General features: G+C 37.0%; 1 protein-coding gene across 1 annotated transcript; it reads left to right on the forward strand.

Moving 5' to 3' along the window:
• Nucleotides 1-18,092: 18,092 nt before the first annotated feature.
• Nucleotides 18,093-70,021, forward strand: LOC131073425 (uncharacterized). Its single transcript, XM_058009894.2, has 5 exons — nucleotides 18,093-18,792; nucleotides 18,891-18,968; nucleotides 19,186-19,285; nucleotides 50,262-50,413; nucleotides 69,389-70,021. The coding sequence occupies exons 1-5, from the start codon at nucleotides 18,466-18,468 to the stop codon at nucleotides 69,596-69,598; spliced, it is 867 nt and encodes a 288-aa protein (XP_057865877.1). The 5' UTR covers nucleotides 18,093-18,465; the 3' UTR covers nucleotides 69,599-70,021.
• The last annotated feature ends 74,158 nt before the right edge of the window (nucleotides 70,022-144,179 follow it).

Here is a 144,179-nt window from a genome sequence, read left to right on the forward strand (position 1 = left end):
ATATCTTATGGCAAGATGATGTCATTGTATGGCATTGTGTGAATTCATGATCATGTCATAATGGTGCAAGAGCACCTAGGACTTAGGCTAATAGTCCTTCTTCAATTTTGGCTTCTACTGACCTTAGCCAAGTCAGGTTTCTAATAAGGACTCCAGGAGGGTCCAAAGTGTGTGTGTAATATTTGGTTTGAGTCAAGTGTATGCCTAGTTGAGTTAGATTTCTTTCTAGGTTCGCACTTTGTGAGTAGGGGTTAGGTTGAGTAGTTAGATTGCCTTCTTGATGGTCAAAAGAGGCATAAATTGTTGAGAGCATTAGAGAGGTTTAGAATAGTCTTAGGAATGTTGAAAAATACTTGAATAATGACTTGTAATAGGTTGCCTAAGTGGGAAAGGCAAAATGTGGAAAAATGTAAAAGTTGTCATCACAACTTTGGTCCTAAAAGAGCTTAGCGGTGGAGTTAGGGTTAAAAAATTGACCTAATATTACTCCACACATGGGGAATACTATTTAAACCTTCTCTTGCATGGATACTAAGGTTAGAAGCATTGATTTTTGTGAATGACAATCTGAAACCACTCATTTTCGGTTTGTTATCACTGTTTTGTCTTATTTTGCATAAAAAGTGAATACAAATGGATTGAATCCATTGATCCAACCTTGGATAGTTTTTCTTTGGTGTGTTATAGTGTCATTTAGTTCATTTCATGCTTTGTAGATAGATTTTATTGGTTCTTTTACTGTTTTGTTTTCAAACTGTCAGTTTTGGCTTGTAAATAGTATACCTTGGAAAAATGGTTGCCCCATAAAATCCCTCTGTGCTACCATCACGACCTGTTGGGGAATGGAAGGAAACCCTATATACATTTTAAATATGTAGGGATGAATTCCTAGAAGTGAAGTCTACCATTATTGCCATGTTGTTCTAGGCGAGTCCTGTTGCAACCCGGCTAGGAAGACAAGGTGGAGAAATGACAAGAGAATGCATGGGTGAAATCAAAACCTTAGCCTAATAATTTGAAATTTTTCATGAGGTCCATATAGAGTTGAAGTTGTAAGGAGGATCCTTAACAAGTCCATTTGATTCCCTTTTCACAAATTTGGACACTCACAGTCCTAGAAGCCATTGAAACCCTAGCAAAACCTCATTTTTTGGTTAGGGCATTGTACAGACACTTGGGGGTCTAAAACCAATCAAATATCTTGGGATTCAGTGAGTGATTGAAGAAAAATAAAACTCTTTGCAGGTTATTTTGGACCGTAAGACCAAAAATCCTTAAAAACCGGATTTAGGAGGCCTAATTGGGGCTCATCCTTGTAGCCCTATTTCTAAGCAATTTTATGAAATCGGTAGGGGAATTGAAGATTGCAAAACCTCGAATGGACCTAATCGATCTCATTTAATGGTAAATACCACCTCCACACCTCTGCAATGTCTCATAACAGTATGGGGGTGAGAAGTGAGAAGTTGACAAGTTGTTGTCAAGGTTGCAAAATTGAGTATATGAGAAGCATATTGAATTGGTAGAGTTCCTAGTCAAAACACTTGTTGAAAACACCTTAAGGTTGGAAAGGAGAGAGTCCTAGAAGAGTTTGAGAAGGACTTGGAGGTCTTGAAGCGTATCTAGACCTAGTGAGGTTGGTGGAATTGAGCAACACCAACTAGGTGAAGTGTGAGCAAACTAGTAGAACCCTATCAAATTGGTATTAGAGCCTACAAGATTTGGGCTAGGTAAAAGTTGATGTCCTTAGAATTGGAAGAGTCTGTTGGAGACAATATCAATATGGTGACCAATGCAGAGTTGGCAAAGAAAGTGGATGATCAGGAGGAAGAGAGTAGGCTCCTGAAGAAAAAATTGGTAGAATTGGAAGGTAAGCTTGGTAAAATTGAAACCAAGGCAGATGAAGTGTTGGTAAAGGTTGAAGGAGTAGGAGGCAAGGGTAAAGAGGTGTCAGAAGTAGACAAAATACCTGAACCTGATCCTATTTTGGAACAAGAACCTTTCCTAAAGGCATTGAAAGCCTTAAGTGGTAAATCACTAGAAGGATTGTCATTGTTCACTGGTAAGATGGAAGTAGAAGTGGTTCTAGAATGGATAGAGGGCATGGAGAACCATTTTGAATGTGAAGGCATAACTGAAGCTCAAAGAGTCAAAGTGGCCAAGTCTAGGATGAGGGGAGTCACTCTCACATGGTGGAAATTTGTGCAGGATGAGAGGAAGAAAGTGGGTAAAACTCCCATCTCTTCTTGGAAAGGGATGTTAGTCAAAATCAAAGAAGCCTATCTCCTTGATGAATATGAAGTGCAGATCCATAGGAAAAGACAAGACCTAAGACAAAAAACCCTTGATGTAGGTGGTTATACGGAGGAGTTTCACAAACTTCGTCTTAGATCTCATGCGGTGGAAGAAGAAAGCCTTAAGGTAGCTAGGTACCTAAATGGACTAAGATGGAAGATCCAAGAAGAAATCAGTCTATTGAGGCCAAAGACAGTTCATCAAAGCTATCAACTTGCCCTTAAAGTGGAAAAAAAACTGAAAAGGAAACATGATTCAAGTAGTAGCAAGGGCAGAGGTAGAGGAAAGAAAATAGAGGCCATAGGGGAGGCTTTGGAGGAAGAAATTCATAGCAAAGAACACAAGGCGAGTCTAAACTCACTGAGCAGTAAGAAGTTGGCACTGGTAAAGGAGGATTTAATAGAGGAAGAGGGTCAAACAATGGTTTTAGAGGAAGAACTAGTGGACAAGGTAGAGGTTCATCCTATTTTGCAACAATGAAATGTTACCATTGCAATCAGCTTGGTCATCCAGCATACAGGTGTCCGGAGAAGGGGTCATCGTCACTGAGTAGTGAGAGGAGAGTGAAATATCTTCAAGAAAAGACTTCAAGCAACAAGACTCCATAGGTTTCTTTAGAATCAGAAGTAGGTGACAACCTAATGATAAGAAGAACTTTGATCAAAGAACCTGTCAAGGAAGAGCCTAACCAAAGGAGATCACTATTTAGAATCAAATGCAAGATTATAGGTAAAGTTTGTAAGGTGATAATTGACTTAGGGTCAATAGACAACTTTGTGTCATAAGAGGTAGTGAGTAAGCTTAAATTACAAAGGATACCTCACAACAACCCATATAGGGTCACTTGGTTGAATAAAGGCCAACATGTCCTAGTTAATGAGAAAGCATGGGTGGATTTTACCATTGGGAGGTATAAGGACAAGGTGCTATGTGATGTCCTACCTATGGATGAATGCCATCTTCTATTAAGAAGACCATGGCAATTTGATAGACAAGCTATTCATGATGGAGCCAAGAATGCATATTCATTCAAGAAAGATGGAGTTACATTCAAGATACAATCTATCCGTGAAGAAGGTGAAAAGAGAGCAGCAAGTTGTAATGTCCTTTTGGTGAGTGAAAAATAGTTCTTGGAGACACTAGAGGAAGGTGATGGTATAGGGTTTGCATTAGTGATGAAACGTAAAGAGGAAGACAAGAAAGAGAAGTCAGATTTGCCAATAAAGGTTCAAGATCTATTGAAACAGTTCAAAGAGATAGTGAGTGATGGACAACCAACCACTTTTCCTCCTAAAAGAGCCATAAGCCATCAAATTGACCTCATACCTGGAGCCTCATTTCCTAACAAAGTACCCTACAAAATGAATCCCCAACAAAATTTTGAAATTGCTAAACAAATTCAAGAGCTCTTAGACCAAGGCCTAATTAGGAAAAGCATTAGCCCATGTGTTGTACCTACTATCTTAGCCCCAAAGAAAGGTGGTACTTGAAGATTGTGCACTGACTTTAGGGCTATAAATAGAATCACCATAAGATATAGATTCCCAATTCCTAGAATAGAGGATCTAATGGATTGTTTAGGGGAAGCCAAATACTTTACCAAGATTGACCTTAAAAGTGGGTACCACCAAATTAGGATTAAGGAGGGTGATGAATGGAAAACAACATTCAAGACAACAAAGGGTATTTATGAATGGCTAGTAATGCCATTTGGCTTGTCAAATGCCCCAAGCACCTTCATGAGACTCATGAATGAGGTGTTGAAGGACTTCATAGGTAAGTTTGTGGTGGTATACTTAGATTATATTATCATTTTCAGTAAGAATAAGGCAGATCATATTAACCATTTGCAAATTGTGCTACAAAGATTGCATGAGGAGAAACTAACCATGAACTTGGACAAGTGTGAATTTTTGAAGAAGGAGATGGTTTATCTTGGGTTTGTGTTGTCACATGGAAATCTCAAGATGGATACCAGCAAGGTTGAAGCCATAGTAAATTTCCCTACTCCTAAGTCAGCAATAGAGGTGAGAAGCTTCCATGGTCTAGCTCAATATTACAGGAAATTCATTAGGCAATTCAGTGCTATATGTGCACCAATGTTGGACACTATCAAAGGTGGAATGAAGGAAAAGTTTTAGTGGAATGAACAAGAAAATAAAGGTTTTGAAACCTTGAAAGAAAGGATAGCCACTCAACTGGTTTTGGTGTTGCCTAGTTTTGAGAAACTCTTCACAGTGGAATGTGATGTAAGCAATGTTGCAATAGGTGCTGTCCTAACTCAAGAAGAGTGAGAAGCTAAGTGATGCTAAGAGGAAATACTCCTCATATGAGTTGGAGTTATATGCATTAGTGCAGGCTTTGAGGAAGTGGAGACACTATCTCCTACCTAAGGAATTTGTAGTCTACATAGACAATCAAGCTTTAAGCTTCCTAAACTCACAAGACAAGCTTAGTCACAAGCACATGAAGTAGGTAGAATATATGCAAGCCTACACATTTACAATCAAGCACAAAATGGGTCAACTAAATAGGGTTGCTGATGCATTGAGTCGGAGACTCTTGATAGTCCAAGAAATTCAGTTGAGAAGTATAGGTGTTGACAATTTTAAAGACCTATACCCGAATGATGAAGATTTATCCAATGCCTACAAGGTATGAAAAGAGCATAAAAATCATTTTCATAGTGAGTTTTCTGATTATACCTTGCAAAATGGGTTATTATTTAGAGGAGGGCAACTTTGTGTGCCTAGAGGGTCAATAAGAGAAAATCTCATACAAGAGAAGCATAATGGCAGCCTTAGTGGTCATTTTGGAGTCAACAAGACTCAAGAGTTAGTCCAAAGGAATTATTATTGGCCTAGGATGAATCAAGATGTTAGGAAGTATGTGGAAACTTGTATTGTTTGTCAAAAGGCCAAGGGTACTTCTTTAAATGCTGGTTTATACCAACCTCTTCCCATACCAAATAGACCTTGGGAGTGCATTAGTATGGACTTTGTAGTGGGTTTGCCAAGGACAAAGCAGGGATTTGACAATATTTATGTCATAGTGGACAGGTTTAGTAAGATGGCCGACTTTGTACCTTGCAAGACCACTCATGATGCATGTCATATAGCTCATTTGTTTTTCAAGGAAGTGATAAGGATACATGGTTTACCCATGAGCATTATTTTAGACAGGGACTCAAAGTTCATGAGTCATTTTTGGAAGACACTTTGGCAAAAACTTGGTACCAACCTATCCTTTGGATCATCCTACCATCCACAAACAAATGGGCAGACCGAAGTGGTTAATAGGAGCTTAGGAGACCTATTGAGGTGCCTTACCAAGGAGTATGGTCAGACATGGGATCAAGTGTTATCACAAGTTGAATATGCTTAAAATGACACTATAAATAGAACCATATGCAAGAATCCTTTTGAGGTGGTCTATGGTCTTCACCCAAGGGATATTCTAGAGCTAAGGGACTTAAGAAATGTAGCAACAAGGAGTGGATATGCTGAAGATTTTGCTCAGTCAATGAAAGAGGTACAAGAATCAGTCAAGCAAGCATTGATGGAGAACACAAGTAAGATCAAGCAAAAGGTTGATGAGAGAAGGAAGAACCTACAATTCCAAGTAGGTGATCTTCTTATGGTGCACCTTAACAAGGCAAGGCTATGACAAGGAGTGCCTAATAAGTTGTAGATGAGAAGATTGGGTCCATGTGGCATTCTAGCCAAGTATGGAGAAAATGCATACAAGGTGGAACTACCCAAGGATATAGCATTGTCCCCGGTCTTCAATGTGGCAGACTTAGGACCAACTCTAGGTTCATATTGCAGTCACTCAGAGGTATCAGATAATGTAATTAAACCTCCAAATACCAACAAAACCAAATCCAAAGGTTGAGAAGATAGTGAGTTCAAGGATCACTAAAAAGACAAGACACCAAACTTATTGGGAGCACCTAGTTAAGTGGCATGCATGGATGATGCAAAGGCTACATGGGTACTTGAGACAAATTTCAAGAAGTTAGGCATTAATTAGAATTTGATCCCAAAAGAGGTGACTTAATTTTCTTTTGCTTGGGAGAATGGTGCAGGAGCACCTAGGACTTAGGCTAATAGTCCTTATTCAATTTTGGCTTGTAATGACCTTAGCCAAGTCAGGTTTCTAATAAGGACTCCAGGAGGGTCCAAAGCGTGTGTGTAATATTTGGTTTGAGTCAAGTGTAGGCCTAGTTGAGTTAGTTTTCTTTCTAGGTTTGCACTTTGTGAGTAGGGGTTAGGTTGAGTAGTTAGTGTATATGGTGAAAATGGATAGCAATAAACAACAATATTGAAAGACTAAAATGGATTCAACCACCAAACCCTAGCCTAACAATGAACAAAGATCCACCATAACATATGAAGATAACCTAAGACAATGCAAATAACTCAAAATCACAAAGATTATACCATCACATGTCCACTAGGGTTTTGATCTCCATTCTTCCTATCTCCATTGATCTTGTTTGATATGCTTGCTCTCAGATTTTTTTTTGTATGCACAAGAGCTCAACAAAGAACGGAATGTGGTTGCAAGTAGAATTGTAGTGTAGCCAAGCTGCATGAAAGATCATTAGCATGAGTGATTAGGGTTCTTACTTAGAATGCTTCATTAGGGTTTGACAATGAAGAAAGCATCTCCTTAAATAGAAGACACAATAAGAAATGGAGGGTTAAGATTGAGAGGTGTAAAAAGAGAGGTCGGCTAGGATTAGAGGGTAGGTATAAGAAATACCAAAATAATGAAAGAGGTAGGTAGTGTAGGAATTAAGAGATGAGTGACATGTGTCATGTGTAGAAAAAGATAATGAACTAATTAAATAAATAAAGATTTATTTAATTAATAGAAGAAGTAGGACAATTAAATAAATAAAATATTTATTTAATTTAGGAAAGGGATAATTTAAATAAATAAATGTATTTATTTAAATGAGAAATAAGGCTAGAAGAGGATAAATGAATTAATTAAATAAATAAGGATTTATTTAATTAATAGAAGAATTAGGCTTAGATAATTAAATAAATAAAATATTTATTTAATTAGACATGACAATTTTGGGTGTCTACAGTTAGATTGCCTTCTTGATGGTCAAAAGAGGCATAACTTGTTGAGAGAATTAGAGAGGTTTATAATAATCTTAGGAATGTTGAAAAAGACATGAATAATGACTTGTAATAGGTTGGCTAAGTGGGAAAGGCAAAATGTGGAAAAATGTAAAAGTTGTCATGACAACTTTGGTCCTAAAAGAGCTTAGCGGTGGAGTTAGGGTCAAAAAATTGACATAAGATGCCTCCACACATGGGGAAGACTATTTAAACCTTCTCTTGCATGGATAGCAAGGTTAGAAGCATTGATTTTTGTGAATGACAATCTGAAACCACTCATTTTCGGACTGTTATCACTATTTTTGTCTTATTTTACATAAAAAGTGAATACAAATGGATTGAATCCATTGATCCAACCTTGGATAGTTGTTCTTTGGTGTGTTATAGTGTCATCCCAATCATTTCATGCTTTGTATATATATTTTATTGGTTCTTTTACTATTTTGTTTTCAAACAACTAGTTTTGGCTTGTAAATAGTATACCTTGGAAAAATGGTTGCCCCATAAAATCCCTCCGTGCTACCATCATGAATTGTTGGGACATGGAAGGAAACCCTATGTACATTGTAAATATGCAGGGAGGAGTTCTGGAAGTGAAGTCTACCATTGTTGCCACCTTGTTCTAGGCAAGTTCTGTTGCAACCCGACTAGGAAGACAAGGTGGAGAAATGACAAAGAATGCAGGGGTGAAATCAAAACCTTATCATAATAATTTGAAATTGTTCATGAGGTCCACACAAATTTGCAGTTGTAAGGAGGAGCCTTAACAATTCCACTTGATGCCCTTTTCACAAAGTTTGACAGTCACAGTCCTAGAAGCCATTGAAACCCTAGCAAAATCTCATTTTTGGGTTTGGGCATTGTATGGACACTTGGGAGTCTAAAACAAATAAAATATCTTAGGGTTCAGTGAGTGATTGAAGAAAAATAAAACTCTTTGTAGGGTCTTTTGGACCGTAAGACCAAAAATCCTTAAAAACTGGATTTAGGAGGCCTAATTGGGGCTCATCCTTGTAGCCCTATTTCTAAGCAATTTTATGAAATTGGTAGGGGAATTGAAGATTGAAAAACCTCTAATGGACCTATTTTATCTCAATTCATGGTAAATAACACCTCCACACCTCTGCAATGTCTCATAACAGTATGGGGGTGAAAAGTGAGAAGTTGACAAGTTGTTGTCAAGGTTGCAAGATTGAGTATATGAGAAGCATATTGAATTGGTAGAGTTCCTAGTCAAAACACTTGTTGCAAACACCTTAAGGTTGGCAAGGAGAGAGTCCTAGCAGAGTTTGAGAAGGACTTGGAGGTCTTGAAGCGTAGCTAGACCTGGTGAGGTTGATGGAATTGAGCAACACCAACTAGGTGAAGTGTGAGCAAACTAGTAGAACCCTATCAAATAAGCTCTGGTGGATACAATGGAACTGAAGAATCATCAGATGATCATATATGCACAACTCAACTGATATATGGTAAATATTGGAGTCGTGGTATTGGGTCTGACCAGTAATGAGAACCTGAGATGTGTGACTCAGGGGGAGTTCAAGTGCTCATGATGCAGAGCCGACATGCTTGAACTGATAAGGATACTGACTGCCCAAACCGCAGATGATGAAAATTGTAGTAGGAATACCCAGGAGAATTTCATTGTATGGGGTATCTACCTGTCCTTTGGTTGGTTGTATTGGTAGTACAATCACATTTGATTCCTAAAGAAATTTGAATCAAACAGGAGGTGATACAGGTTGACCAACAGTTGAGTAGTGTTCACTGACACATCCATCTACAAATTGAGTATTTTAACAAATGGTACAGATTTTACATGCTCAATTGGTGTTAGTTGATGGTTAAATCCTCCATCTCAAGTGTTGTGACTTGAGAAAATTCAACACAATGTAACAATTGGTATCAAAGGAAGAGGAACAACTAGTAAAGAAAAAGGGGAGAAAGATTTCTGTCAGTGACCGGTAAATCCAAAGAGGAATGATCTATTGACAACGCCCTTTGTCATTGTTGTCAATGGGGGAGAAGAATGACTGTAGTATACTGCATACTACAGGTATGAGAATCTATGGATCACAGTAAGGGGGAGAAGGATTATGTAGTATGGCAGATACTACATGAGTTGACATCAATGCTAAAGGGGGAGATTGTTGGTATTGTGTTGTGATTGATGTCAACCGGTATGCGATGACTACCAACATGAGAGATGTATGTGCAACACTGTCAACAAGGAGTACAGGTTGAGATATCTTGGATATCACCTTGTGTTGCAGAACACTGGTAAGGTAAGGAAGATGTTCTTGGGAGTCACTGGTACACAAGGTTGTACTTGACTTGTGAGGATGAGTTGGGAAAGTGAGCGGTACTGGTATAGTGCATCACCGGTAAGGAAAGGATGTCAACTGATAAGTGATGTCTTGACATGGAGAAGTCAGATCAACTAAGTGAATGGTTGTTAGCCTGCAAAGGTTATGACTAGTGTACAAGTAGGATGGGCAAGGTGTTTGAGCGATTGTTTACGATGAAGAGGTAGAATGTTGCCTAAACCACATCAACACTAGAGGAGAAGAATGAATAGGTATTATGTTGTAAGGTTGCAGAACAACATGACTCCCACCTGATGAAGACACAGTCACCATATGAAGAGATGACTAACAGTGAATGTGCCCACATCGGATCACATGTGCCTGTTTGAAGATATGCTGCACAAACAAGGAAGTCACATGAGTACATTGCAGAATCTAGATGCCAAGGTATTAGTCCACCGGTAAGTGGAACTTATCTCCAGGTATGCATAGTGTGCATCATGATTCTTTGAGATAAGAGAGAAGAGGTAAAGGCATGTTGAGATGCCGGTATAGAAGAAGAGTGATGTGTTTGTCATCTTGACAAACCGATTGTGATATGGTTTGAGTTGATCAGGGAGAAGGCAAGGCTAATCAGATACAGTCAGAGGAGAATGGCTGGATTGAAGATGAAGTCTATTGATAATTTAAGACATAGTGTCATCAAGAAGGTTTACTGGTATGTAAGTCCACCGGTAATATGAGAAGGATGAAGTTGCAGATGTCCTCCCACCTTGTGGGAATGAGCAGGCTCAAGATAGACATATCTGACGACCAGTCAAGGTGTTCCACCGACAGTTCAGTAGAGTGCAGACATGATGAGTTAACTAGTAGAGTGTGAGATGTTGACGGGGTTTGTATATCGGCAGAGAAGAGTAACCAGTAGAAGTGTTAGGTCGGTGATCCTATTTGGACCAACATGAAGAGCCAAGCTGGCAGATGGTCGACATGGAAGCCACTTGGAGTCAAGGTGGTGAACCTGCATTTGGATAGGGATGGAATGTACACTGACAAGGTAGTTGCAGGGTTGGTCGACATAAATGGAAGGTCCCAAAAATCATGGGACATGTTGCAGAGCTATTGCAGGGGTTTGTGGCTCGAGGTCTAGAGGACAACTACTGTTAGAGTATTCGGGTATTTACTTGATTAATTAAACATTCTTTGTTTAATTATTTAAGTTCCCTTTATCTCTATTACACTTAAACTAACTTTAGGTGCATATAATTAATTGTTTTAATTAATTATTATGTGCAAACCTAGGTTTTCCCTTTTTAGGGTTTCTTGACCTATTAAAGGTTGAGTTCTTTCTTTTCATTGAAAGAATCACATTACATATTTTTGTGAATATTGAGCTCTCTCTTTTTGAGCATATTCTCTGTGTTTTGTATGTTCTTCAGATTTTGCTTCATTGCTTCTCCTTGTAACAGGTTATTCGGCTTGTAGAAGATCTTCAGGCTCCTGTGGTGTTGTATTTTCTCAACTCCTATATGGTATCAGAGCGTAGATCTGCAGCTACCTGTTCTTGTTTTGAGATTTTTGGCTTTGGAAGCAGATCTGGGGTTTCAGGAATTTTTTTTTTGTGTACCTAGGGTTTGAGCTTTTTTTCTGAGTACTTTGGGCCTAACCGGACCACACCATCGTGCTCAGAAGGCCTGAAAACCCCTGTGGTCATATAAAATTCGACCTATTTTGGTTCCTGAGCCTCTGGGAGCAATTTTTTTTCTCAGATCTAGGCCGTACGGCCCTGGCACGCAGATCGAGAAATTTTTTTTTAAAAAAAATAAAAATTTGCCTTTTTACGGCATGCAGGCCGAAATTTTCTTTTGAAAAAAAAAAAGGTGAAAAAAAAAAGGGGAGAAAAAAATTTTTTTGGGAAAGTTTTTTTTGGGGTTTGTGGGTACCGCAGGGTACCGGACTGACAGGCTTGTCAGACCTGTCAGTCCGGCCCCTGCGGCCCCCGCCGGCGGCCCCTCCGTCCTTTTCCGGACACCGCCGCTGTTTCTCCGGCTCCCGCCGCCCACGATCTTCCTCCGCCGGCGAGTCTCCCGCCGCCAGCGAACTGCCCCCGTCGGCCACCGCATATCGCCGCTCCGGCTCCCTGCCGGCCAGGTACGCCGTCTCCACCTCCCTGCGCTGCCGCCGCCGGCCAGTCACAGCCCGGCCGCCGCTCACCTTCCGGCCGCCGCCTACCAGCACTGCCGGCAGCCCGGCTCCGGCCCAGTTTTTTTCCGGCCACCACCGGTGCGCCACCGGATCTCTGCTCCCTGGCCACCGGACCACCAACAGGCCACCAGACCCCTTTTTTGGGCCTTTTAAGGGGGTGTTTGGTTTTTTGGCCCTATCTTGGGCATACGGAGTCGGATTTTGGTGAACAGATAGGCGTCGGAAAGCTGGTTCCGAAGCCGACCTCATGGTGTTGGTAATTTATTCCAATTTTGCTGTTTGACTGTGTTTTTTTACAGTCAAATTGAGGTCTCTTTTTTGCACTCCGGGAGACGTAGAATGAGCATCCGACCTCCGTTTTTCGAAAACTTTATATTTTCGGAAAGCGTGTTCTGTGTACTTTCCAGAAATATGAGTTTTTTTTCCAGATTCTGGTCCATGCATATTTTATTCAGTTTTTTGCTTTTTAGCACTCTGGTGGATATCGTGGTTGTTTCAGGTCCTGGGATCTCTTTTCTGAGTAGGGTGTCTCTGTTTTGGTTCTCGTTTCTATTTCCAGTCTTCTTATCATTGTAGCTTGTAATTATGCAAACGCACTGAGATAAAGTGCCATCATGCATTGTTTACTTGGAATCTTGCATATCTTGTGTCTAGTTGTACATGCACTGTTGATCAAGTGCCATGAGGGGGTTGATGTTTGCCTTTGTTTGCCATCTTCCTTTGTCAAGTGAGTGTTCCTTCCACGACATTCGCCTCATGATGATGTGTCTCAGCACCTTTGATGTTCTTGGTTCTTCGTCATGCAGTTGTTTTTGGCTGTCTTTTTCAGTGTTCCTGTCCCTCTCCCACTTCCGCATTATGGGGAGGTTTATCCTGTTGGTTCTAATGTTTTCGTGGTTCGATTGATCAGCTCTTCAGGCTTTGGTTTCTCATGCCATCTGTATCTTCGATTTCAGTTGTTTTGCCTTGTTTGCCTCCTGATTCGAGTAGTGTCATTTGAGGGCACTCATACAGATTACAGTCTTCTCTACCTGGTCATGTTCTAGTTCAGTGGATGTTCTTCAGATCAGCAGTTATTCTTCGACAGAGTTTGCAGGGTCTTCATGCTTCAGTGATATTTTTTCCATCTCTTTTTGGAGTAGAGTTTTGTTCCCACGTGGTTTTCTCTATTTCTCCAGTTCATAGAGATTTCATTGTATTTGGGTACCTGATCAGGCCTTGTTGCCGGGACCCATCTTTCAGACTTTCAGTAGCTGTTCTAGGTTTTAGCTTCTCCCTAAGTCTAGCTTAAGGGGGGGTGTTAGAGTATTCGGGTATTTACTTGATTAATTAAACATTCTTTGTTTAATTATTTAAGTTCCCTTTATCTCTATTACACTTAAGCTAACTTTAGGTGCATATAATTAATTGTTTTAATTAATTATTATGTGCAAACCTAGGTTTTCCCTTTTTAGGGTTTCTTGACCTATTAAAGGTTGAGTTCTTTCTTTTCATTGAAAGAATCACATTACATATTTTTGTGAATATTGAGCTCTCTCTTTTTGAGCATATTCTCTGTGTTTTGTATGTTCTTCAGATTTTGCTTCATTGCTTCTCCTTGTAACAGGTTATTCGGCTTGTAGAAGATCTTCAGGCTCCTGTGGTGTTGTATTTTCTCAACTCCTATAACTACGAGCCAACTAAGAGTGATTGAGGAGATCGAGGTGGATGAAGGAAACAACATAACCAAATCTTGGTGTTTGACCAAGAGACCAACCGATAGGGTAAAAAACAAATCACCAGAGATGGAAGGCGTGATCTAGGAGGCGCGTAAATGGCGAAGTTGTGCAAACTAGCAGTTTGGAAGATCAGATCGGGCAGGATCTAATTGGATTTGGTTTGCCTCGAGGATGGTGAAGAAATCCTAACCACCTAGAATTTGAATGGGATTTCAGCGGGAAACAAGTCTATAAATATGAAGGCAAAAGACATTGTTAGGGGCTGCTACTAATGACAAGAAAGATATTGTGCTATTGCGAAGTGATTAAGTTTTTCTTCTGCATGTGAGAGCAAATCAACCAAGTGCTCAGAGAGTATCTGAGACAAGAGGGAGAGTGAAGAGCAGAACCGGTAGTGGCTATACTGGCAAAGCAAAAGTGAAGAGTGCTGAAGAGAAGGCAAACAGTGGACCAGTAGAGTTTAGCACTGGTAAAGTGCAGAATAGCGAGGAGGAGATCCTGCAGAGAAGAAGAGGTGTACCGGTAGGGTTTACCGACAGAGAAGCAACAAGTGAAGAGCAGCAAGAGAAGTGAGTCGGTGCTGCAGAGAAGGTATCTCATTGGCAGAGTAAGGTATATGAAATGGTTGCAAGATTCACTTGTAACAAGATAACTACTTTTGTATTTGAAGTTTACTTTAAGAACACTGAGTTGTAGCTCAGTGTAGGGGTTGTAGCTCCTTTGGGTTGTAGCCCATAAAGTCAGGGGTTGGTGATCCTTGGGTAGGTGCCCTAAAGTCAGGGGTTGTAGCCCATAAAGTCAAGGGTTGGTGCCCTAAACTTTGTAATAGTGTTTTCATTGTGAGGCTGGATTGGAGCAGTAGTCTCCAACAACATTGCTCACCGAGGTTTTTCCCATCTCGGGTTTTCCTCATATATATTGGTGTTATGTAATGTTCCTTGTGTGATTTATCTTGTGTAGATCTTCCTACTAATCAGTAAGTCTACATAGAGTTAGACCCATTAACCGGTATGCTCATAGAGGACAACAAAAGAGAAAAGTTTGAGAACCACTGATTCACCCCCCTCTCAGTGGTGCATTGTGTCTAATAGGGAGGGTCACCTAGACCTCTCTTCATTATCCCTTCGGTGAATATCATATGAGTTTTATCCTTCTTATCTTTTGGGAGATTTCTATCATTGTACATTGGTACCTAATTAAACCTAATTAGCGAGACCCATTTCATATTTATATTTCTCCTAAATTGCACTTAAGGGGGTGGTTGGTGTAATTATCTAATTGCCCCTTATTATATTAATTTTATTCAAGTAATTTATTTTTATAAATTAGGTAATGTAGGATAATTGAATATTGCTATTTCATTCTTTCATGGGATTCTATAGAAAACTTATTTACGAAATCCCTTGTTTTTTGGTTTTTCTTGCCCCATCTTCATTGGATTTATAATCTTGAGGCTACCATATATTGTAACTCTTTACTTCCATTGAATAAGTAATTTTTATACTAGTCTCATATGTTGAATATTCAAATTCTTGTTTTGTGATTAGCTAATAGACATTTGGTCTTGGGTAGACCGTAGAATTCTTGTTTAAATGAAATTTAAATAAACCTAAGGCAACAAATTGTATCATCTTGTGCATATATAGGTCATTAGACTTCATTGTAGAGTAACATAGATTCATTCTTACATTAATAGGTTTAGTATTAAAACAACAATGACTTTGTTGTACTAGAAATGTTTGGCTAGTCCAATAATGATTCTAAAGTTACAACAATTTGTAGAAGTAGATGTGCCCCTTTAAATATTCATCATCGACACAAATTTTTGTTGTCTTCAAAGTTTGTCATCTTCTAAGCAGTCATTAATATTTTTTCTAAATTATCCTTTCTAAAATAAATTGCCCATGCAAAGAGTTCAATGTATGTTTCCAAAAGGATGACGCTTTTCCAAGCTAGTTGGTCAAATTAGGAGTAGTGAAGTTAAGGATTTCTATATTAAACAAGGGCCATCATTTTTCCAAAACTCATAAAATTCCAAACAACAAAAAAGAGTTTTATTCCAATAACGGAGATGGAGTTACATGAAGACTACTCAAAGTTATGAGTTTCCAATATAAGATAAAGTATTTAAGGATGGGTAGATTTAAAGTGTCAAAAGTTTGTCAATGTATTTAAGAGGTTTCGCTAGACTTTATCAAATTAGAGGAAAAAATTCTTCAAATTCATCTAAAACTACCTTTTAAGAAATTTTTTTTTTAACGTACACTAAAAAAATTGTAATTTCTTATGTGAGTTTCTTACTATTTTTAATTTAAGATTGACTATTGTTCAATCATATAATATTTCAATTGTCAATTGAATTGAAAGTCACACTAAAATTAGTGAACTAGATAATTTGTCATAAAGCTTACAAAACATGCAAGTAGTTGTAGTTAGAATAGAAGTGCAACAAATAATTTCATGTAGGTTTATAAATAATATAAATAAAAATCCCATAGCACTTAGCTTTATGAATCAATGAACAAATGGTAACAGTCATGCATGTATAGTGTTGAATTACTATTTGGTGATTGGTACTTCAAAATTCAATATTTATTCATTTATTAGAAATCTATAATATTAATTTATCTTTCAAGTATCTATTGAGATGTTTTGTTGTGTGTAAATAGGTTCTATTAAATTCACAAGTTTTGTATTGTAAGACTTTTTGAAGTTGATGCTTAGTCTCTATTTTTAATTGAATGACATAATCACATAATTGTAAGATTATTTTAATTCAAAAATATAAAATTCTTTTCTTATTGTTGAAAGACAACCTGAATCTTTTAACTTATACAAAAATGTGAACCACCTTAAAAATCATTATAAAGATTATAAATTGTAAGTACATATTGTCTAAATTTATGTTAGTTTTTTTATTTTAAGGGAGCTTCACTTATAATTTAAAGATTAGTTTTATGGTAAATATGTTTTCTTTTGTGTAACACTAAAAGATGCATATCAAATCATTGTGGAGATTTATTTCGAATTTACATTTTAAAAGCCCGAGGATTAAATACATGACTATGAAAATGCCTACACCTCCAAATCTCATCTAAAATAATGAATGTGAGATCTAGTGATTACACCAATATTTAAAGCTACATAATAAAAAGACGAGATATAATAATGTGATAAAACCATACAACTTATAAACCATTCTATTTAAATTAAAATAGATATTTTTAATTATACTAAAAATAAAAATAAAAAAATAAATAAAATAAAATAAATATTTTTAATTATTACTCCAAAGGGTATTACACTCACAAATGGTTGAAAAAATCTTGTATTATCGTGAATACAAAAACAAAAACAAAAACATTTATAATAAGAGTAGTATAATAATAGATAAAAAATAATATTATTAATTATTGTCCTACATAAAATTCATTTTTTTCTCAATGATAAGAATGAATATAAAATAATAATTTAGTGATATGTTAATATTATAATATAATAATTCTAGATTCTTTATATTTCAGTTCATGTTGGACTTATCAGTCTCGGAAAAGACAGGAGGTTTCTTGACTAATTTTATCTTTTTCTTCAATAAAATTACGGGCCTCGATCTTTTACGGAAAAATAAAATAAAATATTATAATATAAAATGATAATGATAATGTAGTCTTAATAGATTTTTTAGTAGAAATATAAAAGTTTAATGAAAATATAAAAATACAATAATAAGAATATATTAAAACATAATAATATAATCATATCTTAATAATAATTTAATAATGTGAAAGCATTAAACCACACTCACATAATGGATGGACAAATATGTGCTAATAAAAACTAGAAGCATTTAATTTGATGTGTTTGTGATACTTAAATGAAAAAAATAAAATAAATAAATTATTTTCTTCTCTCAACTACTACTCACTCTCGGTTTAACTATTAATCAATTATGTCTATCTCCATATAAATATACTAGTATTAATTACAATATTGACATAATATAATAATTTTTTAAGTTCAATAATGAAAAAATATGATATCTTCAATAGACTTTATATAATAATTATGATACTCATAAAATCTACTAATATAGCCTATGAGATCCTTTTTCTATTCAATGATGAGCTCCTCCAAATTATGAACAATTGTAGATACTGAAAACACTACATAAAAAATCAGCTTTCAAGTCCCAAACACATAACCCCACCAAAATTTCATTCTCCTTCAATGCCATGGTTACCTAATAAACTATATAGACCTACATGATTTTTCTGAAAAGAAGATTAAATACAATGGATAAAGTAGTTACAATCAAGCTTTTGTCCCTTCCTTAAAAATGTCCATTCTATTGTCAAACCTTATCCCAGTGCTTTAAATTGACATTTATCCGATGTGAAGGGGTTATAATTATGTGGCATTTAGCTAGCAACAGATATGATCCACCGAAACACTATCCAGCAGACTTTTCACAATGAGTAACCTGATCAAACACAAAATTCATCAGAACAAATAGAGATTCATTATTATTTTTACAAGTGACGTGAACAACATCTATACCATGACAAGGATTTATCCAAAACCAGTCGGCAGCAGACGTGCTCAGCTTAGATAAACTCTGGCCTACATTTCATAAATGTGCATCTCTCCATGCTTTCTTGGCCTTGGCAATACCATCTTCAATAGAACAAAACTAACTTGGCATTGCTATGCTTTTTTTGATAAACTCTGTGTTTTATTTCTCAAATGCCAACTTAACCTTTACAATACCAACTACATAAACTAATTTGGAACTGCTAAACCGTAGAGATGGTGATAGCCATTGCAAGAATTCAATTTCCATGGATAAGAGATAATGTGCTTTTGAAACCTCAAGTGGGTATAGATGGGAAATTCTTGAGTAAGCGTAAATTAGGACATCATTATGTGGATTTATTGGGTATGGGGCGTTCAGGGATCGTGTCAAGCAATCCAACAATTGCAGTAAGGGGATTTTCTCTGAGGGGCAAGGGAAATGAGATGCCTAAAAGGTTCAACGCGCTGTCATCCCCATTAGTTTCATCAATGGAAAGTGAAGGAACAATTTCAACTTCAGCTCCTTTAAATGATCCCACCTTAGAAGGTCGTTTAGAGACGGTCAGTACAAATATAGGAAAATAAACTCGTGATTTTGTATTTATCTTTGTTTTCTCCTTGTTGTATTGATTTCCTAATTGTATTTGTTTATATTGCAGATAATTTTTAATTGCCGTTTTCTCACATTGATGGCTGTTGTAGGGTCACTGTCTGGCTCTGTCTTGTGCTTCCTCAAGGTATGTGAATTGCTTGGGATTTGAAGAAGGCTTCTGATGAGTCTATGCTTTGAATTATATAGCTCTGAAGATTCAGTTACTTAATTGCGCCTGGCTATATCATTTTTGTTGAATATTGAGACATAGAATAGCCGTAAGTTCACTTGGGAAAAATTCTTGGTATTGGATGAATTCCAAGGCATAGGAATATAACACGAGGGGCCATTTCCTTCTACAGGGAGGAGCGTACGTGTTTGAATCCTTCAGGGAATGGTTTTGCTTTTGCTTGCGAAATCGTGGCACGGGGAAAGTGATTTTGCTGCTTGTTGAAGCTCTTGGTGAGTAAAGTTCTCCAAACCTCACTAGTTGTTAGTTCTTTTATACTCGCGCTTGATTTAGAGGCAAAAATTGGTACTCTCTAATCTGCATAACACTACATATTTTTTCCCTGGTCTGTTTAGATCTTTTGACCCGTGAGGCTTAGGGCTTAAACACTACTCAACACTTACAAAGATATCCGAGTTTAAAGCCTGTCTGCATTCTTCATCATGACTATATGCAGTGTTCTTCAGTGGCCAGCTGATCCTAATGCCTGGGGATTACACCTAATTGCACCAAAATTCAGATAAGCCTTGTGAACAATAAAAATCCAACTGTCACATCTGCCTACCAGCAAGAGAAATGCTTATCCAATTTAATATCGGCTTAACAGGACTGAAAATCCTGTCTTCAACATTTCTAGTTGAAAATAACTGTAAATCCTTTCTATTCAGGGGACGTTGATATTAGTAGCATTTAATTTATTTATTTATTTTTATGTTTTTTTGATATCATGAGAAAGCCCAAGGACTGAAAATCCTGTCTTTATATTCATGGGACGTTGATATTAGTGGCATTTAATATTTTTATTTATTTATTTATTTATATCATGAGATAGCCCAAGGACTGAAAAACCTGTCTTTAGACATTTCTACTTGAAAATAACTGTATATCCTTTCTATTCATGGGCGTTGATATTAGTAGCATTTAATTTTTTTTTTAATTTTTTTTGATATTGCGGGATAGTCCAGCGATGACTGACCAGTCACTGGGTAAATCCAGCTGGCGAGAGTTGAACCTTAGACCTTCATGGAAGAACCCAAAACTTTGGCACAACCTTACCAACCATTTGAACTATGGATCGAAGCCCATTAAGTAGCATTTAATATTAAGCAATAGAGAAGGATACTGAAATGTCTTGATGGTGATGAAACTATACAAGACCAAGATCTTTCCTGTATGAAAGATTGTAACAAAGAAGATGGTTCCACTTTTCACGTTTTTTCAGTAATGCATTTTTTTGTGCCGACTCTGGAGTAACTTGGTTATTTGAGAACTTCCATTTTATCACTCTTAACCCTGCTAGATTTTGCCCGGTATATTCAAATAAAGTATCTTTGATATTTCCTGCCAGAGTAAGTGAAAGGAAGTTCAAGTAGTTCCTTGATGTAGGCCTGGGGACTTTTCAAACTCAAGAAACTTTATTTCAATGTGGATAACTCTTTTGTAGGTCATCATTAACAGAAGTGATTAAGAGATGGCAGTGCAAAGGCAAAGTTGGCTTAAGGTAGGCCACAACTGGGGTCCCTGTCTCTTAAGGCAATTGAACACAACATCTCAGGTGTCCAAGTTTTGGCAACTTGCCTGTTATTCCATGTACATGCTCTAGTTGCCAGTGAACTTTATTTACTCCATAGTAAACTAATCTAAGTCAGGGATCGTCTGCACTTATTTATTATATTCTTATATATATTATAAATTGAATTTCAGTATTTTGTAAGAGCTACATTAAACAGGAAAATTTTCAGCTCAGCATAATCAAACTTATTTGGGACTCGTTGATTTGATTGACATTTAGTCCAAGATTCAAGTTATCAGTACAAAGTGCTCCCAACTCTTATGGTATAGTTTGATAATTTGTTAAGGGTCAGATTGCCATGTGGCTTGATACACCATCTCACTTTTAACCGTACCATAAGAACATAAATCATGCCTTAATCCCATCTCATCCTGTAGTTTCCGCAGCAGAGAATTATTGTAGGACATATTTTTTCTTTTCTGTAAAACTATGTTATAAACGATAAGTGCACGGCTATTTGATATGCGAAAAAACTGTGTTGTTTGTGGCAAACAAGTTTCATAGACTGCTTTAAAACCACTAGAAATTATCGAAAGCTCAAAAACTATTGAACTCGGACCATTAAAAATATTTATCTATGCTTTAGTGCAATACAAAAATAGAACCATTACACATTCGTGTGGTGACAGCCACCGTGCTCGCATGGCTAGGGGACCCTGATCATTAACCCATGTGTCCCAACCTGTTAGCAAAATTTCCAGGATGTCCTGTCCAGCATTATTTTCATCGTCATATATTTTATATTCTTCAGAAATCGCTAAATTTCATTATAGGAAGTAATTTTTTCATTTGTCTAGAACATATACTGCCAAATTAAATTTCTTCTTCCAAAACAAATCTATGCACAAGAAACAATAGAGAAAATGTTTTGGGTGGCTGTTTGAGGGGCTTGCCTCAATCAAACTCTTCCTCCATGATAGCAATGATTTTGGATAATATTGAAAGGATAGAGATACAAATGCTTTAAAATGAAGATACGATTAATTGTGATATAGAAAATAACAACTAGACTATGATAGCACTTGAAATCTTCTATAAAAGACACGAAATGATCAAAATAAGAGGGAAGGAATCATTTGGAATTCTTCCAAAACCTACAATAAGAAAGTAGCTACCTCAATGTTACTGTTCTTCACAATCCCATGAAGGTGATGATCAAAGAAGCTTAAGAATATCACATGCATAGTGTTGAATAGCTTTCTGGTTACAAAATAGTAGGGTTTTTTCAAGTTTCCGAGCTTGAGAGAGAGTTGATACGTGAGAAAATTTCATCCTTATGTCAAAGAGGAAAGTTTGAGTTGATTTTTTCAATCTGACTACATTCAGGAGCATTACTTTTGATTATCTGCTCGAATGTAACACTCAAATTGGCCACTGAGCCCACAATTTTTTGTGGATCGCTAGTGTGTCATACAAACGTCCACATGTAACACTACCATCCAAAAAAAAAAGAATTTTAAGGGCCCGAATCATCATATAAATGATAGAAATACATGATTTTAAGTACTATCATTTTGTATTTGAAAAGTTCCATATCAAAGGGGTAAAGTAAGGAGACAAATGCAGTATGAAATTGCATAGGTATGCAATTGTCGACATTACAACTCCCATTGGCATCTGTACATAGTAAACTTAGGCTTTTCCTAGTGGTTAACTGTAATGTCCCCTTCTTAGTGATGGGCATTCAGTGGTTCAGTGGCCTATTCTGGAGACCCGTAGGCTATGTGGAAAGGAGAATTAGGGTTTCCAACTTTTGTGGAGTTCTGCTCGAGCTTTTTTAGGGTTTACCAGGAGAGAATTCTTCAGTTCTGTCTATGGTTTCCTTCTGGTTTTTCATGAGCTCCAGGGTGGCATAACATGCATTTGATTCTTTGGTGAAGTGAGAACTTACTATTTTTAGTAAGTTAGGGTTTGGCTGTTTGGATGATGCTGTCTTACTGAGCTTTCCAAGCTCTTTCTCCGGGTGCGAAGATCATGTTTTTCAGAGGAGTATTTCATGACTTACTATTTTTAGTAAGTGGCAGTATTGAGCAATTCTATTTTTAGTAGTTTGGACAAGGTCCTGATCCTGTAGCAGTTCAATGGTCTTCATTGCTCAGTTTCATTCTGGATTTTGTTGATAATCAGTATTGGAGTCATAAGTGATTTAATTAAATATTATTTCCTTATCCTAAGGTCTAATATTTAATTATTTTATGACTGATTAATGATATATTGGGCGACTTAGGAAAAGATATATTTATATCTAATATCAATGTTATATTTTCCTAACTTAGGCGTTGAAATTTGAAGAATGCATTATGTTATTATTGAAGACTTAGGCAAGTTCGAACTTGTTTAAATTATTGGTAAAAAATGCAACTTGGGCGCCCACCTTGGGAAATGAAACGAAATGTCATTTGGATGCCATATGTGAGTGAAATGAAATGCAAATTGGAGGTGAATTTGGTGGCATTTACATTTGAATTTCAGAGGAAAAACCTCTAAATACAGGTGCTTGGCCTCCCATTTGGATATCTTGAAAAATTGCATCGTTATGCTGCTGGTTTGGCAATAGAAATTTGAGCTTCGAAGTGAGCCTTCCTAGCTAAGTGCAGTTTCGTACTTGCAAGACAGTACCTAGCTGTTTTCCATGTTCTCTCAGTGATCTTTGTGAGTTTGTTGAAGTGTCGGATTGCTGGTTCTGCTGTAGTTTGAGTTTTGGTGTGTTTCCAGGCTGCTGGGAAAGTCATGGCTGAAGCATATTTCCATTCATAAGTCTCTGTGTGATCTCCTACTGCTTCTGGGTATTGGCTCTTTATTTTTCTATGTCCCAGGCAATGGTATTTGTAAGTTTTCAGCACTAATCTCTCAGTATTCATTTTTATATTGCAAATCAAATTTTCTAGCTTTGGCATTTTTCTCTGTGTGGGCATTTTGGAAGCGAGTTGAGTTGAATGGGATGTTTAGAGGTCAGTTTGTTGATTGTACTTGGTCATTAATGATATATTAGCAATTTGGGAGTTGTTTGGGGATGTTAGTGTGAGTTGTGAGTGAGTTTTATGCATTTTAGTGTGTCTGGGTGTTGCTGGTTGTGCATTTCAGCTTGCTGTCATAAAATTACAGATTTCTAGAAGTTGGTGTTTGGGTGTGCCTTTCGTAGTGTGAGATGGTTAGTTGATTTGAGAGTGATTTGGGGTATTTTGAGGTGAGTTTGGAGAGAGATTTGAGCATTTCTTAGTTTCTTGAAGTTGCTGTTCTGAGTGTTATTGATCCTAGGATTTCATGAATTCATGTTGAAGGGTCTTTTGGGAGTTAGTAATTGTTTGAGGAAATTTATCAGCATTGGACATCATTACTTCTCTATTCTATCTCTTTATTTCATATTGTAAGGTTAAGTAGTAGTACTACTAACCATTTCCTGGATTGTAAGCATTCCCACTGGAAAGTGGAAGAAGCTGGTTTGCCGCCTATATTTTGATATTTGTTACTCAGTCCTCTCGCTACACAAGCGGTTGAGTGATATTTGTTTGTAATGGTCCTCCTGCTGCATAAGCAATTGAGTGATGTTTATTGTAATGATCCTCCCACTGCATAAGTGGTTGAGTTGAGCTTGTTTGGTGCGTTCAGTCCTGTTGTGACGTTTTCACACATCGCCCCATTGCAAATGGTGTAATGGGCACCCCCTGTTCGGTACTAAATTTATGTCCTTTTTACTTAGTGTAATTTTGTCAAACAGTTGGCGTGCAAGCTGACTATTGGATTTTTTGGTTCTTGATTTGCTATAGGATAAATTTGGTAAACTGATATTTATTGTAAAACTTTCAAAGTTTATTCAATATAAAAATAACCAGACATATCAAATACCAAAAACAAGAGGATTAATGCTGATGGTATTTATTTAATTCCAACTCCAAGCATACAAATCAGATTTGAAGAATATTACAGACCATATGATAATAAACAAATTCAAACCTGGACTCCACAAGTATAGAACCTGCTGAAAACACTGTTCATGCACTGTAGCTGCACTATTCACGGCACTGTAGCATTTTTACTATTCACGCAGCACTGTAGCAAAACACTGTTCACGCGGTACTGTAGCAAAAACACTGTTCACGCGGTACTGTAGCAAATCACTGTTCACGCGGTACTGTAGCAAATCACTGTTCACGCGGTACTGTAGCAAAAACACTATTCATGCGGTACTGTAGCAAATCACTATTCACGCGGTACTGTAGCAAAACACTATTTTCAAATCTGCACTTTCAAACTCCTGTAAAACATCATGCGAGAGCACCAAATGAAGCCCAATGTGTTTCCTGAATGAAAACACCATTAATCCTCCTGACTGTGTCTTTCAACAGCGAAGAGAATGATAGCAAAGAGGGATTCCGTCCTCCAAGCCCAATAATCAGATTTCTACGAAATCCAACAGCATCACATTAATTCATCCCAGCATATCCCAAAAGAGAGCTCTCAACCTCCATTTATATCTTCTCCCTGGATGCAAACACTTCATTTCCTAAATGTGGGATAATACAATTAGAATAAAATATTATTTCCCACAATGTACCATTAAAGGGAACTTTTAATATTTTAAACATTACTTTATATTCCCAACCTTATAAAATAACAATAAAGTTAAATATTTAATTTAACTTTACACTTTATCGTTAAATATTAAAACATTGTTGATAATCATTGTCGCCTTCAAATATTTTTACTGATAGTTATGCCAACCAGGGAAACACTAAAAATTTCAAGTCACTGCTTGGAGACTAACTTACTATAAATAGTAAGTGTCTAGAAACCCTGTCAAAGCAGCACCGATTGGCCTGAAATCGAAAACACCTAGGCCAAAACACCTCAGGATCCCATCAATGTCCTTGTTAGCCTTCGGGACCATGTCAGAATAGGCTAACGACACCCCATATCATGTTGCGCTAAAAAGGGGACATTACAGTCCGCCCCCCTTGAAATTGCTTGTCCTCAAGCAAATTCGGTCCTGAATGTTGCAATACCTGCTCATTCTCCCATGTAGCATCCTCATCTGGCAGGTCTCTCCATTTCACCAAGTATTCCTTAACGATTCTGTTCCTGAGTGTCCTTTCCCTGATATCCAGAATAGCTTCGGGTACTAACACAAGCTTCCCCTCCTCATCCAAAGGGGGTAAATCTGCAGAAGGCACTACACTCTGACCAATGGCTTTCTTAAGCCTAGACACATGAAACACATTGTGCACCCGACTGCCCTCTGGAAGCTCAAGCTCATAGGCGACTTCGCCCACTCTGCGAATCACCCTGTAGGGACCATAAAATCTAGGCTTCAACTTTTCAGCTCCGCTCTTCTTGAGTGATGACTGTCTATATGGTTGTAGCCTCAAGTAGACCATATCCCCTACCTCGAAACTGCGCTCTATTCGGTGCTGATCAGCGTACAATTTCTGTTGATTCTGGGCTTGCTGTAGATTCTCCTTGAGCACTTTCAGGATGTCCTGACTATCCTGCAATAAGTTTTTGGCTTTGGGCACTCTGCTGTCCCCCAAAACTAAATCCATGAAGCTAGGTGCATCATAACCATAGAGTGCCATGAAAGGAGTCATCCTGATGGACATATGATAAGTGGTGTTATAACAATACTCTCCCATATGCAACCATCTGACCCAAGCTTTTTGTTGTGCAGTTACATAGTTCCTCAAATATCCCTCCACCCATTTATTCACAATCTCTGTTTGCCCATCTGTCTGCGGATGATAACTAGTGCTAGGTGTAAGATCTGTACCACACAACCTAAACAACTCCTGCCAAAAAACACTCATAAACTTACTATCCCGATCACTGACAATGAATCTGGGCAACCCATGTAACCTGAATATCTCTCTAAAGAAAAGATCTGCCACCTGTGCTGCTGTGTAAATGGACGGAATAGCAAAGAAGTGAGCGAACTTCGTCAAGCGGTCCACCACCACATAGATGCAATCCCTTCCCTGCACTCGTGGTAAACCAGTGATGAAGTCCATCGAAATACTTTCCCATTTCCTATCTGGAATGGGCAAGGGCTGTAATAAACCTGCAGGAAATGTGTGCTCTCCCTTATTCTGTTGACAAACCGCACACTCCCTGACATACCTCTGAACATCATCCTTGAGCCCTCTCCATGTGAACCGCTCTCGGATCTGCCTGTAGGTCTTGAAGATCCCCGGATGCCCAGCTGTGGGTGCATCATGAAATGCCTTAAGTATCAACTCTCTCAAATGTGATGACGGAATCAAATAAACCCTGTCTTGAACTCTGATCAATCCATCTATCACCTCATAGCGATCATCCTGTATAGTACCTGAAATCAATCCAGAAGCCCAAGCATCTCCGACATACTCTGCTATAATCTGATCTCTCCAATCTCCTGAAATCTCTGCCAGAGCACATAAGTGAGGTCTCCGAGATAAGGCATCAGCCACCACGTTTTTCTTACCTTTGACAAACTCTATGTCAAAGTCATAAGCCTGCAATTTAGTAACCCATTTCTGTTGCCGGTCATTAAGATCACGCTGGCTCATGAAATATTTTATGCTATTGTGATCAGTTTTGATCACAAACCGTCCACCTACTAAGTATGATCGGAATTTGGCCAATGCATGCATTATGGCCAACATCTCCCTGTCATAGATAGAATAGCTCCTCTCAACACCTCGAAGCTTCCTACTCTCGAATGCAATGGGATGTTTCTCCTGCATCAATACTGCCCCTATCCCATCACCTGAAGCATCACACTGAAGTTCAAAAGGCTTCGTGAAATCTGGTAGAGCTAAAACCGGACAAGATGACATCACTTGTTTGAAGTGGTCAAAACATCGTTGCGCTGCTTCTGTCCATACAAAGGCTCCCTTTTTAGTGAGGTCTGTCAAAGGTGCTGCAGTCTGTGAAAACCCCTTAACAAACCTCCTGTAAAACCCGCATAAACCAAAGAACCCCTTAAGCTGTGTGAGGTTTGTGGGAGTAGGCCAATCTACTATAGCTCTAACCTTTTCGGGATCAACCCGAACACCATCCGCACTAATAATATGCCCAAGGTATAGTAATTCTGTCATACCAAACTCACACTTAGACTCCTTGGCATACAAAGACTCTCTCTCTAGGATAGATAATACCTCCTCCAAATGCTGTGAATGTTCCTCCCAGGTCTTACTGAAGACCAAGATGTCATCAAAGAAGATCAAGACAAATCTCCTCAACTGCTCCCTAAATACCTGGTTCATACAACTCTGAAATGTAGCGGGTGCATTGGTTAGTCCAAATGGCATAACCATAAACTCAAAGTGGCCATAGTGACATCGGAAGGCTGTTTTCTCAATGTCCTCTGCTCTCATCTTGATCTGATGGTATCCAGATCGCAAATCAATTTTAGTGAAGAAGCATGCCCCATGCAACTCATCAATCAGCTCATCAATCCTAGGAATGGGATACCTGTTTTTAATTGTTTTCTTATTCAATGCCCTGTAATCGATGCACATGCGCATCGTCCCATCCTTCTTCTTTACCAAAACTACAGCTGAAGCAAAGGGGCTTTTGCTAGGCCTAATGTGCCCCATTTCCAACAACTCCTTAATTGCCTTCTCTATCTCATCTTTATGTTTCTTAGGATGACGATAAGGAGTGATCATCACTGGTTTGGCTCCCTCCTCGAGCTCAATAACATGCTCCGCACCCCTGTTAGGAGGAACCCCGTGAGGAATATCACTGAATACCTTGGCATGCCTGTCAAGAATCTCCTGTATATCTGGTGGATAACTCTTCACCCGAGGCTCCGGTGAAGTTGGCATAACTAAGCACTCTGTCGCCCACTCTATGTCATTATGTCGAAAAAGTTTCTCCATTCTCCTCAAAGAGACTACCCTGCAACTCCCATCTGAAAGTCCCCTGAGTACAACAGTCCTACCCTCATGCTGAAACCTCATTTCCAACTTCGCTAGGTTGAAAGTGAACTCAACCAGCGATGCCATCCATGTCATACCGAGGATGACATCGTAATCTCCCATGTCCACAACATAGAAATCATCTTTCAACTCATAACCATCTCCAAATCTAATGTGAAGATTTGAAACCTTCTGAGTACATAACAGCTTTTGGCCATTAGCCACCATGACTCTAAAACCATCATGCTCCTCTGTCTGTAAACCTCTCCTGGCTACCAACTGTGTATCTATAAAGTTATGTGTAGCCCCAGTGTCAATGAGAGATATCACTTTCTGCCCCTGGATAGTGCCCCTGACCTTAAATGTGATTGCCTTTTGGGCCCCTGTCAAGCGTGCCAACGATCTATCATCCTTAGGAATGCTGCTCTCCTCTATCGTGTTACCCTCATCTGAATCGGAATGCTGATCCTCCCCCTCTGACTCTGACTCCTCTGCTGAAAAATACTCCATTTGATTTGCCTTAGCCTTGAGAGGGCATTTATGAGATAAGTCCCAAGGCTCTCTACACTGGAAGCACAATTTCTTCTTTCGAAGTTCATTCAAGGTTTCACTGTCTAGTCCTTTGGATCCTTCTTTGGGTTTGTTATACTCTTTCTGAAATGGTTTTTTGTCTTTGTCCTTGCGGTAGGAAGAATCTGTTGAATGGTATTTTCCTTTGTATACCGAAGGGGCTAAATCTCGTGCCTTTTTAGTTGCTTCTGCTAAGGTGAGTGGATCATGTCCCTTCACCCAACCACGTAATGGATCAGCAAGCCCATCACAAAATAACACCACCAATCTCCTAGGAGAGATATCAGTAACAAGTACAGACAAACGCTGAAACTCGGCGATGTAAGCATCCACTGAACCTGACTGTTTTAACTGTGCTAGCTCCTTGAAATGTAACTCGGGATCCCTAGTGTCAAATCTCTCAATCAATCTTTCTGTGAATTCCTCATAGGATGTAATCTGATTATGCCCCAGAGTCACCATGCCATGATGCCACCATTCATGCGCAACGCCGTCCAAATGCATAGCCGCATACTTGATAGCCTCATCCTTAGGCATAGGATTTAGCTGCAAGTATGTATCTATCTTCTGCACCCAAGCTCGTGCAGTCATCTTCCCTGAAGCATCATAATAAGGCAAGGAAAGTTTTCCAACTTTCTTCCTCAGCTCAAAATTCTGATTCCTCCCTCCTGCTCTAGGCATATGTCTCATCCTCAAGTCCATATAATCTCTGAGGGAAATATCTGCCTGAAACTCGGGTCCACTGGCCTCCCAGTCCCTCCTGAACTGACCCTGTAACTCAGTAATCTGCGGTTCGTTCACTGGTTGAACCGGATCCCTAGGTGGAAAGGTGGGTAGAAGAGGTCTCGAGCTCGCTGTTCGAGCTGGGCGTGCAATGTGTCTAAAGTTATCCGCCTCATTCCCATTGTTGCCATGTCCATTATTACCATTAATATTATTCTCAGGGCCATTGTTGTTGCCACGGCCTCCATTATTATCATCTCCCCTATTGTTATCGTTTCCCCCATTGTTATTGTTTCCATTGTTGGCATCACCTGGATTAATATTGATGCCCATCTGTCTAGCCATAAGCTGCAACATCATGTCCATTCGCCTATTCTGCTCCTGCTGCATACGCTGCCCCTGCTCTAACGTACCCAGCAACTGTCTGAACATCACCTCCCCCTGATCTGGAACGATATTCCTCTCATCTCGGTCACCCATACTGCTGTCCTGATCGAAGAATATTTCCTCTATATCTGTATGACTGGATTCTATGTCCACCTGCACGGATGAACTAGACTGCTCACTCTGACTATCCGGATTTCTATTTTGTCTGGCCCTGGTATTGCGAAAATTATAATGCCCCTGTCGCATGCTCAATCATACATTCTGGACCTGTTTTATTTCTGCAATATGTTTTGGTGAAAGTTTCCCACAAGATGGCAGAATCTTCTGCTCTGATACCACTGTAATGGGCACCCCCTGTTCGGTACTAAATTTATGTCCTTTTTACTTAGTGTAATTTTGTCAAACAGTTGGCGTGCAAGCTAACTATTGGATTTTTTGGTTCTTGATTTGCTATAGGATAAATTTGGTAAACTGATATTTATTGTAAAACTTTCAAAGTTTATTCAATATAAAAATAACCAGACATATCAAATACCAAAAACAAGAGGATTAATGCTGATGGTATTTATTTAATTCCAACTCCAAGCATACAAATCAGATTTGAAGAATATTACAGACCATATGATAATAAACAAATTCAAACCTGGACTCCACAAGTATAGAACCTGCTGAAAACACTGTTCATGCACTGTAGCTGCACTATTCACGGCACTGTAGCATTTTTACTATTCACGCAGCACTGTAGCAAAACACTGTTCACGCGGTACTGTAGCAAAAACACTGTTCACGAGGTACTGTAGCAAATCACTGTTCACGCGGTACTGTAGCAAATCACTGTTCACGCGGTACTGTAGCAAAAACACTATTCATGCGGTACTGTAGCAAATCACTATTCACGCGGTACTGTAGCAAAACACTATTTTCAAATCTGCACTTTCAAACTCCTGTAAAACATCATGCGAGAGCACCAAATGAAGCCCAATGTGTTTCCTGAATGAAAACACCATTAATCCTCCTGACTGTGTCTTTCAACAGCGAAGAGAATGATAGCAAAGAGGGATTCCGTCCTCCAAGCCCAATAATCAGATTTCTACGAAATCCAACAGCATCACATTAATTCATCCCAGCATATCCCAAAAGAGAGCTCTCAACCTCCATTTATATCTTCTCCCTGGATGCAAACACTTCATTTCCTAAATGTGGGATAATACAATTAGAATAAAATATTATTTCCCACAATGTACCATTAAAGGGAACTTTTAATATTTTAAACATTACTTTATATTCCCAACCTTATAAAATAACAATAAAGTTAAATATTTAATTTAACTTTACACTTTATCGTTAAATATTAAAACATTGTTGATAATCATTGTCGCCTTCAAATATTTTTACTGATAGTTATGCCAACCAGGGAAACACTAAAAATTTCAAGTCACTGCTTGGAGACTAACTTACTATAAATAGTAAGTGTCTAGAAACCCTGTCAAAGCAGCACCGATTGGCCTGAAATCGAAAACACCTAGGCCAAAACACCTCAGGATCCCATCAATGTCCTTGTTAGCCTTCGGGACCATGTCAGAATAGGCTAACGACACCCCATATCATGTTGCGCTAAAAAGGGGACATTACAAATGGGGACCCCTGCTTTTTTTTTGCTTTTTAGGGTTTGTTTTCTAGGTCTTTTAGGGTTTTGTCCGTTAGCCTTTGCATTTTTGAGTGCTGTCGGGGAGATCACTTGGATAGCAAGTCTGGCTTGAGTGAAGTCCTGTACCTGAAAATTGGCTAAGTCTGAAAGTCTTGATCCTGAAATTTGGCTAAGTTTGAAAGTCCTGATCCTGAAATTTGTCTAAGTCTGGAAACTGAAAAACCTCAAAAAACTAGATTTTGCAATATAACTCCTGGAGGTCTGAAACCACTCTCAAACATCCTGAAAGTATATATGGAATATAACTTAAAGTATAAGCACTTATACTTAAATGTTATATTCCATAAAAATTATCCTGATAGAGAGTTCAAAAAGTCAAATTTCGCTCCTGTCCTTCACTGAGGATCCAGAGCGAAAAGCGCTCCTGTCCCTCACCAAGGGTCCAAGGCGAAGCGCTCCTGTTCCTCACTGGAGGACCAGGGCGAATTTCATTCTAAGTGCAATTTCTTATTTTGCGAGAGCTTGCTAACTGATTCCTGGCCTTGAAGATGACCTAACTCTGCCTTGTGAAGTGTTTGGAGACTTAAATTTTGAATGGATTAGCCAGAAAGGACAAAAGTGCTCCTGTCCCTCTCCAAGGGACCAGGGTGAAAATGTTATTTTATGCATATTTGTCACTGACTTTTCTATTTTGTTTTGCGCAGGGTCTCCCGAAGTGATGATCGAATGTGACTTGATACTTTTGAAGATTTTGAAGGCACAAAAATGGTGAATTTTGAAGGTTAAAGGAAAAAGTGCTCCCGTCCCTCTCCAAGGGACCGGGGCGAAAAGGCTTATTTAAGTCATTCCTGGCCTTGTTTGGTTAAATTGAGACATCAAAGGCATGGTGGACGGCGAAATGAACGTGATAGAACATTCAGACTTGATTAAAAACAATGAAATGATGAAGTTTTTGCCTAGAAGGTAAAAAGTGCTCCTGTCCCTCACTGAAGGACCAGAGCACTTTTCTTTATATGCACAATTTTAGACCTTTTTTGGACATTAACTCTTATTCATAGCGTGAAGTAAGATGAAATCTTCCCTAGCAAAGGAATTTCGAGGTGAAAAGTGAGACAATTTGGCTTAGAAGGCAAAAAGTGCTCCTGTCCCTCACTGAAGGACCGGAGCTTGAATTTCAAAATTGCACTATTTTTTGCAAGGTTAAAGTGATTTTACGATTTGAAGAGGTCAAGGGAAGCATGTTTTGTCCATTGAATATAATTTAAGCGGTTCACAAAGGAGTAAATCAACCCAAATGACAAAAAGTGCTCCTGTCCCTCACTGAAGGACCATGGCGCTTTTTCCAGTTTCTCCTCTTTGTTTGATATTTTATGGCAAAACTTGACTTGGATGGGAAGGACTAATGATGTTTCATGCCTTAGACGCAATTGAGAGGTTTAAAGAACAAAGAAGTATGCCAAAATGTAAAAAGTGCTCCCGTCCCTCTCCAAGGGTCCAGAGCGATTTTCCAAAAAGTATGAATTTCTTGCAAAGCCAAGGCAAGTTTGTGATTGAAACGAATGGAAGAAGACATGATTAGCCCATTGAAGATAATTTGGAAGGCTAGCAAAGGACGGATAGGCTTGAAATTGCAAAAGTGCTCCCGTCCCTCACCAAGGGACCAGGGCGAAAAACATGTTATCTTGCTCTCCTCTCCAATTTTGGACAAACCTAGGCCAAGGCGCAAGTTTGAAATGATGTTTAAAATGCTTCGAGGTGGAATTGAGATGCAAGACTTGCGAATTTTGATGACAATTGGCAAAAGTGCTCCTGTCCCTCTTCGAGGGACCAGGGCGAAATTTCTAAATATGCCCATTTACCTTGCATTTTGAAATAATTTTTTTGTTTCCAGGACTCAAGATGAGGTGGGGAATGATGTTCTACGCCTTGAGGGTAATTTGAAGATTAATGTGATCAAGAATTTGCACAAGGACTCAAAAGTGCTCCTGTCCCTCACTGAAGGACCAGGGCGATTTTTATAAAATCAACAATTTCCCTCCGAGATTATGCTAAGGCAAGGTTGTGCGAGATGGGAAGGATCTTCTAAAGCATGGTGAACAAAGATTTGACTTCAAAATTTGAGAATCCTAGCCTAAAAAATGAAAAAGCGCTCCTGTCCTTCACTGGAGGACTAGGGCGAAAATCTTGGGAACACTCATTTTGCCTTGCAAAAAACGAGTAAAGCATGCATGGAACAAGTGAAAGAGATCATTGCTTACTCCACAACGAAAATCGACAAATGAAAGATGAAGGATTGAGGACAAAAGTGAAAAAGTGCTCCTGTCCCTCACCTAGGGTCCAGGGCGAAAATGTCCTAAAGTCACGTTCCTTCTAAAGATCAAGTGAATTAAACCCAAGACTCCAATCAAAAATGTCATTTTAAAATGCCTAGATGAAGTTTTGAATGTGAAAATGAGGAATGCAAGGCCTAGATTGAGAAAAGTGCTCCTGTCCCTCTCCAAGGGACCAAAGCGAAGTTAATGGCATTCATTATTTTTTACCATATTTGGGCGTTAACATCCTCCAAAATCGCATTAAATGCCAAATTGCTAACTTTGGAATATTTGAAAAAATTAATTAAATTGACATTTAATAAATTAATTTTGAGCCTCAAAAATCGAATTTTTTATTGTTAAGACATTTAAAATTAATTTTTGTGAAATTAAAATTAAAAATGGAGCGCTTAGAGGCTTATTTTTATTTATTTTATCAGGTCGGCCTCTTGTTTTTGCAATTTTATTTATTTTTTGGCCTATTTTTGCCAAGTCGGCCTATGGGGGTAAGGTGGTGAGCGCTCTATATATTGAAGGGGTTTGTTTCACAATTCAAATCATTCATTCATCCCTTCTAAAGTGCGAAAGTGTGGAGATTAAGGAGGGCGAAATTCATCTTGAAGGCTATTGGAGAGGCGAATTTCTTGCTAGATTGGAGGATAATTTCCAGACTTTTGGAAGGCATTTGAAGGCGAATTTCCAGATTTTGAAGAAGATAGTGGAAGGTGGAATTCTTTTCCAAGCTAAAGGAGGCACAATTTGTTCAAGAGATGGCTTTGATCTACATTTTGCCTAGCGAATTTCATCTATTTTTGCATCATTTCTTAGAGTTTAATACTCAAGGGGAGGTATGGCGAAATCATCTTGACACCATTATTGAAGATTTGAATTTTGAACTTTTATTTTGAAAATTATAAGTTTGGCATAGTTAATTAGGAAATGATAACTCAAGATTTATCACGAAGTTTCCTAATTAAAATCCTAAATCTTCCTTTTGAATCCTAATTTCTACACTTCAAGATATATTATTAATTGTGAAATGTTGTGTAGGTATCAAGATGGCGACTCCCAAGCTCGAAAGATCTACAAGTCGGAAGGCTCTCCTCAAGGAAAATCAAGCCAGATCAAGGAGGTTCTCATCAAGGACGATCAAGCAAGGACAAGGACGACCTTCTTCGATCCAGCATCATCAGGATAAGGGCGACCTCTTCCAATCCAGCATTCCAAGGCGAGGTACATCAACATCCTGCACATCAAAGACAAAAGGAGTCAGAGCAAAGGGTTCGTTGAAGAAGTAGATAGTTTCAGAAGAGTTAATTAAAGCGAGCTTCTCAACAACATCAAGTTGAATATCTACCAAGTTACAAGTGTCAGACGAGGTGGCATCCTAGTCATCACTTCTCCAGTCAGTGTGGTCCATCTTAGCATGTCTAGATTCAATGTACCTAACTCATGGAAGGTGGCACAAACTCCGATGTACCTACCCCGGCTATTCATTGGTGGAATTTTCCAGAGAGGAGATGTGTCCAAGCAATACAATTATTTCATTGGTCAAGCATTAAATGTTATGTAATGGTTGTAACAAACCCTAATAAGGGTTTTCATTGTTGAATCTTGGCCATTGATCTCAAATTGATCTTAGCCATCGAATTGTATTGAGGGCACTATATAAGCCCTGGCATTTCATTTGTAAAGGCAATAGATAGAAAGTAAGTTAGAGAGTTAGAAAGGAGTTAGTGAATAGAGAGTAGCTAGCTAGTTGATAAAATAGCAATTAGAGTAGAATAGGAGGACAAGGCAAGAAATTGTTGCCATTGATTGTAAACAAACTCCATTTTCATTGAAGTAATGGTGAAGTGTGTCGTTTCTTGCAATATGCATGGTTTCTTGTTGAATCTTCAATCCTAGATGGTAGATGATTAGATGAATGGAAGAAATGTGCTTGATTGATGGTGAAATTCGTATATCCATACTACTAGCAGTTTGTTGATTGCAGACTTGCCTTGCGTAGTCAACTGGAATCATTCAGCTTAAGCTCAACTTCAATTGTTGCTTCTTCATTGATATGCATCAACCTGATGGTGTCTATGCCTGCAGTGATGATTTGAACATCATAAAGCTTTCCTTCGAAGATCGCACTAACCTTGTGGAGATGGTCCTGTGATGTCAAAACAAGACTTAGTTAGAATTTCATCAAAGATCATTCATTGCTCTTACATTCTTAGTGTTAGGATTAGATCCTTTCCTCGCCCTCGTCTTTTTTTCTTTTTTTTCAAATCTAAGGCAGTAAAATCCTGTGTTCCAGCAATATTTAAAGCAAATCAGAAGTTCAGTCATCAAGTGTAAGTCCCCTTGTGATTCGAGCAAATCACATCATACCACTGGTGCTTATCCACACGTAGAGATCCTACAACGAAGAACCTTGAAGTCACCCTGATTGATCCTTTTTGCGATATCTTCAGCATTCAGAGGCTTTACTCAAGAGAGGATAAGGTACCTTTAGGTATTTTATTCTGTGTTTGATAGTGTACAAAATACACGTCAACAAGTCCTCCTGCTGAAACATTGCGGTTGAGTGATTCGTGTTTTTGAGTGTTGTTCTCTTGGCTAGTTTACTGCCAAGCTTCTTGATTCACCTGCTAGATAAGCGGAAGGGGCTGGCTTGCCGCCCATTATTGTATTCAGCACTTCAGCAGATTATCACTAACAATCCCATGCTACCGTATGCTCTCACCCTCCCAGTCTGGGCTCTCGGTGATCAAAAGGTGTAGGGTTCCCTTCAGTTGTTTGGATTTCATTATTCTAACCCTAACGGGTGATTGGTGTGATTGTAAACTTGCTATTGAAAAATCAAAAAAATTAAGGGGAATATTACATTGACCCCAAATTATTCCTAAAACTCATTAAAGGGTTTGACATGAATGATAACTAACCATCTTCAATGGTTTTATATTGTTTACCCAAAACCATCAAGTGCATACCTCTTTATTCTAGATCTATATTTCCTTTCATATGGGAAAACCTGTGGGAACAATACTTTGTCAGTAGGTTTGTGACTATGTGCCATTTAATCAATCATAACCAACATGTATGTGGTACGCCAATTTTTGTTTTGCTTACATTTCTTCTCACTATAATTTGCTAAACTACAAGAACTGCATGAGTATAAATGCTAACATATATCTTGTGCGTTTCTTGGTCAGCAATGATAACTAGAACCATCATTTTACCATGATTCTCATAATAATTTGCATGTTGTTGATCTCATGTACCTGAATTTGAAGTAGATGCCTCACTTGTTATATATGTTTTACCTTTCACAAGTTTTGTGGTTCCATTACTTGGTTTACCATCCAATTGGAGTCCTTCATAGTTTGGTCTTATATTTGGTTATATGGGATTTTTAGTCCTTTGTCCATGGCTCCCTAAGCCTTCTCCATCCAAACCCATTGTCTTCCTGCATGTGGAACCGATCCCCTTTTCACATTTATGCCATCATCATGACTATTATTAGCATCAACATGTGCATGGTCATCAACATTATGCTATTGATATAAATCATATGGTGATTGACATCATAAACAAAAGAAGTATCAAGATTATCTTGGACTTCATTGAATAAATCCACATCATCACTATTTGTCACAACGTCAATATCATATGGAGGGTCCCCATCACTCTTGTTTTTTTATGGTGGGTAACATCCACCATGTTATTAGTTTTAGAAGTAACATCAAACCTTAAAAAGAGGTTATTAGTAACTAAACTTCAATAACTCATTTTTTATAACTTATCGTTGCACAACTTCTAAGATAACTATTATTTTTGTTCCTTTAACCTTTGAGTGCCATCCTTTAGCACATATAACCTAGTTAAGGCATTAAATAGGCTTACTATAACTGATGCCTTGAACATAAAATTGTCTCGGTCATATTCTCTCATATCTTTGACAAGTTTTTGGAAATTACTATTCAAAATTCAAAGTATTCTTTGTCTTATGTCTCCATTGCTATCTTCATGACTGACATGACTTGATAGCTCATTCTGTCATCCAGTTCAACAACATGACTTACTTTTTCGTGTTATCATTTCCTTTAACCTTAGCTTTATTTGTGTGATCTTGTCTATGTTTTGTCTTCCCCATTTTCAAAAAATGAGTTATTGAGTAACAATCAAACACTTCATTTTTGACAACTTTCTCCTTTCTCCATAAAAGAAAATTATTATTGGGAGTTTGACTCACAACTTTAAAATTTGACTTGATGGAGATAACAAATGTGATTCAGTAGACAAAAGCACAATGACTTGAGGACTTAAACTTTAATATGGAACCAACTCAGCTTATCACTTGCAAGAATTTCGCGAATTTTACAAATTTGACTTTATGATGGAAAAATATTTTTACAAGATGTCAATGAGAAAACACTCTCCTTAATGGAAGAACATCTCCTAAAAAATATATCATTTAAAAATTAAAATAAACATTAGTAATAGATAATGAGTTGAACATCAAAAGACTAGGACTCGAGATCATTGTGTTTGAAACTTTGAAGCCATCCAACTTATCAATCAGACTACACCATGCCTTTCATAGTACATATATTTTTTCACTTTCTTGAGAATGCTATAAGTTTTAAAACAAAAAATAAATGACACGAAGAGATTTGAACTTACAAAAGTCTTTCCTTTTGCCAACTAACTTTACTTTCAAGGTTTAATCTGATTTTTCTTAATTGAATAGGAAAAGGATGGCCACAAGGCACAAAGTGATGGATTACATTCATCCATCTAGAGGAGTCTGTGTGCTAAACAAGTCCCCTTTAACTTGCAACTATTACCAAAAATATGTCATTAGCATAATAGCTATTCATGGAGTTCATCTTAGATCGAACAAAATTTTAACCTTTGATACCGTTTGGCTTCCAGAACCACTTCTTTTTAAACTTTATATATTTACTTCGTCACCTCCAAGATTTGTTCTTCGATCTCAACATTTTCTTTTCTTCACCAAACTTCTGTCTAAAAATATGGATCTTAATGCTTCTTGAGGTCACTATTAACAGGGACCTTGCTGCAACATTGAGGGTGCTCTGTAATCACTTTTCTCTTTTTTTGATATCGTTTGCTGCAACATGGAATTTAATGCTTGTGTCTGCTCTGTAAAATATCTTCACTTGTCTTCTTCATTTAAAACTTTGAGATTCATTTCATTTTCACATTCTGTTAAAAACTTAAAAGATATCATGTGTTCTCTCATATTAGAAAAAAGGAACACTATTGTCTCAGGAAACTTAAACTGTGTGAGGTTACCAGCTGCTTTTCACTGATGGCACAACCAATTGACTATTGCTTTGATTGAACTTGCTTTGGGTACATTCTTCCTGGTACATTTGACAAAGTTCATCATTCCAATTTTAAAAACTAACTCTGTTAAATTGATGAAAGATCAATATCTATAGAAAGGATACCAGATATGTGTCTTTTCTTTTTGTAAAGCCACTACATCTTTGAATCAGGCTCATAAACCAGAAAATGGTCTGATACCATAAAAATCTCTAGCATCAAAAAAGACAGGAGCATACACAAAAAGACATCAGAAACATTGATGATGCTATTTGCATTAATTCTCAGAAATCTTATATACAATCTAGAAGGTAGGTAGAGTTGTGTTGCCTCACATTTGAAATACCCAAAATTTGAACTTTGAATTGGTCCTACTCCTAATGTTGTATGAAGGCTTAAATATGTGTCTCTGCAAAATGAGTGAGCATGTGATTTAAGGTTGTTATTTTTAATCCACATTTGTGATCAATCATAAATATGTCAGTCAAAATGTGAAAAATGGATGAGTTTTGAAAATTACAAGAAATTGAGGGAAATCGCTTTGTGAATATGTCCTAAGCATCATTTTGTGCCATATGACCAATTTTTGCGTGAACCCAGTTCACAGTTTGCCATATTTTAAATTTTCAAATTTTGATGTCCCTCACTCTAAAACAATAAAAATCCCTCACCCTAGGTTTTGTCATGAGGACTAAATGATGGTATATGCTCATTTTCCTACCTTGAAGGCGTGTTTCGAATTTCGGAGCCTAACTCCTTACTAATTGAAAGTTGTGGTCATTTTTCCTAAACCAAGGCATTAAAGTCTAATGGGAAATATTTGAATTATTCTTTTGAAAATAATTCAAATATTTTAAATTGTTTTCAATATATTTCCCATTTTGCTCTTTTTGAGAGGAAGAGCAATCAAAAGTCTTTATGTAGGTTCTGATGGAGTAGTTGCAAGTGATCCTTTGCTCAATGCCCTTTGTCGCTCAAAAATTTCATATTTCTAACCTCAAAGGTTAAAAATGCTCAAAAAGTGAGCAATCCTAACCTGTTGCTTTGAAAAGTCAAAATCCTAACCTTGGGAGATTAGAAATGCTCAAAAATTGAGCAATCCTAACCTAATATGCTCAATTGCTCAAAAATCTTGACTTTCTAACCTCTATTCGAGCATTGAAAGAAAGTTAGTTATGTTCATCCATTAAGTAGAAGTAATACAGGGCTTTATCGGATGGGTTGCTGCTGTGTTGTCAAACAAAGCTACTAGTTTGAACAAATCCTTTAAAGAGACGTAAAATCATGGAGAGCGATGACTGCAGTTGCCATGTCAACATATATGCAAAATATGGAAGTATAGAATTTGCATGTGAATATATGATAGAATGCCTAAAGAAACGTGGTCATTAAAAAGATCATGAAGTATTCGATTCATGCAATAGCCATTTTGGTGTGATGATCAAATCATTGACAGTAGTGTTTTTTTGATACAAGGAGGTTGTAACTCTTTTTGGCCCTAGTTTACACCCACCTATGGCATCAAGTGAGACCAGCTTGTAAAATGTATTCATCGCATGTAATTGGCCAAACAAGGCCAAATTTCACATAGGACCCAAAGTCTCTCTCAAGGAGTAAAGCCGATCTCTACACTCTCTGCTAGCATATGCTTGCAAAATGTGGAACCGGAGGCAATGCACTTGAAAACTGTTTGACACTCCGCCTTAATGAAATGTCGATTCATGGACTGTAATGATTAAAAGATAGAAATTGGTTTGTCAAAATGGATTTAGAAGTTTCCAAACAAGCTCGATGGCAGGTTTAAGCCCACAGTGGACATGTATGCAAACTATGGGAGCCACTATCAAGGCACGTGAAATGCTAGATAGGATGCCTCAATGAGATGTGATCTCATAACTACCCACGTAGTCACACATGCAAATGTAGAAGCTTAGAGAAGGCACACGAACCATTTGGCAAACAACCTCATGCCATGTGATGATTGCAGGGGTCGTAATATATATGAATGAAAATGGATGTGTTGATAAGGCAATACAAACTTTCAAACAATTGAAATTCACAACTATGCAGGCTGTAATAAAAGAGACACAGGAGTTGTTCAACATCAATTCTTCAAAGAGATGTCATCTCAAGGAATGAGGTGAAATGATTGCAGGGAAATACACAAAATGGATTCGTTGTGCATACTTCAAAAACGTTCAAGCAAATGTAGCTCACAGGTGTGAAGCCGAACTCTACAAGCTCTTCCCACATTTTCTCTATCAGCAGAAAATACGACATATAACATCCATCAAAACATATAAATAAGGAGATTTTTGTTAGATATTATTGTTGGAATTGCTCACGATAGAGATGCATGCAAGATGCAGAATCATACACAAAGCAACCGGTTTGCCAAATATCTAAAAGAAACGCCATCGAATGGAATGCGATAGTCACAGGCTATGCATAAAGTGAATTTGTTGAAAATTCTTTAGAAACTATGTAGCAAACACAACGACCAGGATGGTAGAAAATTCTTTGTCAGATATTATTGTTTGCAATGCTCCTATAGGCATGTTTGTGAAATATCAAATCATAGTCGAATTGTTTCACAAAATGCACCAATGAAGTAGAGGGGAGCTAGATAATGGTTGATATAATGGTGATTGTTCAAGCACCATACATTCAAGTTATGGAATCATAGATACTGCACGTGAAAAGTCTACCAGAATGTTTTAAAGAAATGTCGCCTTTTGGAGTATGAGGGTTTGCCGGCAATGGACGAGTTAAGATGGTTTCAGAAATCTTCAAACAAATGCAATTGGTGGGTGTAGAGCCAAATTCTGTCAAAATCCTTCCCTACGGGAATGTGAAGAAGTGAGAGACTCCGAACAACATCAAAGCACAAAGAACTAACATATTTTTATCAGATTTTGTAGCTGCAGTGCCTTTCGTCAATATATATGCAAAAATGTAGAATCATGTACTCACACCTGAATTGTTTGACAAAATGCCTCAAAGAGAGATTATTTCGAACACTAGTTCATGAGGATCAAGTAATCAGCCAACATGCTATTGAGAATTAATATCATGTTTTCATCTTTGTATATTCTCTTTTGTTGTGTTTTGATTAGTTAGTCTCAAGTATTATTTTCAGTCTTATTGATATAAATTGAGATTTTCCATCTCATGGAGTCACAGGTTAGAAAATTGACTTTTTCTGCGCATAAATGTTTAAGTTATTAACTCATTGTAATTTGCACAGAAAAGAGTTAGTTACTAACTTAGGATTGAAGTCGGTTATCAAGGTAGTTGTTCACTCAAGTGCCTATAAATACAAGGCTATTTCATTTGTAAAGGGGGAGACTTTTTACAGAGGGGAAACTCTGCTGAAATTCTAGGAGAAACTTATAATGACATTTTGATTTGCACTATGTACAGAAAGGATTTTGGACTTGTATATTTCCAAAAGGATAATGAAGAATACATTTTAGTTCGTGTGTTCTAAATGTATTCATGTGTTATCATTGCTGATTTCTCGTATGTCAAATTGGTAGTCTTTTTTATGCATATGCGATTTGTACAATTGATGTGATGATACACAAGTAACCTTTGGTATCTTAGTTTGAATGTGTTGAAGTATCTTATCTCTGCGTATGTTGAGATTTGTCATTCTTCTTTATTGTCATCTCATGGCTAAGCATATTATGTTATAAACTCCCCTTGTAATTTGTTGCGAATGTTGAGAAATCTTAGTTGATGTTCATATGTGTATTGTTGGGGTTTCTATCTTTTATTTCTTTTTAGTTTTATGTTTTCTCCTTTATGTACTTTCAGGTTAAAAGTACACCAAAATCCCAAAATACCCCCATCATATGAGGGAGTTGCTTCTCTCAAACGCAGAGGAAGATTGTAGTTTGATTGCAATCTCTCCAACTGTTGGAATGGTTGTCACTGCTCTTTGGGCAAATAGGGTCAATTTTGAAGGAGAATTCACAGTGAGAAATCTGTTTACCAACAAGTTGGTCGACCTGTATACAAACTATTGGAACCTAACAAAATCACCTATAAGTTAAACAAAAGTTGAAGTTGATGCTTGATTAAAATTAGATGTTTTATATATTTCTATGATTAAGTTCCCACAAAAACCTCAAAATGCAAATAGAAACTTAGTTATATGAAATAGACAAGAAAATGCCATCGTACTTGAATGTGAAATAGTGGAGAAGTTACTGTTTCAAAGGATGTTTGCATCAAAAAATACACTTGAAGAAGATGAAGATCGGTGAAATAAAAGAATATTTTGGACCAGTTGTAATTGACAAGTAAATGTATGTAAGGTAATTGTTGATGGTGGTTCAACTGATAACTTGTTGAATATTGAAATGGTCGAAAACCTGAATTTGACATAGTTTCCAAATCCAAAACCACAAAATTTATTGGTTCCAATTGAGCCACGATTCTCTCGTCAATCAACCATGTTTGGTTACTTTTAGTATTGGGTGGTATACAAGTGATGTTTGTAATGTTATGCCCATGGATGTTTGCAATTAGCTATTGGGAAGACCTTGGTAATTTGATAGATGAGTGATGTATGATTGGAAAGCCAACTCTTATCTTTCTTATTAAATACGTGAAAATGCAAAGAAAATTGTTTCATAAGTGTCAGACTTAGTGCCAAATTACTACCTCTAAAAAAATTGCCTGTAATCAAAATTGCAATAAGTAACTATGTCATTCTTATCATATTACCCATGCTAGTTAAGTTGTCCTCCTTGTCAAATTGCCATGTCATCAAGTGTTGGTCTATTTTTGTCAAGCTAATGTTGTTTGCAGATTGCTTGTGAATGAGGAATACCAAATGAAAGAGACTGAGTTTTTGCTGGTTTGGGAGCTTGGCACAAAAAGAAAAGGATGAAATGTCAAGATTTTATACTTGAAGGAAGAATGACAGCAATTGGCAAGGCTAAAGGAGGGCAGAAACAAGCTCAAATTATGTCAAAAGAAGAAATTAAAAGAATTAAGTGGAAATCACACTTTCTCAGTGGCAATGCTAGCATGAAATGGCAACTTAAGTGGTAATGACCTTAGAAAACTGCACCTAGAGGAAATGCATCTAAGTCTTAGTGAAATGTTGCAACTTTTGAATGTTTGTGCCAGTCCAAAATGGTTTCCAACGTGATGGGAGAAGAACAAAACTGCACCACAAAATAAACTTATGTTATGTTGCCACTTTTAAGTGTTGATTCTAGCATGAAACCGTGCGAAGAATGGCTAAAAGTTTAGTAAATCACACCATGAAGGAAACATTTAAAGAGCATAAGTCTAATTGTCAATTTCAAGTGGCAAAGTTAGCAGAGAGAAGTGCACCAAGTGGCAAGTGGTAACTAAAATCATGACTAGTGAATGAGGGCTTACAAACAAAACAAAAATCCCAATTTATGCTTGGCATAACCACTCAAAAAACACAACTCAGTGAATGTAATGTCCCATTCAATTTTCTTTAGTTTTCAAACCCTATTACTCAAAATATAAAAACTTGCATATTCAATTATCAATGAGAATTTAAGATTTTTATTTACTAATTTAATAGTTGTCAAACTTAAATTTTTATTGTTTTGGATACTCATAAATTTGCTTAGATTTACGTTAAATATTTGTTCTTTTAAAATTTTTGAACTTTTGAATTTTTTAGTAGTTTAATATAATGGATGCCTTTGGGAAATAACTTCTAATCTGCTTGAGTTAGGGGTTTTCATCCACCAACTCTACAAGGAAAAGAGAAAGGGTTTTTGTCCTTTAATTTTCAAGCCTAGAGGGGTTTTGTCCTTAGGTTGTTAGAACATAGTCAATGCTCCATAGGAGATAAAACAGACATAAAATGTATTCAATATACCTCTCAATTCTCCTTGTTTGACTTATTTTATGCCCCTCTTTTCCAAAGGCCGCCACCCTTATTTTGTCTTTTAGCAACAAACTAATTGTAATTAACCTTTAGTCTTCCTTAAATAGGCTGTTGCTTCTTAACTAGACCCACAATATAGTTTTATATTATTTTTTCTTTCATAAAATATATAAGGAATGGTGGCGGTAAGATGGGGCCTATAGATAGCAATCTATAGGGAGCTAAAAGCCAATGATTAGCAAGAAAAAAGTCATTCCTAATATAAATTAAGGAGGGGGAATTACAGTCTACCCTTCCCAAAGTTGCTTTTCCTCAAGCAATTGTAAATTAGGATGCTAAAGATTATTTTCACTTTCTCATGTAGTACCATTTTCAAGAAGATTTTCCATCAAACGAGATATTTTGTCATCGTTTTATTTCTTAGTTTCCTTCCTCTAAAATTTATAATGGCCTCAAGAATTAAGATCAAATTTCCTTCATCATCTAATTGGTGTAGTTCTAACGAAGAAATAATTTGACTTCCTAAAAATCTCTTTCTTACAGTGGTTGTAGATGTTACTAAACATTGTGTTCCCATGCTAATTATCCATTCCTAAAACGTCCTTCCATTCTTTTTGTTGTTATAACTCTAGGAGCTTGACCATTAATGCCTTTTAACACTACACTTTACCCTTTGATTTGAACATAAACTCCTTGTGAGTAAACTCTCCCAAAGAGTGTAGCCATTGCACTTCTTAGACCACATTGGCTTCTCCTATGGCCACCACATAGAATTCTTCTTACATCTTGTGTCTACCAAGGGTAACCTCTAATTTTTAAACTTTCTAAAATGCACGGAATGGTAAAATTGTCAGCCACTGTATGTAAAGAGCTTGACTAGTTCTGTGTGTATTTTTGGATAATTATTTTGACAAAGAACAATTTGAATTAGCAATGCATATACTAAGTTTACATCTATGATTACCAAGTAAAGATACAATGTCTATTCAGGGGTAAACTGATTTATAATAAATTTAGAAATGTTTGATGATCTACAATTAGTCAGCTACTGATGTTTGACCATACATACATACATGCATGCATACATGCATACATACATACATACATAGAGAGAGAGAGAGAGAGAGAGAGAGAGAGAGAGAGAGAGAGAGAGAGTACAATTTTCTGACCTTAGATGGAAGTAAACAAAAGAGCTTTAAATATTATGTTAGCCTATATACCCTACGAGGTCCCCAGATACCTGTGATGCTTCCAGAAGTAGCTGTGATCCCCTATGATACTTCTTTCTGCTCATCAAGGCTTTCTTTTCCTCTCTTGTGATGCTATGCCCTTTTAAAAAATTTAAGCTTCACATGCCTTTTAATAAATTTTAGCTTTTTAGATTCAAAAGAATGCAGCTGGAAATTGTTTGTGATGCTATGCCCTATTTTCTTTTTTGCCATGATCTGTGTGGAACCAATTCAACAAAATCTTCAATATGAAATACCAATCATCTCCCAAAAATTGAAATCTTTAATTACTATTTTTTAATCACCAATCTTTCTACACATTGGTGAACTCTGTATGAATCCACTTGGTGTTGGCTAGGAAGAATCCTTCCCCAAAGCCGATTTTCGCTTTTTCATCCTAGGGTTTCAACTCAAGAACTAAGCAAAATACCCAAAGATCTCACAATAGAATATGAAATTGTCAAAGATATGAGTTTCTCCTTGCTATCCCCTTTTATACCACCTTCTTGAACATTCGAGAAATTATACTTTATTTTCCCCATAAAGTGATTTTACAATTTTTTATTTATATTTGGGCCTTGAAATAAGCTGCATTGATATAAAATGTTCAACTTTACTAAAATAATTAATTAAATATAAGTTGCTTCAAAATACTAATTCAAGACAACTTAATTTAATCAATTAATTATTCCCTTCCAAAAAAATCCCAATTATCCTAGATATAACAACCAACCCTTTTTCTTTTTGTGATTTTTGCAATATAAAAGATGCAATGCAATGTCTTTATCACTATTTTATCACCCAGATCCTAGAGTGTGCAAGGTGAGAGCATATGGTTCCTCCAACCACACAGGTAATCTAAATGAACACAATTACAATGATATGGCAACAAGCCAACTAGAATACATGGGCAATAGAACCAACCTATCAACACCTCTTCGGCCAACTATGTAAAATGACACACAAGCGGCAAAGCTGGCCTGTCAACACCTCTTCGATAGATTGCGTGTATGCAATGCAAGTCACTAGCAGAATTTACATGCTTGATTCAGACCAAAATGGTCAATAATGCCAGCTTGTTCGTTCCAAAATGGGTTGAATGAAAATGCTATAATGGTTGATGGTAAACCATCTAACTTACAATATGAAAATGCATTCAAATGATAGCCTCCGACAGTACTACCATCTGGGGTTTACAAGATTAATTTAAAATGCATTACAAATTGACTTTTGAAGAAGTAACTGCTGTTGTAAACTGATATAAAGTTCTGATTATTAAATCAGACTGCTACAATATCCAAAATAGGGCCAAATAACATTGATAAACAATATAATTATGTACCCAACATGAAGAATACCTTATAGGAATAATGAAAGGTGCTGACGCAGGTTAAAAAACACTCTGTTACTGCTGTTACACTATCAAACAGGTCTGATGGACTCCGATAACACTTTGCGAACTCCTTTGTATGCTAATACAACACCCCGGAATGAACTCAAAAAGCACTCCAAAATGCAACTAAACTCACCAAAACACACTGGAACTAAACATCATCAAATTGTTAAGAGAAAATCAAACTTGCACAAATCTGATATGAAACTGGAAAACAAGTACAACACTTCAAAAACCTCATTAACACCAAAAATGTCAAAAATCCCAACTTCAAATGCTAGGACGAGGCTTAGCCAGCCAAGGCATCACCTTGCAATTAGGAAAGAACTCTTAGAATGAAGTGTTTTACCCCTTATTCACATGCCCTAGGTTTCACTTGGTATGGCCAGGCACGAGGTATGGCCCATAAATGACCATCAGCTATCTTCTATTTGTTAAGGCTTGCAAATCTAGGCATTTGGAAATAGCAAATCAGTAGGTTAAAACACTCTTCTATGAAAATAAAAATACTTTCAGCAGCACAACCCCCTTTAGGAAGAATACTCAGTAAAGTATTTGTACGACCAGCTGAAGGAAAAGGTATAGCTCACCACAGTTGCAGTCTCTTCAAAATAACACTAAAATCTCACATTCAACTCCAAACTCATTAATTATTCAAAACGCATTAATAATATATCCATCTAGAAAATCTTCCCTTGCAAGGCACAACAATGACTTTGACATGAAATCATCAAATCCAACTAGGAGGTTTTCATCCTCGAAATTGGTAACTTTAGAGGATTTTCATCCTAAAAAAAAGAAACTCAAATCAAATAGTAGATATGAAACCTTTTTTCTTCACAACTCCCTCCTTTTATAGCTTTTCCTAATGAATAAAAAATTAATTTCTCTTTTTGGCTCCATATTCACTTTAATATTTTAAAGCATTTTTAAGTGTGCAAAAAAGTTACCCTTTTCTTCCCTTGAGCCTAATGATCTTTTTTTGCACAACTTAAGTCTCTTTTTAAATAATTAAAATAAGTTGTCAAGACTCGATATAAAAATATAAAAAAGTAACTTTTGACAATTTAATTATTTAATTTACTTTTCCCTTTTCTGTGCCAATTAGCTTATAGGAAAATATGAGAAATAAGCTAATGGACAAATGATTTCTTATGTGTGAGAAAGGGATGTTACACTACGGAAATTAAAATAGCCTAAGGGTCTTCATCAATGCTCACCCAAGGAAGGGGACATTACATTATAACATTGAATCCATTGAAATTTTTTGTATGTAACCCTCTTCTAGCAACTAATCCTTCATCGATGATTGTGTGTTGCTCCACTGTCAATTAGGATTGTAACTTTGTGCCCCTAGAAGACTTGATACTCGAAAAAGGATGAAATCTAGGAGCACCTAACAAGGTTTTTAGTGTGCCCTTTGAATGTTCACCTTATTAATTTATTTTTTGTTTAATTTCACATTCATCTACTCTAGGTGTTGCTAACTCATCCTAATTAGACATTACTTCTATTCAATGCACTTGGCTTTTTCCCAAACAATGGTGTCCAGATTCCCATGGTTTTCTACAAGAAAAACATAATTTGTTTCGACACAACTCATTCTTGATTACTTCATCAAAATTACTCATTGATGGTAACAACTTTTGTTGAGGCAGACCCTTTTGAAAAGGTTCAATATATGGCCCTATAAGAGGTTTTTTCTGAAAGAACTTATTCGTGGCTATGGAAGTTTCTAAATTGGAAACATAGACTTTCTGAATAGAAAACCAAAATAGAATATTACGTTCTTTGATTGTAAGACAATACATGGTAGGAGATTTTATAGATAGAAACAACTCTGCCAATAAAATGTAAAAAGTAATTGTTTCCCTCTAAACTGCAAAACCAAGCCCAATTTTAGTTGAAATTTTCCTAGAATGTGTAAGATGTTCAAATCTATAACTGAAGTTAACAACTAGGCCTACGGAATATCAGAATTGTTTGTCTGTAGGAACAAAAGGCTCAAGACACTAGTTAAATAAATCATATGGTCTCAAAACATATGTTTTTATGTCCACTCTTGAAATAGAACAGACATTTGGATCAGTATCAAACATGTTAAGTATAGTTTCATACAACAGTGTCTGAAATGCTTCCTTCTGTTTTATACAAGTCTATGTCTTGACTAAGTTGTATGCTTGATTTATAATGTTATAATTGGAAGTTTCTTCAGAAATGTCTGAACAACAATTTTTTTATTTCTCCAGATGTCTATTTAATGGGAACTGTCATGCTCATCTTTGGTATGGGTCTTTATGGGCTTTTCATAAACAACTTAGAAGTCATTGCTGAAAACTGCAATGGGCAAGCTTCAGAGACTATCTGTGGATCTAGCCTTTTTGGCCTCTTCAAGCTGCAGGTATAGTGCAAATTCTAAACTTGGAGCTAACATTTCTAAAAGAAGGTGCATATTTTATCATTTTATTACGTTGTCTAGGTAAGCTTGATCTTTTTGAGTTTGGTGCAGCTGTGATCTATATTATGGGTCAGTAGAGATCTCTAACCTACATTATACTAATCGTCAACTCACTAAAACAGATCTGAAATCTATTATGGATGGACTCAATAGAACTACTGCTATTCTCTATACTCTGATTGAGACGTCATCTTTTATCGTAGAATTCAAATGTATATATATATATATATATTTAACTCCTTGTGGAGTGTGGATATGGATCAGTAACCTGAGGATGAAACTCAAGCTCTATAATTAGAGGATGAAATCCCCCTTATTTCCATTGCCAAGTTAGTGGATGAAAATCCCCGATTCAGGCGGATTTGGAGACAATTCAAAGACATTTTAGTGAAGATAGATTGCTGCAGATTTTGGATGATTAACAGCAGATACAAAGGATAAGTTCCCTCTTTTCTGAAATAAATTCTAAATATTATATTTAATTAAAATAAATTATTAAAACTGCAGTTTCTGAAGATGATATCATTCTTCTAATTAATTGTGCTGCTATAATTGTGAGTTAGATTTTTTTTTTTTTTTGATTGGTACAAGGCCGTAGCCCGTATTTTATTGATAAATAAATTATAAATTTACAAACTCCGTTCAATGCGGGCACCGGTAGGAAAGAACGGAGTCAAGAAAACCTCCAGTCTTGCCCGGGACTAAGAAGTCCAGCAAATCAATTTGTCCTAAATAGCACAGTGTTCTAATATTCACATAATTCTCCGCTTTGGAATAAGCGGGTCAAATTTGATGAGAGCCATTAGCTCTTCATCATACATGTCCAATCACAAAAAAATCTTTGTTTAATACAGCAGGTGTTTCCTTTAATACATAGTGGAGCAATTTGAGCTTCCAATATTATTACAGTGCATACATTTCATTGCTTAAAATCAGGAGACCTTCATTCTTGATATCATGGGTCTGTCGGTTAGATTGTCCCCATCTTACTGGGATCCTGCAACATCATCAGAACAAGACAATTCTACACCATACTACCTCATGATTGGTTAGCCCAACAATCTCAATAATACTGTGGAAAACATAATCCTTACACAGTTATCATCTAACCATATGTCCAGAATACAAAACGAAGTAATAGTAGTAAGAAAATGCTAGAGATTTTAACTATCATTACTCCCTGCTTAGGAGTGCGCTTAGCCACTCGACCTCCCTTTTTCCCGCAGATGGTTATTCTAAACAGATATATGAAGTATACTTATAACTTCTAGCAATGAGTAAATAAAAGGATCTAGTCGGAAAATTGTTTTTTTTTAAGCAAAAATGTATGGAACAGTAGTTTTAAAAAGTATCTTAACGACTATGCTAGCCGAGGAAGTAAGAGTATGTTAAACTGCTATATTTACAACGGTCAAATGAAGCAGGGTAATCCAAAAAGCATTAACCATATCTCTGTCACGTTTTATATACATAGCCACTGCAAGAAACATTGCAGTGATATCCGGATTTGCCCTGGTCCTATCTTCACTTTTCAAGAAGTCCTCACCTAAAGTCTTCTCCACTGCTTTGATTACAACTTCATGCGGGTATTGTATAATATCGCGCAATCTCTCCTTCGAGATTTCGCCACAAAAAGCCATTAGTCTGTTGGAGCTTTTTAGTCTTATCGAGGTATCCATTATTCTGTAGTTCTCAGACACCATAGTGAGGCAAATGGAGCCAGAATGTTGGATTTAAAGGCGATATCAGACCTAGTGGGATAATTAATGACAAGACTCTGCATAAGTAATGCCACCCTGTAAGCATGAGAAATAATGAAGCTAGGCATAGGGTAGAGCCAAGGCATTAACGTGGAAAGACAATCCGTTCTCAACCACAAAGGCCGCCATCAAAAGGACATATTTGAGCCAAGCAAGAATGATCATTAAATGTGGGATCATAGAATTGTCAGGGCGTGAAGCTAGCCCAATTCGGACACAATCTTGCTAGGCATAGCCCAGCCATTATAGAGCCACGACAACTCAAGAAACAAAAGGAAAGTTTCACCCACTACCAATGGTTGCCAAAAACAAGGCAAATCCGAAAGTAATCCAAGCCGATACGATTCGCAGGGAAATCCCGAAAGGAGAGTAGCTCGCTAAGTCCATTATTAACTTGGGAAGAAGAGTAGACCCCGGGGACACACTCTCAGTATAAATTTGTAGTGTGCTATCTTTATCCATTACAGGTCCAAGATAACAATCTATCGAGTGATCGGGTTAAAATGTTGATAACAGTATGGCCATCTGCCCCAGAATTGGCAAGTTGGCCAGCTCGGGAGTTGCCTTCCCTAAAAATGTGGTTGAAAGTTAATCTTGTGAAGGATTGGATGAAACTCAGAGCTCTTGACAGTAGCTCATTTAACTTCCAGTTAGGCATGGAACGTTTTCTGAGAGCGTTTATGATAATAGCTGAGTCCCGCTCAATGCTAAGTTTCTTAATGCCCATTACTCTACATAGTTTGATGCCTTCTACCAAGGCCATAAGTTCAGCCTCATTATCAGTGGCAGATCCGAGGGGGAAGGCCAGACATGCAATCTCCACCCCCTCAGAATTGTGGAGGCAGCAACCAATGCTAGCCTTGCCAGGGTTACCTCTGGATGCACCATCAAAGTTTAGTTTGTGCCAACCAGGCTTGGGGGGTTGCCATTTGCATTCTAGCCTCTTTAGTTTGTTTAGCTTAGGGCCTTCACCCACATAAGGGGGAATTTTCAGCCCAATCCATCTATTGCGCATCTTTTCATCCCAACAAGTCATCTCTGCACATTTTTTCCGTATAGTCATAATTTTGATGTTGATAACCTCAATAATCCAGGCCTCAATCTTATTGGTTAGTTGTTTCCACCCCATACTTTTATCACTGATTGGTTAGTTGTTTCCACCCCATACTTTTATCACTGAATATCCTTTTGTTTCGTTCCTTCCACAATTCCCACATAACTATAGATGGGGAGACCGTCCATAGACCCCCATACAAGCTGTCTTTATTCTTCCTAGGCCATGCTTGAAACATGTTAAGGATAGTATTCGGGATTGGAGAGCACCAATTAAGTTTATTACTAAGCCATCTCCAACACCGATGAGAATAGTTGCAAGTTAGTAGTAGGTGATCAATACTTTCCTCCTCACATTCGTATAAGGGGCATCTACTAGGTCCAGCATAGCCCATTTTACGGAAGGTGCTAGCCCTTAAAATCTTGTTTTGGAGAGCTAGCCAAGAAAACATACCTGCTTTAGGAAGGCAATTCTTATCCCAACACAAAGACAGAGGGATGTCTGTGTTGGGGCATAGGTGCTTCCTGGTTAAGTAATTGTATTCATCTTTAGTATTATATTCTCCTGTTTTAGATCCAACCCACACTAATTTATCCTCCCCTTGATGAAAGGTGACCCTTCTAGATTTCAGAGTTCTGTTAAGCACCTCAAGTTCGCGCTGCGGAATCCCTAAATTATCAAAGGATTTCCATTTCCATCCAAGGAAATCATTTTTACTGCAAGGCTCAATATAGTTAGACACCATTTTCCCTCAACGGGCTTCTAAAATAGTTTTAGCATTTCTACAGTTGGGGAGTTTATCAATAGCCGGGTGTCCTCCCCAAGAGTCTGACGAAAAAAGCGTATTATTGCCATTACCTAGACTCCATGTGAGCCTATTGGTGATTGTTTTCCTGCATTTCAGCATGAAGTTCCAAATTCTCGAAACCATGGGAGGCGAGGAGGTCCTAAAAATGCTAGTGGGAACTTCACTATTTAGATATTTATTGTATAGTGTTTTTGCCCACTTAAGGTGGGGATATTTAAACATGTGCCAAACCAATTTGGCGCCTAGAGCTTTGCTTTGCATTTGTATATCCTTAATGCCTGCCCCTTGTTGTGACCATTTCACACATCGCCCCATTAGAATGGGGACCCCCTCTTTTTGCCTTAGGTTTTGCTTTCTCTTTGCTCGTTTTTCTCTCTGCTTTTAGGGTTTTGAGTGAGTGAGTGGTCTGCCGGGGCTGGCTAGATTAGGGCTAAACCTTGGAAGCTCGTTTTAGGGTTTCTTTCAAGCTAAGTCTAGTCTGGTTTAGGAGGTTGTTAGTCGTCTACCTGAAGCCTCAAGATTGCAAGAATGAAGTATGCCTTTCAGGAGAGTCAAGTTGGTTATATCAAGGAACAGGGAGAATAGGTCTCAGGTCAGGTCTAGATTGAAATAGAGTTTTCTTGTCAAGGTCCTGTTTGTTTCCCTGTCTAAGTCAGTTGAGCAGAGCCAGTGAAGAAAAGGAGGTGGTTTGACTAAGTTTAATGGAAGATGAAGCGAATCAAGGTAACATATAGCCTGGAAATGTCAAAATCGCTCCTGACCCTTCCAGAGGGTCTAGGGCGAAAATCATTGTGAACCTTTTTTTTCCTTCTCATTTTTGACTGAATGATGCTTTCTAGGGCATGTCTGGAGATGAATTGATGTGTTCTTGCCTGGAGAGAGATTTGATTGATTTTTGAAGAGCAAGATGATGCCTGAAAGAGGATTCGCTCTTGACCCTTCCAGAGGGTCCAGAGCGAATTTTATCCTAAACACTATTTTTTTGCCTTGGATAGACTTGCAATCCTGTTCCTAGCCTAGAAAATGATCTAACTTTGCCTTATGAGGTGGTTTAAAACTTGAAAACTGAGCAATTTGGCTTGGAATGGAGATTTCGCTCCTGACCCTTCTAGAGGGTCCAGAGCGAAAATCTTGTTAGAGCTTATTTCTTCCTAACTTTGGCTAAGTTCTCATGTGCAGGGTCTCTTGGAATGAAGATTGGACATCATTTGGTACCTTTGAAGATTTGGAAGCTTGCAAAATGAAAGATTTTTGGACAAAAAGGGAAATTTTGCTCCTGACCCTTCCAAAGGGTCCAGGGCGAAATTCCCAAAAGGCTCTTATTTTGCAATGAAGAAGGTCAAGTTTTTGACATGAAGGGAAGAAGAATGGCTTGTTTTTGCCTCCTAAAGGAGTTTCAAATTGAAGAAATGAAGGATTTTGCCCAAAAGGAGAATTTTCGCTCCTGACCCTTCCAGAGGGTCCAGGGCGAAAATTTCTTAATCACCTATTTTCTTGCAAAGTCAAGTCAAGTTTTGGTTTTTATGGCATGGATGAGAGAGGAATAGTGTTTTCTTCCTTTGAGAGGTGAATTCAACTTGAAAGGATGATGGAATAAGCCTAAAACCTAATTTTCGCTCCTGACCCTTCCAGAGGGTCCAGTGCGAAAAACTCTATAGGAGGCATTTCTTGCTCAGTTTGGTCAAATTGAAGTGTCAAAGGCATGGTGAAAGGAAGAATGAGCACGTTGAAAACCTTGGGCATGTTTGGAAGTGAAGAAAATGAAGGATTCTGGCCAGGAAAGGCAATTTCGCTCCTGACCCTTCCAAAGGGTCCAGAGCGAAATTCCTTATAAACTCATTTTTAGCTTTTCTTGGATATGAAACCTTAATCCTAGCATGATGAAACATGAAATCCCACTTGGCAAAAAAGTTTTAAGGTGAAAAAAATGAAGATTTTTTGTCAGGATTGCAAATTTCGCTCCTGACCCTTCCAGAGGGTCCAGAGCGAATTTTCTCAAAATCACCTTTTGCTATCAAATTTTGTTAAGCCAAGTATGGGATAAGGTCAAACATAGAAAGAATTACCCCTGGGAGTGAATTGAGGTTGCAAGAAATCATCAAAAGGTGAAGGAATTGACCCAAATGGTGAATTTCGCTCCTGACCCTTCCAGAGGGTCTAGAGCGAAATTCCTAAAAGCACCTATTTCTTTGCAAGGTCAAAGCAACTTTTTAAGTTTTTATGGCTTGGATGGGTGTGAGGAAGAGTGTTTTGCATTTTGAAGATAATTGAAATTGTCAAGAAGAAGCAATCAAGCCTAGAACATGATTTTCGCTCCTAACCCTTCCAGAGGGTCCAGGACGAAAATCCTAAAACCTATCTTTTCTTCCAAAGATTGGACTAGACCAAGCTTAGACATGGGTGTGAGAGGACATTTGAATTGCCTTGAAGTGGAATTGGAATGCTAAGGATGCAAATTTTGAAGCCAAGAGGGAAATTCGCTCCTGACCCTTTCAGAGGGTCCAGGGCGAAATTTCCAAATCCTCCTATTTTCCTTGCAGTTCAAGATTAGATTTTGGTTTTCAGGACTCAAAGAGGAGTAAGACATGATGTTCTATCACTTGGAAATGATTTGAAGATGAAAGGATGAAGGAATTGCCTTGAAACCTAAAAATCGCTCCTGACCCTTCCAAAGGGTCCAAAGTGAAAAATCCAAAGCCAATGCATTCCTTTCAAGTTTGTGCTAAGACAAGGCTAAACAAGCTAGAAATTTCCCTTGAGACCACCTTTGAGTGGATGTTTGTTCCAAAAAATGATAATTCTAGGCCAGAGAAGGATTTTCGCTCCTAACCCTTCCAGAGGGTCCAGGGCGAAAATCTCAAAATCCTCTATTTTACCTTGCAGGAACAAACCAAGCTTGGACGGAGTGAATGAAGAAGACCATTGCCTAGCCTTGAGGGGTGGATTCAAGACAAAATGATGAAGGAGTAAGCCTAAACAAGAAAAATCACTCCTGACCCTTCCAGAGGGTCCAGGGCGAAAAACCCTAAATTCACCTTTTTCTTCCAGATTTGAGTGAGACTAAGCTTGGACTACAAGGAAAGAACCTATTTGGAATGCCTTGAAGAGGTTTTGGACCTTCAAAAAAGAGAATTTTGAGCTCAGGAGAGAATTTCGCTCCTGACCCTTCCAAAGGGTCCAGGGAGAAATTCTTGAAAATGCAATATTTCCTTCAAAGTTTTGATGAGCTAACCCAGTGATGGAGAGAAATGAACCCTGGAGATTGCCTTGGAGGAGGTCAACGATCAATTTAAGGTGAATTTTGACCTAATAAGCAAAAATCGCTCCTGACCCTTCCAGAGGGTCCAGGGCGAAATTCACATTTTCACCTAATTTCCTCATGAAAAATGATAAAATTTGAAATGCAAGACTTTGATTAGGTCAAAGCGAACATGAACTCGCCTTCCGGGAGATTTTGGAGTGAAAGGAATAAAGTATTCAAGTCTTAATTGGAAAAATCGCCCCTGACCCTTCCAGAGGGTCCAGGGCGAAATCATCAAAAAACCTATCATTCAACCTTGCTTGATTAAGTTTAGGGCAAATTGCAAGGTTGTAAAGACAAAGACATGGAAATTTGCAAATATAGGTTGCGAAAATTTCAATTCCATCAAGGGAACAAGCATGGATAAAGGGTTCAAACAAGCTTTGAAGTGAATCTTGACCTTAGCACTTTAAATATTTCAAAGCCTAAAGAGAAAGGAAGCTTCACTAAGCCTCAATCAAACCTCCATATTCCCAAATTTTCGCCAAATTTACTAAAATTAAGACATTTGGGGAGGTTAGATCAAATGCGCATGAATTAAGGCCATTACAATTGAATTAATTAATTTTTAAAGCCTTAATATACATATAAAATCCACCTTGGAAGCCTTAAAATCAATTTAAAAATTTAAAAAATATAGGTGAGCACTCAAAATGCATTTACTTGCTTTTACAAGCAAGTCGGCCTCTTCCTAAAGGGAATTTTATTTGTTTTGTTGCTAAAAAACTAGGTCGGCCTCATAGTCAATTAGGGTGAGCGCCCTATATAAGAGAGGAGTATTGTTTCAAAATGCAAATCATTCATTCATTATTCTAAATGCGATTTTGAGGAGCAGATTGGAGGAGCGAAATCTAGCAGATTGGAGGCGAATTTCTTACCAAGTTGGAGGCTAAATTTCCAGAATTTGCAAAGTGTTGGAGGCTAGTGAAGGTGACGTTCTTTTGAAGGTTAATCAAGACATAATTCATCCAAGAAGGCCAGCAATTCAATCCTTATCCAGCAAAGTCTGATCTTCTTTCTTCATTTTTCAAGGTTCATAGTTAGGCTTTCAAAGGAGAAGGCATCAAATGACGACCCCCAAAGCTGGAGGATCTACTAGCCGGCAGGTTCTCATCAAGGAAGATCAGAGGAGCGACGAATTGGAGACCAGGATCGTGTCCAAGTGGAGTAATATCGGAGACACCAACTTAGGAAACTTCAATGTGAAGAAGTTTCGAGAGGTCCCTTGCATTGGCAAGCCATCACCTGTTGCAAGGAGGATAATCGAGAGTGGCATCATCAATGCGGCAGGTTTCCCTCCCGTAGTCAAGTGTCATGAGTTGATGATCGAGTGTGCCCGCCACTATGACTCACAATCAAGGACGATCGTAACTAAAGACGGGAACATCTTAGCCTACCTTTCAGAGGAAGCTATAAGCGAAGCTCTTCATCTTCCGGACCATAAAGACATGATTTACAAAAGCTTAGAAGGAGAAAGGTCGATCTATGAAGATGATCCTGAGTCTTGTTTGAACTTCATCAATAAGAATTGGCTGCTCAAAAGTCGGCCTCACCTGAACAAGATTCCCAATACACCACATAGGATTGACTTCCAGGAGGAATACAGAGACTTGATAACTTTGCTCAATCGAGTTACAGGTGCTTCTCAAGCCGCCTTCTTCAAAAAGTGGATGTTCTTCTTCATACAAGTGATAGTTCAAGGAAAAGGAATGCTTCATTGGGCCAGAATCATTAGCAATTGTCTGGATGTGCAGTTGAGAAGGCTAAGACCCACCAAATCATTCCACATGAGCTCATATGTTATATATGCCTTGATCAGGAGTTTCGAATATGCAGGGCTACCTCACAGTGGAGTGATTGGAAGAGGAACCGGAGAGATAAGAGTTTGTGATTCTTATGTTCATCTACATCATCCGCCTAGAAGTGACTACAAGTTAGTCAATGACACCTTCACGATGAACATTACCAGGATATTGCAAGGAGGAATTCACAATCGACTGTCTCTGGATGCACAAGAGCTTGTGAAGAAGTATGGCGCATGGTTCATCCAGTTTCAAAAGTTCACATACATCAGAGTTCATGGGTGTCCTTCACCTCCTTACATGTTGCCAAGATATCCAACAGACAGGATAGTACTACTTGAGGTGACTAGACAGTTGGCAGCTTATGCGAAGGCATCCATACACGAGCATGGGAATGGGATTCCCGTGCCCATCATACTAGGGAACTCAGTTGAGGTGTATCCTAATACTCAAGCCGCGGAAGATGCAGAGAAGGAATTATCTTTATACTCATTCACATCCTTTGCCTCGCGAGAGAATTTTGATCCTCATGGTTATATGGAGGAGACAGTCGGTAGGAAGTACAAGCATGAGTTTCAGGAGGAGGACTTTTGGATGAATCTCCCAGGTGATTTAGAGGTTAAAAGAAAGATGCATTCCAGGCTACCCTTAGATCTCATCAGGAAATGCAAAGTTTATAGAGTAGCTGATCAAGCCCAGGATAATGGTAGATACCTCCACTCATCCTATGAGAAAGAGGACAAAGAAGTGAAGATAGATTGGAATGAGCTCGAGGTTTTAGACTTGAGAGCTTTGATGGCTCCCGTTTTATCCTGCACTCGCAGATGGGTGGATGTACAACATCAAAAGTTGAAGGAGCAGAATGTATCAATGACATTTACTTTGGAGGCAAGACCAGAAGAAGGAGAAGCAAGTGTGAGTGAGAATACTTTTCATTCCAAAGGCTCAAAGAGGAAAGAAGGACTTGAGAAGAAAGAACCTTCCAAGAAGAAGCAGAAAACAAACCCTGATCACCCACCAAGCACATCTTCTAGGCATGAAAAGGAGGCGAGTCAAGGGGAAGATCAGAGGCAGATAGTATATGAAGTTGATGAGTCTATGGAATCCATGGTACAAAATGATAAACAAGAGAAAGGATAGACGCCTCAGCATTCATCAAGTCAATCTCCCCAAGTTGATGCTAATGAGCAACACAAAGAAAAGAATGATGATGAAGCAACATCTCCTTTCCAGGAAGATAGGCCACTACCTAAAGAAATACAAGTAAGGGAAACAAGATCTGCCATTCCTGATTGGCTGAAAGAGAGACTGACAAGGGTAGTTGTGGTTGAAGACGAAGAAGATGTGTTTGACTTGGAAAGCCTTATAGGAAATTCTCATGAGGTAATGGAGAAGAAGAAGGCCACAAAGATGTCTAAGGTAATTAGAGATGAGACAGGATCCAGGAAAGTGCAGGTAGCTACACCAGTGGTGGACAAATATGAGGATGAGATTCTTGCAGAAGAGTATGACTTAGAAACATTTGAGCTTGGTCCACTTACCTCTGAGCAAGCGATGGAAGAAGCAACTGATTCATTTGAAGCACTTAAAGACAAACTTAAAGAAGAAATGGAAAAGAATAAGAAGCTTGAAAGGGAGGTCAGTGCTTGGAGGAACTATTTTAGTCACCTTAATCAGCCCTTGAGACGTCAGGATCCAACAGTATCTCCTTTACAAACACTCCCTCTTGAATCAGTAGGTGAGGCAGAAAGGGTGAAGAACTTGGTTCAACTTATAAGTTCTTGGATTGATAAATCCCACATGGTAGCCGTTGAATTTGCAACAAGAATGATGAAGACAGTTCATCGAGCTATCCAGGTCCTTGAGATTATCCATAATCTAATGATAACTGTAGCTGCATTCACTCACACTAGAGATGTTATCATTCCTGTCTTACAAGTGATAAGACAAACACCAAGACGGATTTTGGCACAAGAAAAGATAATGGATGGAGGAACCCATAACCTCCTACAGTGGTCAGCTCTGCTCCAGATGAAAGAGGTCCTTTTTGAAGACATCAACACCAGATGCAGTTGAGTTGAAGGTATCATTCATCCAATTCAAGATAAGGTGTTTGAGGTGTTGTGTACCATTCTTGACAGGCGGATCGAGATCGAGACAGATGTGGACATCCAAGAGTTGGAAGATAGAATCAAGGTCATCTTTTGCAAAGAGGAGAACATCATCACAGATATGCAACGAGATCAGATGTACACTACTATGTTCTTGATTGAGAAGACCAAAGAACTTGAACTTGGATGGGAGACAACTCTTCTCACTGCTTTTGATCAAGTCCTTCACTTGGAAGAACGAATGAAGAATCTTCCTGAGATTCCCATTGCTGAGATTGAGGGAATTGTGTCCAGATTCATTGAATATGCTAAGAAAGAGCATAGGAAAGGGAACAACATTCTAGATGAAAAGTTGTTATAGAATGATGTGGCAACTTAATTCCTATTGGTCTATGTCTCCTCGGTATTTGTGCCAATTCTTTATTGGCTATGGATTAGTGATGTTTATCTAAATGGGGACTTTTTTGTAACAAATCCTAATTAGGGTTTAGGTGTCAAAATCTCAGCTGTTGATCTTCTTTTGATCCGGGCCATTCATTGTATTTGAGGATGCTATATATACCCTCACTCATTTCATTTTTAAGAGTTAGAAAAGTTAGAGAAGAGAGAGAGAGCTTAAAGAGAAGAAAGTTAGAAAGTTATTGTTGTAGCAAGATTGAGTAGTGAAGAAAGAATTTTGAACAATTGTTGTCCATTTGGCTATGAGATCAATAAAATATTGAAGTTATGGTGTTTTATTGCAATACTTGTGGCTATCTTCATGATTGTTTATTTTCTTGAATCACTCTCAGTTGAAGTAGCATTTAAGTTTTAAGTTTGAAAGACGAAGTGTTGTGCTTGATCTTTGATAAGATTCATATTCCAAACCACTAGCTTCTTACTGATTGTAAGGACGCCTTGTGTGGTCAACTGGAAACCTTGAGATTGATTAAGAATTCAATCATTCTTGGAAGTATTGATATGTATCTCTATGATAGTATCTATATCCTTGATGATTTGAAAAACTATTGAATCCCCTTAGAAGATCGCATCAATTCCAGTAGAGTTGTAATTTCTTGGCGAAACTGAAATTGGTAGAATCTTATCAAGTCTAGTCTTCATTGAGTCATTCTTAGGATCAGTTCAAGTATTCCTTCTTTAAAACCCTTATCTTTTGACATTTTTTGAAAATTTGTTAGTGTTAGGAAAATCTTGTTCCTGCATTTGGAAAGAAAGTAACGTGGACAAGCTTTCTCTGAAAGTACGTAAGGCCCCTTGAAGAAACAGCATATACAACGACCACTGGTGCTTATCCACACGTAGAGATCCTACAACAAAGAACCTTGAAGTCATCCCGATTGATCCTTTTTGCGACATCTTCAGCATTCGGAGACTTTAATCAAGAGAGGATAAGGTACCTTTTAGGTATTTTATTCTGTGTTTGGTCGTGTACAAAATACACATCAACACCCCCCACATTATCTTTAGACTTGCAAATCTTATCCCAAGCTAACAAAGCCAATTTGCTTGTCACCAGAGCCTTGCCAGAAGAAAGACCTCAGATGTTTGTTTATTTCTTTTCTTTTAGCCTCTGGAAGGTCAATGCAGGATAACTGGTAAATGGGCATTGTTGAAAGCACTGATTTGATCATAGTAGCCCTTCCCGCAAAAGAGCCACTTGTCCTTCCATGTGCCAATTCTATTTTTAAGTTTGGAAATCATTTGGTCCCATAGTTTGGTGGATCTTATGCCTTTACCTAGTGGGAGACCTAGGTATTTACATGGAAGCTCTCCTTTCTTAAATTTCAGGATTTTGCAAATTTCTAATTCTAGTTTTCTATTAGTGTTGAAAAAGAAGATATCTGATTTTGCTTTGTTAATTTCCTGGCCTGACGCCTTAGTATAGGAGTCTAATAAGAGGGCAATTGTTTTTGCTTCATTTACTTCCCCTAGCCCGAATAACATGGTATCATCCACAAACTGTTGGTGAGTTATAGGATCTACTTCATTCGTGACTCTGATACCCCTTAGGAGGCCTGATAATCTTGCCTTTGTAATGTATATGCCCAAAGATTCAACCATTAGGATGAATAGGAAGGGGGAAATGGGATCCCCTTGCCTCAGTCTCCTAGAAATATTGAAGAAACCTTTCGGGGAGCCATTAACTAAAATAGACATTTTTGGGGTAGAGATACATTCAAAGATAAGGTCAATCCATTTCCTGTCAAAACCAAACACAGCCAGGCACTTGCAGAGGAAATGCCAATCCACCTTGTCATAAGCTTTCCTAATGTCAAGTTTGATTAACATACTAGGATTCTTATTCTGTTGAGTTGAGTGGATGGCCTCATGGGCAATAATGACTCCATCATATATGGATCTACCTGGTACAAACCCTGATTGCTCTTCACTAATAAGTAAAGGGAGTAGTTTTTGTAATCTGTCAGCCAAAGTTTTTGTTAGTAATTTGTAAAGGGTGTTGCAGAGAGCAATAGGGCGGAAGTCATCAAAGAAATCCGCTCTCTTTTTTAGGGATTAAGGCTATAAAGGTATTATTGATCTCTTTGAGCAGGCTACCAGAATTTCTAATACCCTCTAAAGCATCCGTAATTTCATCCCCCATGAAATGCCAACATTTCTGAAAGAAGGCGGCTAGGAAACCATCCGGGCCCGATGCTTTGTCAAGGCACATCTGCATTAAAGTTGCTTCTATTTTTGTTTTTGTAAACTTAGCATTCAGGATTTTGTTTTGCTCTTCTGTGATCAATTTAGGGATGCTGCTTTTAACTTCACTTCCCAAAGTGGAGTTGGATCCCTCCCAATTGTTGAAGATGTCATTAAAATAACTCACCGCTTCATCTGCAATGATTTTGGGTTCATCACAGTAGGCGCCAGGTTTTGTTTTTATTTTAGTAATTCTATTTATAAGCCTTCCTTGCTTAGTGCTATTGTGAAAAAATTTAGTGTTTTTATCCCCATCCTTTAGCCATAATTCTCTAGATTTTTGTTTCCAATAAATTTCTTCCTTTGATAACACTTCCTCGTATTCTGTTAATAACTTCTTTTCTTTGTCTAGTCTCGCCTCAACTCGCCTCTCTCCTGAGCCCCAAACTTGGTTGTTGATGGCCAAGCCAAGGTTCTAGGTTTGAGCGCTGGGTTGAGTCGCGGGGATACCCTGAGATAACAAAAAAAAAAAAATAGCTTCTTTTCTTTGTGATAGAGAAGATTATCCATACCATATTTAATTATATCATTATTGATTACTATGATGGCATTTTCTAATGTGATTTTATTCTAAAAAATGTTACCAAATTTCGTTCGATTACAGATTAATAAATTATTTTTGATTTTCTTTAATTTGCTAACTACTCTGAATGGTTTGGAACTAGAAACATCTGTTTCTAACCACCATTTTTCAATTAAGTTAAAAATATTGTCATCCTTAAACCACATAAATTCGAACTTGAAAGGACATCTGGTGGGTTTACAATCTTCCAAGATTGTTAATTGAACGGGATAATGGTTTAATCCCGAAATGGGAAGGGTTTCTGCATTGAAATTGTTTGGAAGGTCCCTAAGATCCCCTTTGAGAAAAAATCTGTCTAATTTTTCTGCGAGGTTGCAGAATCCACATCTATTTGCTGTTTTGATTTCCATTAAATTGCATTTTTGGACCCAGTCTCTAAAGTCTAAGGTTGCCTGAGAAATTGACTTAATTCCTCCCCATTTTTCTTTGGGGTCTAGGATGGCATTGAAGTCGCCACCAAAGATACAAATCTGGTCTAGCCATTCAAGCAAAAAAAGTTCAATTTCCTTCCAGACTCTCCTTTTCTCATCATTATAAGTTGGGCCATAAATATTGAAGAGGAGAAACCTCAAATTGCCTTTTATACTGTGAACCCGTCCACACATCCAATTATTTATTTTGATGAGAGTTGTGATGGAGATTGCTCTTGGGTCCCAAATGACCCCCTAACCTCTAGAAGCCCCACAGGTTGGTTGTCCATCAAATTCCCTAATACCCAATTTCTTATTGAACTTAGCTATTTCCTCATTATTAAGTTTAGTTTCTCGAATTAAGATGATTTCTGGATTAAACTTAGTTATGATTCTTTTGATCATCAGCTACTCGTTCCAAGTTATTAGCTTCATGGCGCCTCGAGAGGGACCTTCCCTTTCCCAACATTAAACATAAAAGTTAGCTTAGTTTGACATACCGCTTCACCGGCCTTAGCTCTTAATTCTGATAGGGATTTCCTTCCCTTTTTCTTTTGGGTTTTAGCACAGTCAGGGGAACCTGGCCCAGCCATAGTTTCACGGTTCACCTATACCTAGGGTCTCCTCCTGGGGACAAACATCTTCCCTATCTAAATCAACCATCATCTCCTCGATCTCATCCACCTCCGCGGAGTTAAATTCAAGAAGCTTAGCCAATGTTAATCGTTTTTGCAGGGCAAGTTCCTCTTCATCTGCAATTTCATCTATGAATTGTTCCATAAGGTCATTAACCACCTCATTACTAATATATTCCAGAATCATTTTGTTTTCCATTTCAATCCTATCTTGGCGCATCTGCTTACTTTCAAAATAAGAGTCCTTTGAGGTAGGGCTGGAGGGGGCAAAGTCCTCCAAGGCCCCAAAAGGCACATACTCCATTAAGGAAACATTCTCCCCACAAGGACTAGGGAGAACAGACTTAGGGGAACATACAGTGGAGTTCTTCAGAGGATTAGGGCAGTCTAGATTAGAGAGAGATTGATTATGACTCTCCATAACAGTATCCTTGGGGGAAGCATCAATCTGCAAGGTGTCAGAGCCTGGGAGAACAAGGTGATCCATTGAATTGGTGGGGGGCAAAAGTGAAATGGAAGGCTTGGGAGAGGCTACCTCCTATTGACAGGATTGGGAATTAGACGTAGGCTGGATGGGGTATTGGGCAGGTTCAGCAGGAGAGGGGGATGACAGATGGAGAGAAGGTTGAGAAGGGGTGATAATGGAGGGGGGGACCTGGGTTGGTACTGCCTTCTCAGCTAGGTTGAGGGATGGCAAGGCATAATCAACAATTTCACCTTCCTCAATATCTTGGATGGGGGGATCAAATTTAGCCTCCAGAATATCACCAGGGGATGTCAATTTCCCCGGGTTGTCATCAAGGATGAATTGGGGTTGAAAATTATAGCAATTTTACCAAGGAGCGCTTTCTCCATCCACAATTGGAGTTTCCTGAATTTCATTGTTTGGAAAAATAACTTCTTTTGCTTCTATTCTACCTCTAAAGATTTTCGGCTTAATTAAATATATAGAATGGTTTGTGATTAGCTTAATAGGTTTTAATGTTTGCTCACTAATTTTCAAGTTAACCAAGATCTTTACATCCGATGAATCCAAATAATTTTCTTCCATACCCTCAAAATCCCCCAAGAGATCACCAATTTTCTCCAGGTTGTGATCATGGATTAATTCCACCGGAAGGTTAGGAAATATTATCCATCTGAGCATAACTTCATTTTCAAAATCTTTTGGGGAAAAGTTAGGTTTCCATTCAAAAAACTTAAAACACTAGCCCTTAAAAAACCTAGGCTCACCATGTAAAAACCGATTTTTTAATTCCACAGAGATGTAGAAAATAAAAAGAAAATCATTTTCCAAGGAAGTGATACTTACCTTGCCGCCGAAGGAATTCTTTAGCCATTGAATGATACTTTCAATAGGAGCTCCATAACCACACCATTTGCCAAAGAGGCCTTTGTATCTGCATTTGCCCCATTTGTCGTTTGTGCAATGATTGCTAATAATGAGCGTATGATGATCTGTAGCTTGGCTAGGGGCTTATTTTGAACTTGGTGGGCGGAGGGAAGATTCATAGTGTTAGTTCTGCCTTGGGGTAGTGAGCTCGAGTTGTGGGTCTTGATTCCATGAGGTCGGGGGGGCAAGGAAGGATCTGGAGGTGGGCATTGCGGAGGCTTAGAGGAAGAAACCCTCGGGCCAGAGCTTAATTTCACACAATTTGCACCTATGGCAAAGCGAGGGGTGGAGTTGGTAATGGGAAGGATCCACAGGCTTTTATTATCCACCAAACCCCTAGGGCCAGAGGGCACAAAATTTCTGCTGCGCCTTAGAGATGACTGCCAACCAGCCTGAAACGAAGACCCTCCGAAAAATAAATTAGAGGTGGGAACAGGGCTCACTTGTCCCCATGCCCGTCCAACGGCCCTAGCAGCAGATGCAAAGCCAGAAGATGTAATATTCACAGGACTATGGATAGCCTTGTTGGAAGGGGGGAACTCTGGAGCCCTGGCCACATTCAACCCAAAATTATGATCCATATCATGCCGCCGAGCAACAGGGATACGATTGGCACCGCTCGCGCAGGGAGGCGGATGAGAAAGGATATCAAAACGATTTGTAGAACCCACCGCATTAACATGAGCCACCATTGACTGGGCAGCCCCATGAGAATGCCATGTTTTTCGCAGGGTTTTGGCTGCATTTCTTCGCAGCAGAGCCACATTTCTTCGCGGTAGAGCCATTAATAAAATAAAAAGTAAAAAATAAAAATAAAATAAAAATTGTGAGTTAGATTTTATTATTTAAAGAAAAAAAGAAAAATTTGGAAGGGACATTAGCTACAATCATCTCCGTGATCGCTTTGCAATGTATCAATACTAAGACTGGAAAATATTCAATATACACTTCGTATACCTATTGCAAATGCTACTCAAAGGCAACATGGTTTACTTTAGCTACAATATGGATGTTTGTGCTTGCAAAGTGCTACAAAGCAGTCATAGAGAACTCCAATCGGTGAAGCATCCTAACAGTAAGGAAGTGGAACTATTCCACTTCCGGTGGTTGGTTTCCCTAACATGTTTCATAGCTACTAAATGTCTCTGCTTCAGTTAAGCTGAGAAGTAGGGGCTGCTTGGGCTAGGCTTTGGTTCTTCCAAGGCACCCTTACCTTATGCATGCACAGTTGCAAGCTGCTGAATATGCTCATTAAGCGTCTTAAAGGTGATAATTTTGGCAGCTGCAGAACATATCATTTTTTTTATTCATTAACAACTAAGTTACCGGTTCCGGTTCGGATTCGGGTTCGGATTCGGCAAAAATTTTTTTTTTTTGGGTACGGGTACGGGTTCGTCCGTACATATATATATATATATTTTAATTTTTTTTAATATATATATATATGTTCAAACTTCAAACATCAAAATTATATATGTTCACAGTTCAAACATACAAATATGAAACATCAAACATACAATGTAACTTTCCCATACAATGATACATAGATGATAACAGATAAATCATAAATCAATAAATCATAAATCCATAATTGCCAATGCCAATAAATATTCTGAATTAATGGCTTGGGTTGGATGCTTCAGATGAAGATGAATATGGAATTTAAATCCCATAGATGGCTTGTAATTTGAATGTTTAACTTTATACTTTATTGTGTCATGACATTTTCACATTTTGAAACTTGAAACTTGAATATTATCTTTTTTGCAAATTATGAATATGATTAAAAATATTGTTTTTTTATTGTTTTTAAATGCTTGCTAACCCGTGGCCCCGTTTTTGGGAACCCACGGGCTTGGGTTCACCCGGGTCCTCCTGGGTTCGCCCTGGGTCCCACCTGGGTCCTGCCCAGGCGGCTGGGTTCCCTGTGGGTCCTGCATGGCAGGACCCACAGGGAACCCAGCCGCCTGGGCAGGACCCGGGTGGGACCCAGAGCGAACCGGACCAGGACCAGGACCGGGCACGGACCAGGACCAGGACCCAGCCAAAATAGGGGAGAACCGGTATCTGAGATTAACAACATTGGAATTCTCAATGAGTTGATGAGGATCTGGACTATCTTCAGGGCTTTCAACTTGGCCATTTCCCATCTCTGTTTATGACTGTCATCATCCCATTTCCTCATCTTCTTGGGTCTTCTACCTTTATATGGAGTGTGGGTGTGTTTGGTATGAGTGTATCTTGGTCCTCATCGAGTCTACTAATATGAACTGATCCATTTCAAATCAAACTTGGTTTCATTTTTGAAGATGGTTCTGTTAATATTTTAATTTGATGTTATTTTTTAAAATTGTGCAGGAAAGGCCAACATGGTTAAAGACAAATTCTCTTGAAGAGCTAAAGGCAAAGCTTGGACATGTTATAGTGATGATACTTCTTGTGGGGATGTTTGATAAGAGTAAGAAAATCCCTATAAATTCTGCACTGGATTTGGTGTGCTTCTCAGCATCAATTCTTTTTTCTTCCGGCTGTCTTTATCTTCTTTCGAAGCTAAAATCTGACCACTGAAAGAAAGTGGCTATAACATATATCACTTATCATTCCATGCAATTTATGGCACCATAATCTATGTTCACTAATGATTTTCTAAGCTTCCAACAAATTGAACTCCAAATTCCATTTGCCCTGAAGCTGCCAGTGCTCAAGAAGTACAGACTGTAAATCATCAGATACTTACTTTGCCAGAAATGTTTCCAAGCATTTATATTTGTATTGCAGTAAATAATAATGTCTAAATCGTCAAAATGTCAACATATCCAACAAATAAGGATATGATATGATGACATTTGCTGAATATTTTGTCATCGTGAACATGAGAATTTCATTCTCATTTTAGAAATCTCAAGCTAATAGTGTAACTTGTAAGAGTTAAAATACAAAACTCCTTGACTTTTTTTTGACAATTTGAATAACTTCAATGCATTCTATCTTTGAGCTTTTTGAAGCATAAATTCCAGTTTATTCATTCGTAAAAAACAATTTGAAAGATTACATTTCATCTGAATAAAAACATGTTACTTGAGGTTCACCATTAATGAAATGTTTTAAAACAATGATTACATAACACATGATTTTACCATAAGCTATGTGATCAAGGAGCACTCTCTTGCCTGTTTTTGTTACACTTATATAGCTCTGCAGTACTAATTTCTAAAATGTTTATGCAATATATTGTTTGTTTGCAAATTGAAGAACAACTTGAATGCTGCTATTGGAGAGAGCTATACAGTGAAAAAATTCATTTATGGCATATTTTAATTGTAAAGACAAAGAATGGGGAATAAATTAACTGGGCTTGGTGCAGCTATTGAGACGAGGCTCGCTGTGGGAACCCCCCAAATTCAAGCCCTCCTATCTACCCTAGGGTAAAAGCTTTGTAGTTAGTTTTTTTCTCCTCTTTTAAGTTAAATTAGCCAGGCTTCTATTGGGGTTCCATCCTGAAATAGAAAACAATGTCGCAAGCAACAGCAAGCATGCTTACAATCATATTCTAAACAATTCAAAAACCAAATTCCAGCAAAAAGGAAGGACCTATACGCTAGGTCATGTTTGTTTACATGTGATTTAATCTCATTCACTTCGATGTATTCCTTTTATTCCTTACCTTTGGATTAACTATAATAGTCCATACGCCTTGTTTTGGGGATTCTACAAAATGTTCAATTTCTTCACTTTCCCCTCAAATGTCTGAGGGAAAATCTACCTTTGAAGAGAATGGTCCATCTCAGATAGCTTCTACATCTCCAATCATTTTTCTTGATTTGAAGAAGATACAACCAGCAATTTCAATATCTCTTCCTTATTAAGTTTTGAACATCTAGTCATAAGCTTCTCCCTAGACACCCAATTTTTACTATTATTTTCTCTTCACCCTCCCTCCCCGCACTCTACAATACATCCTATTGTTCGTGCACTTTATCCTCACCTCCACACCAACAACAATACAAATGATTACTGCTTCCCCATAATGCTTTTTTGGTAATGTCCCCACTTTGAAATAGAATTTAATAATAAAATTAAAATATTAAAAATTAAATTAAAATATAGAAGAATATAATTAAATATAACTAATTAAAATTTAATTAAGTTAATGAATGGTCAAAAGACATGGAAGGAAAAGTTGTCACTCACTCAACAATGAGATATAAAAGGGAGAAGAGAACCTCATTTGAGAGGGGGATAATTTGGAAATTAGAAGTGCAGATCTGATTGTGGAAGGTTGTGTCCCTTTCAAAGGGCAGAAATGATGAAGAGTTGCACTCTTTCAAAGGGTGTTAATGGTGAAAGGGTGTGTCTCTTGCCAAAGGGCATATATGATGAAAAGGTGTGACCTCTCCCTCACACTGAGAGATATAAAGGAAAGGAATCAAAAGCATCCAGTGACATCACCATGGATCAGATCAGATCAGAACTGTTATTAAGTTATAGGCAGCAACATCTTTGTTCTTGGTGGTATGCATGGGGATGTGCTTAATATGTATGCTTAGTATATGATGTGTGATAATGTTCTTATGTAGAATTTAATAGTAATATTAATTTAGATTGCAATATGTATGATTAATTCATATATATTCATAATACATGAGAAGTTAGTATGCTCATAGCCTAATCCTCGCGTTTCTACTAATGCCTATGGAGGATGGGCTAGATTTGTGCTCAGGGAGAGGTGGTCTAATTCCAACCAATTAGGTAGTCCCAAGATGGGGAAAGGATCAGATTCCGTAAACTTTGAGGGTATAATACCGAGATGGGGTAAGGGTCTACATCCTTAAACCTTGAGGGAGCCTATTGTAGTGTGGTTTATTAGCGCCCTGGCCACATAATCACCCCTTCCTCCCTTAGGATTTGGTAGTAACAAGGTTAGATCATAATATAGAAGGCTATGAATTATGAAATGTAGAATTAATTGTAAAAAGGCATAATAACTTGGAAATGCATTTAGTAATGTATAATAATTATTGGAAATATGTCAGCTTCCAAGTAGGGGACAACACACTTCTACTTCTCTCCTTTGGGCAATTAGGCTCACATAAGGACCTGCCTATCAAGTAATGCTATGGGGCTGCACTTTTTCATAGAAGATTCCTTCCAAAAAAAACATTTTTACCTTTTTACATTATTTCACTAAATGCCCCATAGTGAAGCACTTCCACCAAGTCTAGTCGATGTTAGACCTTTTTTCTGTTGATGTTTATATCGTCGGTCAGTATTCTTCCCGAAGCCAACAATGCAAAACTAAATGTCTAATTGGCCTTTTGGCCTCAGACATTTTATTACATCGAGTTATATGTGTATCGATTTAATACTTATACACTCTTGTCGATTTTTCATTTGATATTATAACTTAATGTAATCCCGCCATCTTTTGTGAAAAGTCGGGTTAATTATAACGTAACTGATGTCTATTAAATGAGGCGTGTTGGTTGGTAAGAAGCCGACTTTTGGCATAAGTCGCTGTTGACGTGTATTTTGTACACAACCTAACACAGAATAAAATACCCAAGGGTACCTTATCCTCTCTTGAATAAAGTTTCCGAATGCTGAAGATATCGTGAAAATGATCAATCGGAGAAACTTCAAGGTTCTTGTATGTAGGGTCTCTACGTGTGGATAAGCTCCAGTGGTATGATGTGATTTGCTGGAATCACAAGGGGACTTACATTTGATGATTGAACTTCTGATTTGCCTTTGAATATTGCTGGAACACAGGATCTTACTGCCTTAGATTTGAAAAATGGAAAAAAGATGAGGGCGAAGAGAGGATCTAATCCTAATACTAAGAATGTAGGAGCAATGATTGATCTTTGATGAAACTCTAACTAGGTCTTGTTTTGACATCGCAGGACCATCTCCACAAAGCTAGTGCGATCTTCGAAGGGAAGCTTTATGATGTTCAAATCATCATTGCAGGCATAGACACCATCAAGTTGATGCATATCAATGAAGAAGCGACAATTGAAGTTAAGCTTAAGCTGAATGATTCCAGTTGACTACGCAAGGCAAGTCTGCAATCAACAAACTGCTAGTAGTATGGATATACGAATTTCACCATCAATCAAGCACATTTCTTCCACTCATCTAATAACATGAAATCAAATATGAGAAGTATAAAGACCATGCAAATTGTCGAATCGACCCATAAATTTCACCATTTCTTCAATGAAGTTACAAGTCTTTTACAACAACATCTTGGCAACAATCTTTGCCTTCTCTCTCTACTCTACTCTAATTACTATTCTATCAACTAGCTAACTACTCTCTATTTGTCTTCTAACCGCTTTCCAACTCCTTCTAACTCCCTTTACAAATGAAATGCCAGGGCTTATATAGTGCCCTCAATACAATTTGATGGCTTTGATCAATTCAAGATCAATGGCCAAGATTTTACAATGAAAACCCTAATTAGGGTTTGTTACAACCATTACATAACATTTAATGCTCGACCAATGAAATAATTGTATTGCTTGGACACATGTCCTCTCTAGGAAATTCCACCAATGGATAGCTGGGGTAGGTACATCGGAGTTTGTGCCACCTTCCATGAGTTAGATACATTGAGTCTGGACGTGCTGAGGTGGACCACACTGACTGGAGAAGTGATGACTAGGATGCCACCTTGTCTGACACTTGTAACTTGGTAAATATTCAACATGATGTTGTTGAGAAACTAGCTTTAATTAATTCTTCTAGAACTATCTGTTTCTTCAACGAACCCTTTGCTTTGACTTCTTGTGTCCTTGATTTGCAGGATGATGATGTACCTCGCCTTGAAATGCTGGATTGGAGGAGGCTGCCCTTATCCTTGCTTGATCGTCCTTGAGGAGACCGTCCTTGATCTGGCTTGATTTTTCTTGAGGAGAACCTTCCGACTTGCAGATCCTTCGAGCTTGGAGTCGCCATCTTGATACCTACACAACATTTCAAAATTAGTAATATATTTTGCAACGTGGAAATATAGACTAGAAAGAGGATTTAAGTTTTAAATTAGGAAATCTCATGATAAATCTTTGATTTATCATTTCCTAAATTTACTAAGCCACTTGAGATTGAAAATTGAAAATTCAAAATTGAGACTAGGAGAATCTCGCCATACCTCCACTTGGGAATTAACTCTAAGAAAAGATGCAAAATTAAGCAAGTTGGCTAGGCAAAATGTGGATCAAAGTCTTCAAAATGTGCTTCTTCTATCAACTTCACCACTTCTAGCCTTCAACGTCTTGAGGAAAATTCGCTCCACCTCTAGCCTTCAACTCGTACTCCTTCTTGGACCAGATTTCACACTCCTTTATTGCTCCTTCAAAATCGCACTTGGACAAATGATTGAAAGATGGATTAACATGCTCAACACACCCCTCTTATATAGGCGCTCATCTTGATAATTGCCCCTAGGCCGACTTGGAAAATAGGCCCAAAAAACAAATAAAATTTAATAAAAGAGGGGGCCGACCTTGCAAAATAATACCCCAAGCGCTCCCTTTTTTTAAAATTTAATTTAATAATAATTAATTAAATGCCTTTATAATTAAAAACTTCGATTTTTTAAAGGCTTTAAATTAATTATTGAAAGTCCACGCGCTATTTTTTTAAATACCAATTTAATTAAATCTTTCACATTTTTATCGAATTTGGCATTTTAATGTAATTCGAAAATATTGGCGCCTAAGCATGGGAGGAATAAGGGACACTAACCACATCGCTCTGGTCCCTGGGAGAGGGACAGGAGCGCTCCTTCATTTTGGCCTTGTTTTTCTTGTTTTTCACGTTCAGAGTCTTGTCTTAGACGTCCAAAATAGCATTTTAATTTGGGAATCTTGAGCTTAATTCGTCCCTTTTGTGGAAGGAGTGCGCTTTAAAGTACTTTCGCCCTGGTCCCTTGGTGAGGGATAGGAGCGAACTTGCCTTTTTCCTTGGGTCTTTGTCTCTTTAATCACCAATTTATATCGCAAGGCAAGTAACAATGTTATCCATTCATTCCATGCATACTTTACTCGTCCTTTACAATGCAAATTTGATATTTGAGTGAATATCGCCCTGGTCCCTTGGTGAGGGACAGGATCGAACCTTTGTTCCTTGTGCTCATCCTTGTTTATATCAACTTGCAACTGTCTTCACGGTGTAAAATGATGTTCCTTACTCCCTTTTGAACACTTGAAATGTGAGTGGCAACTTAAACTTGGACACACTTGAACATTTCGCTCTGGTCCCTTGGTGAGGGACAGGAGCGAATTTGGGCATTTCCATCACCTTTGCGGTCTTTGACACTTTACTTTCTCTCCGAGGCATTCCAAACAGCATTGCCCCTTTTGTGTCTTAGCTTGGAGTGATTTAAGCTTGGAGGGAATATTAAATAACCTTGAGTTCACCCTGGTCCCTGGCTGAGGGACAGGATTGAACCTTCACTTGTAGGCTCAATCATGCTTTGCTAACTTTTAAAACCATCTTCAATGGATCCGCTATGCTCCCCTTCACTCATCCTTGACATGTAATTTGCTTCATCTTGGCGAGAGATTTGTCTAAGGAAGAAATCGCTCTGGTCCCTGGGAGAGGGACAGGAGCGCCTAGGACAATATGGGCTTCACTTGGCGTTTTTACAATCTTCAAATTATCTTCAACGGACTCGTTACGCCTCCTTTGCTTGCCTCAAACTTAACACTTACTTGATTTTCGCCCAAAACCTATCTTATAAGGAAAATCGCTCTGGTCCCTGAGAGAGGGACGGGAGGTATCACTTAAATTCGCCCTGGTCCTTGGCAGAGGGACAGGAGCGATTTTGCTTCTAGGGTCAATTTTCCTCATGATTGCGCTTTCAAGTTATATTCAACTGATAAAATGTATCTCCTTTGATCTTCTCAATTCGCGAAATCGTTCAAATCTTTCAAGGACAAGGCAATTTTGGATTTCAAGCTCCGGTCCTTCAGTGAGGGACAGGAGCGATTTTTGTCCTCTAGGCCCAAATGCTTCACTTTTCACCATGAAATGTCTTTGCTAGGGAAGATATCATCCTGCCTCATGCTATGAATAAAAGTTAATGTCCAAAAAAAGGTCTAAAATTGTGCGTATAAAGAAAATCGCTCTGGTCCTTCAGTGAGGGACAGGAGCGAATTTGACCTTCTAGGCAAAAACTTCATCATTTCATTGCTTTTGATCAAGTCTGGATGCTCCATCATGCTCATTTTGCCCTTCACCATGCCTTTGATGTCTCAATTCGTCCAAACAAGGTCAGGAATGGCTTAAATAAGTATTATCGCCCCGATCCCTTGGTGAGGGACAGGAGCGCTTCGCCTTGGTCCTCCTGGGAGGGACAGGAGCGAAATTCGCTCTGGATCCTCAGTGAAGGACATGAGCGAAATTTGACTTTTCGAACTCTCTATTAGGATAACTTTTATTGAATATAACATTTAAGTATAAGAACTTATACTTTAAGTTATATTCCATATATACTTTCAGGATGTTTGAGAGTGGTTTCAGACCTCCAGGAGTTATATTGCAAAATCTAGTTTTTTGAGGTTTTTCAGTTTCCAGACTTAGTCAAATTTCAGGATCAGGACATTCCAGACTTAGCCAAATTTCAGGATCAGGACGTTTAGACTTAGCCAAATTTTCAGGACATTCCAGACTTAGCCAAATTTCAGGGTCAAGACATTTAGACTTAGCCAAATTTTCAGGATCAAGACATCACTCAAGCCGGACTTGCTTATCCATGTGATCACCTGGGCGACACTCAAAATGCAAAGGCTAACTAACAAAACCCTAAAAGACCAAAAAACAAACCCTAAAAAACAAAAAAAGCAAGGGTCCCCATTTGGGGCGATGTGTGAAAACGTCACAACAGTCGCGTTGCTTGATCTTAACGTGATGGGGTATATAGATCAAAGCACTTTATTTCCCTTGGCAATTAGAATTTATAGATAACAAGCAGATCAAATCTTCAGTAGACTCGCATTTCCTCTTCAGCGAATCATACTCCAGTAGATCGTGAGAATTGTGTATCTTTATCAAGGTCATCTACAGCAAATAGAAGACTATTTACAATAGTTTGAGAATCAACTAAGGAAGATCAATTGTATAAGCAGATCGTATATTCTCTATAGTGATTTGTTGCCATCCACATATATGTATAGCTTCAAGGGTGAAGCAAAATCTTTGTAAAGTCTCTTGGCATTATTGAGATAATAAAGACATTCATTGCTGGGTTTTTCACCTTCAAGAGGAAAGTTTTCCCAGGGTATATATTGTGTAATTGTGTGAATCTTTTTCTATCTAATCTGATCTAAATTTAACATTTTCTACATTCTGTCCAATTTTTGTTGCAACACCAATAGAAAAATTCTATGATTTTGGAACAACTTTAGCAAATCAAGCATCAAGTTTTGCAAAGTAAGCATGAGCATAGTTCTATTCATACAATGCATGTGAAGTCCTATTGATGTATATTCTCCTTGTACTTGTTGTGCCTTGCACACACTCTCTGTTGTCAACAAGGTCCCCCTTTCATTGCCTGCCTCTTTGAGGTCCTGAGTAGGAGTTTTGTGAGTATGCAAAGTTCAACAAAGTATAGAATGATCTGATCCGAGTATGCCATGGAAATTAATGAAAGGATTTTGTACTTGGTTTCGCTATGTTGAGGGTTTTTGATCCTAGGAGGAGTTGGAGATTTTAGGAGGGAAATTTGAAATGGAATAGCATTCTTGTCCCTCAAAGAAATTTCTTCCCTTTTAACAAATAAAGTGACAAAGGGAAATACATCAGAGTGTTGAAGAGCCAAAATTTCACCTAAGGGAGATGACAAAGGAGATAAAGGTGCCAAGTCAAAGTTCGCATTTTTTTATAAAACCCGAGTTTCACATCAAACTCACCCCCTTTGTTTGCTTTTTGAAACAAAGTCGCACAAAGTGGCAAAATCACGCATTTTAAGTAAAAAGGTAGAGTTTGCAACTGGATTTGAAGGGTGTAAATAAGGTTCAGCGTTGAATCCCCATTTTGTGAGATAAAAAAAGCAAAGTTCAGCATAAATGAAGTCTCACATTTTCACCACAAAGCCTGAATTTCATCTAAGGGACAAAATGAAAGTCCAACACTTTCTTGAGTTGTGCAAAAATAAAAGTTGAACAAACAAAGTTCACTCATTCTCATAAAAAAGTCTGAGTTCGGCGTATTCATCCATTTCGTCAAAAGAGCTCGAGTTAAGAAGTTCGCACATTTTGCTAAAAAACCCCGAAATTCAACTTAGCAAAAAGAATGACTTCTTTGGTTTTAGAAAGAGGTTCGCTCATTTTTAGTAAAATGGTCAAGTTTTATACTAAAGCTCATGTTTAATAGCAAAATAAAAGTTCAGAATTTTCACGCATTTTGCAAGACTTAAACCAAAGAAATGAAAGTCTCGCATTTTCATTTCAAGGACCAAGTTTCATCTATTAGAGGGGTGTTTAAAACCAAGAAATAAAAATCACCCATTGCCTACAAAATAGCCGAATTTCATAAAGTTCGACAACTAAGGCATGAAAATCACACAAATTTGCAAAGAGCTTGAAATTGCTTTTGGCCAAATAAACATTTTAAATTAAGTTCGGCATTTTTTTGAGAAGAGTGAAGTAAAGCATGAAGGTCACTCATTTCATCCCAAAGCGCCAAGTCTTCAAAATAGAGGAATCACCATTTTCCTTCTAAAGTCATCGAGTTTTATATTAGGGCGAAGGGCGTTCAAAAGCAAGAGTTTTGCTTATTTAATGGCTTTGCTGGAGAGGTGAAGCAAAACAAAAAATCACAATTGCTATTATCAGGCCGAATTTACAAATTGCTCCAAGGGGCCGAGTTTTTCCATAGGGTTAGGTGTTTAAACCCAAAACCGCATCTTGCAAGGAGCCGAATATTCCCCAAAAGGCTGAAAATCCTCTTTCAAGGGCAGCTTATAAGCAACAAAGTGTTTCAAGGAGGGAATCACAACTTTCTTTTCTCCGAAAAAAACACCAAGTTTCAAAAGCATTTGCATCAAGCAAAACTTCTAGTTACTGTAAGGTATGTTTAAATCGCCCTTGAAAGGTTTTAAAATTTTCATTTGATGAACATCCATGTTTTGAATAGGGCTTTGTATGCAAAGTGAGTTGTGTAAATTGTAAGATTTACCCCAAAAGTCCATCATTCATCAAATTCAACCTCTAGCCTGAGAAATTTAAACTTAGAGAAATTTTGGAGATGTCGAACTTAAACTGAAAACACTAAACAATCTTTCCAAGCGCCCTCCGAAGTGTTTATATCTCCTTTCACTATTCGACAAAGCAAACAAGTTCGAAAATAAACTGCATTTAAACTGAAACTTTTGCATTTTCGAACTAGCAGTATAGGGAATGTTGTCTCTAAAAATGTACACTCAATATTAAGAACCAACAGAATTTCAAATCTAAAACCAATCTAGAATCCAAAACGCACCTAGTTCTTATCCCCAACCACACCTCAAATTCAAATTTGTCAAACAACATGTTGTTGCAATATTTTTTAAATTCTGGTTATCATGCTATTTTGCAATTATGATATTGTTATCCCAATGATTTCAATGCTAACGTCGTCTTTTGGCACAACTAACCTTATTTTTACCTTAAACCTACCTCATAATTTGTGTCCAGGTGTGAAGGGTAAATGCCTCGCCAAGTGGCAAAATCTTCTGAGGCACCTGATGCACCAGGGACATCACAGGCACCCAAAGTTGACATTCCCTGCAAGCTAGAAAAAAAGAAATATCGGTATCAGGGGGTGGTGCAGGAGTCAAAAGTGCAGAGTATTTGGGAAAACATTGGCGATACAGATTTCAGACATGTTAATGTCCAACATTTTCGAGATAGACTATATAATCCAAATGCATACGTGAAGGCGAAGCAGATGACAAAAAGTGGCATAGCCCAGACAACAAGTTTCCCATAGGCTATTCAGAATTATGAGCTTGTTGTGGAAGCCACTAGGCATTATTTACCAGATAGCTAAGTTGGAATGTCCCTCACAATCTGTTTTTTCAATTTTTACACACAATACATTCACCCATTAGCGTTAGCATGATAAAATGTAGAGAGCAATACAAATTGGCGGTTGGACTAGCCACTTCCACTTTTTAGCAGGATAGAGAAAATTGGAATTTAACAACTATTTGGCGATGTAACCAGCCAATTACAAATCCAAAATGATTGAAGCAAACAAAACAATCACTCAACCACTTATTCAGCGGGAGGACTGGAAATAAAAATAACTATCCACTCTACCGCTTATTCAGCGGGAGGACAGGAGTACAATGAAATAAGATAGGCGGCAAAGCCAACCTCTTCCACTTATTGAGTGGGTGTTGTGAAACAATTCAGAAATAAGATAGTTGTTAGTACTACTAATTAGCTTTACAATACATAACATGGATTTTCAGATCAATAGATATCGCTCCCCAAAGCTGCAAATGATGTTCAATGCACTTCACAAGCTACAAGAGACTAACTACCCAAAAACAACCCCCACACTACAAAATTCTAAATCTGATATACTTTTCCAGCAAACTGAAAAACACAGACCAACAACATCAAATCACACTAAAATGCTCACAACTCCTCCCAAACTCAACGGAAAGGCTTGAAACTGAATGCAATTGAATTCTAGGAAGGAGGTGTCCCAACTAAGACCAACAAATAGCTGCAAACTTGCTCAAAACATTAATGCACACAATCCAAGACAACCCCTGACATGGTACATCGTGGGAAGAGGGCGATTTGCTATATTAAATTCACAATTCCAAATTAAACTCTGAAAATTGGCATATAGGATTGCCTAGACCTTAGGAAAATAAAGAGAGAATACACAACAACCACAAAATTTCCCCCTAAGACTTATGATAAAAAAGACACTTCAGCTCTACAGTCCACCCACAACCAGAAAACTCACAAACACCCTAAAACACATCAGAAAACATCAAATGTTACTACATCAATGAACTCCATCTATTCTTCAGTGTAAAGAACAGTCTCACAACCTCAACTAGTTGCTATCTTTCAAACAAGAAGCCGAGAACTAGCTAGGAGGTATGCATTACTCGAAGCAATCAATCAGAATTTCGGCAGCACTTCATTGCAAATAATCATGGATACCAAAAACAAGAGCCCAACACTCTTATTTATAACTTTTTGAAGCTTCAAATTCAAATTCAACTCCCTCCAAATTGCCATGAAATGAAATGAAATTACCTCCAATTTGGACGCCCAAGCAAAAATAATATTTGACTTTAATTAAAGTCATGTAATTTCTTCAATGCGGGATGCCAACTTAACTTAAGTCAAAAAATACTACTTTATTCACCAAATCGACCCCCTCAAGGTAGAAAATATACTTTATGAAATATTCTTGTAATGTCCCCTTCTCAGTGATGTGCATTCAGTGGTCCATTGGCCTATTCCGGAGACTCGTAGGCTATTTGGAAAGGAGAATTAGGGTTTCCTATTTTCTAAGAGGATTCTTTGGTGTTTTCAGGGGGTATATGTGGGAGTTTGACAGTTTGGATTCTGGATTCTTTCTGGGTTTTCAGAGAGCTTCAAGATGGTTCGACATGCATCTGCATCGGGTGACTTTTTCCTGACTTACTATTTTTAGTAAGTGCGACGACTGCTTAGAATGTGGTTAAAATCACTTTGGAAACACTTACTATTTTTCGCAATATGCTATTTTTAGTAAGTACTATTTTTAGCAGGATGTCAGCTGGCCTGTTCAAATGGCTATTTCCGGCAGGTCAGTTTGAGCAGTTGGTCTTCCAGCATTTTTTGGTGCTATTGTTGGCAAGGATTCTGCAGCTCAGCTAAGATGACTAATTTTGGCAGTTCAGTTCAGAGCCCCAACTTAGTTCAGTTTTGGTGATTTCCAACACTTCAGTCTCCGGCTCAATTTTGCAATAATCAATATTTGAGGAGAAGGTATTTTAATATATTAATACCTTAGGCACGAGGTATTAATATTTGATTATTTTATGGATGGACAACTTAGGAAGGGAGAAAATATTAATTTTATCCTAAGTCTATCTGGGCGAAATTTGCATATGACTTCAAGGGGGTTGTCATGGTGTTAATAAGTAAATTATAACTCAAGGCAAATGGGGTGATTTTCTAAGTATATTGCCTTAGTAATATTTTTTATTTGGAAGTCATAGTTGGGCGCCCACTTTACACTTTATTTTATGACACTTATATTTATTAAAAAGGGCGATTTTGGGTGAATGTGAAGTGGGCGAACTTGTGCAAGGAAATGAAATGAAATGCAATGCTAAATGTGGATGAAATGGAATGGCATTTGGTTTGGGCGTATTTGGAGTGCATTTGAATTTGAATTTGGTTGGCAAAAAGATATAAATAAGTGACTTGGGCTCTCATTTTGGTATCCAAAGAAAATATATCGTTATGTTGTCGGAATGACTCTAGACATTCTTCGAGGGTGAATACCTCCTAGATCCTTTCTTCCAGTTTCGAGTGTGAGACATCACTCCTAGCTATGGTGCGTAGTTGTGAGCTTTTTGGTGATTTTTGGGTGTGTTGGTGAAGATTTGTGTGTTGTTGGTCTGTGCCGGCTGAAAGTGTATTTTGCTCGTAGCTTCCTGTGTGTTGAATGCATCATTCTAGGTAAGGGCTCGTTGGAAGCGTACCGGAGAGACGATAAGTCTCCTATATTGGCATGGCATTTGGAGAACTCTCCAATTTTTAGTTGCAAATCGAACTATTCAGCAAAAAACGTCATTTCCAGAATTGCATTGGGATACGTGCATTGCTGTTGGTGCTCTTCAGTTGCAGTTTCGAGGTATTGTTTTGTTTGCTTATGTCATATGCTTCATTTGCTTCTAATTTGGCATGATTCTATGGGGTTTTGAGTGAGTTACAAGCAATTTAGTGGGTTTCGAGATGGCTGGTTTTGCGTTTTCCTTGTATTTGATTTCAGAACTAGTAGTATTATTGGTTAGAACGCGTTAGTGAATTCATAAGATATGTACTTCACTCTATCTCCTTTCACATTTGTATCATTGTAAGAATTGCTTCATTAGTACTGACCAATTCATTCTATGATGTATTTCCCGCTGAACAAGTAGAAAAGGATGGCTTAGCCGCCTGTATGTTTGTAATTCAGTTTTGTCCTCCAACTGAGCAAGTGGTTGAGTGATATTGTCCTCCCGCTGAGATATGCGGTTGAGTGATAGTTTCATTTAAAAGTCCGCCCGCTGCATAAGCGGTAGAGTGATTTAGTTCTATTATGCTTTGTTGCCTTGGCTGGTTTACCGCCAAGTTTGTGTTCTTCATCCAGCTGAAAAGTGGAAGGGGTTGGCTTGCTGCCCAGTTTTGTAATTGCATTATAATTTCCAGCAGATTAGAAAACTAACGAACCCCTTGTCACCGTATGCTCTCACCTTCTCACATTGGGCTCTTGGTGATCAGAAAGTGGAAGGGGTACCTTTCAGTGGCATTGGAATTATATTTCCTAACTTTAACGGGTGCATTGTAATGTTGTTGTGCTTGAAATCCAAAGAAAATAAGTGGGAATATTACAGTGGTATCAGAGCTAGTTTTCCTGCCAGCTTGTGTGTTATGAGTGATCAGAGTTCTCCTTGAGTGACAGAGAAACAATGGTTGATTCAATGGCAAAGAGAACATTAGATCAGAAGGTTGCCATTGGGGCTGTGGAGAGAGTTGAGAAAAAGTTCGACACTATGATGGACATGATGTCCCAGTTGATCAAATTCTCCATGAGTGATAGAGAAATCGGTTATTCTTGCCATCCTGTGCTTTCAGCAGAAATTCAAAGTTTAATGATGGGTTCATATGAGGAGAAGATTAGAGAAGAAATTCATGGCATGTTTGAGGAATATGATACACTTCCTCAAGTCATTAAGGAAGAATTACCTTTCAATTGTTTCATGAACCACCATCCAAAATTATGCTACAAGACTGAGTTTGCAAAGAAAAAATACCATATGATAGCTCTTACTCTGTTTGCTCTAGAGGAGGAAAGAAAAACTTCAAGTGAGGAGCTTGAGAAGGTTGATGATGATTCCCATGTCATGCATGCAACTACCATTGATGAGGTTGTCATTCAAGAAGAGTAAAAAACAATAATTGAGGTTGTGCATGATGAATCTCTTAACGATTCTTATGGAGCTAGTGACAGTGTCGAATGCACTCATGTGCTTCTAGAAGAAGAGAAGATGAAAATCGAAGATGTTAAACAAGAGGAAAAGGTTAACAGATTGTTGGATGGAGATTCATGTTATGAAGCTGAAAATATTGCAGCTAATGATGAAGTTCCTAATGACCAAGAGGCTATCCTATTTTGTGAGTTTAAAATATGCCAAAATGATGACATTCAAGGGGCAGATTTAGAGGACCAATCAGAAATTGCATTTCAGAACAATAGTGTTGAGACTCATAGTTTGAAGAATGAGCTTGACCAAATTCTGAAAGTCTTTGAGCAATGTCCTAAATTGGAATTTTCAGATTTAGGACAACAGGATTGTTGGTCTAAGTTGGAAAAAGGAAATACTTTTCAGATTGTTGATAACCCATCGTTTGAGATGGGTAAAGTGAAAACATATGACAATCCACTTTTTGAGTGGGAAGATGGAACATCACTTGGTTCTAGCCTTGCACTTGGTGAAAAGAACAATGTGTGGAAACCAAGAGAAGAATCAAGATCTAAGTTGGATGATACGTGGAGCTATGGTGAGCACTTTTTAACTAAACAAAGTAATCAGCCCTTTAGCACTTGGGATCCGGGTGTGATGACACCTAGCAATGACAAGGAACCTATGTGGGATGAATTTCCCTTTGACCCTGATGAGACTCAAAAAACAGAGTGTGTTGTAGAGTTAGAGGACCATACAGTTCTTGATGAAGGAAAGCTTAAAGAAGTTTTGAAATACAAATCTAATTTACCCATTCATGAAGTTGGCGGTAAGTAAAAACTTGAAGATCTAGTAGAATCTAATCCTCTTCATGATATTGAGCAATTGCAACTAGTGGGTGGTGAAGAAAAGGAGTATTGGAGCAGCTTTGCGGGCAGCGAAGAAAAGAAACAAAGTTTCGATTTTTAGTTACAGCCAATTACCTGTACACCACCTTTATTTTCTATTGCCCAAGCTTGTGATAGACAGTGGCACAGTGGATGTTGATTACTTAGAGCCTTATGGGCACGAGATGTTGCATGATATTGATTTCAGTCCTTCGGGGATTTTCAGTTTGAGTATCATGGATGGTAACATTTTGGAGTTACAAGGGAGGTTAGTGCAGTTTTGACGTGATGTTTTCACTGATGTGATTAGAGTGGCGCAACGTTGTCGTGGTGGGTTCTACTTGAGACGGATATGGGACCCTGGGCTCATACTTGCTTGGGTGTGGATCAGTTTAAAATTTTCTGGAGTTGTGGTGGCATTGCTTGAGGACAAGCAATTTTGGGAAGAGTGGATTGTAACGTCCCCTTCTCAGTGATGTGCATTCTGTGGTCCATTGGCCTATTCCAGAGACTCGTAGGCTATTTGAAAAGGAGAATTAGGGTTTCCTATTTTCTAAGAGGATTCTTTGGTGTTTTCAGGGGGTATATGTGGGAGTTTGACAGTTTGGATTCTGGATTCCTTCTGCGTTTTCAAAGAGCTTCAAGATGGTTCGACATGCATCTGCATCAGGTGACTTTTTCCTGACTTACTATTTTTAGTAAGTGCGACGACTGCTTAGAATGTGGTTAAAATCACTTTGGAAACACTTACTATTTTTAGCAGGATGTCAGTTGGCCTGTTCAGATGGCTATTTCCGGCAGGTCAGTTTGAGCAGTTGGTCTTCCAGCATTTTTTGGTGCTATTGTTGGCAAGGATTCTGCAGCTCAGCTCAGATGACTAATTTTGGCAGTTCAGTTCAGAGCCCCAACTCGGTTTAGTTTTGGTGATTTCCAGCACTTCAGTCTCCGGCTCAATTTGGCAATAATCAATATTTGAGGAGAAGGTATTTTAATATGTTAATACCTTAGGCACGAGGTATTAATATTTGATTATTTTATGGATGGACGACTTAGGAAGGGAGAAAATATTAATTTTATCCTAAGTCTATTTGGGCAAAATTTGCATATTGTTGGTAAACAGATTTGTCCTTCTTAAATACCTTTCAAAAATGACTCCCGAATGTCCAAATTGAAAGACAAAAACTAGAACCAACAGTTGAGTCACTTGCAATGGTGAGTGCAAGTGCTCTCTGAATTTTGATATGAAGGTACAACTCCCTCCGTTGGATAAAAATGTATATTTTCTGAATATGTTTTTAACCGGAAATCAATAAAGGCAATTAACATTTGCTCATAGCCATGACACAGATGCGAATAGCAGATTTATAATGAAGCGAATGAAGATAAGTAAAACACAACTTAATTATCCACACTCAGGAAAATACCCTTTCCAATAAATAAAAATGCTCTGGACTCTGATCGAGTCTCTCTCATGCCTCAAAGGACAAGGGGGATCAAAATACCCAGACAAAGAGTTAACAACAAATTTTTTTCCAAATACAAATTATTTCTGAAATCAAAGTTTCAGAATCAAATGCATATACATAGTTTGATGTAACAGAAAAGACAATGAAAGGAAATTACAAGAGAGACAAAGCTCATTGTAATAAAAAGAAAATATTGACAAATCGACAGATCAACAAAATCTTCTTCATTCTATCAATGCCCAAAAATGTGAGCTCACAGACTCAACACTTTTGAAAAACAAAACTGTGTGCAGTCCAGAAAACAATGTTGTCTCTTCCTTTTTTACAGCAAAAAGAGAAAGAAAAGAAAAGAAGAAAACCATCCTTTCTTTCATTACATATATATAGCTGAGAATTTTAGTTATCAATAACTGATTCTTTAAAAGATTATTAATTAATCTTTTCCTTTATCTTCTATCTTCTTCCGACAACTCTTTTTAATTTTGCTTCAAATCCTTTTATCCTCCATTCCTTTCTGAAAAATATTTGAAGAGAATGTAATTTAAACACATCTAATTATGTGTTGACAGGTGGTCATTTATTTTATATCTCCATTTCAAACGTGAGCTTCTCATAATAATATTTTTCTCAGAAATTTGTATAGACCCGTACTCAGAGATCAATAACTTTGGAACGAGATAATATTTGTCCAATCGCTCCAGTGAAGTTTTAGAAAACTAGGTTTTCTAAAACCTGTCAAAATTTCAGCCCGATCCAACAGTACAATTGAAAGTTATGCCCCCGCACCGAGACTAATTTTTTTGTCTCAGAAAATCCGTGGTTACAGGTTGCATTGAAAACTATAAACAATATACATGTCAAAACTTGCACATGGATCACGACTTTGAGCTGCCATTTGAAGGAATGAGCTCTATTTTATGACAAAGCTCTCTTTATAATAGAGGAGGATTGTAACTCTTTAGATTTTTTGTAATATCGTGAGTTGCTGAAACAATTCTTTGAAAATATTATCAACTGGTATCTTTTGTTATCAACATATGAATTAATAATTAAATTCATATTTCAAGAAGCCGAATCTTCCTTTGTAACATGAAAGTTGGACTTTGTATGTGTTAGTGTGGCTATCTCAAAAGTCATCCAAACACTTTTACTCTCAACTCGATGATCATTTTTAAAAACATCCACATTCTGAACTTGTGAACTTTAAACCTTGAACCTTGAACCTGCGAGGTTCAAGCAAATGGTTCAAAAACACAAACTGCACCCACAGTATAATTCATTGATATTTTTTTCTTTTCCATTTTCCTACGCGTTGAACCTTGAACCTGAACCAAAAAAGGTTCAATAGTTCAAGTTAAATGAACAAAAATTACAAAGCCCGCTCCAGTTGAATTCGAACTTTGAACTTGAACCCGAACTTTGAACTTTGAAAAGGTTCAAGATTCAAGTTAAATGACAATTGTTCTTTTTGGCTGTCATAGAAAAACCTGCATAACTTTTTACTGGGAGCTCTGTTTCTTATGAAATTTTAACTGTAGAATAAATAAGCTGAGTAGAGTATAACCCATAAATAATTTTTGCATATAACACATAAAAATTGAGATTTAATTGTTTGGACATATGGGTAACCCAAAAATTAAACAATTAAAATCTTTGAGCCGACATGGAGTTTGGCCATAAAAACTGGTCATTTTGGAGAAGAGGATGTTAAAATTATTTCTGCAAAAGGATTTTATGTCATCTTTTACAGAATTTGAAAAACAATGACTTCTTTGTGAGTGATAGGTAGGGGATGTCCAAGAGGGTGCTTGAAAGTTTGAACAAAGGTCACCAACACTTTCAACATTAAAACATTAGCAATAGCTGGTTTTTAGTTGATTATGAGGCTTTAGGCTTGAGAAAAAATATAAGGGTAACATTGGCTCTGATTGGGGACCAAGACTGTAAAGGACTAAGAGAATCCAAAATGTCTTTGGGAAATAAGAAAAATAGTGCCTAGCCATTGGATAACAGAGTCAAGACAAACAGAGCACAAGGATCTTCTTGCAGACGAGGGAAGAGGCAACAAAGCAAAACTAACAAGCCAAAACCCACATTAAAACAAGGCTGAAAACTAAGACAAGCTACAACTAAATCACACCAAAAATTTATTTACAAAAGATCGAACAAACAACCCATGCCTCCAAGAATACAACTGGTTGTTCATGTAAAGCCATCAACTGGTTGTGAGAAGTACGTGCTGGTGCAGAAAAGTGGTTGATATGTAAGTAGAATCATTCCCAATAAATAACCTGCAACTATTGTAAAGAAGGATCCAATAACAACACATTGTAAAAACTTCCTCAAAAACATATCAGGTCCAAAGAGCCACTCCACATCATAGACCTCTGGTTGCAACATGTCAACACCATCTTGAGTGAGCTGATTCATACTAGAAATACCATAGTCTTCCATACGAATGTTAGAAAAATAAGCCATGCTTTTAATAGGACAACCTTCTTCAAAAGTGCAAGAATGGTCTGTGAGAAAGTCTCTATCTAAATCTGAATTTTGACTCTCTAGACATTCATTTTCCAAGAATTCATTATAAACATTAGCTTCAAAACAAAATGATTCTAGCATGGAATGACTATCAAACAACTCATCCTCACAATCAAATTTGAATATCTCTAATTCAGATCGCCTGTGTGATATCATAACAGAGGTGAATGAGTTTCCTTTGGTTTGCATTTCAGTATTCTCAAAATTCTTCAATGTTTTGGGTTGCAACAATTCCTCAATATCTTGCATGCAATCAAACTGAAAAGACTCATACCTTGTCTGCATATCAATATGAGAGATACCCCCTACTTTTTCACCATAATGTGTCTCTTGTTTATGCTGATCTGTTATGCTTCCCTGATTAAAATTATGAGCTGAAATTGCATTAGAAGTATCAAATAAAAAAGATTCAAATTCTGAAAAAGAGACATTTTCCAGCAAACTTCCATCTAATTGTTCATTATCAAATCCTTGCTCTATAGAAGAAGCATCTGACCAAGTCATTAAAATTTTTGATTATGCAGTTTGATCACCCTCATCATTAAATGAATTATCATTTTTAACATACAAATGACAAATCCTTGCAATGCTAGGAGAGCTATTTTCAATCACAGGAGGTTCTTGGAAATGTCCATCATTAAAGACTGTTAAATTTTGAGAATAAAAGATAGGTAGTGTTGATTTTGTTGCTTTCATAACAAGTTTCTTTTGTAAAACCTCTTTCTTTGGATAAAATTTTTGATTATAAAGACAAATTTCAGATTGTGTCTCCCTCACAACACATTCGTCCATGCATTTCATTCCACTTAACAACATATCATCATCTACCTCAATAGCCTCTTTTTGTGCATCTTTCAAATTTTGTATTTTCTTACACTTCAACTGAAATTTAATTTCAATTTGCAATGCAGCAATAAAAACACATAGCTGATTACTTTCAGTTGGTTGGCAAGCTTGAGGAATTTTACCAACACATCTATTAAATCTATCAATAAAACCTCTCATAGATTCATCATTTTTCATCTGAATTTGAAATAAATTCAATAGTAACTTATAAGTATCAACCACAAGCTGAAATCTTCCAAGGTATTTTACCTTTAAGTCATCCTAGCTAGTAATGCATCCATCTTGCAAATTCTGAAACCATTCAGTGGTATTTCCAACAAGGCTATCAACAAACAGTCTCACAAATATATTCTCTTCTTGCACTCCAAGAATCCCACAGGTAACCATGACTGCTTTAATGTGATCATCGGAATCTTGATTCTTATCTCCAACAAACTTTGGAAAACATTCCCTTGATCCTTTAGGAAGGGCTGAATATTGGGGCAAAGTAAATGGACCAAAATGAGTCCCCCATGGCTCAGATGCAACTAAAGCCATAATTTCTGACTGGAATTCTTCAACCAAACATAAACAGAGTCGCCAATCTCCTTTCACACAAATATGTCTTTAGAACTTGGGGAAAAAACAAAAATGACCGATCTTTTGATTTCGAGTCTCCAGCAGAGATGCCAAAAATCTGTTGGTAAACAGATTTGTCCTTCTTAAATACCTTTCAAAAATGACTCCCGAATGTCCAAATTGAAAGACAAAAACTAGAACCAACAGTTGAGTCACTTGCAATGGTGAGTGCAAGTGCTCTTTGAATTTTGATATGAAGGTACAACTCCCTCCGTTGGATAAAAATGTATATTTTCTGAATATGCTTTCAATCGGAAATCAATAAAGGCAACTAACATTTGCTCATAGCCATGACACATGCAAATAGCAGATTTATAATGAAGTGAATGAAGATAAGCAAAACGCAGCTTAATTATCCACACTCAGGAAAATACCCTTTCCAATAAATAAAAATGCTCTGGACTCTGATCGAGTCTCTCTCATGCCTCAAAGGACAAGGGGGATCAGAATACCCAGACAAAGAGTTAACAACAAATTTCTTTCCAAATACAAATTATTTCTGAAATCAAAGTTTCAGAATCAAATGCATATACATAGTTTGATGTAACAGAAAAGGCAATGAAAGGAAATTACAAGAGAGACAAAGCTCATTGTAATAAAAAGAAAATATTGGCAAATCCACAGATCAACAAAATCTTCTTCATTCTATCAATGCCCAAAAGTGTGAGCTCATAGACTCAACACTTCTGAAAAACAAAACTGTGCAGTCTAGAAAAAAATGTTGCCTCTTCCTTTTTTACAACAGAAAGAGAAAGAAAAGAAAAGAAAAAAAAACCATTCTCCTTTCTTTCATTACATATATATAGCTAAGAATTTCAGTTATCAATAACTGATTCTTGAAAAGATAATTAATTAATCTTTTTCTTTATCTTCTATTTTCTTCCGACAACTCTTTTTAATTTTACTTCAAATCTTTTTATCCTCCATTCCTTTCTGAAAAATATTTGAAGAGAATGTAATTTAAACACATCTAATTATGTGTTGACAGGTGGTCATTTATTTTATATCTCCATTTCAAACATGAGCTTCTCACAATAATATTTTTCTCAGAAATTTGTATAGACCCGTACTCAGAGATCAATAACTTTGGAACGAGATAATATTTGTCCAATTGCTCCAGTGAGGATTTAGAAACCTGTCAAAATTTCAGCCCAATCCAACGGCGCAATTGAAAGTTATGCCCCCACACAGAGACTAATTTTTCTGTCTTAGAAAATCCGTGGTTACAGGTTGCATTGAAAACTATAAACAATATACATGTCAAAACTTGCATATGGATCATGACTTTGAGCTGCCATTTGAAGGAATGAGCTCTATTTTATGACAAAGCTCTCTTTATAATAGAGGAGAATTGTAACTCTTTAGATTTTTTGTAATATCGTGAGTTGCTGAAACAATTCTTTGAAAATATTATCAACTGGTATCCTTTGTTATCAACATATGAATTAATAATTAAATTCATATTTCAAGAAGCTGAATCTTCCTTTGTAACATGAAAGTTGGACTTTGTATGTGTTAGTGTGGCTATCTCAAAAGTCATCCAAACTTTTTTACTCTCAGTTCGATGATCATTTTTAAAAACATCCACATTCTGAACCTGTGAACTTTGAACTTTGAACCTTGAACCTTGAACCTTGAACCTTGAACCTGCGAGGTTCAAACAAATGGCTCAAAAACACAAACTACACCCACAGTATAATTCATTGATTTTTTTTTCCTTTTCATTTTCCTACGCGTTGAACCTTGAACCTGAACCAAAAAAGGTTCAATAGTTCAAGTTAATTGAACAAAAATTACAAAGCCCGCTCCAGTTGAATTCGAACTTTGAACTTGAACCCGAACTTTGAACTTTGAAAAGGTTCAAGGTTCAAGTTAAATGACAATTGTTTTTTTCGGCTGCCATAGAAAAACCTGCATAACTTTTTACTGGGAGATCCGTTTCTTATGAAATTTTAACTGTAGAATAAATAAGCTGAGTAGAGCACAACCCAGAAATAATTTTTGCATATAACACATAAAAATTGAGATTTAATTGTTTGGGCATATAGGTAACCCAAAAATTAAACAATTAAAATCTTTGAGCCGACATGGAGTTTGGCCATAAAAACTGGTCATTTTGGAGAAGAGGATGTTAAAATTATTTCTGCAAAAGGATTTTATGTCATCTTTCACAGAATTTGAAAAACAATGACTTCTTTGTGACTGACAGGTAGGGGATGTCCAAGAGGGTGCTTGAAAGTTTGAACAAAGGTGACCAACACTTTCAACATTAAAACATTAGCAATAGCTGGTTTTTAGCTGATTATGAGGCTTTAGGCACGAGAAAAAATATAGGGGTAACACATATGACTTTAAGGGGGTTGTCATGGTGTTAATAAGTAAATTATAACTCAAGGCAAATGGGGCTATTTTCTAAGTATATTGCCTTAGTAATATTTTTTATTTGGAAGTCATAGTTGGGCGCCCACTTTACACTTTATTTTATGACAGTTATATTTATTAAAAATGGCGATTTTGGGTGAATGTGAATTGGGCAAACTTGTGCAAGGAAATGAAATGAAATGCAATGCTAAATGTGGATGAAATGGAATGGCATTTGGTTTGGGCGTATTTAGAGTGCATTTCAATTTGAATTTGGTTGGCAAAAAGTTATAAATAAGTGACTTGGGCTCTCATTTTGGTATTCAGAGAAAATATATCATTATCCTGTCGGAATGACTCCAGACATTCTTCGAGGGTGAATACCTCCTAGATCCTTCCTTCCGGTTTCGAGTGTGAGACATCACTCCTAGCTGTGGTGCATAGTTGTGAGCTTTTTGGTGATTTTTGGGTGTGTCGGTGAAGATTTGTGTGCTGTTGGTTTTCTGGTGTTGCTGGTGTGTGTTGGTTGAAAGTGTATTTTGCTCATAGTTGCTTATGTGTTGAATGCATCATTCTGGGTAAGGGATCGTTGGAAGCGTACCGGAGAGACGTTAAGTCTCCTATATTGGCGTGGCATTTGGAGAACTCTCCAATTTTTAGTTGCAAATCGAACTATTCAGCAAAAAAAGCCATTTCTAGAATTGCATTGGGATGCATGCATTGCTATTGGTGCTCTTCAGTTGCAGTTTTGAGGTATTTTTTTGTTTGCTTATCTCATACGCTTCATTTGCTTCTTATTTGGCATGATTATATGAGGTTTTGAGTGAGTTACAAGCAATTTAGTGGGTTTCGGGATGGTTGGTTCTGCGTTTTCCTTGTATTTGATTTCAAAACAATAAGTAGTATTATTGGTTAGAATGTGTTAGTGAATTCATAAGATATGTACTTCACTCTATCTCCTTTCACATTTGTATCATTGTAAGAATTGCTTCAGTAATACTGACCAATTCATTCTATGATGTATTTCCTGTTGAACAAGTGGAAGAGGATGGCTTAGCCGCCTGTATGTTTGTAATTCAGTTTTGTCCTCCGACTGAACAAGTGGTTGAGTGATATTGTCCTCCTGTTGAGATATGCAATTGAGTGATAGTTTCATTTAAAAGTCATCCCGCTGCATAAGCGGTAGAGTGATTTGGTTCTATTATGCTTTGTTGCCTTGGCTGGTTTACCGCCAAGTTTGTGTTCTTCATCTTGCTAAAAAGTGGAAGGGGTTGGCTTGCCGCCCAGTTTTGTAATTGCATTATAATTTCCAATGGATTAGAAAACTAACAAACCCCTTGTCACCGTATGCTCTCACCTTCCCACATTGGGCTCTTGGTGATTAGAAAGTGGAAGGGTTACCTTTTAGTGGCATTGGAATTATATTTCCTAACTTTAACAGGTGCATTGTAATGTTGTTGTGCTTGAAATCCAAAAAAAATAAGTGAGAATATTATAATTCTTTAAGTGTGTTTTGGCGTCCAAGGTGATAAAGTGAATTATTTCATATAATTAACATATTTCTTCTAAGGCGTCCATCATGCCTTATAAATAATTCACTTGTAAAACATTTTCCCTCAACCATGAATTCGCCCAACATAAGCTTTGACTTGCCAAAAAAAGCTTCAAAAAGACCTGTCGGAAATAGCCATCTAAACTAACCCGTTGAACCCCTGCTAAAAGTAGTACTGCTAAACATAACACTTACTAAAAATAGTGTTTTTCAAAGTGATTTTAACCATATTCTGAGCAATCGTTGCAACTTACTAAAAATTGTAAGTCCAAAAAAGTCTTCAGATTCATTTGCATGTTACACCATCGCGAAGCTATCTAAAATCCCAAAAAAAGCAAGAGAAATAAGTTGTCCTCGCCTCCACTTACTGAAAATAGTAAGTTTGCCAAACTCCATTGCTTGCTATGCATTTACCACGATTGCGAAACTTTCGAAAAACCCAAAAGGAATCCAGAACCAAAACTGACAAACTCCAACATGCAAGCCACCAAAAACACCGAAACATCCCCCTAGAGGTAGGAAACCCTAATTTCTGCTCTCGACTAGCCTATGGGTCTCTGAGATAGGCTAACGACCACCTGAACTGGTTAATGTTGAGAAGGGGACATTACATGAGTGGTGGTTGCAAACATGGTAATGATGGTTGATTTCACTCTGGAAGCTATCAAAGAGGTCTTTGATATCTCGCTTCTCGATGATGACATCATGATGATTCTAGAAGAGGCTCAAGCAGCCTATGATGCCAATCCCAACAGGTGCAAGGGGAAGATAAATGAGGAATGATTCAAGGAAAGAAGACCCCCAAGCACCAAGATCCCAAAGAAGGCATATAGGAGTGATTTTTATGAAAAATCCTGGGGACATGATAATGCTACTTAGCCGAGTCATGGGACTTCCTCACTCCAACCTATTTGAAGAATGGATGTTCTACTTCACAGATCAAGTCTTTTCGAGGAAAATCAAATTTGACTGGGCCTAGATTATAAGTGACAACATTCATACACAGCTAGTCCAGCTTGCCGAAAAGAAGTATTTCACAATGTCCTCCTATCTTGTGTACATGTTTGCCAGACATATGAAACTGTCAGGACTGATTTGCTTGGGAGAAATTGGTAATGGACCCGGCCAGGTAAAAGTGTATGATTGCTACCTGCAACTGCACTATTATAATATCAGTTAGCGGGAGGAGAAATATAGCCTATGCAGTAGGCCAATACGAGCGTGAGTGATGAATTCACCATGCGCTTGGTCAGGGAGATGCAGGGGGGACTACATCAATAGATATCTAAACAAGCCATGGTGTTGATAAGGAAGTACAAGACATGGTTCATTTAGTTTCCTTGGTTCACCTATTTGAGGATTTTCGGCTTTCAAGGTTCTCCTTACCGACTCCTGCGGTACCCCACAGATAGGTGGATTCTCCTAGAGGTTGTTAGGAAAACACACTCAACAAGGCGGATTTTAAGAGAAAGGAAGATATTAGGAGTCACATTCCCTATGGCCATAGGGGACAACGATGTATATTTTAAGACTAATACACAAGCTGAGTTGTCAAATGAGGAACTGGCATTATATTGTTTGCAAGAACACCCACATAGAAAGAGTTTTGATCCTACAGGATTAGGGAAGAGGGCTCATGGAAAACACTATAGAAGTAAGATGAGCATAGAAGACTATTGGGCCAACTGCAAGGATGATTTCGAGGTCCGTCGACATGAGTACTCAAGGATTAACATTCACCAAATCAGAACCTTCGATTACGCTCAGGTCCCTGATCAACTGCTAGACTATGGTGACAATATGTTGCGTTAGGATTATTAGGATGTAGAGGATCTTTCTTCCTCAATAAATTGGTCTCAAGATCTAGTCACCAACTTGGATGCCATAATGGAAGGCCTAAGGAGGTTCAATGATGCCTAGCTATATCAAAAAATTCAGGAATTAACTCATGATGGAATGAAATTTACCTACGATCTGATGGGAGACTTGGAGTCCCACTCGTCAGAAGAAGAAGAAGAACCATCAAGTGCTAAAAAGGAAGAAGTTGAGATGAAACCTGAAAAAGAAGCAAAGCAAGGCCAAGGCCAGTAGAGGGGTAAGAGAATCCAAGAGGATAAAAAAGAATAGGAGCCAGTCACCCGAAGCACCGACTTGAGAGAAGATACCGCTTGCTGCCACCACATCAAGAGATCCTAGCCCGGCCAAGGATATAGTTGAGATTGAGAAATTACCTACTTCTCCCCCGTTGATTGACTCAACTATTGCTGAGGCAATTGATCCACAAGAGCCCAAGAAGTAGGAAACCACAATGCAAATCATTGATCTGGATGGGCCAGAAGATCAGGTTGGGGAAGGAGAAATACAACCCAATGATGAGGATTACAGGTAAGAGGCCAAACAAAAAAAGACTGAGGTAGAGGGTGATAAAGATAATGGGACATCTACCGAAAAGAATGAAGAGAAAAATGAGGATGACAAAGTAAAAACTGATGCTGTGAAAGTCGAGGAAGGAGGAAGAAACAAAATTTAGGAACCCCATGTGCACGAGGAGCAATAGATAGTTCAGGGCACTCAACAATTGCTAAGCGAAGTAGGAGAGAACTCAACAATAAGTAAGAATCAGAGCACATAACTAAATCAACCCTTCTCCCAAGGCAAGCAACCGCGGCTAGATTGTGAATCTGTTGAGGCATCAAGAGAGAAAAGCAGGGAATTAGCAGTCACTTCAGGACAACCTCCCCCTCATGCATGGTTGCAGTCCTGAATACATAAGAAAACTGTAGCAAGGCCTCCCATAAGTCTAGATGACTTATTCTCTAGGATAGGAGAACCTCAAGCCAAAGGAAAGAAGAAGCCAAGGACCTATTCTAGGATTACCAAGGATACCCAACAAAGCTGGACAATACATATTGCTGCTCCGCCCGAAGGCAAATCAGTTGAGGAAGGTTTGCACTAGCTGATTACAGTATTACATCGATCCCACTGGGAAAGGCGACAAAAGAGCAACAGGTGGAAGAGTTCAAGGATTATGTGCAGAATATATTGGAACCACTGGAAAGGATGACCATCAAGCGGGAGATGTATAAGGCATGTGTTGAGCAGGCTGAGGGCTACATAGATCACTTACTAAAGCCACTGCAACATGCTACCGAGACTCATGTTTCCCACTTGGTCTTAGCACAGAAATGGATGGAGGATTTGGCAAAGACACCGCTAAGGCAACCAAGGAATGGATGGAGGATTTGGCAAAGATAGTAACTTGAGTAATTAATTATCTGTTTTATTGGGAGTGAGATTCAAAGAGGACGTACAAGACAATACAGACACTCAGGAGCAACATTGAGGGGACGCAAAAGGCAATTGATAGGCTACTCCCCATTATGAAGGCGTTGTTCTAGACTCATTCCCGAATTCCTTCAATATAGCTGAGCTTTGAACTTCACAACCCTAACATTTTTAGGTTGGTACCGCTCTATGGTAATGAAAGGTGATGTCTTGGACCTCTTAAATGAGAGGTGGGAAGAAAGTGAAGCAACCCTGCTCCATGTCAAGAAAAACTATGTAGGTATCTTGAACAGATTGGTTGGTGAATGGAAACCAAATATGGACCCAAATGAGTTCGGAGTGCGCTAGAGGAGCTAGGCAAAGAAGGAAAGGGCTTTATACGCTAAAGATGATTTAACATGTGCCAGAAAATTCCACGCATCCATCCAAGATTATAACGACAATGGGTTCGATTGGCTTGAACAACTAAACGAGGTAAATGACCGTTGTGTACATTTTAGCTTCAGGATGAATACCCCACTTATGCCTCCTCTTCACGAAATAAGCTCCATCTGCATAAAATTCCAAGATCATGTTCGGGAAGAGGGTGCAACAGGCTAAGATATCTGGAAAAAGGTACTTAGATGGAGAAGATAACTTTTTAATGTAAAAAGGGAAAATATCTATCTTGGGATGGTAAAAATTGCATTCCTAAGGTTAGTTATTTCTCCCCAACTACCCAAATACACTCTTTAGATTTTGAGCTCCGCACAGGTGCATGTTTTGGGGGACAACTTTATGGTTGGTAGTTGATGTTAGTTGATAGTTGGTAGGGAGGTATGTTCCCTATTTACTAGGTATGGGCAACCATTCCTTTTAGGATGAATTTGGGCCACTTGTACGGTTTAATTTGGGCCATTCATCTAGTTTTGAAAGTCTATTTAAAGGGGTTGGTTTTCCTTTTTTTTGTAAGAAGTTCTTGGATTGTTGCAGAAACTCTGTCGAAATAAATGCAGATTTAATGAAGTTAAAAGGTATCCATATTTCCTGTGAGTGCATGGTTCTCTTCTTCACCATTTAATTTATGTTATGCATTTTTCTTTCAACTAATATACCTGGGTTTATATTTGATAGAGGTCTTGAGTTCGTACCATTAAGAATTGGTCTATTGTCAATCCCTTTGTATGGTTAGTCTGAACTTGTTCATATGCTTAGTTGAGTTGTTAAATGCTAGATGGACGAATGTTTAAATTCGGCACGTGTTTAAAAACTTGAAAATTTGTTTCTACCTTTGAAGATTGCACTAACTTTTATTTAGTTGTGTAGTAACTAGCGAAGTAAAACATGGTTACTTTAAGATCTCAGTCTATTTATCCAAATATTCTATTTAAGATAGAGTAGTTAGTATTTCTCTCTTGCTCTCTCTCTTTTTCCTTTTTTTAGAAAATCTGAAAGTTGCAAATTGCGAAAAACAACATCATGCCTATGAGTTATCTGATGAAATCAAGACCTATAGAGTCTTAGGGACTTTTCATAAACCAAAAAGCATATTCTATCTAATAACGTAAGTCCCCTTGAGTCTACTTGCAAGACACATTGTCCCGTAGTCAAGACCTGACAAAGAGAACCTTGAGGTTGTTTCGCAGTGATCATTTTAGTAGCACTAAAACTTCCTTATGTAAGAGAGAATGGGATTGCTCACAAATTCTATTTTGCGTTGATCGAAGAGAGTTGGTCATACGACTTTAGCCACGTCAAAAAAATTGGCGCTAGAAGGAGGGCCCAAGCTAGAAAGAATCGGTTCCTTCTCTTTGAAGAGGTTCAAAAGAATTCAAAGATCTACTCCTGAGCGAGAAAAATTTGCTGGATTATAGTTTTATATGCGTAGACAATATTGCAGGGTTGTAGACTCAAGTGTACCCATTTTTTCAAACCAACAATTTGAAGCACCAGTAAGCATTGTATATACAGTCCCAATAAACACTGCTCAAACAACCCCTCTAGTTCCACATGTTTAGCCACAAATGGCTCATCAACAACCAACCCCAAATGGTGCGACCTAGTTGGTTGACAATCCTTCCCCATTAATCTTCAACGACTATCATGGCATGCCCAAAAATTCGAAATTTTTTTGTTCAATATTTCATGTCAATGATTTAAACAGAACAGTCAAAGAGAACATAAAAATATTTGAGGATGCACTGTGTAATAGGCAGATTGAATATGTTGATGTCGCATGTAGGCTCTTCCCTTATTCTCTAGGAGAGGATGCATTTTACTAGTTCATCCACCTACCGACTTCATCCATTGATTCTTGGGAGAAGCTGAAAATAGCTTTCACCGGCAAATACGACATCCCCATCACACCCACAGAGTTGAATAGGTAGTTCGTAGAGGTAAAGAGGCAGTAGCATGAGCCTACCAACTCCTTTAATAATAAATTTCACAAAGCCTATACTAGATTGTAGGATCCCTACGTGGTTAGTGATGCATCAACAAGAGAGATTTATTATTCAACCTTGGATAACCTTACTGCAATGTTTGTTCAACAGTGTCACCCGACACTGACCACCTTGACAGAATCATATGCCAAGGCCATGGAGATTAGTAAAGGTCTAGGCCAAAATGTTGCAGGACCCTTGCTTCAACTAGGCCCACCCGCTATGCCCAACCAAGTTTATGGAATCGGCCAAGCTCTAGCACACCACATGCCTAAGCTAAAACAAGTCTCTCAGCCTGCATACCAACCACCAGCCCCTGCAAATCAGCTATTGCTCCACCCTGGTGCCACCTAATCAACCTGTATACTTGCAAAACATTGCACCTTCCACTAGGACGTAGGAGGAGAAAGATGAAATGAAAAAGTTGACCGATCAAATGAGGAAACTCTCTATCGAGGTAACTTATCTACGCAACCAGAACAATTAGTTGCAGAAGTCGCAAAGAAACCAACACCAAAATCACTACCAGAACCAGAATTACCAAAGGCCAAATAGGACATGGAACACCCATCCTAACAATGGTGGAGTTCCCACACCAATAGATAACCCTCCAACAACTAAAAACAGGCCATCAGACAAGGTATTTCTCGCGGAAGCCACCTTGTCCAACTGGTGCAGGCGGCACAGTACTAACCAACACTCAAAACTCTAGTGCAACGAGTTCCAGGTAGCAACCAACATATTCCAGTGAGAGGTTGAAAATACAACATCCCAATCGACATCTCCCCTACTGGGTATGAGATCGTTCCCTCACCTAGGTATGATATGACTCTGGTTTTAGAAAGTTATATCCCTCCCTTTTTCTTCCCAAATCGGGAAGAAAATGAAGTAGCCGATGTAAGTCAACCTGTCGATGTGAATGCATTCCAATAGTAGCAACGTGGTAATCAGGTGTGCTATAATAACACCAATCAAAACAGTAACAATGGCCCCTATACCACATCCACACCTCTGAAAGACATTCAAGTACCTCCAAATCAAAATGCGAGCAACAACCCGAGGTACTCAAGAGCACAGTAGCAGTATGTCAACCAAGGTCCACCCCAGAAAATAGCTGCTCCTCCTAGAATGCCAATCTTCCCAAATCAGTCAACTGTTGCCTCGAACTAGACAATAGCCTCAAGACTGAATCAAGCAGAGCAATCCTTTGATAAGTCGGAAATCAATAGGCTAGGTTAGTTGGTGGCAAAGGAATTTAGTAAGGTCAAAATTATCTTGTCACTAGTTGAATTGATGAACGTTTCGGAAGTCAAGGAAGCAATCCTGAGTAGCCTCAAAGAAGTTCCGCAGACCCAAGCAAAGAAAGGGAATGAATCCTCAGGCCATAATGCTTTAGTCGAAGAACCCAGGAGGAACAATAATGAAACAAGGGACCGAGAAGCAGTACATACCAAGGCGGTACCAGTAAATCATGTCACACAAGTGGAATTTTCTGCTAATCAGCCCATAGGGAACGACACTGAAGTGAGAGCTCGTGGCAAAGCCCAGGGTAAGGGGATGATAAATAATGAAGTAGCCTAGGTAGAACCCACCATTAATGTATTCACAGAAAAGTTGGAACCCCCACCTTTCCTGCTAACACTTAAAATCTTTGGCAAGAATCTGCATAACTGTTTGATAGATTTGGGGGCTTCAACAAATGTCATGCCTTTATCCATATGCAACGCTCTAGGCCTAACTCCCACCAAGACAAACATAAAGGTAACACAGTTAGACAAAACCAAAGTAAATGTGGTGGGTGAATTGAACAATATCCATATGCAGCTAATCGCAGATCCACGCATCCAAATGTATAGATTGGACCCGAGTCCTCAATAGATGTTTATGTTCAAGCTTTACCCATATGTGGCTACCTTGGAGAGGCGTGGCAAACTAAATCCGCATAGAGTCTAACCCTAAACTTAAGCTAATGATCACATAATACAATCAAACCAATGAGACTATGTTTTTAGAGGCCGATTTGGGAACCTACAGACCTGATGCAGGTTTGACCAATGAAGTACTACTGGTTCAATGTTGAGGACCAGTTTCAAATTTAGAAAAGATTACAGAAGACACTGAGGTGCAGAAAGATAATAATAATGTCTCACTGTCCTTAGAAGAGAATGAGTTGTTTAACAGCTTTAGAGACTCTTTTGCAAGTGTGTAGGGAAGGCACAATAATTAGGTCGTGGAGTCTCCGTTGAAGATTTACTTCTACCTAATTGGTGCAAAGTTCATGACATTGCACACTCTGAAATCACGTGCTCACTGTGCAAGGCAACGTTAAATCAAGTGCAAAAGATGCACCCAAATGTATTAAAACCTCAGGCGCCACAACAAGAGCTTGTTGGTTCGCCAATATGTTCAGAAAATGAAGTCCTCAAGTATAAAAATAATGAAACACATAAGCTGGAAGCTCAGACCTGCACCACGCCAGACCCAAATCAAACTTGGACCTTAAGGTTTGATGGTTGTAAGTCTAAGTGAGGAGTTGGGGCAAGGATAGAATTGATAAACCCTAATGGTGAAACCTATCTGGTCGCTTATAGACTGTAGTTTCACTACACCAATAACGTAGCAGAGTATGAATCTTTAGTTCATGGACTGCTATTAGCCATCCACAAGGGAGCACAAATATTACATTGTTTTGGAGATTTAGAAGTGGTGGTCAAATAGGTCAGAAAGCGGTATACTTGTCACGACAAGAGGCTGAATTGCTACTGCAACTGCGTGTGGGACATAATGGAAAGTTTTGATGCTTTCAGAATCAAGACTATTCTCCGATCACAGAATCAGGTGACTGAAGGCAACATTCACAACCAAGTGGGGAGTGTTTGTGTAGAGACGGATGCTCTTTGGGTTGATGAACACAGGTGCAAATTTTCAGCATGTCATGGACATTGCTTTCAAAGACCTGGTGGGCAAGTGTATAATCATCTACATGGACGATTTGACAGTGTTTTCCAAGAAAAGGGAGGACCATGTGGATGATTTGCGAAAAGTTTTTCAACAACGCCGACAATTCGAGGTGTCTTTAAATCCCCCAAAAATGTATGTTTGAAGTGACTGAAGGTAAGTTACTCGTCATGTTATCTCAGACAGAGGGATCTCAATCGATCTCGATGGAATCAAGGCCATTTTACAAATTGACATTCCTGCAAGCAAGAAAGAGTTAAAATCATACTCTGGGAAGATAGATTTTGTTAGAAAATTTATCACTGGATTTGCAAAAATAGTTCGGCCTCTCAACAACATGCTCAAGAAAGATGCCAAAATAGAGTGGACCCCAATAGCTAAAAGAGCTTTTGAGGAGATTAAGCAAGCTATTGTCTAGTCACGAGTTTTGGTAAGCCCAAAATACCTGAAGCCATTCTATATCTACTCTTTTACTTCCAAGCACACTTGTGTAGCCATTTTAACTCAAAGGAATGAAGGAGGGGAACACCCAATAGAATTCATGAGTACCCCCCTAAAAGATGTTAAAGTATCCTAATGTAGAGAAGAAGGTACATGCACTAGTCAAAGCTATCAGAAAATTCCAGCACTATATACTCAGAAGTAAGATCTACGCCATAGTTCTGGATGTCGCAGTAAAAACACTGGTGATGCAGAATGAGCTGGGAGAACGAAGAGGCAAATGGGTGACTATCATCCAAGAATATGATATAGAAATTCATCCAATGAAACTAGTTAGAGGTCAAGCTTTAATGCAAACCCCTGCGTCAGAATGTTCAGGGATTGTGCATCAACAGTACCTACTTGAGCAAGTCTCGCCAGATGAGTGGTACGATGACATTATGTTTTATTTGTTGAATCAACGATGTCCATCACACCTCAATCTTGTGTAGAAAAGAGACCTGGGGATGAAAAGCAACTTCTTATGCTGCAAGGAGTTGTCTTGTACCAGAAGAACCACGAGGGGTTTTACTTGAGGTGTGAAAATCGAGAGGAAGCCAAGCATATCATAGAGTAATTCCACACCATTTATGGAACGTGGCATGGATCAAGTTTGGCTACAACCCACCAAATATTAAGGGTAGGCTATTATTGTCCTCTCCTATTCAAGGACACCTATGAGCACAAAAAAACTTGTCACATTTGCCAAGTAGCTGCCACCAAGGAGCGGACGTCAGCAATGTCGTTGTAGTTGGTCATGGAGGTGAAGCTATTCGCACAATGGGCGCTCGACTTTATCGATACGATCAATCCACCTTCCTTAGTTCAACATAGGTACATTCTAACCGCTTTTGACTACTGTACCAAGTGGTCTGAAGCTCAATCTTTAAAACAATGCAATGCTAATGCTATCATTAAATTTTTACAATAAATATTATTACATGCTTTGGATGTCCTCATTCTTTAGTATGTGATAATGGTCTTGCATTTGCATCATTGAAGTTTTCTAACTAGGCTTTTGATTATGGGATCATGTTAAAATTTTCATCTAATTACTATCCCCAAGGGAATAGTTTAGCCAAGTCCACAAACAAGAACTTGTTACATGTAATTAAAAAGTTGCTTGACAAGAATCCAAAGGATTGACAAACCCAACTGAGATTTTCCCTTTGGGTAGACCGTACAAGACTTAAGTCATCCATTAGAACATCACCTTATCACTTAGTGTATGGACGAGACCCCGTTTTCCCTGTGCAATTAAGAATCCCCACCTTGCAGTTCATGCAAGAGTACTTGGGCATTGATAACAACATTGAAGCTAGGTTGTCCCAGCCGTTGTACCTAGAAGAAAAGAGGGATAGTGTAATTGATAACTTTGCCAAGCATCAGGAGGTAGTCAAATGCTGGCTTGACAAGAGAGAAAAGGTGAAAACCTTTCACATTTCTGACCTCGTCCTTTGCTGGGACAAAGGACATGAACATAAAGGAGAGCATGAAAAATTTGATAATTTGTGGCTCAGTCCTTTCCAGATTTCAAGATTTTTGGGAGATAATGCATTCCGATTGAAGACTTTAACATGCGAGGATGTTCCCTCGCCTGTGAATGGTCAATTCCTTAAGCGCTGCTTCCAGCCTTGGGTTTTGTCTAAACCCTTTGGTTTCCCTATTTTTTGCTTTAGTTTAGTTTGCTTTTTGCTGTAGTTTAGCTTTGCTTTTGAAAGGGGTTGGTCTTCTATCATTTTGGAAGGAGAGTTTGTGTTAGTTGCGTAGCATTGGTATGCAAAGTTAGAGATTTGTTGCTTGTTTTTTCTTCAATCTTAGCTCTGGTAAGACAAGCACCAGAACGCCCCATAGGAAGGTCAGATCAATCTAGAAAACCTTTCAGTTCAAAATATTGTTACTCGTCAAAATTTATCCTCAGCATCGTGATTACTGCACTTCACATTTAACAATTTGCATAGGATTAGTTGTTCGTCAAAAGGACACTATGTCAATGTCAAAATCAGAAGCTCTACTTCAGTGACCACTGTGATGCTCAATACCATGTAGGCTTCATTGCCCGCAAGCCAATGAAAAAAAGAAAGATCAGAAGAAAAAAATCTGAAAAAGCAAAGAATTATCAAAAGAATTGGCTTTGGGAGTGTAGACACCTCTATTGGTATTCAAAAAGAAAAAATCTACTAGAAATAGAGCAATCTCCATGAGCTTACAGGTAATAACTCTGTTGAGGCTATAGATGCTTGCTCGCAGCGAGGCTCTATCCAGGTTGCTTTTGGAGTATGAGTCCCCAAGGTAACTTGGCATAGTGAAGCATTGATGTTTAACATCTTTCTAAGCTGGAATGAACCCCATCGCACACACTGGATAATCTGATGATGCATGATTTGATTTGACCTGCAACATTATTTAGTCTTGAAAGACTTCTCTATCTTTTCATCCAACCTGTGGTGGCTAACCAGAGATTCTGGGTTTGATCGGGACTATCGTCCTTGAATGATTGGAAGCATTTCTCCACCAGAGTCACCATTTGTTGTGCCTTGCACACACTCCCCGTTGTTGACAGGGTCCCCCTTTTGTTCCCTACCTCTTTGAGGTCTTGAGTATGAGTTTTGTGAGTATGCAAAGTTTGGCGCAGTATAGAACGATTTGATCTGAGTATGCCATTGAAATTTATGAAAGGTTTTTGTACTTGGTTTCGCAATGTTGAGGGTTTTTTATCCTAGGACGAGTTGGAGATTTTAGGAGGGAAAAGTGAAATGGAATAGCATTCTTGTCCCTCAGAGAATTTTTTTCCCTTTTAACAAATAAAGTGACAAAGGGAAATACATCAGAGAGTTGAAGAGCCAAAATTTCACCTAAGGGAGATGGCAAAGCAGATAAAGGTGCCAAGTCAAAGTTCATACTTTTTTATAAAACCCGAGTTTCACATCAAACTCACCCCCTTTGTTTGCTTTTTGAAACAAAGTCGCACAAAATGACAAAATCACGCATTTCAAGTAAAAAGGCCAAGTTTCCAATAGGATTTGAAGAGCATAAATAAGGTTTGACGTTGAATCCCCATTTGTGAGAGATAAAAAGCAAAGTTCAACATAAATGAAGTTTACCACAAAGCCCAAATTTCATCTAAGGGGCAAAATGTAAGTCCGACACTTTCTTGAGTTGTGCGAAAAGAAAAGTTGAAAAAACAAAGTTCACTCACTCTCATAGAAAAGACTGAGTTCGACGTATTCACCCATTTTGTCAAAAGAGCTCGAGTTAAGAAGTTCGCACATTTTGCTAAAAAACCCTAAAATTCAACTTAGCTACTAAAGCCCGCATTTAATAGCAAAATAAAAGTTTGGAATTTTCACGCACTTTGCAAGACTTAAACCAAAGAAATGAAAGTCTCGCATTTTCATTTCAAGGACCAAGTTTCATCTATTAGAGAGGCATTTGAAACTAAGAAATAAAAATTGCCCATTGCATACAAATTAGCCGAATTTCGTAAAGTTCGATAGCTAAGGCATGAAAATCACACAAATTCGCAAAGAGCCTGAAATTGCTTTTGGCCAAGTAAACATTTTAAATAAAGTTCGACAATTTTTTGAGGAGTGAAATAAAGCATGAAGGTCACTCATTTTATCCCAAAGCGCCAAGTTTTCAAAACAGAGGAATCATCATTTTCCTTCTAAAGTCATCGAGTTTTATATTAGGGTGAAGGGCGTTCAAAAGCAAGAGTTTAGCTTATTTGATGTCTTTTCTGGAGAGGTGAAGCAAAACAAAAAAATCACAATTGCTATTATCAGGCCGAATTTGCAAATCACTCCAAGGGGCAGAGTTTTTCCTTAGGGTTAGGCGTTTAAACCCAAAAGTGTATCTTGCAAGGAGCCGAGTATTCCCCAAAAGGCCGAAAATCCTCTTTTAAGGGCAGCATATAACCAATAAATTGTTTCGAGGGAATCACAGCTTTCATTTCTCCCAAAAAATGCCAAGTTTCAAAAGCATTTGCATCAAGCAAAACTTTCAGTTACTGTCAGGTATGTTTAAATTTCCCTTGAAAAGGTTTTAAAATTTTCATTTGATGAACATCCATGTTTTGAATAGGGATTTGTATGCAAAGTGAATCGTGTAAATTGTAAGATTTACCCCAAAACTCCATCATTCATCAAATTTGACCTCCAGCCCGAGAAATTTAAACTTAGAGAAATTTTGGAGATGTCGAACTTAAACTGAAAATACTAAACCATCTTTCCAAGCACCCTCTGAAGTGTTTAAATCTACCTTCACTATTCAACAAAGCAAACAAGTTCAAAAATAAACTGCATTTAAACCGAAACTCACATTTTCAAACCAGCGGTATAGGGAACGTTGTCTCTAAAAAAGCGCACTCAATATCAACAACCAACGGAATTTCAAATCTAAAACCAATCCAGAATCCAAAACGCACCTAGTTCTTATCCCCAACTGCGCCTCAAATTCAAATTTGTCAAACAGCATGCTATCGCAATATTTTTTCAAATTCTCGTTATCATGCTATATTGCAATTATGATGCTATTATCCCAATGATTTCAATGCTAACATGGTCTTTTGGCACCGCTAACCTTATTTTTACCTTAAGTTTGCCTCATAATTCGTGTCAGGTTGGGTGTGCATGGTAAATGCCTCGCCAAGTGGCAAAATCTTCTATGGCTCTTGACGCACCAGGGACATCATAGGCAACCAAAGTTGACATTCCCCACAAGCTAGAAAAAAGGAAATATCGGTACTAGGGGATGGCGCAGGAGTCAAAAAGAGTATTTGGGAAGACATTGGCGACACATATTTCAGACATGTTGATGTCCAACATTTTCGGGATAGAGTATATAATCCAAATGCATACGGGAAGGTGAAGCGGATGACAGAAAGTCACATAGCCCAGGCAACAGGTTTCCCACAAGCTATCCATAATTATGAGCTTGTTGTGGAGGCTGCTAGGCATTATTTACCAGATAGTTGAGTGGTGGTTGTAAACGAGGTAATGATGGCTGACTTCACTCTGGAAGCTATCAAAGAGGTCTTTGATATCTGGCTTCCTGATGATGCCATCACGATGACCCTAGAAGAGGCTCACACAACCTATGATGTTAATCCTAACATGTGCAAGGGGAAGATAAATGAGGAATGTTCAAGGAAAGAAGACCCCTGAGCACCAGCATCCCAAAGAAGGTATATAGGACTGATTTTTATGAAGAATACGAGGACATGATAACGTTGCTCAACCGAGTCATGGGACTTTCTTACTCCAACCTGTTTGAAGAATGAATGTTCTACTTCATAGAACAGGTCTTTTTGGGGAAAATCAAATTTGAATGGGCCCAAATTATAAGTGACAACATTCATGTGCAACTAGTCCAACTTGCCGAAAAGAAGTATTTCACAATGTCCTCCTATCTTGTGTACATGTTTGTCGGACATTTGGAACTGTCGGGACTAATTCACCTGTGAGAAATTGGTAATGGAACCAGCCAGGTGAAAGTGTATTATTGCTACCCACAACTGCACTATTATAATATCAGTTAGCGGGAGAAGAACAATAAATCCTATGCAGTAGGCCAATATGAGCGCATGAATGATGCATTCACCATGCACTTGGTCAGGGAGATGCAGGGGGGACTACACCAACAAATATATAAACAAGTCATGGCGTTGATAAGGAATTATGGGACTTGGTTCATTTAGTTTCCCAGATTCACCTATTTGAGGATTTTTGGCTTTGAAGGTTCTCCTTGCCGACTCTCGCCATACCCCATAGACAAGTTGATTCTCCTAGAGGTTGCTAGGAAAACACACTCAACAAGGCCGATTTTAAGAGAAAGGAAAATATCAGTTGTCACATTCACTATGGCCATAGGGAACAACGATGTATATTTTAAGACTTCTACACAAGTTGAGTCGTCAAATGAAGAACTGGCATCATAGTGTTTGCAAGAACACTTCCGCAGAAAGAGTTTTGATCCTACAGGATTAGGGAAGAGGGCTTATGACAAACACTATAGAAGTAAGATGAGCATAGAAGACTATTGGGCCAGCTGCAAGGATGTTTTTGAGGCTCGTTGGCATGAGTACTCAAGGCTTAACATTCACCGAAATAGAACCTTCGAGTATGCTCAGGTCCCTGATCAACTGCTAGACTATGGTGACAATATGCTACGTCAAGATTATGACACTGTAAAGGATCTTCCTCCCTCAATACATTGGTCTCAAGATCCAGTCACCGAACAGGATGCCATAATGGAAGGCCCAAGGGGGTTCAAGGATGCCTGGCTGTATCAAAAAAATCATGAATTAACTCATGACGGAATACAGTTTACCTATGACCTGATGGGAGACTTGGAGTCGCCGTCAGAAGATGAAGAAGAACCATCAGGTGCTGAAAAGGAAGAAGTTGAGATGAAACCCGAAAAGAAGCGTAGCAGGTCCAAGTCTTGTAGAGGGGTAAGAGCATCCAAGAGGATCAGAAAGAATAGGAGCTGCTGCCACCACATCAAGATATCCTAGCCCGACCAAGGATATAGTTGAGATTAATAAATTACCTACTTCTCCCCCACTGATTGACTCCACTGATTGACTCAACTATTGCTGAGGAAATTGATCGACAAGAGCCCAAGAAGCAAGAAACTGCAATGTAGATCATTGATTTGGATGGGCCAGAAGATCAGGTTGAGGAAGGAGAAGTACAACCCAATGATGAGAATAACAGGCAAGAGGCCAAACAAGAAAAGATTGAGGTAGACGGTAATAAAGATAATGGGATAGCTACCAAAAAGAATGAAGAGCAAAAGGAGGATGACATAGTAAAAAATGATGTTGTGAAGGTCGAGGAAGGAGGAAGAAACAAAATTGAGGAACCCCATGTGCATGAGGAGCAATAGATAGTTGAGGTCACTCAGTAATTAATGAGCGAAGTAGGAGAGAACTCAACAATAAGTAAGAATTAGATCACAAAACTGCAACAAGAGAGCAAAGTAGGGAATTAGCAGTCACTTCTGGACAACCTCCCCCTCATGCATGGTTGCAGTCCCGAATACATAAGAAAACTGCAACAAGGTCGCCCATAAGTCTAGACGACTTATTCTCTAGGATAGGGGAACCTCGAGCCAAAGGAAAGAATCCAAGGACCTATTCTAGGATTACCAAGGATGCCCAACAAAGACGGACAATACATATTGCTGCTCCACCTGAAGGCAAATCAGCTAAGGAAGTTGCACTAACTGATTACAGTATTATGTTGATCCCACTGGGAAAGGCAACAAAGGAGCAACACATGGAAGAGTTCAAGGACTCTTTGCAGAATTTATTGGAATAGCTGGAAAGGATGACTACCGCGTGGGAGATGTATAAGTCATGTGTTAAGTAGGCCGAGGGCTACATAGATCACTTACTGAAGCCACTGCAACATGCTATCGAGACTCATGTTCCCCCCTTGGCCTTAGCACAAAAAACAACTGCTGAATTTTAGAGTGTCTGAGACACCGCTAAGGCAACCAGGAAATGGATGGAGGATTTGGCAAAGATAGGAATCTGAGTAATTAATGATCTGGTTTACTGGGAGCGAGATTCAAAGAGGACCTACAAGACAATGCAAGCACTCAGGAGCAACATTGAGGGGAGGCAAAAGGCACTTGATAGGCTACTCCCCATTATGAAGGCGTTACTCTGGACTCATTCCTGGATTCCTATAGCACAGTTGATCTTTGAACCTCACAACCCTGACATTTTGTAGGGTTAGTACCATGCTATGGTAATGAAAAGTGATGTCTTGGACCTTCTAAATGAGGGGTGGGAGGAAAGTGAAACAACCTTGCTCCATGTCAGTAAAAACTGCGTAGGTATCTTGAAAAGATTGGCTCGTGAATGTAGACCGATATGGATGTAGATGAGTTCAGAGTGCGTTAGAGGAGCCAGACAAAGAGGGAAGGGGTTGCATACACTAAAGATGATTTAACATGCGCCAACAAATTCCACGCAGCCATCTAAGATTATAACGACAATGGGTTCGATTGGCTTGAACAACTACGGGACTTAAATGACCACTGTGTAGATTTTAGCTTCAATATGAATACCCCACCTATGCCTCGTCTTCACGAAATAAGCTCCATCAAGATAAAATTCCAAGATCATGTTTGAGCAAAGCGTGCAGCAGATCGGGATATCTGGAAAAGGTACTTAGATGGAGAAAATAACTTTTTATTGTAAAAAGGGAAAATATCTATCTTGGGATGGTAAAAAGTAAATTCCCAGGGTTAGTTATGTTGTCCTCATTTTTGTTTCCAAAAATGAAGGATCATTACATGAAATTTTTGCGAAAAAATAATAAAATTTACTCTACAACATGCTTTACGAAGCAGAATTTTGACTAATCCTTGGACTGGCTTAATCCCAATCCATCCTCAAATTACGTTTCAAATTTCGTCGAATTCTGGGTTCGTTTGCTATGTCTTTCCTTCAATTTCGGGTTTTAAAATCCCGACCGAAGGTGGAGAATTTTCTTCAAATTGCAAGTTTTAATGATGTCCATTGTTTTGGTCTTTGTAGGGGAATTTTCAACTAATACATGTGCACTTTTATTAAAGGATGAAAACTTGTAATTTTTTTAAAATTTCCCCTTTGTTGTTTTTATTATTTTAATTGTTTTTTGGCTTTGTTTAGTTAAAATAGGGATTTTTTGGTTAAGTTACAAGTAAACTTGTAGTTCTCTCCAAAAACCCCTACTTTAATGGTTTTTACATGTAATAGGGATTTTAAATCCCCATTACATGTGTGAAAGTAAAGTATAACTTCTTGTAGGGATTTTATTTCCCTTTTACAAATAAGTAAAACTTGCATCTCTCTCCAAATAACCCGATTTTACACATAAAGTGCAAAAGTGACAATTTTAAACTTGTAGTTTGGTCTAAAAAACCCGATTTTGCCTTGTAAGTGAAAAAGTGCAATTTTAAACTTGTCTTTCTCTCCAAAAAACCCGATTTTGTCTTTGTTGTTGAAAAAGTGAAAATTAAAACTTGTTATAACTTCCCTAAAACCCGATTTTCACATGGATGTGCAAATTCGAACTTGTTCTTGTCTCCAAAAAGCCCGATTTTCAGTTGGAAGCAAATTTGTTGAAGTTTTCAAGCGATTCTTGTGGAGATCTTCTAGGAAGGAGAGGCATTTTGGATTTCACCATATTCTTGTGCATTTGAAAACACCTTTCATGCCACATGGAGGTTACTTTTGCTAGTTTTTAGCTTATAACAGCCACCACGTTTTTCCAAAAAACCATGTTTTTTACCCTTTGGGATGCCACGAATCTTCAACAATATGAATCATTTTGGCTAAGAGTGATAAGGCATTGAGGGTTAAGGAGGATTCAAGTATTTTCCATGTCATTTTACACTCATTTGCTACCACATTTTTTCATATAAGGCATTTTTTTTGCAAAACCTGGCAAGGGTTTGGGGATTGCGGTTTGTCTCTATTTATTGGATATTCTTCTTCATTCCAAGTTTGTTTGCATTTTTTTTAAAGAAGCATTTTCAGCTTGAAGAAAGGTATGTTCTCTTTCCTTTCTTTCTTACATTTTATTATTTTCTTGTTTTCTTAGTTTTCTTTCTTAGTTGTATTTTTGGAAATTGTTGTTCTTCCCCCCAAAAATCATTTTTTGTGAGAGAGATCTTCCCCTTGGTAGGCAATTTTTGAATTGCATTGTTCTTCCCATATTCCCTCTTTATTTGTATTCGGGATTTTTAATCCCGATTACAAGTTCGCTGGAAATTCTTGTTCTTCCCTTACGGTTAATAAATTTAACAATTTTTGGTTAAAATTCCAAGTTGAAAAAATGTGAAATACCCCTTCCTTTCAAATTCGAGTTTTAAAAACCGGATTACATGTTGAAAAGTTCTTCCCATTTTCATGAAAACGACGTTCCCGGATTTTCCCATTTCTATCCATTCATGTTTCCCATATCCGTACTTTCCATTTCCGTCATTTTTCGCAAGTCAAATTCTCATTTTCCATCCATTTCTCCATTTGCAATTTTACAAGTGTACTTGCATTCGGGTTTTAAAACCCCGATTGCATGTGTATTTTTTCTAACTTGTATACTTGCAAAAATTTCCCCAAGATCCGAAATTTGTCAAAGTCAAGATTTTCCCATTTCTATATATTTGCCCTCTTCCTCTCACAAAATCGTGAAGTTCAAGAATCAAAGTTTTTCCCATTTGAAGAAGGAAGAATGATATTTGCAGCTGACTATGATGTTGCCTTAACTCTTTTAAGTCTTCATCATAGTATTCTAGGTTCACAATCAATGTCAGATTTGTCGGCATCTCCAGTTTTTTTTAAAAAAAAGTACAAATATGACAAATATCAGAACGAGGTAGCACCTTCCCAAGTTTCTTCCCCTTTGGATCGTATCAAAGACACGGAAATAGAGCACGTGGATATGTCAGAATTTGTTAAGAGGGTGGAAGATCCACAGGATAATAACTTGCAGCGGTTGTTGGATAGCCATATCCATCATGCATCTTCTTTCCCGATGGCTGCCCTAGAACCTGAGTTTGTTCTCGCCTACGCCCATCATTTTGACAAAGAGACAAGAGTCATAAAAAATGATGATGGTGAAGCAATAATTCATCTCGATGCAGATACAATCGAGAAGGTCTTCAGAATACCTCCTGCACCTGTTTACATGGAAATCTCCAAAGAAAGTGCAGCAGAGTATTACGTGAAGAGGGAAAAAGATTGCAAGCGACATATCAACAGGTGGATCCAAGAGCCACGAGCCTCCTTCTCAAGGTGGGCGAAGTTGTACCGATGTGATTTCAAATGGGAGATAGGACATACCATAACCCTTCTCAGTAGGATGATGGGCCTTGAACATTCCAATGTCTTTGAGCCATGGATGTACCAGTTCATCATGTTCATAAGGCAGTCTCATCATATTTCATGGGGAGAAGTCATCAGCGATGCCTTGTGCAAACAACTTGTAGCAGTCCCTACCACCATGACCTTCTTCATGAATTCATATTTGGTATACTTGGCAGCATCACTTAGACACTTTCCAGATCTTTCTACCAAGGGTGATCACTCACTTATACCAGTCTAGGAATATTATGACCAATTGTCATTGAGAGCCAGTAGACTACATTTCAGAAGAGTCCAAGATGCATTCTTCGGATATTTCATGTCTCAGTTTGACAAAACTCTTAGAAACAAAAGAGTATCAGATGAGGCATGGGAAAGGGTGTGCGAATATGGATGTTTGTTTCTGCAGTTTCCCACCTTCACCTATATGAGAATTGGATGCTATGGTGGTCAGCCATATATGGTTCCCAGATACCCAACTGATAAGATCATTCTTATGGAGTTGGGAAGACAGATCATGGCTGTCCATACTTTCCAGTCTGCTAGACATGAGGTTGGAATGGGGATCTCCACCACAAATCCATTGAAAATTGGTCGATATTCCCTTGTCATCTGTGAAAGCTAAGGCCATGGAGACTGAACTGCAGGAAATCAAGCTCAAACGTTTTAAACCTAGAGCTGATTTTGATTACAGGGGTATGAAGGAAAAGATCAAGAAATCCTTTGTGCATGTGCATCGCATTGAGGACATCTAGGTAGATCTCCGCACAGAAGTCGAAGTTCTGAAGATGGATTACTGCAGGCTCACTGTTGAGCAAATTGTTGATTTGAACTTGGTGGATATCCCACAAGGGATGATTGAGGATGGGCACATACTTGATCTTGAATACATTTCTCGGAGGGTTGAGGGAGCTCCACTTCTTTTGATCCAATGGTCACACAAAGAGTGCATATCCATCCTTGAGATATTTCAGCCTATCTTGGCTAACACTAACGCATGGTTGAAAAATAATGTTGTTAGACTTATAAAAATCAAGGTTGGCAAAGAAGATGATTCTACGGGGCCTCTTGGACGTAAGTCTGAGATTCGGGTTGACAACAAGGAGGGTGCATCATCTTCGGGCACAAGGATCAAGTTGCGAGTCAGTCATGCAGTAGTGCTTCCTCCTGAGGAGACGACGGTTCGTGGGAAAGAAAAATCACAATTCCATGTTCAGGTGATCGATATGGAGAATCCAGAAGAAGGGCAAAAATCTTATGATGCTCCTAAGTCTCCAGTTTTAGACTCGCCTCATGAGATCATTCCTCTAGTTTCCATTGAGATGCCTCTTTCTCCTCCCGATTTGTTTGTGGATGAGTCTCCTCAGAATGCCATTCCCATTTCAGCATATGAGCCATCTCCTGATCATCAACAAGAAAGTGTGTTAGAAGTTCTTGAGGATATTCCTACCTGCATCCAGCTGTCAGAAATTGATACTTCCACTTCTGGTTTTGAAGAATTCATGAGGCAATCTTCATGCCCATTGGTAACTGAGCAAACTGTGGTCATTGTCCAAACAGATATTCCTCCTAGGATGACCACGGTGATTCAAATAGAAACTGCTTCTCCTTTGCCTACAACTGCTACTGAAGGGGAGTTGATGACTTTGCCACCATGGCTCAGCTCTTTTACTCTGAAAAGGAAGAAGCAAGAAATCTCACCTGATGCCTTTGATTATCAGCAACTAAAACAGTCCAGATCCAAAGTTGCTAAGAAGGACAAGACTATCTCCAGAGTAACTGTTGACAGCAACAAGATGAAGGTAGTTGAAATTGTGGAACCTATTGCAGATAAGCCACTTGAGGAAATGTCAGCTACCGATTATAAGGTTACAAGGATAGAGTTGGAAAAACAAATGCATGAGGTCATTAAACATGATGCTCAGTTCTCTGTAGCTTCGTTGGTGCAAAGGTGTGATGAGCTTCTAACAAAGAAAGACAAGCTAGAAGATGAAAACCGACAACTTATGACAGCCCTTCATAAAATCACAAAACCTGTTTCTGAAGGGAGTAACTCCATAGGTTCTTCTAGTTCCCAAGAATCAATTCGTGGAGTGGAAAGTGCTGCTTAGAAAGTACAAGCACTGGATTCCTGGGTTGATCAACTTCATGATCTATGTGCACAGGTAATGAAAGACATTTTTCAGATGATGTCTAAGTTAGAGACCATTGAGGAGAAATTGGATCAGACTTCTAATACTTTCAAAAAGAATTTGGAAAGTGTTGAAGAAAGTTTGACAATCTGGCGTACCATGCCCCAACAACAACTGAGTGTTTTGCAGGAGCATGCCATCATCTCTTCTAGGATCATGTACTTGGAATTTGAAGAACTCCTGGAAAACAAGACCCTTGTTCTTAAATCCCTCATTGAGGAGATCGGTGATGTAAAGAGATTCCGGGGTGAAGTTTTCTGATATATTGTCTCACATTGTGAAAGGGCCTCTTGCAACATAGTAAATTGGGATGGAGAGCTGATTCTTGAAGAAGAAGTTCTTGCTGATTTACAGATGAGGATTCATAATGAATGGAGGAGCGAACGATTCTCAGCCGCTTCAATTCAGATATTGATGAAACACCAAGCCTTTTTGCATGAAATCCAGTCTATCCTGGATAAAAACAACTCTGTGTTGGCAATATTACATTATAACAAACAATGAAAGATTGTTGACATTTCAATAAGGATATTGAGAAGGTTGTTGATGATTATGGACATAACTGATTAAAGCTGTTTTACTATCTTGATATTATTATTTTGTCATTGATGTCACGAAATTGATTTTCTAATTCAGTATGATGTTTCCATATCTTGAGAAGTATGATATGAAGATTATAAAAAAGTCGGTAAAGACACAGGAAAGAATATGATGAATAAGGGGATAAGTTATTCAATGGGCAACTCTACCGAGTCAAACAATGATGAGATCTTGATGTTTTAGATTGTTTTAACATCATACATATGTTGTAAAATGTAAAGGTTAATACTATACTATGTTATCAAGCAAAGAACCTAGTCGGTAAACCCTACGGAACCTAGTCGGTAAACTCCAAGGTCATCGCAGTTGGTTAATGAAGACAGAATGTCTACCGAGTGAAGTTTAGTATTCACCGAGTTGTAACCGAGCTACAATAGAATGCATTAAATGTTTACATGTGATATTTAATGAATGATGCTAATGAGCTGGAGCGGATCAATGATTGGTAAGTTGTGGAAGAAGTTTGTTAATGAATCTAAGGCAATGGAAAGTCGACAAGAAGATCTACAGCTCAGATTGAACTGCATTACCCTAACACAAGTTCCAAGGTGAATGTGCAAGTTCCAAGGCGGGGTAAAACGTTTTCAGATCGAAAGATACAATGAACCTGGACAAGATTGAAGATTTGATGGCTATGATTGATCATGGGAAATGTGATCAAGGAGATTAAGCGGTTAGAAGATTGTTTATAAATAGGAAACTGTTGATAAACAATGCATGCGAGCAAGTGTATGCACAGGGATTCTACATAGTGATTACCGAGCACAGAAGCTTAAAGACCTGTTAGAATAATAGAGTATTGATGCCCAACAGATAAACAAGATTAGTTCTATGTCTAGATTGTATTGAACAAATAGGAATCTTCTTTAGCATTTTAGATGTGAAGTTGCAGACAGATTGTATTACTGTTATTTTGTGAAAGTGATAGGAAATCTCTTAACCGAGTGGACTTAACAGTCTTATATGTAAATCCTCTAACAAGGTGACATTCTGATTGAGTGTTTGAAATCCTTTGACAAGGTCACTTCTAACAAAGTGAAGATCCTAACAGATCTGAGGGAAATCCCTTAACCGGGTCACATCTAGCAATGTGTTTGTAATCTTTAACAGGATTTGCTTTTAACCGAGCATACTCTGGAAGAGTATATTTCTTAGTGGGTCCGAAATCCCATAGTGGTTTTTCCCTATTTGGGTTTCCACGTTAAATCTAGTGTTATGAGGTTTATATTGTTCATATGCTTTTGAGTTTGCATGTTTGACAGTTTTTGGTTATATGACTGATATATGTGTTACCGAGGTTGAATCTGATGTTTTTATGGATGATTAAGTTTGTATGATTCACCCCCCCCCCCCCCCCCTCTCATCTTGTTGGCTATTGGATCTGTACTTATATTAAGTATCAGAACTATCACTCTGCGCTCCTCCAATGTCATGACACTATTGTGAAGACCATGGTTGTTGCCAAGAACACCCATGAACCGGATCCCGAGGAACTACAAATGAGCATCCAGAAATTTAAAGGATTCATGTCTTCACGTAATGCAACTTAAGTGTTTTTCAACACTTAGTTGTATTTTCCTGCTTTTTGTAATCTTTAGTTGTAATTTTGTTTTGACAAGTTACATGTAAAAGTATCTTTGTAAAACGCAAGTTACACATTACTTGCACTTTTGTAATTACATGTAAGGCAACTACAATTTGTGTCCAATTAGGACTGTAGTTGGAATAAGTCTTAGTTAGTTATTGAAGTCTTAGTTAGTTATTGAATAAGTCTTGGTGGTTGAGAGAATCTCTCAAGTTAGTTAGGATCCTCCCACCTTTTTCTCAAGGCTCCTCTTCTATAAATACTTGAGGGGTCTATTGTAATTTTTATCTTTTGGAAAGCAAGCAAAAACTCTGCCAAATTTACAACAAAGAAGTCTTTGAGCTTTCATGTGTAAATCCAAGAATTGAAAGGAATAGAAGGAAATTTCTCAAGCTTTGAGTCTTTGTGTTACATTCTTGAGTTAGTGTTCTATATTATCTTTCTTGCAAGTGTTCCTAAAGAGCTTAATCATATCTAATTTGCAGTCTTTGTGCTGCAAGTAGTTGAGTTTAATATAGATTAAAATAAATATTTTGTTGAGAGAAGTTGCAAGTCTTTGTGCTTTCACTTGTTCTTAGGAGAATTTAAGAGTAGATTTTGTGGGAAATAGTTGTGAGTCTTTGAGCTTACACTACTTCTCATTGTTTTAAAGAAGAAAAGAATAGTGTTTTTCAGTCTTTGAGCTGTTATAACTTGTTCTTTATAGCATTAGTGTAGAAAAGGGTAGATAGGACTTCACATAATCAAATCTTTGAGCTTGATATTGTCGTCCCGTCCCGAAGGAAGTGACGGAAGTCTTTGCACTTTCAGGAAACTTCATTTCCTTTCTCTCATTTCATTTGAAAGTGGTTATTGTTGTTTATATTCAATTGCTATCCTTTTTTGTGAAGAGAAAAGGATATTGTCTTTCTTGAAAGAAAAAGAAAGATTGTTGTCCCATCCTATTTTATTTTAAAAGTTGTAGTTAGATAGGGGGAGCCTTCCCTTAATTAGGAGAGTTTTACTCATGTGTTGTGGTTGAAACCATGATTTTGTATATTCCCCCAAGTGTACAAAATTTTCAACCAACAAGTTATTTATCCCCAACTACCTAAGTACACTCTTCATATTTTGAGCTCCACGTAGGTGCATTTTTTGGGGGACAACTTTATGGTTGGTAGTTGATAGTTAGTAGGGAGGTATGATCCCTATTTACTAGGTATGAGCAACCATTCCTTTTAGGATGAATTTGGCCACTTGTATGGTCTAATCTGGGTCATTCGTCTAGTTTTGAAAGTCTATTTAAAGGGGTTGGTTTTCCCTTTTTTTGGTAAGAAGTTCTTGGATTGTTGTAGAAACTCCATCGAAATATATGCAGATTTAATGAAGTTAAAAGTTGTCCATATTTCATGTGAGTGCATGGTTCTCCTCTTCACCATTTAATTTTTGTTATGCATTTTTCTTTCAACTAGTATATTTGGGTTTACATTTGATAGAGGTCTTGAGTTCATGCCATTAAGGATTGGTAGATTGTCAATCCCTCTATATGGTTAGTCTGAACATGTTCATATGCTTAGTTCGGTTGTTAAATGCTAGATGGATGAATGGTTAAATTCAGCATTGGTGTTTAAAAAATTGAAAATCTGTTCTACCTTTGAAGATTGCACTAAGTTTTATTTAGTTGTGTAGTAACTGTCGAAGTAAAACATGGTTACTTTAAGATCTCAGTCTATTTATCCAAATATGCTATTTTAGATATAGTAGTTAGTATATCTCTCTTGCTCTTTCTCTTTTTCCTTTTGTAAGAAAATCTAAAAGTTGTGAACTATGAAAAACAACATCATGCCTATGAGTTATCTAATGAAATCAAGACTTGTAGAGTCTTAAGGACCTTGCATAAACCAAAAATCATATTCTATCCAATAATGTAAGTTCCCTTGTGTCTACCAGCAAGACACATTGATCATTGAGTTATCCCATAGTCAAGACCTGACAAAATGAACCTGGAGGTTTTTTCACAGTAATCATTTTATTAGCAATGAAACTTCCTTATGCAAGGAGAATGGGAATGCTCACAAATTCTATTATGCGTTGACTAGAGAGAGCTGGTAATACGACTTTAGCGACGTCAACAGTACTTATCAACACATTTGTAAGCAGACATGTATATTTTCATTGCTTTTATAGTAGCGCTATTGTTCTTGTGTAATTTGATTTGTTGCTGAGAAGTTTTTTGTTGTTTCCTTTTTGGCAACTTGTTGGTTGCTTTCTCTATGTAATTTTTGCTTGGTTTCAATATAAAATAAATAAATTAAACAATAGAAAAATCTGCCTTAACTAAGATACAAATCATTGAAGTTAAAACATGTTGTTGTGTTTGTAATAGATCAATATCTATTTCCCTACAAATTAATAAATGCTTGTTAATGTTGAGGTTTTCCAAAAGTGGAGAGGAAAATCCACATTATAGAGATTTGAAAGTTCTTCATTATTTGATTAAACGTTTGGATAACAAAGTTCCAAGAAAATAGATGTTGAATCCCAACTCCAACGTCCTCTATCCAATATCTTTCTTGTTGGTTATGGAGTGTGATCTTTTTGGTTATGGAACCCATTCCCTTCAACAAGGGTGCAAGGGGGGTACCCCCCCTGAATGAGGTCCAAGGGGGCCATCCCCCTAGCGAGGGTTCGAGGGTAGAACCTTTGAAGCCAAATTTTGTATACATATTCAAATCATAAAATGTTATTTTTATGTGGTAAATATTGAGCATTCATAATTAGGTTACAAATCTAAATGGTAGAAGTTATGTTGACTTTTCTTGTCTTACAAGGCAACCTAATTTTTGAAGGCATTGTATTATGGGTGTGTATTGATTTGTATTATGTATGTAGACTATGATATAGAGAATAAAAAGTTGCAATGAATGTGTTGTAGCTTGTAGTATCCCTTCGTCTTGTTGGATAAATAAAAAGTAAGGACTAGTTGTTTCTTCGTGGATGTGGTCCATATTAGGTGAACCACGTATATCTATGTGTTTGTGTTTTGTGTTATTTTTTACATTTTTATTTTGTATTTAGTTTGTATATTTTTTTGTAATTCTATTCCTATAATTTCTTTGTCTTCGATAGAATCACAAGCAACCACAAAAACGTCTTGCATAAGAATAAACAAAGACAAGGATTCTTAAAAAGGCACCAAGTATCTTTAACTCACTCATTTAGCTCTAGAAGAATTGGCTAGAGGGAAATGAATCTACATATTGAAGCCATCTCCAAATAATGCTACATATAATTCTCAACTTCTTCACTCAATTTCAAAATGGATATTTTCTTTGGTACCCTTAATCAACCCATACCATGTATGTGTTATTTGCTTGTCATGGTTCTTGTTGAATCAAGCTTCAAGGGTTGTCCTATTGCTTCTACCACACGGGTCTTAGCCTTCTTTGTCCCCTTCCCTTTCTACAAACCAACTATACTTTTCTTTGAGCTCTCCCCATCGAGCTTCCATAGGGCACAAGGAGCCACTTTCTCTGCTTCTATATTCTTCCTCCGATCTCTCTCCACCTTTAATTTTTTAAGCTATGAATATTCACCTCATACACATTCCTAGATTCCTTTCTCTCATAAATTATACATGCTAGAAATTATTTACCACAACTTCCAAGATTATGTCACATCCCCACAAACTTTATACCTTCTTTTCTTGTCAATTTCTTGATTTCCTAAAGTAATCTAGATGAAGACAAAACCCTACATTAATGAGTATCACACACTGATATTGAAGGGGGGGGGGGGGGGGTGGGTGAGTTAGTATAAAATAAACTTTTACTTATTAAAATTTAAGAGCCACAATAAAGCAATCACATAAGATCTAACAATTTGAAAATACAAGATATATGTGGAAACCCTTTCAGGAGAAAACCACTAAGAAACATTGCTTGGATCTATTATCCAAATCCAATAATAAAATAAAATACTCTTACAAATTTGTGTAGGCACCAACCCACTGGAGACACCAATCCCCACTACTAAGCACCAACTTAGCAAGAGACGCCATTTTTTTTCATTTGGAGGCACCAACCTCCAAATGAACAAAGTTTTCATGTTCTTGAATATTTCTTCTTCAATGGATGATCATTTAGATCTCCTTCATAAAATATATTTGTAAATGATGCAATATTCTTCACACATACACTCTTCTTGAAAATATGTTTATATTAGAATGATATTGCATTTTTTACATGCTTACCTTATACCCACCTCATCTTCTTTTTATATCTCCCTTATGCCTCTTCATATAGAGGGATGATCCTTCCAAGGGATTCATCCTTATCCAAGGGAGGCATCCTATTTTATTTTTCAAAATGGGATGACTTGTCCCTACACTTGTGTGCATTTATCCTCTACATTGACCCTCCTTTGACAACAATAACAAATTGTCTTGACATTAAATCTCTTTTGACATCAATGACAATATTTTCAACAATTTTCCCCTTCTCATTGATGGCAACCTTACAAAGAAATAATCTATGAATGCAACAAAAACATAGTTGTCATCGGTTGATCTATCTCTGAGTTGTCTTTAGGATGTATATCACCAAACAATCCACAGATCTAAAAGATAATACGATGATTAGCTCCCCCTAACTTGTGCTACTCCTTAAGAGCTAAGTGACTAGATGAGAAAGATATTACTCCCAATTCCTACCTGAGATATTCAAAAGTCTCTTTTGGAAGGGGCTTCATGAAAATATCTACAATTTATTCTTTTGTGGCAATATAATCCAACTTGACATGTTATTCTACCACCCATTCTCTTAAGAAATGATACTTGATAGAAATATGCTTTGTTCTATAGTGCATAACAAGATTATTTGAAATGTTTATTGCACTAGTGTTGTCACAAAGTATTGAAATTGGATGATCATATTCTACCTTAGTATCTTACAATGTTTGCTTCATCTAGATTCTAGAGAACTTGTGTGCTACATGACACTACTAATATGTGTTCTGCCTTAGTTGTGGACAAAAAAACAAAAGTTTGGTTCTTTCTTAACCAAGACATTAGATCATTTCCAAGTAAAAATACTCCTCCACTTGTACTCTTTCTATCATTAATGCTACCAACTCAATTTGCATCTATATATGTTGCTAGAATGAAATATTCACCTCTTAAATACCACAAACCAAATTCCAAAGTTCCCTTTAGATATTTAAATATTCTTTTGAATACTTGCACATAAGTTTCTTTTGGTGTTGCTTGAAAACATGCCACCATTCCTACTACTTTCATAATGTTTGGCCTTGATGTTGTCACATATAGAACACTACCAACCATTGACCTATATAATGTCTTATTTGCTTTAGGAGATTCATCATCTTTACTTAATCTATAGCCTATGACCATGGGTGTGGTGTGCTAACTTGTGCACACTCTTCCATTATAAAAAAAATTCAACATCTCCTTGATGTTCTTGGTTTGTTAGATAAATATACCTTTGTTAGGTTGATAAATTTGTAGACCAAGAAAGAATGACAACTCACCAAGCATGGACATATCAAACTCCTTTTGCATTTCCTTTTCAAACTCTTGGCACATTTTATTAAAACTAATTCCAAAAATGATGTCATCTACATAAACCACAACAATCACTTGATTTTCACCTCAAGCTGAAGAAACACACACACTTATACTGAGAGGGTGGCGAGTTAGTATAAGACAATCCTTAAATAATTTAAAATTTGGAAATCACAATGAAGCAATCAAAAAACATCCACAAAAATAAGAGACACAAAATTTTACGTGGAAACACTTTTGAGAGAAAACCACAACGAATAGTTTCTTAGATCTACCATCCAATTCTAGCCTCAACAAAATGAAATATTCTTTACAAATCTTTGTAGCTACTAATCCACACGAGACACCAAACCCCTACAACTAGAGACCAATCCAACAAGAGACACCAATCTCTTTTATTGAGAGGCACAAACTTCTCGATCTCCTTAGATAGAAAGCAAAAACCTTCAAAATAGAATATGATAAATATTAGGAAATTTCTTCTTGGATTTTCTCTAAATTGTCTTGTTAAATCTACTCATAACCTTGTCCAAATATGTTTAAAAACTCTTTCAAAAATTGCCATAAGTCTACTCCAATATCTCTAATAAATGAGGTCAAAATGTTGTGTTTTAAACACACGCCCCATTGCAAATGGGGATCCCTCTTTTTTGCTTGTTAGTTTAGTCGTTTTGGTTAACTTTTTCTTAGCTTGGCAATAATTTCACTCACTGGCCTTAGATAGAAAGGTTTTATTTTGTCTCGTCAATCCATAGAAAATATTGAATGATCCCTAAAACGAGTTAGAGTGCAAAGTTTTATTTTTAGAAAGGTATGATCATGACAAGGAAAATTCCTTGTCAAGATTGGATTTGACCTTGACAAGAATGAAATTTAGCGAATATTTTAAGAATGACTTCAAAAATATTTGGATAAAATAGCTTTCCTTTCAAAAATCCAACTCTAGGTCGATTTTCCACTTCAATTCTTAATTTGTAACACAAAATCCATGTTTGAAACATAGAATTCAAGCTTGGCACGTTAAAATCTAGAATTGAAATGTGGATTGTTCAAATCCTTTTTTGAGATGTGGAAATCTAAAATTGAAATGTAAAATTATAAGTTCAAATAAGGAATTTCTAAGTTAGAATGTAAAATCTGGAGTTGAAGTTAGGAATTCCTATGTTAAAATTGGAAATCCATAAAAAATCCCTCTCTAAGAGGTAATTGTGCTCACCAATCCTTGGATAAATGAAAATCTTGCCCCAAATTCCTTGATGAAGCTTTAAATCTACTTGGAAATCCATAACAAGCCTGGAAATGCACCCTTTAGTCCTTGGACAAACCTCAAACCTGCATTCTTGTCCTTGAGCAACCTTGAAACCCGCTCATTTGTCCTTGTACTAAGTGAAAATCCACTTAAGTGTCCCTATCAACCTCTAAATCGCTCCCTCTAGTCCTAGAACATCAATTAATTGTGCTTAGAAGTCCTTAATCACCCTTGATATGTGCATATAAGTTCTTGAACACATGCACCATAATTCCTTGTATAAATAGAAATCACACCTAGGATGAGGACAATCCATAGAGGAGGCCGACCTTGAAAAGGGGATTCAAAATGATTTAAATTTGAAAATGCTTTGAAAGTTTTGGAGGGAAACAAAGTAAAATTATCCGTGGTGATGCCATAATACTAGGTTACACTTTTTGGCCAAACTTGACACTGAAATCAACATTTTGCACCAAATCTTTACTTTCTAACACTTACAACGGCTAAACCATTAAGAATTTGAAGATGAAGTAAACTACTGATTTGTGAGATTTTTCATATAGATTCTAAATATGTTTTTTTTTTTTAATAATTAAAAATGAATTTTCCATATTGTTATGTAACTTTAAATAACTTAATATTTATGGTAATCAACATTTTTCAGAAGTGACATTTATTCTATAATGCATAACATTTTTTATAGCAAAAAGGAAATTCTAATTTTTTCACACCAAATCTAGTGGATAGATATTTTTTCCTAATTTTTTGTTACATATATTTTTTTAGTTATTTTTTTAAGTCAAAGTAATAGTAACTTGGACAGAGGTGTATTCCCTAATGCATAACTTGTTTTGGACGCATTTGAATTAATTTCTTCTTTTTGTTTTGAAATGAGGATATCAATACATAAGGAAAAGATATTTTTTACAATTTTTTTCCTCCAATTTTTAATTTTTCTACATGTGTGAAAGACAATCCTTAATTTTTCGATGAAAAACCTACATTCATAAGAAATAAAATATAAATATATTAATAAAATTAAGTATATTAAAAATTATACTATTTGGAAAGCTTATAATAAGGACTGCATATTGGGGGGAAAAAAAACTTTTAAATGAATTCATTTGACCCCCCAAAAGCTAATGTAAAGGTGGTTTTTTATCAGCATTTTGATAGGTGTGAAGGAGACTCCATTGCTAGTATGATTTAAGAGTAGAGAGGTTCTATTCAAGGGATTTTGATCTAAGAGGCTTTGATCTAACTCTATTCAATCAATTACTTCAAATGAGACCTCTCAAGACTTAAATCATTATATTTTTCAAAAAATGTATGATTTCAGCAAAAATCAAGATGTACCAAAAAGTGTAACCCAGTATCGTGGGGCCATCACCTCTTAGTCGGCTCTCTCTTTGTCAAGTGTGAACCTGCCCCATGAGCGCATATAAAGGGGAAGGATTCAAGAAACCATTTCCACATCCATTCCAATTCAATTCAAAATAATCCAAGGTTCAATCAAGCAAATTCCAATTAGAGCCAAATGAATTCTAGCAGATGAGAGAGTAAGTTAGACCTAAGAGAAGGTGAATCAAACCTAAAAAAAGTTTAAGGGGCAAGTGGAAACATCATAAAACCTCAAGTGAACTCATTCAAGATCAATTTCCAAGCATTTTTCAAATAAAAAAAAGAATCATTTCTAGAATTTTCAAGTTATTCTAGACTGTTAGAGATAAAATCAATATGTATTAAGAATCATCTTTTTGGAAAATTGTGTGAAAAAATATATCCAAGGATGAAGAAAGACATTACAACATGGATTAAGATAAAAATAACATAATCAAGATTCACTCAAGATGTTCAAGTTCAAAGAAAGAAGATGAAGCAATTTTGAAGGCAACAATGTGAAGGAAGACAACATCAAGATTCACACTTCGAGATAATGACAATCAAAGAGGTTGATTACGAAATGGAGGATACAACTATGACAAGGAGATCAAGACCAAGGACATCATGGAGGATAGCAAAAGATGAAAATCGAGATATTCAAGGAGATGGAATGCAAAGCATCATGAAGGATTTTAAAGGTGAAGATGGAAATGCACAATGAAGCTTAAGGACAAGATAGTTTCAGAAGAGTTAATCAAAGTTAGAGATGCATAGATTTATTTATGATGATATGGAAGTGGAGTTGAAACAAAAATAAAGAAAGAATATAGTTTACAAGATATACAAGTTGATGTGGCGCCCACTCATCTTCAACCAATCAAACAAATCAAGGTCAACATGTCTAGATTCATTGAACTTGACTCTTCCAAAAGAGAACACGTGAACATGTAGATGCATTGAATGAAATGTCATCATCTACTCCTTGTAAATTGTTCCATTGAGGCTATGCTAATTTTCATTGGTCCTTTTCCTCAAAATGATGTGCATTTAAGGACTTGTAATTTTCTCATTGGAGGATATTAAATGTAAGGAGGCGGTAGTTATAATCAACTCCACTTAGGGTTTTATTGAATTATCTTGGTTGTTGATTTAAAATCAATTGGGACTCTTCATTTTGTAAATCAAGGTCTATAAAAGGCTTGGCCTTTTAATTTTGTAAGAGTTAATAGTGAATAGTCATGATAGCAATAGTTCTTTAGAAGTAAAGTAGCAGGAAGAGGAGATCAAAAAGTGTTTCCAAGACTATGTTGGAATTAATACATAATTTTCATTTAAGATATGGTGGATCTTTGTGTGTTGTTTCAGCATTTTGCACGGTTTCTACTTCTCAATATTTAGTTAAAGTTCATTGATTGTAATAGAGAAATGTGGAGATATGTGATAAATTATTTGGTTCATACCATTTGTAGTTTGTTAATTACAAATTGCAGTGCATGGTTAGTTTGAACCTCATTTTGGCAATATTTTAATTGTGGATATTCATTTGGATTGCACAGCCATTGGGTATTTGAATGTATGTTTACAATATGAAAATCTTTCACTACCTTAGAAGATTGCACTCCTTCTATGGTGTTATGAGCTATCTCTAGTTAAGTAGAAAGTAGTTCCATAAGGAGTTTATCTATCTAAGCACTATCTATTATCATCATTGTTCATAGGTCTTAGATTAGATTCTCTAACCCTGATCTTTTTTATCTTTATTTGGTAGAAGTTTAAGTTAGTTTAGGAAGAAAGCATCACCTAAACTATTATATCGGATGTTCAAGTTCCACTTGCTTTGTAGAAGTAAAAAGCATAAGTACATTTATGTAAATAGAAAATCACATCACTCACTGAGTCTATCCATTGCAACATCAAGATATAAAATTTGTAAATCTTGGTCTAGCCTTATTATATCGGATGTTCAAGTTCCAGTTGCTTTGTAGAAGTAAAAAGCGTAAGTACATTTATGTAAATAGAAATCACATCAGTCACTGAGTCTATCCATTGCAACATCAAGATATAAAATTTGTAAATCTTGGTCTAGCCTTAATTAATCACATTGTTTAGCATTTGAAGTTTCCTTGTTCAAGAGAGGATATAATGCTTGGTATTTTATTTTGTGTCGTAGGATGTCATAAAACACACATCAACACAACTAACTCACATAAATCTGTCTCAAACACTTATTATAAAATTGCTTGATAACCTCTTATTTTTGTTCTTCATACGAATGTTATTCCATGAAGAAAATTGCTTAAACTCTTTTTCAACCTATTAGATCTTCTCAAAATTTTATATAAGTTGTCCTAATCCCAAAAAACTTTTAGCTTTAAACCCTTCATTCATTCACATCTTTGTCTTTGTAAAGTAAAAAACCCTCATGTCCTTGGTTTTAGGTTTGTATTTTTATAACCTTCAAAAGCCCTTGCTTATGTCATAGCTTTCTAACATTCCCCGCAAGCAGCGGGAGTTGTGGATTGAGTCAAAGAGTCGACGATAGGGTGGTGGTGCTTTAAAGCCTCTAAAAAAAGTTTCATTGTAGTCTTGCACAATTTAAAATTTGAGGCATGCGACACCTTGCGGTAGAGCGGAAAAATAAAAAGGCCAATTAAAGCTCGCGAGGCCATCGCAATTAAAAGGAGATCAGTTTGATTACCCGTTGTCACGCAGGAAATGATGAGCCGACTAGAAGAGTAAATGTAGTAGTGCATTGTAGGTATCTAAGTTATTGTTGGCCTACTAGATGAAAAAACTGTGAGCCCGCAAAGATTTCAAAACATGTTTTGGGGGGGGTTGCGGTAAGGTGAGCAATACAGTCATAGTTACCGCAGCCCCACAAGAATGAAAGGTGAGTTTGGGAGAGCAGTATGAGCATTTATGGTCACCACTAACCCGCTAGGATGAAAGGATATATCAGAAGACATGTTGCGGTACAATGATAACCTAAAAATGAGTGGGACAACAATCACAGGTGGTGGTAATTAATTCAGATTAGTCGTTATGGTAAAATTCTGTGATGCAGATTCAAATCTAAGAGCCAACCACCTTAGGACGAGCATGCATTAATGGTGAAATGATAGATTGCATAAGTGTATAAAAATTGATTTCAATCTCATTTTTGTCCCTTTGCATTTTAAGTTCAATTATTAGAGCTTTGCGTAGCTAGTAGAAGAGATTCAACATCAAGTTAAGTTCCTGAGACAAGTAAGTAAATTGTTCTTATGTGGTGAAAAGAATCGTTTGCATAGTTGAAATTCAGCAGTTGTATGAAGTGGAATTCAAGTAAAGCTAGTTTGAGAAGTGAAAGTTTTACAATGCCTTGTAAAATTAGCAAAACAAAAGGTGGGGTCTTCCACCCCTAAAGAAAAGAAGAGACCGTTGCAACAGTCCTTGTTAGATATATTGCCAAAATCAGATAACAAAGCTCCTAAAAAACTCTTTAGGGATGAAGCGCAAGGATCTAGAGATGTTGCAATTCCCACTCCCGATTGGGATATGTTCTAGTATTTATATCACAAAAGGAATGACAAGGTCCATGGGGTCCATGTATCAAACCCATGGACCTTAGATTTAGCCAAGCTAGTAGTCCCTAATGTCTTTGTCGAGTTAATTAGGGTACTAGCACAACACTATCATCTTATGATAAGAACAATAAGAATACCTAGTGGGTCCTCTATGGTAACGATTGTTAAAGTTGTCGTCACTGAATGCTTTATGTTAAATAAACAAGCTCTGACTAAAATTGATTTGGAGAAGTTTGAGCAACAGTATAAGAGATTGAAAAATACTTACACGTATGAAGAGCTTCCATTGTATAAAAGAAGGGGTATAAACAATAGAACAATGGCTGTAGTACCCCTACCCTAGTCGGCTTTGTAAAACCAATTTGACCTTGGTTGACTTTTTATGTGGCAATCTTGAATGGTTGAATTACCATGAGGTAATGTTTAGTCAGATATTATGATTATTGTGAGTATCTGTTAATGTGCTTTCGTATTGATTCTTATGTAAGTTTAAACTGTCTTCCTGATTATTGTTATTAATCTCGAGCTAACATCTTCATTAAATATATATATATATATATATATATATATGCTTGTCTGACTCTTGGTTGCAGGAGATTGCAAGTACAATATCGCCTAGGTGTAAGGTTTGTCTTCACCTGGATTCGCATGGTTGAGTATACCTCTTTCGTCCTTAGAATTTGAGTTAGGTGGTCGTAAAACCTTCAGTTTACCCTAGTCATACTCAAATGAGCGTCGCTTGTGTTCCGTTAGTTTTCTTTTCATTTGGGTTTGCGGGTCAGGTAATTGGTTGGCTTACTTGGTTTGCATGCTTGGCATGTGGTAAATAGAGTATTTAACCCTAAGTATTTATTTTGATTTAATGTGTTCATTTACACATTAGTAATTTAGGAATTAAAATAAATAGGTTTCTTTTATGTGATTAATCATTAATTAAAAAGATCGCTCTATTTATTTTTGTAGCGAATTTAATTTAATGGTTAATTTTAAATAACGAATTTATTTAGTTTATGCATTTTAAAAAGGAAAGATTTAAATTTATTCGAAATAGAAATAATTTAATCTCTTTTACTTTTTGGAATAGAAAGATTAATTTTAATTATTTAAGAAAATCAATTTTGATTAAGAAAAGTGAGTTTTATTCATATTTATTTTATATATATAGTGTGTAAGATTGATTTTGAGAATTTAATTTAATTAAAAATATTTCACCCTCATTAATATTGTGAAATGCAACTATTAGCTTTGTTAATTAAAAATTAAATGAGGGAGAAAAGCATTCTTCTAATTAACTAAATTTATAATCTCAATGCATAAACAATTCAACTATGAGATAATTCCATAAACTTAATTAATTAATTAATTAATTAAATTAAGTTGTAAGCTGCATGAAATTAGAAATATATTTTTATTTAAATTTTAGTGGAAAAATAAATTAGATTAATTATATTTATTGTTCCTAGAATTTTAAATAAATAAATAATAGAATAAATTTTTTTTAAAATGAATAAAAAAATTAATTGGAATTAAAGTATTGTTTTAATTCTTTATTTAGAAAAGTAATTAATTTGCATGAGAAAAGAAAAGAAAGAATAATGATTTTTAATTATTGCATGTTAGCTTCTCTTTTGTTATAAAATTAGAAAATAAAATAAAATTACTTTTATTCTAAATTTAGGTTTTTTGAGAAAAAACTATTGAACCTAGAATTTTAGTTTAAATAGGGAATAGGTCTTTATTTTAGATACACAGGAAACAAGTCAGGAATTTAGGTGAAGAAATTTATTGGAAGCTTATTGAAAAGATTAGGGCTTTTCTACAGATTTATTCCAGGAAAGCTATACCAGGTTGGGTGGCTTCTTTGATTTGTTGTTTTTTAAGAAAATAATTTTATTTTTCTCTGAATGGTGTGTGTGTAAATTATTTGTCAGATCCAAAACCTCTTCTAGTTAATTCAGGTTTTGATTTAAAATTATTGCCTGATGTTAATTTTCTAGTTAATGGGAGTAATTTAATTTTGAGAAAATTAGGGAAATTATTGTGAAAAAAATTATTCTCTCTTGTTGATTTGTTTTGATAGTCCTTTAAATAAATCTCTGTGAAATGAATTGATTTCTTTAGAAATAAATTTAATTGTGAATTAAATTTATTGGTTTATCTAGTTTAAAGAAAAAGTAATTGGAATAAAATTCTGTGAATGAATTTTATTGAGTTGGAAATTTTATTTCTATGTAAATTCTATCCAAGGAGTTTTAATGAATTTGGAAATTATTTACATGTTTTCAAAAAATAATAATAATTAAAAAATAAATAAATAATAATAATAATAATAAATATATTATAACATATTAAATTTAAAGTGGGTTTTAAAATGTTTAATTGTTTTATTAAATATTAATTAATATATTTGATTATTATATGTTAATTATTAATTATTAATTAATATATATTTTAAATATATGTTAATCATGATAATTGATATATATATATATATATATATATATATATATATATATATATATATATACTTAATTCGTTAATATTTTATATTATTAAATTATTAATTGTTTATATTTTGGGGGATAAATAAATATATAATAATTAATATTTAATTTTGGTATCTGTTTTATTGAGGAAGTATCTTTTTGGGAAAAAGATAAAATATTATTTTATTTGGAAAATTGTAGAAATGAAATATATTTATTAAATTGATAATTTTTAAATAATATTTTATTCAGGAATATATTATACGATATGCTATTGGAATTATTGAAAATTTAATAATGTATCGTTTGGAAAATTGGTAAGTTAATGAGATTTTCATTTAGTAAACTAAATGGTTAGTTTATATTTTTCTTCTGTATTGAGACATTGACAAATGGACTATTGCAATTGTGGTATTGTATTCTCCTCGTTATGGTGATTTTTTTGTTAATGTATTTTGAAAACTTAGATCATTTAGACAACTTGATCGACTTTTATTGTTTAAACCAATAGGAAAGAAGATTGTCCTTTTTTGGTTATTGCCTATGCAAGTTTAATTTCTGTATTCGTTTTTGTTTAAAGTAATGACAAGGCCTTGATATGTTTGTTTGGACCCTGTCGTTTGGTTGATTTGGGGTACCTATTTATGTCTTCGGTTTCTAGTTTGGTTGTTGCCTTGTGATGGTGTTTTAACTAGTCTTGTTCTTTATGCGGGTGTCAAGTGGTGATTTGTGGTTGGCCATAGCGGGTCAGGTCTCTAGTTAGAGTACTGTCGGGCAATGGACCTTATATTAGCTTTTGATATGTTCAGTTGGATCCGTTTCTTTGTAGGGATCATTTATGTAATTATTGACCAATGTGGTCGGTTGTTTGTTGGTATGATTCGCCTTGATGGCAGGAATGTAAATGATATGAAACTTATGTACCCTTAACTTATTTAATTATCATAGGGGTCATGCAGTTGAGCAGACCCGGAGATGTAGCCCTCTAGGGGTGAACTCCGAAATCATTTTGGTGTTATGTGTTGCTTTTGTTCTTATGTTTTATGTTTTAGTGTTAGCATGTATGGATGGCATTTTGATACAATGTGTAAGTGGATTAGATGAAATTAATTGTAATGCATGTTTTCAGTCGTCTCTTTATGCAGTAATGTGGTTCATGAAAGAGTGTAGTTGATTTGCAGAATGTATTCTATAATTGTTAAGGAAATTAAGTATGCATCGAAAGATCTCGTTAGTTTATGATGAAATTCAAGTGTGCTATTAAATTGGATGCATGACTAAAATTTTAATGAAAAGTATGGACGAAGGGTATGAATAAACCTTAATGGATGAACTTTATCTTGTGATCTATATTTTTTCTTACTAAAAGAAATTATCCTTGTTTAAGAATTATCTCGTTATTAAGACAATCGACTAAGTGGATTGGTTAGCATGAGTTAAGTTAAATGTGGAATTAAGTAATCACGTTGGAAAACTCTTTAGGTGATAGTTGATGTCTTCTGCTGTGTAATCTATACTTTGATATCTTATTGTATCTTTATGTTGTGTCTGATTAAAAAAAAAAAAAATTGTTGCACTCCATTCGTGTGTTTTAGCTTTATCCCTTCGAGGTTTCCTGGCGGGGCATTACATTTGGTATCAGAGCCAAGTTGCAAACACTGGGATCTCTGGTTTAGCTTGTGGCCTTAGTTTGTGTGTGGCGTATCGTTCTCATGTTGTATGTTTGTCCTCCTTTTTGTATGTTTGTGATTGAGCAGACCTTAACTTTTATGTAACGTGTGTGTTCATACCTTGTTTTCACCTTCTTGATGTGGGTGTTTTGGAGTGATTGTATGTGCTTTGTCTTCTTATTGAGGTCTTGGTTTATGATTTCTCTTATTCTGAAGGAGAGTCATATGTACCTTCCTTATTGATTGTTGTACTCTTTTGACTAATCCATTTGGGTTGGTTAGTGTTGCCTTGAATCAAAAAATATGAAATATGCATGTTTAAGAGTATGATCTAGTTTAGTGTTGTCCACTTGAAGGACTTGTATGGTAAATATTGAATGCTTATTTTGTAGTAAAATGAATGATTATCATCTTTCCTCTTCTCTCTCTCTCTATATATAAATTAAATGTTTTTGTTATATGTGTATTTTTCTCTTATGTGTGTTTTCGTATTGCAAGAGAAAGGTTGCGATTTCTTGAGCCCTTATGTGAGCCTTATAACGCTTATGTTTTTTTTAGATTATAAAAGGGCTTTGGTTTGAAAGTGCATATTGGATATTGAGAAAAAAATTGTATGTTTACACCAAAGAATTCTCCATGTGTTTCGTAGGAGTAATATAATTAAATTCTATCTTAATTAAGGTGCATTAATATGCGAATAGTTGATTTTGTGAAAATGCTTTGGTTGTAAAAGAAGTATCAAAAGGGAACATGTTATAGTAGCTTCAAGAGTGTATTAATGTAATGCTACTAAAGAGTGCATTGATTTAAATAGAGTGTTTATAAAACATGTGAAATTGTACTTTTTGCTTTTTTGGCTTTTTATGGAAAGATGAAAGTCTTGAGCTTCATAACAAAATTTTCATAGTTAGTAATGTGGTTGTGAATGCTTAATGGATTTATAAAATTTATCAGAATGATGTTATTTCCTTATGTAATGGTGAATTGTTAAAAAATTTGAGTACTGGTATCTAGAGTAAACTTTATTTCAGTGATTCATGTGGAAAGCATAGGTAAAATATTTCTTGAGTAGATGATAGCGTATCAAAAAGTACTCCCCATAAATGTGACTAAACCAGTAATAGTGCTTTCCTTGTGTATTGTAAGAAACCCGTGCTTGCTATGTGTGCCCATGGGATGGTGAAGTAATCAACCATGGAGGATATGTTTACTTATGAGTATGGGAAACCATGTTGTTTATGTGATGTTGTTTATTTGTTTCCTTACTGACAGCCAACCCACGGGATTGTAGATAAGTCAGTATGTAAAGGGGTAGTATTAGAAGTCACCATTCCTTGAATAGTATGGAACGACGTATAAGTAATATCGACGCGAAGCGACTTTAGCTTCTCTATTTCGAGGAAAAATATAGTTTTGTAATGAAACTGTATTATAGGTGTACTCAATACTTTCCCTTGTGATGAACCGATTTATAAGGTTCATGTGTGCCAGCCTATTCCTATCCTTATATTTGAGCATATTGGTGTCAGTTCTTGAGCAGAATGATGGTTTTATTGGAGGTTATTTTGCCTTGTCTTCATGAAAGGTATGTATTTTGCCTTGTCTTCATGAAAGGTATGTTATTTTGCCTTGTCTTCACGAAAAGTATGTTATTTTGCCTTGTCTTCATGAAAGGTATGTTATTTTGCCTTGTCTCCATGAAAGGTATGTTATTTTTCACATGAGCTGCCAACTGTCCAGCATTGGTAAACATGTGGTGGACCTTAGCCATGTATACCTCTGGCTTACGGTGAGTACCCTGAGAGGTATGTCGCTATGCGGGGTGTGACCTGTGCGTGTTCTTTTTCGCGAGGTACATTGCCATGCGGGATACGTCCATTGTGTGTTCTTGCCACTTGGAGTATTGTTATGACGTGCTGAGACACGATGCGGGATGTAGTAGACATTTCCATGCGGCCTACCGACAGTTTTTAGGGTAGAGCCATGCCGCGTGACGACGTGATGCGGGGTGATGTCGAGGTGCACATCGCCATGCCATGTGGGTAGTGTGACTATGTTGCACCACGTGATGAGCTACTATGCTAGCTAGACAATTGTTCCTTCCTTCCTCGTTGGTGGCTAGATTCTAGTCACATAGTGATGTTATGTGCATTTGTGATATTTTTTCTTTTAATTTTATTTCCTTGTGGGCCAGCAATTTATTTTATTTTGACTTTGAAGGTTAAGCCACAATCTGGTGATCTTTACATACTTGATTTGGTGTTGCAAATTCTGGATTATTTTATTGCCTTACTGTTGGAATTGGTGATTTATTATCTTTATTCTTCCGTACCTTGGTGGCTGAACTGATTTGTCCTTATTGTTTTCATATGTTGGTCTTATGTTAAAATGTGAAATTCCTCTCCAAGTACGTATGAGATGGTCTTGGTTGAGTGTGTACGAGGAAGCAGACGTAAGGAACCTTGAGGATGGGGGTATGTGAGGCTGTGATGCAGCTAGTATCCACTACCTACCTATGTGTGGTGACTACCTCTTGGAGGCTAACCACCTTACTCAACAAGGGATGTTCACGAAGGTCTTGTATGGAAGGTAGCACCGCTATGGTGTGTCCTAGCACCATCAAGCCTTTGAGTGAGGTGTTGGATATTTATGATCATATTATTATTCTGAGATCACACATAGAGATGCTAATCGTGCATGTTATCTTTGACCGAGCATTAGACATGCTCACATGTGGCCTTTTGTGTTGTGCATTCCAGTTATGTGGTTGATTATTATGTGTAATCATGGAGTAAATTGTGTTAACTTGTCACTATATTATGGGACATAGTCTTTGGAAAGGTTTTTTTTAGGCCTGGCAAGTGTAAACAATTGAGTTATTTATTTTTCTCTTATTTCATGAAAGTTAACTTGGTTGTAGAATTTGATATTTGAAGCTAGTTCTATGCGATAAAGTTTTATGAAAAAGATGTATTGGTGAAAGAAATTGATCATGATGGCATGTTTTTTTGGTTATGTTTGATAGATGAGTATAGTAATTGTTGTCTATATCTTTTAATGCTTTAATTTGGTGTAATGAAAGAAAGAAAAAATTCTTGTTTCTCTGCTATGATTGTGGATAATTACTAGAATATTTTAAGAAGTGTATGGTTTTAGATATATCTTGAGAAAGGATAATGACATTCATAGAGGATTTAGCAATAATGTTTCAATTGTTGAGAAAATATTTATATGTGCAAATTAATAGTTGTGAAATGAGTTTCAGGCCTAATACGTGTTGCATGATTTCCGCTTAGCCTTATGACTTCTAGGAGTAAGTCGGAGCCTAGGGGGGGAGGATGTAGTACCCCTACCCTAGTCAGCTTTGTAAAACCAGTTTGACCTTGGTTGACTTTTTATGTGGCAATCTTGAATGGTTGAATTACCATGAGGTAATGTTTAGTCAGATATTATGATTATTGTGAGTATCTGTTAATGTGCTTTCGCATTGATTCTTATGTAAGTTTAAACTGTCCTCCCGATTCTTGTTATTAATCTCGAGCTAACATCTTCATTAAATATATATATATGTATGCTTGTCTGACTCTTGGTTGCAGGAGATTGCAGGTACAGTACCGCCCAGGTGTAAGATTCGTCTTCACCTGGATTCGCAGGGTTGAGTATACCTCTTTTGTCCTTAGAATTTGGGTTAGGTGGTCGTAAAACCTTCAGTTTACCCTAGTCATACTCAAATGAGCGTCGCTTGTGTTCCATTAGTTTTCTTTTCATTTGGGTTTGCGGGTCAGGTAATTGGTTGGCTTACTTGGTTTGCGTGCTTGACGTGTGGTAAATAGAGTATTTAACCTTAAATATTTATTTTGATTTAATGTGTTCATTTATGCATTAGTAATTGAGGAATTAAAATAAATAGGTTTCTTTTATGTGATTAATCATTAATTAAAAAGATCGCTCTATTTATTTTTGTAGCGAGTTTAATTTAATAGTTAATTTTAAATAACGAATTTATTCAGTTTATGCATTTTAAAAAGGAAAGATTTAAATTTATTCGAAATAGAAATAATTTAATTTCTTTTGCTTTTTGGAATAGAAAGATTAATTTTAATTATTTAAGAAAATCAATTTTGATTAAGAAAAGTGAGTTTTATTCATATTTATTTTATATATAGTGTGTAAGATTGATTTTGAGAATTTAATTTAATTAAAAATATTTTACCCTCATTAATATTGTGAAATGCAACTATTAGCTTTGTTGATTAAAAATTAAATGAGGGAGAAAAGCATTTCCTTTAATTAACTAAATTTATAATCTCAATGCATAAACAATTCAACTATGAGATAATTCCATAAACTTAATTAATTAATTAATTAAATTAAGTTGCAAGCTGCATGAAATTAGAAATATATTTTTATTTAAATTTTAGTGGAAAAATTAATTAGATTCATTATATTTATTGTTCCTAGAATTTTAAATAAATAAATAAAAGAATAAGTTAAAAAAAAAATGAATAAAAGAATTAATTGGAATTAAAGTATTGTTTTAATTCTTTATTTAGAAAAGTAATTAATTTGCATGAGAAAAGAAAAGAAAGAATAATGATTTTTAATTATTGCATGTTAGCTTCTCTTTTGTTATAAAATTAGAAAATAAAATAAAATTACTTTTATTCTAAATTTAGGTTTTTTGAGAAAAAGTTATTGAACCTAGAATTTTAGTTTAAATAGGGAATAGGTCTTTATTTTAGATACACAGGAAACAAGTCAGGAATTTAGGTGAAGAAATTTATTGGAAGCTTATTGAAAAGATTAGGGCTCTTCTACAGATTTCTTCCAGGAAAGCTATACCAGGTTGGGTGGCTTCTTTGATTTGTTGTTTTTTAAGAAAATAATTCTATTTTTCTCTGAATGGTGTGTGTGTAAATTATTTGTCAAATCCAAAACTCTCTTCTAGTTAATTCAGGTTTTGATTTAAAATTCTTGCCTGATGTTAATTTTCTAGTTAATGGGAGTAATTTAATTTTGAGAAAATTAGGGAAATCATTGTGAAAAAAATTATTCTCTCTTATTGATTTGTTCTGATAGTCCTTTAAATAAATCTCTGTGAAATTAGCTGATTTCTTTAGAAATAAATTTAATTGTGAATTAAATTTATTGGTTTATCTAGTTTAAAGAAAAAGTAATTGGAATAAAATTTTGTGAATGAATTTTATTTCTATGTAAATTCTATCCAAGGGGTTTTAATGAATTTGGAAATTATTTACATGTTTTCAAAAAATAATAATAATTAAAAAATAAATAAATAATAATAATAATAAAATATATATTATAACGTATTAAATTTAAAGTGGGTTTTAAAATGTTTAATTATTTTATTAAATATTAATTAATATATTTGATTATTATATGTTAATTATTAATTATTAATTAATATATATTTTAAATATATGTTAATCATGATAATTGATATATATATATATATATATATATATTTATTAATACTTAATTCGTTAATCATGATAATTGATATATATATATATATATATATTAATTAATTAATACTTAATTCGTTAATATTGTGTATTATTAAATTATTAATTGTTTATATTTTCGGGGATAAATAAATATTTAATATTTAATATTTAATTTTGGTATCTGTTTTATTGAGGAAGTATCTTTTTGGGAAAAAGATAAAATATTATTTTATTTGGAAAATTGTTGAAATGAAATATATTTATTAAATTGATAATTTTTAAATAATATTTTATTCAGGAATATATTATACGATATGCTATTGGAATTATTGAAAATTTAATAATGTATCGTTTGGAAAATTGGTAAGTTAATGAGATTTTCATTTAGTAAAATAAATGGTTAGTTTATATTTTTCTTCTGTATTGAGACATAGACAAATGGACTATTGCAATTGTGGTATTGTATTCTCTTCGTTATGGTGATTTTTCTGTTAATGTATTTTGAAAACTTAGATCATTTAGACAACTTGATCGACTTTTATTGTTTAAACCAATAGGAAAGAAGATTGTCCTTTTTTGGTTATTGCCTATGCAAGTTTAATTTCTATATTCGTTTTTGTTTAAAGTAATGACAAGGCCTTGATATGTTTGTTTGGACCCTGTCGTTTGGTTGATTTGGGGTACCTGTTTATGTCTTCGATTTCTAGTTTGGTTGTTGCCTTGTGATGGTGTTTTAACTAGTCTTGTTTTTTTATGTGGGTGTCAAGTGGTGATTTGTGGTTGGCCATAGCGGGTCAGGTCTCTAGTTAGAGTACTGTCGGGTAATGGACCTTGTATTAGATTTTGATATGTTCAGTTGGATCCATTTCTTTGTAGGGATCATTTATGTAATTATTGACCGATGTGGTCGGTTGTTTGTTGGTATGATTCGCCTTGATGGCAGGAATGTAAATGATATGAAACTTATGTACCCTTAACTTATTTAATTATCATAGGGGTCTTGCAATTGAGCAGACCCGGAGATGTAGCCCTCTAGGGGTGAACTCCGAGATCATTTTGGTGTTATGTGTTGCTTTGGTTCTTATGTTTCATGTTTTAGTGTTAGCATGTATGGATGGCATTTTGATACAATGTGTAAGTGGATTAGATGAAATTAATTATAATGCATGTTTTCAGTCGTCTCTTTATGCAGTAATGTGGTTCATGAAAGAGTGTAGTTGATTTGCAGAATGTATTCTATAATTGTTCAGGAAATTAAGTATGCATCGAAAGATCTCGTTAGTTTATAATGAAATTCAAGTGTGTTATTAAATTGGATACATGACTAAAATTTTAATCAAAAGTATGGACGAAGGGTATGAATAAACCTTAATGGATGAACTTTATCTTGTGATCTATATTTTTTCTTACTGAAAGAAATTATCTTTATTTAAGAATTATCTTATTATTAAGACAATCGACTAAGTGGATTGGTTAGCATGAGTTAAGTTAAATGTGGAATTAAGTAATCACGTTGGGAAACTCTTTAGGTGATAGTTGATGTCTTCCGTTGTGTAATCTATACTTTGATATCTTATTGTATCTTTATGTTGTGTCTTATTTAAAAATAAAAAATTGTTGCACTCCATTCGTGTGTTTTAGCTTTATCCCTTCGAGGTTTCCTGGCGGGGCATTACAATGGCCATTGTGGTAAGTGAACCCTTTTCAATAGATGATTTTTAGGTATATTTCAAATGAACATACTTTTCATTGTGAAATAAAATAAAATGTCTATTGGCCTAATGATGATGCCCATGAGATAAAAAATTTAGAGGTGAACATGGAATTTGTTTTTGCTTCAAAAGTTGAAAGATTGATACATGAGCATTTGGTCAAAGTGAAGGAAGGGAAAAGTCTACTTGAGTTCAAAAATTATTCATTGTTTTTCCATTTGATATTGTACTAAAATAGAAGTGGAACCAAAGCTTAGATTTGGGGATTCTTGATAACCAAGAGAATAGGCTTCCAGTCCAACAATGGTGTTACATATGGGAAATGAGATGTTGAAATAATGATTATGTTATTTTTCATGAAGATTTCTAAATCACCATCATGTCTACTTTGAATCATGTTTCATCTAGGTTGCCTGAACAGATAAATAAAGTATTGAGACCATTGGCACTGAAACAAGAGCAAGGACATACACATAATTTTGGTGATTGGTTTTTCATGCCTAACTAAACACTCATTAGAGTGTATGGATGCCCATAGACTCCCCATCATTTTCCCAAATTTGTCTCTGCAAGGATAGCCTTTTTGGAATTCATGTGGCAAATGATGTGGATGGAGAAAGATGTTATGAAAAGGATGAAGAAGGGCACATTTTTGCCACATGTCACTAAATGTGCAAGTTTTTCAATTAGTTGAGATACTCTTTAGGAGGTACAGAATTATTTGAAAAATATGTATTCTTTGAGGTCAAGGATAGAGAGGGTTTTTGACCCTGAAGATCATGTGAACAATGTAAGGCAAATAATATTGACTAAACATACAATTCCACATGAGGTTTGTTATGATGAAGATGTCATAAGAAATTGTGTCATGACACCTGAGGTATTCCAAAGGAAGAGAAAATGGAATATCCTTATGAAATTGGAAGAAGAGAAGAAGAAGAGAGACCCAAGCTTCTTAGAGTTATTTGTAGAGGAAACTAATCCTATTAAGAGGATTGATTTAATTCTAGATAATTTTGAAAAGATATATGGCAAAACAATAGCTAAAGTTGAGGGGTAGCCAACTAAACCTACAAAACTCCTAGTCAGAAAACCAAAAGGAGTTGTGATTGTTGAACCTCCTCTCGATGCAGTATAAGTACAACAATCCTCACCTTACCCACCACTAGATCAACCAACCTCCAAGAGATAAAAAATTGATGATCCTGATCCTCTCATGCCATATGATGTTACTAGAGAAGTTGGAGATACGAAGGAGGTGGGCAATACATTGAGGCAGATAAAAAAATGATGTGGAAGTCGAATAGCCACTAAAGTCACCACCTAGGGTTGAAAATGAGGCTCATAAGCCTACAGCTAGGGTGGATGTGCAGGCCCAAGAGGAGCAGGAGCTACATGAAGATGAGAGGGTTATAGCCTCTCCCAAGTTTATAGAGGATGATAACTTCATTAAGACTCTTCAGTTCAAAGATTTTCTAATCAAAATGAAAATGAGAAGATATGAAGAAAGAGTCAAAATGAAGAAGATGGGGGCAGATGAGTCTCAACATGATGAAATTGCAGCCCAGATCTTTAGGGAACTAAGAATAGATGAGGTTGATCTCACCCCTAAGGAAGTTAGGGAAATGGTTTTGAGAATTGATGTGTTAATTATCCCAAGCATGGCAATGCAAAAAAAAAAAATCAAGTTAGACACTAGGAAGATTCATTGTTGGTTATAGAATTTGATTCAAAACAAGGATTGAGTGTCACAGGGTACAACCCTAAAATTGAAACTTTGTCTTTGTGGATGAAATGAAATAATATAGGAAACACAAAGTTGTTGGATGTTGTCCAAGAGGTAAGAGGATCAGCCATGGTAAAAATACTTAAAGACACCTTGGTATTGGAGGATGCTACAATGACAATGCACTCAACAATGTTCACTTAGGCTGCTATGAAGAGTATGGAGTGCAAATTGGTTGAATATGAAAAGGTGTAGGTGGAAATGAATGAGGAAATAAATAGATTATTCATGGAAAATGTGAAATTGAAGCAACAATTATAGGGAACAGTGTCCCCTCATGGAAGAGAACTTGTTGTTTTTCAACAACCTAATTTTAGTATGGCTCATCTTGAACAAGATGATGTTTGAAAAGAAATTTGGAAACAGAAATTGAAAATTTGAAAAGAATAAATGAAGTCACTCAAAAGGAGACCACTAAGCAAGTTTTTGTTGTGTTTG

This window comes from Cryptomeria japonica, chromosome 3 (genome assembly GCF_030272615.1).
Source record: "Cryptomeria japonica chromosome 3, Sugi_1.0, whole genome shotgun sequence".
Taxonomy (NCBI): Eukaryota; Viridiplantae; Streptophyta; class Pinopsida; order Cupressales; family Cupressaceae; genus Cryptomeria; species Cryptomeria japonica.

What these genes read in the sequence shown, in the direction of transcription:
- LOC131073425 (XM_058009894.2), top strand. Translation starts at nt 18,466, where the DNA reads ATGGTGATAGCCATTGCAAGAATTCAATTTCCATGGATAAGAGATAAT. An exon ending in CTGTCTTGTGCTTCCTCAAG is followed by an intron (nt 18,969 to 19,185) that starts GTATGTGAATTG and finishes TTCCTTCTACAG; the next exon opens with GGAGGAGCGTACGTGTTTGA. An exon ending in TTGGCCTCTTCAAGCTGCAG is followed by an intron (nt 50,414 to 69,388) that starts GTATAGTGCAAA and finishes AAAATTGTGCAG; the next exon opens with GAAAGGCCAACATGGTTAAA.